At 36.1% G+C, this 144,179-nt stretch overlaps 2 protein-coding genes across 3 annotated transcripts; one reads left to right on the top strand and one right to left on the bottom strand.

Annotated features, from left to right (window-relative positions):
* Positions 1 to 4,396: 4,396 nt before the first annotated feature.
* On the bottom strand, positions 4,397 to 22,736 carry eif3s6ip (eukaryotic translation initiation factor 3, subunit 6 interacting protein). Its single transcript, XM_056471285.1, has 15 exons — positions 22,598 to 22,736; positions 22,366 to 22,408; positions 17,688 to 17,901; positions 17,527 to 17,606; positions 16,069 to 16,130; positions 15,837 to 15,906; positions 14,859 to 14,932; positions 13,583 to 13,754; positions 13,350 to 13,504; positions 10,093 to 10,263; positions 8,900 to 9,033; positions 6,953 to 7,126; positions 5,920 to 6,109; positions 4,757 to 4,837; positions 4,397 to 4,650 (listed from the first exon to the last, which is right to left on the bottom strand). The coding sequence occupies exons 1-15, from the start codon at positions 22,628 to 22,630 to the stop codon at positions 4,573 to 4,575; spliced, it is 1,731 nt and encodes a 576-aa protein (XP_056327260.1). The 5' UTR covers positions 22,631 to 22,736; the 3' UTR covers positions 4,397 to 4,572.
* A 7,043-nt stretch (positions 22,737 to 29,779) lies between these two features.
* On the top strand, positions 29,780 to 124,461 carry smoc2 (SPARC related modular calcium binding 2). Of its 2 annotated transcripts, none has more exons than XM_056470870.1 (13): positions 29,780 to 30,245; positions 65,763 to 65,925; positions 73,100 to 73,206; positions 75,596 to 75,695; positions 78,304 to 78,348; positions 86,767 to 86,850; positions 90,109 to 90,180; positions 100,771 to 100,957; positions 106,735 to 106,817; positions 117,842 to 117,941; positions 120,171 to 120,418; positions 122,156 to 122,193; positions 123,906 to 124,461. In XM_056470870.1, exons 1-13 carry the CDS (start codon positions 30,174 to 30,176, stop codon positions 123,927 to 123,929), a joined length of 1,323 nt encoding a protein of 440 aa, XP_056326845.1. In that variant the 5' UTR covers positions 29,780 to 30,173; the 3' UTR covers positions 123,930 to 124,461. The 2 variants fall into 2 exon arrangements, with proteins under 2 accessions (XP_056326845.1, XP_056326846.1); XM_056470871.1 differs by having other exon boundaries at positions 29,782 to 30,245; positions 86,800 to 86,850.
* Positions 124,462 to 144,179: the final 19,718 nt, after the last annotated feature.

The raw sequence follows: 144,179 nt of genomic DNA, 5'->3' as shown, positions 1-144,179 counted from the left end.
CGCACACCCCCATACTGAATGCAACCCCAAACCATGATTTTACCTTCATCAAATTTCTGACAGAATCTTGGCTCCATACGGGTTCCAATAGATAATTGGGATGCAGTTCAACAGATGATTTATCTGAAAAATCTACCTTCTGACACTTTTCCAAATGATCAACTAGAAGTCAAGTTATTATTTGTTGCTCTTACAACTGGGATTGATGACAAAACTTTACATTAAAAACTATTAAAATATGAATTCTGCATGTTCGTATTTAATTGGTTAAAAGTTTCATGATTTTAATTAATTAGACTTAATCTGTTTACTAAAGCAGACTCCAGAAGAATGAAAACAGAATTAGCTAAATAAACCTTTGTAGGGCTCTATAATTAATAAAACCCAATAATACAGTAATGCTGCATCCAAAAAAAAGCTAGATGTAGAGTGTTGAAAGTGGAGAGAACTATTTAAAGATAAAGTGTGTCATATTTTTTTAATGTCAAATCCTTTTAGACCGTCATTTTAGATGGTTGTGTGCTGTACTTGTCTGATTTATGGGGTTTATTTTAAGTATGCAAGAACGTTTTAAAAAATCAGCGATGAATAAACCTTACAACCGAGGGAAAATTATTCACAATGTGAGGATTAATTGAAACTGATAGTTTTTATATTTACAAAGTTTAGAAGTAAGTGTGAAAAGCCCATCCGATATATAAAACAGGAACAATAAGCTGCTCTATAGCAAGATTGAAGAAGTCACAGAAATGACCCAATGAACTCTATTTTTAAAAACTGTCAACTCTGAAAAAAGTGGAAGACTGCATTCAAGAACATGGACAAAAACGGTTTCACGGACCAATGAGGAAAGCCAGTCAGCAGACCAAACACTGTTTCCACTGAACTCAGACCAGAGCTTTGATTCTGGTCCAACGAAGAACAAAAACTGAACAAATGAACTAACAAAACTTTTTTGCTTGAGCTGAGGGACTTGTCCTGTGTGTGTGTCACGTGTTCCAGTAAAAAATGGCAGTGCTTGTATGGTTCATGAGATGCCATAACTCAGTTTGAACTTTGTCAGAAAATAAAATGAAGATAAAGTCAAGATGTTTTGAATATAATAGCGGTCACAGCTGAGCCGGTCATTGACAGAACACTGCCACCAATGAGGGGAAGTACCATTGCTGCATCCCAATTCGCATATGTATACTACACACTAAAAGTATGTACTTTTTGTGAAGGAAAAATATATACTTTTGAGTGTGTATAACAGAGTATGCAAGCTTTTTTGAGACATACTAATTCTCGTTAACAGATCGTTATGTTGCTTAGTTATGAGCCCTGTTTGGATAATTCTGCATTCAGACATTAATGTCCAAACACGTCTTTATATAAGTTCAGTATTGTTGTTGCAGATGAAATATAACACGGTAAACGCGGTTTAAATATGTTCCAGATATTGATTAACAGTCATTCAAACATCTTTACAGAAGCCTCTCTACTTGCAATTGGTCTTGTGCGTCCTCCATGTTTGTAGTTTGTTTACATTTTTAACTGCACTGCGTTTGTAGTTCTAATCAAATTCATGCCCCTCGTACAATGTATTGTGGGCAATATCAGCGGTTAGAGTATGGACTGATTTCCCGCAGCAGCCATTTTAAAAGCGAAAGTAAGCGATGGGAAGAAACCCGAAAGTATAGCCTGGAGTTACACAGGAACGGCACGTACCTGGCTGTATATCTTATCAGCGAAGAGAAAGTGACACAAATTTATCATTTCACCGCCTTCATAGTGACCCGGAGGTCCGTTCTGAATGGATTGTGAAAATAAAAAGGGATATCAGACTTCATTTTCAGCTAAGTTAAGGGAAATAGCACTAGTTGGCTAATGTTTTCTTTCCCAAACACACGTTTTAGACTCCATTAATCAAACTCAAGTTAATAAACTGATTCTTTCACTGTAATAGACTTGTAACTATACTGAATTTCCATACTGATATAAAAAAATAACACATTTTCTGCTAATAATTAAGTGCTGTTGAGTGCATTCATCACCGCTGATTTGCCATAGTATTCACCAGTATACTACAACAGAAATGACTGTGATTGGTCATCAGTTCACCTCTCTTCATCGATGTTTACCTAGTGCAGACACAGACGAGTGATCCGCTGATGAATCGACTGATCTTCGCGCCTTTAAATCACTCGTGTCCGTGTATCTGTGTTTGCGCTCTATGTAGAGCGGTGAACTGATGACCTTCACAGCCAATCACAGTCATTTCTGTTGAGCACTGGTGAATACTATGGCAAATCAGCAGTATTTAAGAATGTGTTCAACAGCGTTTAAATGTTAGCGGGAAATGAATGGTTTTAAAAATTCAGTACCGGGACAACACTGTTACAGACAACACAAGGGTGTGCTACAGAGGACTGCATTGTCACCGGGTTACATAGGCTGAAACAGGCAAGCGTCCCCACGGTGTTTACCTGGTGCCAAGAACTGAAGCCTAAAAAGACACTTAAGCGTATTACTCTTAAAGAGATTGTGATTTTGTTTGATGCCTAGTATGCTTTTAATTGTTTAAATTAAATGTAACTGAATGATATTAAAGTGATGTTTACACCATATCTGCACTTTGAAATTGCGGCAGAAGCTGGAGGTTTGTAGTCCACAGCATGTTGCAATGTTTACAGTGCTGCTGATCCTATACTTTCGGGTTTCTTCCCACCGCAGCCTCGATTTATTTATTTATTTTTTTTTTTTTTTTAATGGCGGCCGCCATGAAATAAGCATATGGACTGTTCTACACTTCAATTTCTTTCTGGAAATAGTAAACCATCTGAGAACTTTTGGCATACTCTTTTTAACATACTATGATTTTTGAATACTATTTAGGCATTTAAGCCGCCGTCACACTGCACTTTTTTCCCCATAGACTGCAGACCGGAAACACAAGCTCGTGCGACAAGTTTCGCAGTTCGCTGCAGTGCAAAGTTCAAGCTTGGTTAATTCTGACCTGCGAAATCACATCACGTGACTGCGTGAGACCAATCAAAACCAAAACATGACCTCTCTGTACAGAAAAATGGACCAATCACTCGCTTTTTAAACGCCTAATCATTTTGTTTAATCCCACCCCTTTTCGCAGCGCTGTACGACAGAAATTCGCATGCTCAAACTCTAGTTTGCATTAGACATACTAATTCTATTTTCGAATACTATTTAGGATGGATATTATGCAAATTGGGACGCAGCGCATGTCTTTATTTGACTTTCATTTTTTGATATTTCTAGAAATAAATATGAGGTATTTTTTTGGAAAAGAAAAAAAGAAGAAGCTGATTTACCAAACACAGTTGAGTGTAAATGGTTGTGTTAAAGTGTATTTATTTTCAACATTTTATACTGGATTATTTGAACCGTGTGTGTCGTGCGTATGACATTATTTTTTTTATATTCCCTGTTTTTTTTGTATTTCATTTCTGGTCATTGTCTCGTCATCAGCGTTGAGGCTGTAGATGGAAAAATCTTTGTGGATCCAGTTTGAATAAAGGAAATATGCAACGGTTTCTGGCTTGAGGTCATGAAGAAGATAAAAACCTCTCACTGAAGCATTCCTGTGTGTATTAAAGCCCAGATGCAGGATATTGAAGAGTGGTCTTTTAGAGATGCACAAAGAGAAGTCCCAAAACATACTGTGAAATATCTGTTCAAATTAAGCTGGAAAAGTGTCACTCTGAAGTAATCCTTCTGCCGTAAGTACAAGATTTACCTTGTTATACTTTGTCCAAAATTGCTCTAAATTAATGGAAATAAAAATTGAATATGAAGATTATTCTGATAAAATCCCACGAATTTGAATGCCAAAAATAATCAGCATAAATACTCTAGGAACAGGGTTGGGAAATACTGATTTAAAGGCACACCAACAGTACACGTTTTCAATCTCTCCCTAATCAAACACACCTAAATCAACTCAGTAGAACATTAGAAGTGTTTCCAAAACCTGATGTTAACGGGGCAGGTAAGGGAGACATCCAAAATATGTACTGCTGGTGTGCCTCCAGGAACAGGGTTGGGAAACACTGCTCTAAATATCTATAAGCTTATAAAAATAAAAACTTAAAATAAAAATGTTAATAGCAATGAAATGAATTCTCCAATATGTTGTCCATGGTTTTTAAACTTTGAATAATCCATAAACTTTCACAGGAAGTAAAAAAAAAATATATATATATATATATATTTGGACAGTGAAATTAGTTAATAGTTAGAAAATAGTGAAAGTAGTTTCAGGCCGAAAGTGTTTACAGACGCTTACTCTTATTTATGAAACCTGAGCACAAATCACTTGTAAACCGAACATTTTCTGACTACTTGATTTAATATGCAAAGTGAAAGAAAAGCAACTTCATTTCAGCCACATCATACTTTATTGTCTTAGAAAACTGCTTTAGAAAGCTTCGACAAATAAGAGCAAGCGATATAATATTTTGACTGGTTCAAGGCTATCAGTGGTGGCTTCTGATTGGTTGAGAAGTCTGGTCTGGCCTGTGATTGGTGGATATCAGTTGTTCAGAGTCATCTTTATTATGTGGCTCGTGACGTAGAGCTGCTGGAAATTGAGGAGCCGGTGTTCAGAGGCATCTTCTTCAGCGTTCGGTTCAGCTGGAGAAACAAGACACGATTACACAAATGTCCAAACATTATTTTATAAATAAAACAATATGCTGTATAAAAGTCTGATAAATAATAACTAAATAATATCATTTACCTCCTCAAACTTGTGGATCTGTCGGATAAAGAAGTCTCCATAGCGACGAGCAACCTTGGTGTCGGCAATATGGATCATATCCTGAGGAAAACAATTAATGTTTTTTTCTGACTGAACTCGCATCTCATTGGTGAAGAAAATCAGAGCACAAGCAGAAACAAAACACACACTTCCTATAGACATTCATTTAAAATAACATGTCCAAAATAATAACATTTCCTAAGATTTCAGTGTCAGCTGTTTGATTTACAGGTCATTTGATAAAGCAACATGAAACTCAAAAAATTAACATTTTAAGGTAAGAAAATATGCATTACACTTAAAAAAAAATGTTATACATGTATTTAGATGTCTAATGATAATGTTTTAATTAAAAGCAGCATACAAGAGATTTTTCTACCTAATGTGCTAAACTACTTAATGTGAACTAGGAGTCAGAAATATTTTACAGCATTAATTATCCTTGTTCGTGTAAAATGTTCATGTTTAGTGCGTAACACAACTCTGGATTTTATTGATGTAGTAGTAAATTTCACCATTTAAGGGGACCTATTATGCAAAAATCACTTTTATAATGGGTTTAAACAATTGTGTGGCAACAGTGTGTGAATATAACCAGCTTCTAATGGTGAAAATGTATTAATTGTCTGCAGAAACACTTTGATTGACACTCTCCCTTTGTACATGCCACCAGAGGGCGAAAGCTCCGCCCATTAGTGATCTCTCCCTCATTAGCATAGCATCCCTCATTAGTCTTGTTTTTGAATCTGCCACTATGCTGACACATAGACATTTGTAGCTCTGTGCTCTTTTCAAAAGAGGACGATCTCATTTGATATTATAGCCACAGTCACCAAAACAGTACAATTAAGGTTCAAAGCCTAAAAGGGTCAGTTTTAAATAGTTATAAAACATTATTTGCTTGGTATTTTGAGCTGAAACTTTACATACACACTCTAGGGACATTTATATTACATCTTGTAAAAAGGGGCATATGTAGCCTTTAAATCAAACAAATAAATGCTTGTTAAACCAGTGCATTGTTACTAATTACTAATGTTATGCAAGTTTGTTGTAAAGTGATACTGAATGTGGTACTTTTTGTACATGACTGGTAATCTAACAGCACTGAGTTTCTTAAATAAAGCTGTGAGTCCACAGACCTTGTCGATGTAAAAGTCGACCTCAGATGCGGACTGAAACTCTCCATCCAGAGCGGAGATGCCGCTGGTCCACACCAGGTTCTTCATCTTGTGTTTGAAGACCAGCAGTTGAATGCGAAACTCCTGCTCCGACATGTCCAGGAATCCAGCCAGTTTGGCCACAGGCATGGTGGTGTAGAGCTTGAGGAAACTGACGGACAGATGGAGAAACGCTTCAGAGATGTGCTACTAACCACCGCATTTTAACATATTTAATGTTAAAATAAACAGGTAAAAAAACTATTTTCAGATTAATTACTTCTGATTCAGACTGTCTGAAAAATAAACCCAAGGTGCAAACATTTAGTCTTTAAAACACTACAAATGAGGGAAAACCTCAGCAGGTATTCTCACTCTGATTGGCTCTTGTCTATAAGCATTTATTTTCAGCTCTGGGTTCAGCTTTGGGCCATTTCAGCCAATAGCAGAACAGCAACTACTCAGGAGGCGGTGATAAAGATAGCAAGGCCCCATCTTTATTAATTAGTCAAACTTATCACACGTCTCCAATACATATATTGCATGTACTAATATCGCGATAACAATAAGATTGTGATATATTGTGCAGCCCTAATATCTATCATTTAAAAAAAGCTTTGCCAACAAAGATGGTAGTAGAAAGAAAAAAGTTAAAAAGCAGCGTAAATTACAAAAAAAAAAAAAAAAAAAAAAAAAAAAAAGAAGTTATTTATTCATCAATGACTGGCCTAAATAAGCCAAATGAGCCAGGACAAAAATACACTGAAAATTATTACTTGATTTAAAAAAAAATCTCCTAAAAATCTCAAATTGCAATTCTGCAATGCAATCATAGTAAGATATAAATCAATAACATAAGAAAAAAAGGTCTAATTATCATATTCAATTATTACAAGACCTACAGTTTCTTTGTTTAGGAATACACTATAAATATCTGATAATTCCATGAGCTTGCTAGAAGAAAAAGACTGATTTGATGGTTCCTCAGCAGACATCAGAGAGAGAACTGCTGTACCTGCGGATGGTGGAGAGCTGGGCCTGCTGCTGGACCTCCTCTGCAAACACCTTCAACTGCTGCTGGAATGGCTCTTTGTGGTAATTTGGATGAACATTATCGTAGTTTGGAACTACAGGTGACAGGAACTTGGGGCAGGCAAAACTGAACAACTCCTCAAACACCTGCAGATCTCTGAGCGACAAAAGAAATAACAAAACAAGACAAATTAGAATAGTTGCACTAAATATTTGCAAACAAACTACAATTTCCCTCCCATGTGTAAACAATAAATTCTCTGGAAAATAATGTCTATCAGTTAAAAAAAACAATCACCACTAGCTTTGTTTTTAATAGCCTGTGTTAATACACATTTTGAAGCATATAATGGGAAATAAGTGACAAATGGCAATTTTCAAATAAAAATCCCTCACTTGTAAAAATGTTTTTTGTTCGCTTGAGATGGTTTTAGACTTAAGCGATAAAGTTTATGGAAATGCATTTGCCGAATAAACACTGATGTAGCGAACATTACTTTCCATGTGATTAATCAACAGTCTTTATTATGTTTGTCTTGTTTACTGGTTACTAGGTTACCAATACTACAGTCAGCCACTCTATAAACTTGATGAAAACGCACATAATTTGCTTTTAAAAGATTTGGTTCACGTTAGAATGGAAAACCAGCGATTGTCCCGTTATCGTCAGTCTGGAGGCTTGTTCTTATTGTTTGTGAACAATCACGCTAGACAATTCTAGGAGGAAATTTCCCAGCAAAATCACTTTGGTGATGGACTTTTACTCTGAGATATATCAGGGTATATGAAGGAAACCTAAAGATAATTTCAATACCTTTTTAAAGACCTCATCACCACTTCAAGTTCTAATCAGTTTTAAACCTTTGACGTAATAAACAGTTGTAGTTAAAATAAATCAATCAAGCACAACCATGCAACAGAACTCAGATAAGCTCGGAACAAACAAAGCTTGAAAGAATCATTTATACCGTTGTTTTCAGCGACAGGTTTAAACTTGTCTCTCTCCAACCAGGAATATGCAAACTTACATTTTCCCATTTTGCAGTTTGTTTCGCTTTATGATTTCGCAACATGTGAAGAGCATCACATCACCTTCCCGCGTTTATCGCAAATTACGTGACATCACCCAGACGGAGGAGCTTGGCCGGATGCCCCCCGGCCTGAACCAATCGCGTGGATCGAGCACGCCGTTGTTAATATTAGGAGGAAAATAAATATTTCTGCCTTTTTTTAAGAGTCAAACACTTTATATTTGAATTCTTAATGTTCACCCAAAAATAAAACACTGAATTTACACTAAAGTGGCTTTATGATTTATATCATTTCTTCTGTTGAACAAAAAACAAGATATCCTGAAGAATGTTGGGGGGAAAAAAAACAACCCATGACATTCAACGCAGAAACAAAAATACTATTGAAGTCAATGGCTGCTTTTCCCCCCGCAACACTCGTCAGTGTATATTCCTTTGTGTTCAATAGAAGAAACTCAAACAGAAGGATGACATACAGCTTTATTTACACACGATCATGTGACTCTTTAATGCACTTTGAGAACTGTAAAAGAGAAATGTGTTTACGTTGTACTTTATAAACACATTCCAGGGTCAAGTGAGAAAATACATGTTTATGCAAAATCCTAAAATAAAGCTGGAGGGAATCATTGCTACTGATGTTAATAATAAACTTTTTTTCCCTTAAATCAACATATAAGAACGGTTTCTGAAGGATCATGTGATATTGAAGATTAGTTTAAAGCTGAAATGCTTAGCATCATTATTCCAAAGAAATCACATTTCAAAATATTCACAAAACCTTTACTTATTTAAATCTAATACAATTTAGAATGATTACGGTCTTCACTGCAAATAAACACAGGAGAAACATCTATATTCACAATCATTACTGTGGTGTGTATTCTGTATTCCCTCACCCTTTCTGCATGCGCAGCATCTTATCTCCGTATTTCTCGCGCAGTTGTGTGTGGATGCTCTCGTCGATGCGCATGGGGTACATGGTGAGAGCGATGGCCAGCAGCCCGTGCATCTGTTCATTCTGTTTATTAATCTGAACATCACACAACAACCAGCATTCAGTAAACCACCACGCCAGTAACCACAGCACTGAACAACACAATGAAACTAATTCAATCTTCAGCTACAGAATATGATGCACAGGATTGTTTGGCTGTCTTAAAGGGATAGTTCACACAAAAAATGTATTTTACTGCCCCTTAAGCAGTTCTAAACCTTTATAAGCGTCTTTATTCTGTTGAACACAAAAGAAGATATTTCAAAGAAAGCTGAAAACCTGTAAAACAAATACTATTGAAGTCAATGGTTCCAGGTTTTCAGCTTTCTTCAGAATATTTACTTTTGTGTTCAACAGAAGATACTCAAACATGTTCGGAACAAGCGAAGGGTGAGTAAACAAAGACAGAACTTCTAGTTTTAAAGAGACTTCACCCAGTCACCCTAAAAAAAGCAAACAAAAGCACTCAATTTTAGTTTGTGCTTGTTAAACATTTTCCATGTGCTTACTATAGTAATGAAAGTAAATTTGACAATTTCAAGCAACTGAATGTAAGCTTCGTCCCAACCCTAACAATGTAGTAAATACATACAGGTCTTTCATTGTAGTCAGTAGACTCAGTTCTAGTCAATACATTTATACAACCAAATATTGTTTTTACAGCACTGTAATACATTCCTGAAAATGAAAAGTATCTGATGAATGAAAGTTTAGTCTTTAACTCTTAGATCACCCACTTGTTCCAAATCTGTTTTACTTTCTTTTTTCTGTTGAACACAAAAGAAGATATTTTGAAGAATGATGGAAAAAAACAGCCATTGACTTCCATAGTATGTGTTTGTTACTACTATGCATGTCAATGGCAGCTTTTTCAACATTCTTCAAAATATCTTCTTTTGTGTTCAACAGTAGAAAGAAATTCATAAACATTTAGAACCCCATGAGTTTGAGGAAATGTTCTATTTTGAAAAAACTATCCCTGCAAATCGTATTACTGTAGTACATTATATTAGTATATTACAGTGAAAATAAACAATACAATCAGCCCAGAAGATAATATAACACTGACACCATTCCCCTGTCCCGCCCACTGACCATCTCATATTTGTATGTGGTTCTCTGGAACATGTTCCTGGTCCTCTGGATGTAGAGCAGGATGTTGGCGAACACACGGATGGCATCCTGATAGCGTCGCATCATCAGATATGCAAAACCCACATAGTAGTAAGTGGTGATCTGACACTCGGGCACGCGTGAATACATGCTCTGAAAAGCACAAACACATCAGCAATCCACTGTTAGCATGATGATGACACAAAAACACAACAATTTAGACCGGTTTCTACCTAGTACTAAACTATTTTTGTAATACTATTAAAGTGGACAGTCTAGATGCATTGTGGTTTTAACTTTTGGGGTTTTAAAAGGATATATCCCCCAAAACTGAACATTCTGTCTTCATTTACTTACCACAAACCTGTTCGAGTTTTTTTTTCTTCTGTTAAACCCAAAAGAAGATATTTTGAAAAATGTTGAAAACCTGTAACCATTGACATCCGTAGCATCTCTTCTCCCTGGTATAGAATTCAATGATTACAGGCTTTCAACATTTTTCAAATATTTTCTTTTGTGTTCAACAGAAGAAACTCAACAAGTGGAGGGTGAATAAATTGGTAAATGGAATTGTCATTTTTGACTGAACTGTCTCATTAACAAGCATTAAAACGCATCTCTGTCAGTGCGACATGTATACTAAAAAAAGGGACAGTTCACCCAAAAATGAAAATTCTGTCATCATTTTATCATCCTCCACTTGTTCAAAAGGTGTTTAACTATCTTTATTCTGTTGAACACGAAGATATGCTGAAGAGTGTTGGGTAAAAACAGTCATTGTATGTGTCTTTCATAGCATGTTTTGTTTCCACTATTGATGTCAATGGCTGTTTCTTCAAAACATCTTGTTTTGTGTTCAACAGAAAATAAACTCAAAAGTTTAGAACTACTTGAATGAGAAAATGGTAATCATAAATTAAATAAATAAATTCATGGTATGCGGCTTAAGCAAACGAAAATAATTTGAAGACCGCATGCATGTTTTTCATAATAATGCTTTGGTACAATGCATCAGTATGAATAAATAATTTTGGTGCGCTTTCACACAACATTTCATCACGTTTTCATTAGTAGGAAAAGGTATAAATTTTTTTTTTTTTTAAGTCATACTGAATTTTCTAAATACATTTTTTGCAGCTTCCAACTTCCAGCTCATGCAGACTTTAAAGTTAACTAAAAAAACTGAATTTTATTTACTTAAATGTTAATTGAAATTAAATAAAGGTCTATTAATTTAAAATAATAAATTCATTAATTAAATAAATAATAATGATAATACAGGGTGGGCCATTTATATCAGTGTTTCCTCTAGGAATTTTTCCAGCTGTGGCCGCAGGCCTTTTTTTTTTTACACAGATCTACCAACTACCTACGGCGTTATTTCAATAACAAATGTGTGTGCAGTATTACAAGTCGAGATCTCATTCATGTAATGCACAATAAATGCGCTATATTAATACACATTACATTACATTAATACGAGTATATGAATGTCTTTCTTGCGCACCGATTTCCTCTGTTCATGCACAAAAACTTCTTGCACGCCCCCTCAAATATACGCTGCTTAAGTGCAGATCTTCTTGTGCGCTCTCAAATAAACACTGCTGAAGTGCGATTTAGCACGTTTATGTAGTGAGGAGTATGTCTCCAACATTTATTAGATTTGCTAGGAGTATTTATGAATGTCTCTAATAGACCTGCAGAGCGGCATTAATGCGTCCTGAAGTAAAGTGAAACGGCTTTAAACTCCAGCAAGATAAAGTCATTATATGGAGAGCTATAGACCTTTATCTATAAAGTATAATTATGGAAACTGTTCATCATAACTGTTCATCATGCAATACGTCGTGTTTGCTGGCCTCACGCACCTGTCAGTCAGTCAGTCAGTCAGCACGTAACCTTTAAGAGTTAAACAAATAGCCACTACCATTACAGAATAGTTTGCGCTGTTATAATTCACTTACCTTTTAATACGTTTTGGTGCGATTATAACCCGCTATTAAAAAACGACGTTTTTAAATGAGGAGCTGTAATGTAGCCGTGGAGGGATGAATTTTGGTGTGGCACCCCACCATGGAGGAATGAATGTAGTGGAAACCATGTATATGGATACACCTTAATAAACTTATTGGGAATTTTACAAGAAAAACAATGGTGTGCTTGGTTTTTACTTTATTCTTTAGTGAGTTTTTTTACAAGCACCCTCACATATACTAATGTGCCACAAACAGGACGTTAATATCACCAACCATTCCCATTTTATTAAGGTGTATCCATATAAATGGCCCAACCTGTATATAAATCACATTCTTATAATCAGATTTTCAATAGGCAAAAGGTAAAAAAAAATAAAAAAATATTCATACTGAAAACATTTTTGTAGGATCCGGAAGTTCATGTGGACTTTAAAATTAAATAAAACTATAAAAATTAAATCATGTCACAAATGTTAACGGAAATTACATAAAAATCTATAAAATAAATATATATTTTTTTAATCACGTAAATATCACGTTCTTTATTATCATCATCTTTATTATCACTTTCTAATTATCATATTTTCATTAGTAGGCAAAAGGTACAAAAAAAACACGTCACCATACTGAAATTATATTTTGCAGTAACTTCCAGTTCATGTTGACTTTAAAGTTAACTAAACCAATAAAATTATAACCATTTTTGACACTTAAATGTCTGAAATTTCGTCTAAAAGTGAGAGCTGTTTCCCTTTCTCCAGAGAGCTTGCTGCGCGTCTATACTTAAAATAATGAACTTGTTGATGTGATGATAACATGCGAGTGATTATTGAAGTGCTTCTGACATCCGATCCTTTCAGAAACGGACAAACGCCAGAACGACGTGAAAAAACAAAGGAGAAGCCGAAAAAACAAAGGAGCAAATGATTCTTTTATCAACCTAAAAGATGAACAAACAGTCATGTTTAACTATTATCATCACCTTCTGGACTATTATGAAGTCTGAATGACGGAATTACTTTCTAACAGAGGTTACATGTGCTGGCAGTGGAAACGCAAGCCTGATAAAGGTGACCCGTACCGTACCACTCAGCGGAAACGGGCCATAAAGAAAACTACAAACAAACAAAAAAAATCTGAGAAACTAAATGTAAAACACAAACTAATTGAAACCAATGAATAAAACTATAACAGTATTGCAAAGATGCTAAAAAACGCTTCTCGAAACATTACTAGTCTACAGTGATTGAGATATTTTCTTACCTTCTTGTTGAGTTCGATGTTCTCCAGGACTTTGATGGCCTGATAGTAATCTCCCAGCAGAGAGTGAAGCCTCAGCAGACCCACCAGACTGAAGTAACCCAGCATCTTATAGAGAGAGTGTCTTCCGTATTCTCCAGCCACAGACTCAGGGTCTCCTGCAGACACAAACACAAGCGTCACACACTAGATCTGTGCTAAGGGAACAGTGCAGGAGTCTGCCTGATGCTCTTCACCTCCGCTGGTGTAAACCTCCAGCTGACGGTTGATGTTGCTCTTGTCCACCAGAGAGTGTAGGACGTTCAGCACGCTGTGGACGTTCCAGATCTTAGGATTATTCCGCAGGAACTCGATCTCCTCTTCTGATTTCTTAGCTGTCTTACAGCGATACTGACTGAATGACTGGAACTGAGAGAGAAAAGGTGATTTAACATGAGAGATTCTGCTAAAATTGTTCACATCATTAGATGTACTATGTATGGGATAAAGTACATCCAGATGGTTGTTATCAGATTATTACACGGCTGTCTGAAATATTCGTTTCTGATTGGTCAGTTGTGACATTCCAAGGTATGTTATTTAGAGATAACAACCGCTGAATAACACAGGATCATCTGGGAACTTCAAATTACCTTGACCCTCATGAATAGGTTCACATCCATATACTTACATCCACATATATATGCATCTGTTTGTCTGTCACAACACTTTTTGACTGTTTAGTGCAATATTGGGAATGAATTATACGTAGGTTAGTATATGCTCCATTCAACCAGTTTTGTTTTGGTCAGCTTTACGTTTTTGGCACCATCTAGTGGCTGAATAATGCACAGGTTATCATTTACTCAGCTCCATTCTGCCGGTTTGTCAGCTTTGAGTTTGATTAAAGATTTAATTAACCATTATGTCTCAGAACAATGTTTTGCGTCTAATTTGTATATTTTGCGGGATCCAGGTGGTTGTTTTTGCAGAATAAAGCCTGTTAGCCTCATAAAACATCCACCTTCCTACAGCCTGCCAATAAGCCTGTCAGCTTTATTCTGGGGAAAACAACTTACTGGTTGTACTTTATCCTGCTTATCATACAGCTACTTGCCAAAAAAACATAAAAATTAGACAAAACATTCTGAGTCATAATGGCCTATTCAATCTTAATTAAACACAAAGCTGGACAAAACTAAATAGACTAAATGAAGCTGATGGAGCATACACTAACCTATGTATTATTTAATAACAAGATGACGCCAAACAGTCAAAACAGCAGCACGAAAGACTATGCATTTAATATCAATGTGGACGTTTTCACTGATGGTCAATCTGATTTAAAGTTCCCAGATGAGAATGTAGTATTAGTTTAAGTGGTTGTTATCTGGTAATAACATACCTTGGAATGTTGTGATTGGCCAATCAAATCAAATATTTCAGATTGCCATAAATTAAATACTACACAAAAAAAATTGTCCAAACGCCGAAATAAGCGATCTCAATTAAATACAGGCTGGTTGCTCTTACCTGGTAAATGAACTCATCAATGATGTCCCATAACCACTGGTTAGGAAGCTCCAGAGGTGCTGGTCCATCAGCGTCTGAAATAATAAACCATATTACTCACAGTTCAATTTACTAGAACATCTATGTTAAGCTGCTTTGACACAATCTAAACTGTAAAAATGCTATATAAAAACAAGATAAATTATATATACAAAAATCAAGATCATAATTAAATTCAAGGACTGGGTGATGTAAACAAAAGCTTTACAATCTTAAACATACAGTACTGTGGAAAATTTGGGCTCTGAAAGAACTATTACATATTTTAAACTATATTTTTTAACTTAAGTACAGTAATATTGTTTTTTTTTTTTTTATTTGAATGCATGTTAAAAAGGTCATTTATTCCTGGGTTGCAGAGCTGAAACCAGCCTTTACATTTTTTAATTCACAAAAAATAAAGTCTTCAGATTTTCTAAACATAAAAAATAAATAAATATTTGTAAATTAATAAGAACTAACATTATTCAGATAGATTCTGCTAACGGCAAAATCAAACTTATTTTATTTAACAGCATTTTTACTTGTAGAAATAGTTCACCCAAATTAAAATTAACTCATTTATTCACCCTCGAGTGGATCTAAAGCTTTATGAGTTCTGTTGACCCCAAATAAAGATATTTTGAAGAATGCTGGATACTGAAAGCCATTGACATCCATAGTAAGAAAAATCTACTATAGAGGTCAATGGCTACCGGTTTCTAACTCTCTTCAAAATGTCTTGTGTTCAACAGACAGATTTAAAAACGAGTGGATGGTTGGTAAATGAAATAATTTTTATTTAAATGAATTGTTCATGCAATAATTTTGTATAAACAAAACATAGCAATATTCACAATGATGCTTAAATTTAATAACCATCAAATTAACCCCAAACATTTGAAATATCCCCCTAAAGCATACTTTATATGATGTGGTTTGTGTGTTAGTGTAACTCACTGAGGATGTAGTTGAAGAGGTTGCAGTAATTATAGTAGGACTCAAACCTCTGGTCGAGAGTTGGGCCACCCTGCATATGAGAAGCAGACATTAACAACCATGAAAACCACATGACTCCTCACATCAGACAACAGCTGAAACTCAATCTAAGGGTTAAGCCTATATTTACAAAAAAATAAATAAATTCACGTCTGTAAATCCCATTCAGTGAGACAAATTAGCAAACACTTACGCTGACTTTGGCGTATATGTGCCTGTAGTACAGCTCCTTATACAGGATCAAGAAAACCGCATCTGTAACACAAAAAAAAAATAATAAAATAAAAAGATTAGTGCCCTTTAATGATAAATCAAAAATAAAAAGTTGTATTTACATTATAATTTTAAGCGTACTGTGCATTTATTTTATGTATAAAATATGCATACCCATGTCAACGGATATTTAAAATATTTATAGATAGCTTAACATTTTATTTTTTATATAGAAGCATAAAATGTTATACAATATCAATTAAAATATTTTTAGAAAGAAAATATTATTTATATATAGCTTACAATCATATCTTGTATATTTAGTTTTAAATATTCCTTAAAGACTATTGTCTATATAAAGCATAAAAATAGTTGTGTAAATTGCTTCCTTGTCCTCATTTGTAAGTCGCTTTGGATAAAAGCGTCTACTAAATGTAAATGTAAATATATTTCAAATTTTAATTATTTTTAAAAATATATATTTATATAGCTTAAAATCATATCTTGTACATACATTAAATTTAAATGTTTAAAAAAAAAAAAAAAAAATATATATATATATATATATATATATATATATATATATATATATACACACATACACACACACACGCACACGCACACACACAAAGTTAATATTTTTAAAGACTATATTATTTATTTATATATAGCTTGCAATCTTATATATTTAAATTTTAAACATTTTTAAAGAATAAATTGTTTATAAATATAACATAAAATTATATCAAATTTTAAATATTTTTAAAATTATAATATTTATATATAGTTTGAAATCATATCTTGTATATCAAATTTTAATTGTTTTTAAAGCAATTATTATTGAAATATTGCATAATATCATATTGTACATACAAAAAAGTTAATATTTTGAAGAATATATTATTTATATATAGCTTAAAATCATGTCTCTCTCTCTCTCCCTCTATATATATATATATATATATATATATATATATATATATATATATATATATATATATATATATATAAACACATCAAATTTAAATTTTTTTTCAAGGATATAGTCCATATATTGCATTAAATTATTTTTAAAGAATATATCATTTATATATAGCTTAAATCATGCATCTAGATAGATAGATATGTTAAGCCTTTAAATGTCACTTTAAGCTGTAAAGAAGTGTCTTGAAAAATATCTAGTGAAATATTATTTACTGTCATCATGGCAAAGATAAAATAAATCAGTTATTAGAAATGAGTTATTGAAACTATTATGTTTAGAAATGTGTTGAACAAATCTTACATATGTGTATATATAAAAACACGCACACACATCGTACACGATTAATTGTACAACAGCACAAAAAAAAAACAAAAGATAACAGGAACATCTTCCAGCAAACAGATCAATCCACAAATTCTGATTCCTGAATGAAGAAAAAAATGATTCCCTCACCGTTTCCAACCAGCGATGCGATGGCTTCTGCTTCTGGCCATGGAGACGTCTTAAAGAAGCGATCTGTAAGCTTGTTCCAGCTACGATTAAAATTAGAATGTTTACATCAAGATTTCCAAACATCATAATGTAATCGATGTTATAACTATACGGTTCCGTACCTATTCTCATAAACATCCTGGATCTCATAGATCTTCTGCTCAATGCTCTCGCTGGATACGCGGTTGGCCTGCAGCTCGTAAACCTTCTGATCGATCAGGTCTGAGATGGTTTTATGGAAATACTGGAGAAAGTTCTTGATGACCTCGGGAATCACGTGGTACGTCTGCTGGTGCTCATACTGACGTTCATAAGCCAGATCAGCTTTAGGATCACCTGCAAAACAAAGTATATGAGTTAGTAAAGATTTGCATACACGTGTTTTATTATAGACAGAGCATAGTGAAACGTCTTATGTTTCTGTTTCTTAGAGACCACTTGAAAAAAATTGAGTATAAAATGACAGGATTTATTAGGCATGTGGGGTAAAATGTTAATGTCTGTCAATTTTCACACTTTTTTCTGTCAGAAAATTATAAGATACTTTTTTTTTTTTTCATTTGTTGATGTTTGAAAATGATGGCGTTTTCACCAAATTATGATTTAGCAAGTCCTCTGATGTTAAATAGTTGATATTGTGTTCCATTAAATAATAATATTAATAATAATGTAGAAATAAAATGTTGTAAATAGCATTTATAATTTTAAACTTAAAAAAAAACATGTTTATGCAAACAGCTGATGCAGTTTTTTTTTAAGTTTAAAATTATAAATGCTATTTACAACATTTTATTTTTACATTATTTACTGTAAAGTAGCCTATTTTTCCTACAGCTGTATATTGTTTGCAACCTTTTTTCAGTACAAACATCTAAACATTCTTAAACCAAGACTTATCCACTTGAGATATTAAGTTTATGTAAACTCATTGTTATGTTTGATTCTCTGGTGAATGTATCCTTTTAAAAAAATTTGAGTAAAGTTGTTTTTTATTTTATTTCAAACATCCAGAGTTTTATCTTCTTTATTTCAGAAAAGTATTCTTTGCACATTCAAAATTAGGATTTTATTCCTGCGATAAATATTGCGATATGAATAGTTTCAAAGGACAGTTTGAATAGCTCTATTTGATGATTTTCTGGGGAGTCTAACAGCATTCAGACACAGACATTGCAATCACAAAACAAAATGCTTTTCTTACTTAGTTTTATCTTGGTTCTGGCCCAAATATAAAAAAAAAAACTAAGAAAAAATTGTTTCTTTTTCATCGTCAGAAGAAATAAGTGAAAATTAAGAGTTTGTTTTTGCTTGTTTTAAGAAAACAATCTGCAATAAATAAATTCTCTGTGAAATAAAATTTAACTTAGCCCACAGGGAAGAGAAATAATCTTGTTTTCGCTTTGAAATTTAGATACTTGGACTAGGAAAAAAAAACCTAAGAAAGAATTTTTTTTCGTATAAACCATATAATATATTTAATCCAGTGATTAAATACAATTCTGTGGACCCTGGTCAACTATAATTCATACTGGATATTGATTAGCTTTGCAATGTGACTTTTGCGAATGCACACATTGCGATATCGATGCTAAAACAATATATTGTGCAGCCCGATTCTAAATGGGGAAATCATATTAGCAACCAATGCCTATTAAAAGTACAACATTATTCACACTCACAGTAGTTACTAGGGCTGTTCGGTGAATCAAAATCGAATAGCAAACGCGATTTGAAACGTTGCGATTAGCTAATCGTGAGAGGCTGTGATATGAAATAAATATGCCGTCTGTGTGAGATAGTCTTATTAGCCAACTGAGTGAGCACACTTTCATTCTGCCCAATCAGAATTTCACAACCTATCTATGCGGGACACACACACACACACACACACACACACACACACACACACACACACACACACACACACACACACAATAAAAAAACAAACAAACAGGAAAGTGCAGACGAGCGGGACGATGAAGTTTCCTGCTTCAGAAACATTAATACACTAATTCATATTAGAGAAAAACAGAACATCAGTAATATGGGAATATTTGGATTTCAAAGTCACAGACACCAAACAAAAGCAGGTCATTTGTAAGAATTGTTGCCACAGCATGAGGAAATACAACAACCAGCACCTGAAAAAGCACCACAGGCAACTTTATGAGGAGTGTCTTGTTAAAAACTCAACTGAAAGTACTGCCAATAACACTCAATCTGATAGCAAGCAACAGCAAAGTACAATTTCAGAGTTGTCTCAGCCATGTTAGTTTGCTGAATGTTCTGTATTTGAATTTTTTTTATATAATAAGCTACACTTGCTCCCTAATTTAAATTCAACTTATTTACAGAAAGTTAATTTTATTTGTGTTTACGGTTTGCTCTAGAGAACAATGTGTGTTTCATTTCTGAATACTTATTAACAAATTTGAATAAATGTTTAAATAAGTCAATATCTCTTCAGTTCCTTTTTCAACTCACTGCATTTTAGCAGTAAGAAGCTACGATACAGAATATTGAACTGAAGCTTAAAATTAAATCACAAATTAAATCCCAAAAAAAAAAAAAAAAAAAAAAAAAAAAAAAAAAAATCGCTATATCTGTCAAAAACATAAATAAAAATAGCAATTAGATATTTTCCACAAATTGCACAGCTCTAGTAGTTACAGTAGTAAATAGTACTAATGTTGCTTTCACGTCATACATGCAAGTTCAGAGCTAATATTCAAAATACAGTGTAAAAAATCCATAAATTAGCTGTTTACCATACTTTGAGATTCATGTTTTTATTGCTTTTTTTATGCTTTTGAATTGCGTTATGGGATATTGATCTTTCTGCCAACAACTTCTTACCTTGAAAAGTAAAAAAAAAACTTTTATTAACATTTGTGATGCACTGTCTGGGTTAGTGGTGTATGTTACAGTACAAAAACCTTGTAATAAACAACCAGTACATTTTCTGTAATTTTAAAAGTTATTTTATAGAGTTACTTTTATAGACTTATTTCAATCTTCTAAAATGTCAATAAGTCACTTTGTTAAACTGTAGAGTTGAATCTTCAACATCAAAAGTCAACAGAGCAGAGAAAACAGTCCCATAATGCAATTCACATCCATTTGTGAATCACAAAATACAGAAACTGTTCATTTATTCATTTTCCTTCAGCTTAGTCCCTTTATTCATCAGGGGTTGCCACAGCGGAATGAACCACCAACTTTTCTAGCATATGTTTTACGCAGCGGATGCTTATCCAGCTACAACCCAGTACTGGGAAACACTCACACACACACATTAGTTTACCCAATTCACTATAGCACATTTCTTTGGACTGTGGGGGGAAACCGGAGCACCCAGAGGAAACCCACGCCAACACAGGGAGAACATGCAAACTCCACACTGTGAGGCGACAGTGCTAACCACTAAGCCACAATGGAAACTGTTCATTAACAGATATTTTCTTAAGCGGTTATCAGCTTTTCATTTTTTCAAATGCTGAGTTATCATTAAAAGTTGTAACTTCACTGCGTTGCGCTCATAACAGTAACATTAGTTACATCATTATAACCTGTATCAGCCGTTTTAAATGTCACTTTACTATGTTGGTCCCTTACATATAATTATAAAGTTTCTCCTCAAACCTATTTTATTTGGAATAAAAATATTAGATATAAAAATATATATATATATATATATATATTTTTAATAGCTGGTTTAATAAAAATATACTTTTAGTTAGTCAGCTCTAATATGACTGTGGAGTCTCTTTTTCATATGAAAAATGTGTGCATTAGTTTCCTTTTCCTGTTCCCTCCCAAAGAATATGCCATAGTTTTTGGTGCAATGCCTGATTGTGTTATACCTTTAGTCAAATCAGGCCCCAAAGGTTCTTCAGATTCTTTGATTTTTGACAACACAAACCTTTTTGTTGACAAAACTCTTCCCAGATCTATGTCCAACAAAGACATTCGCTTGGTTATGAATAATACTCAGATCTCTTTACCTGCTTGCATAGGTTTTTGTAATAATATATTTGATGACACAGATTGGGAACAGTTTTGGCTTCTTCTGAATTTTTTTTTTATCTAATAAAGCTGTTGAAGTCTCAATCAAAATCATTCATAATTGCTACCCAATAAATACCAAACTAGCTAAATTTAATAACAATGTTTCCCCTAAATGCTCATTTTGTACTCAATATGATGAAACACTAAATCATTTATTTTGGGAGTGTACTTACCGTAAAGTGTTTTGGGTTGACTTTTCCAATTTCATAAAAAATATATTATTTCCAAACTTTCCAAATGGTATTTTTTGGTTACTCTCTGAACGTAGATCCTTCTCATCGTAAATTTATTATTAATTTATTGCTTTTTTGGCTAAATTTTAAACCCATAAATGTACATTTTCAAAGAAACACCTTTATTTTTTATATTTGCAGAAAGCACTTTGATTTATGTGAACTCTTTAAAAGACTCTTACAATTATATTGCATGTAAAACTCTTTCTTGGTGTAAATCATTTACACTTGTTTAATTTGCTGGAATTCTATTTATGTAACCCTCTTTGTCTCCTTGATCATATTGTATCTTTGTAATGTTCTTTCTTGCATTAAAAAAATCGTTTTACTATTTTATTAAACGCGAAAAGTGCAAATGTGCGAACTTAAAACCAACTTCACCTCAATGTTCAATAATATTTAGCTTTAGATTAATATTTTGATCTAGAAACAACACAACAACAACAAGTAATAAACCAATTTCGCAGTTTATAATAGACAGTCATGTGTCATAACTCACCGGTGTGATAGTCGTAGTCATTTTGGTAGTTATACGGGTCATACTGCGAACAAAAACACACAGTAAACAAGCATTAGTCTGACATGTTACCCATTTAAATCCAGGATGAGCTTTGTAATTCAACACACGGAATGAAGCTGTGGACTGATCGAGATGCTCCATTGATAAAGATCAGCATACGTTAAACAACTTAAATCTTTCACACACGGCTTTAGGTATTTAAGACACGTACACTAGCATCTTCTTCTTCTGCCGGGTAGGACATGATGACTGTTTATTCCTCTTTATGGAGTTTAATCCGTTAATAAACCTTTCATAAACTCCACAGCAGCCGTAAAGCACGCGCGGAGGAGAGAGAGGAAGTCCACTGCACATACTTCCGGTGACGCAGCGAGCAGACAAAGCATTGTGGGCCACTGGAGGACTCGTTCAGTGATTTTGTGGCCGAAGAAAACGTTATTATTTCTCCCCACTTTTTTGCTTTCCAGAAGGATCTAATGGTCTTCTTCAACTCTTTAAAGCTTAAGAGAAAATAAAGCCCTTAAACTATGTAGAGTCTGTTGAAGTATTTTTGATGATTAATCCCATTGTGTTGTAAGGCAAGGCAAGTTTATTTCTATAGCACATTTCATACACAGTGACAAATCAAAGTGCTTTACATAAACAGGAATAAAAGAGACAAGTATAATTGTATTTTGTATTTTTATTATATATTTTATATATTGTATTTTTTTATTTATTCTCTTTTTTTCTTAGTAGCTTTTGTTATGCTGCTATTTAGATTTCCTGGTTGATTGAGATGTTTTACTATCGGTTATTTGTTTAGTTTTTTTCTGTATGTTAGAAAATTAATAAATAAATAATTATAAAAAGCTTTATAATTTCTAAGACATTTGAATTGGCAAACTTTTATGTAAATGAGTATGTTTCCATTTCTGCATTTATTAAATTTAATTAACTAATTTATTTTTGTTTGTATTATTTTTTAAATTATAGTAACAATAATAGCAATATAGTAGTAAACAAAGAAACAATAAAAAAAATCATTGACCGATTAATTTGGAAAACTTTAATAAATACAATTTGAGATACTTAAAAATATGTTGCTTTATTAATATTTGTTCGAATTATGTGGTCAACTATATATATATATATATATATATATATATATATATATATATATATATATATATATATATATATATATATATATATATATATACTGAAAGCATCCTGAAAGTACTGATAGCGCTTCACTTTTTCCACATTTTTTATGCTGCAGCCTTATTCCAAAATAAATGCATTTATTTCCTCAAAATTCTACACACAATACCCCATAATGACAATGTGAAAATAAAAAAGCTGAAAAATCACATGTACAGAAGTATTCACAGCCTTTGCCATGAAGCTCTAAATTGAGCTCAGGTACATTCTGTTTCCACTGATCATTCTTGAGATGTTTCAGCAGTTTAATTGGAGTTCACCTGTGGTAACTTCAGTTGATTGGACATGATTTGAAAAGGCGTACACATGTCTATATAAGGTCGCAGGGTTGACAGTGCATGTCAAAGCACAAACCAAGCATGAAGACAAAGGAATGGTCTGTAGACCTCCGAGACAGGATTGTCTCGAGGCACAAGGCTGGGGAAGGTTACAGAAAAATTTCTGAAAGTTCCAATGAGCACAGTGGCCTCCATCATCTGTAAGTGGAAGATGTTTGAGACCACCAGGACTCTTCCTAGAGCTGGCCGGCAATAACCTGATAGTCACTCTGTCTGAGCTCCAGCGTTCTTCTGTGGAGAGAGGAGAAACTTACAGAAGGACAACCATCTGTGCAGCAATCCACCAATCAGGCCTGTATGGTAGAGTGGCCTGACAGAAGCCACTACTTAGTATTGGAATTTGCCAAAAGGCATCTGAAGGACTCTCAGACCATGAGAAACAAAATTCACTGGTCTGATGAGACTAAAATTGAACTCTTTGAAATGAATGCCAGGCGTTATGTTCGGCGAAAACCAGGCACCGCTCATCACCAGTGTGTGTATATATATATATATATATATATATATATATATATATATATATACATACATACAGGGCATCCCCTGCGTAAAACATGTGCTGGAGTAGTTGGTGGTTCATTCCATTGTGGTGACCCTAATAAATAAGGGACTTAGCCGATAGAAAAATTAATGAACGAATAAATGAAAAGCTATTTGTTTCTCCAACACCGCACTGATAATTTATTTATTAGAATGTTATGCATATTGCAAGCCCCAGTATAGTTTTTTCTATCAGTTTTTTTCTTCTAATTAGAAAGATATGCTTTTTATTATATATATATATATATATATATATATATATATATATATATATATATATATATATATATATATAGATAGATAGATATATATATCTATATATCTATCTATATATATATATATATATATATATATATATATATATATATATATATAGTTTTGCTTATTTTTTTTGTAGTTTTACTTATTTTTTGCATATAGTACAGCTGTAATTCTCAATGTAAATAAAAAATTATATGCAGAGAACATAACAAAACAGAGAACTATTTAACAGTAGGATATTATTATTATTATTATTATTATTATTATATTAATGTAATTCTTTGTGAATGAACAAATAACTATTGTATAAATAATTATAAATATACTAGTATTTATATACCACTACTACTACTAATATTTACATGAAACATAGCAAAAACCTATATCATTATCATCATCATCATTATCCTCGTCGTTATTAATACTATTAGACCCACATATTTTTTCCCAGCTGATATTGTGCTGCATTACCACCAGTGTCCTGTGGATGACGCAGTTGCTCCAGGATTTCAGCGCTCACATCTGCCCGTCAGACGCACTCTAACACTTTGCAGATGAGTTACTTCATTTTACTGCCTTTTTATAATGAGGTATTTCGTCAACTCGTCAACAAGACAAATAATGAAACACAGAGTTATGTCGATCTGGTCTCCAACAACACACCCAAATCAGTGTCTACTGTAGGCTATAATGAAGATCTAATGATTTCACCACCGAGTCGAGAGGCAGAAATAGAAAGTGTGCCCTTTTGAATTAGCGATAAATAAGCGTGGCTCTCAAATCCCCCATGTGTAATTGTCTCTGCAGTCGTGGGAATGGAGGCTGTTATGAGTTTCAATAACTGCTGCCATATGTCTACTCATTTGGCTTGAAGAGAATAGGAGAAATGCGGTTCAAAGTGTTTGTTTTGAATTACCTTAAGCCACTCTGGCATGTTAGTGCAAACAAGCCAAAGTGTTTCAGATATTAAAAACACACGCACTGTGAGATACCGGAGGAATGTTCCTGATGATGATGATGATGAGGAGGAGGAGGAGGAAGGCGTTAATCACCAATCAAGTTGATCATTTAAACAATGTGAATGAAATAAATCGTACATAACTATTTAAAGGCAGCCAGATTAAATATTTCGTAATTATTTGTCTGAAATTAAAACGTTGGCTGCACGGTGGCGCTGTGGGTAGCACATTCGCCTCACAGCAAGAAGGTTGCTGGTTCGAGCCTCCGGGTGCTCCGGTTTCCCCCACAAGTCCAAAAAACATGCGCTACAGGTGAATTGGGTAAGCTAAATTGTCTGTTGTGTATGTGTGTGTATGGATGTTTTCCAGTGTTGGGTTGCAGCTGGAAGGGCATCTGCTGTGTAAAACATATACTGGATAAGTTGGCGGTTCATTCCACTGTGGCGACCTCTGATTAATAAGTCAAAAGTTTGGAATCACTGAGATTTGCAAGTGTTTTCAATGGAACCAAGGCTGGTTACTTTATAAAACATGCAATAAAACCAGTATTACCATTAATAAATCAAGATTTTTTTCCATAGAAAACTGTTCTTTTTTATAATTATTAACTGTATTACTGTTTTTATTGTATTTTTGATCTTGATTTATTAATTATTTATATTTACAACAGTTCTGTCTGCTTCTCGAATCTGATTGGCTTATAGCTGTGCGATATTCCTGTAAAAACAGATACAGCCTCCTCACCCTTCCACATAGAGTTACAGCAGATCAATAAACTCACTACAGTTTGACAAATATTGCAGCTGTTGGACAACATAATGTACTTTTGAGTTTTTTTTGAGAATGCAGTTTATTTATAAGGATAGTGCTTATTTTAAATTTAATTTCGGAGACACAGTGTGTCTGCATCCATCAGCCTGTCATACTGAGCAGAGCAAAGACGGTTGATTTTGTCCATCCACAAGATGGCGACAGAGACCGCATAAAAAGCCCTAAGAGGAGGAAAAAACTCAGTGTAATTTCCAACTACAGCTGATCAAATCATTATTAAACTGGTAAGTGATAATCTAAATTGATGTCACTTTTTTATGTTGTAATACTGTATTTATACCACAGTAATTGTAGTGTGTTGACCGTGAGATGGGACCCTCATATCAGGAATGTGTGTATTTTGCCACTCTTTGTATAATCCTGAGTTACTTTTTGGATGGCCATATGTTTGTTTCTAATGTGTCTCCTGTTTTCGTTACTGCAGACTAGTTAAGTAAACAGAAAGAAAGAAGAAATTATCTTTATCGTAAACGCAACGGTTATCTGGTAGAGTTTGCATTGTTTTGGCTTGTTCAGGGTTAATTATTGTGATCTCCCGATTGCAACAGAGAAATACTGGTAAATCTCTGTAGACTGATGGCATTTCATGCTGTTCAGCCTCATAATCTCAAAATGTCAGAAAAATTACCTGTTTTGTCATCATTTTAGACATTACGCTAGAGAATAACTCAAACGCTAACACTTAAGTGACGTTGGTGAAATCGCAACAGTTCCTGCTGTTCTGACGTCAGCTGCACATGTGAATGAATGGTGGAGAAAAGGAGTTCCTCTTACAAAAGGATTTTGAGACTCTCCGTATTTGATTTTCTATTTTTATACACACGATTATATCGTCGAACTGTTGTATAAACACAATATCACACTAGTAGCAGCCATACTTTAGCCTCATTAGCCAACTTAAGATTTCAGTGTGACGTGATCCATCAGAAACTATTATACTGTAACAAGTCTACTTTGATTTTCCGCTATGATCAGTTATTGGTGCTCATTCAACAATAATGCTTGATATTAATCTGTTGTCTTTTTTCTGCAACAGGATTTTTTTGATCAATAGAATGTTATCACCATTTATTCGAAATAAATGGAAATAAATTTATTTGAAATAGAATCTTTTGTAACATTATAAATGTCACCTATGTTAATGTGTCCTTGATAAATAAAAGTACTTTTAAAAAGAAAAAGAAAAATGTTTGAATGGTACTTTAATGATAACAGATCACTGTTACCACAAAAATATGAAGCAGCACAACTGTTTTCAACATAATAGTAAGAAATGTTTATCAAGCAATACATCAGACTGTTAAAATTGTTTCTCAAGGATCATGCTACACTGACGACTAAAGATGATGACAGATTAAACATTCATTCATTTTCCTTCAGTTTAGTCCCTTTATTCACCAGGGGTCGCCACAGCGGAACGAACTGCCAACTTATCCAGCAAATGTTTTACACAGCGGATGCCCTTCCAGCTGCAACCCAGTACTGGGAAACATCCACACACATACACTACGGCAAATTTAGTTAATCCAATTCACCTATAGCGCATGTCTTTGGATTGTGGGGTAAACTGGAGCACCCGAAGAAAACCCACACCAACACAGGGAGAACATGCAAACTCAGAACACAAAAATGCCACTGAACCAGCCGAGACTCGAGCCAGCGACAGAGCAGAATAGACTTTAAAAGCTTCACGACTTTTGATCAATGTATCGTGCAATTATGCTTATATCCCAGCAGACAGCTTGTTGCAAAAATGACATCAAATTGACATCAATCATGACGTCAAAAAACATGTCAAAATGCAAATCAATTTGATGTCAAAACCTTGACGTCCATTCAACCAGTGTTGGGAAAAGTTACTTTTAAAAGTAATGCATTACAGAAACACCTCAAATCCCCCCTTATTTAGTCCCCCCTTTCTTTTATTTCTCTCCCCATACCTTTCTCTGTAATCTTTTAGTTCTCTTATACATATATTAGTATGATGTTCCAACTTTTTGTTTAAAAGAAAAAACCTATACATATGTAAAAGTTATAATTTGTACTGATGTAAAAAAAATAGAAGAATGTTTAAAAAAATGTAACTTGTGGCGTTATTTAGTAACTTTTTATGCAAAGTAATGCGATAAGTGACTTTTGAGTTACTTTTGCGTTACCTTTTATTATCTGACTGAGGCTTGATCTCTTTCAGAACTTTCAGAAATTTCGTTTCGGCTTATCAGAATCAGAAAGAGCTTTATTGCCAGGTATGTTCACACATACGAGGAATTTGTTTTTGTGACAGAGCTTCTACAGTGCAACAGGATTACAGAGACAGGACAAAAAAACAGATAATAAATATATTTTAAAAATAGAAGTAAGTAGTGAATGCAAATCTACAAATTGACAAGTGTCCCTTTATCAATCTTTAGTCCCTTTATTAATCTTTAAGAACTTTTTTTCTTCTTTTTTTAATAGAGGAGCTCTGCAATTAACAACGCCCCAAATATTCTACACCTTCATTTTCCTTTAAAAAAACACATCCAAACAAATATTTTAGGATAATGTTATCTAAGAACTTCCTGAACCCAGAGCTATACATATCATATATACAGGTTATAGAAAGTTTAAAGCAATGTGTTTGTTACTTTTGTATTATTTGTCTTAAGTAAATCACTGTCCATTAAGACAATCCCCTTTTCCTTTTCTTCGATGCATTCAAAATAATAAACACATTCTCCTATTGACTGCGTAATTAATTTATACTTTAATTTTAATTCAGCAATTTAAAAAAAAGCTCAATAATTAAACTATAAAGTAACTCAAATATTATTACTTATTTTTAAGTAATCCGTTACTCATTACTTAGAAAAGTAATTTTATTACGTAACTCGCGTTACTTGTTACTTGGATTACCCCCAACACTGCATTAAGCCACCAAAATAACAACATAAAAAGTATTATAAGCTTTAATTACAAGTTTACACTGGATTTTGTATCGCTACAAAGCAAACTACCTTGTAAAAAGGACATAAAGGTGACATACAAAATAAAAAACATGTCAAAAACCAATTACATGACGTATTTTTTTTTTTTGAGCCAATGTCAATTTGACGTCGTTCTGACAGGTAGTCACTTGACATCAAATCGATTTGCATTTTTTTGGCGCTTTTTTACATCAATGTGCCCGCTGGGATATATAGTCCTCCTAATTACGCATAAACGTGTTATGCCTTAAGCCAATAGGACAGACTATCACGTCTTTCTAAACAGAGAGTGTTGTTGAGAAGAAAGAACAGAGGGAGGGAGGCAAAAGTTTTTTTTTTCTCCCTCAGCTACCAGCATCTGCAAGAGATTCCAACCAAACTCACCTCCCGACTACAGCACGGGCATCCGATAAACACACACACAGAAGACACACACACGCCGAGTGAAAGAGAGAGAGAGAGAGAGTCAGTATTGAGCACAGGAGAGGGTCAAGAAAAGACAGTCAAACCGAGAGCTTCACTTCATTACGCGCAGAGAAAACATTCAGAACACAGTCCGCGACAGCACAACTGAGAGCACCGCGAGATCTGTAAACGGACAGGATTTAAGGAATTAAGCCTCACTTTGGAGATCTGCTCGCCTCCTGGGAGTATTTTGGTGGATTTTCTGCGTCTGGAGGGCTGTGAGGATGCGCTTCTCGGTGCTGCTGCTGCTCTGCGCTCTTTACGCAGGAAACGCGCACAAACTCTCCGCGCTCACGGTGGGTCAACACCTTACTATCACTCTCAGCTACAGATATGAACTGTCTGTGTGTGTTCTCAAAGAGATGTTTCAGTGCTGCTGTAAAATGGCCAGATGGAAAGTATAGATTCAATGTTTGAAAACGTGTTTGTGCTTTGGTTTATGGTTTATTTTTGGTTGCAGTCAGTTTTGGATCCTTATTAGTGACAGACTGAGAAAACAGACTCAAATTAAAGAGTTATTCATAACAAAAGGGCATTTTTATGCAACATAAAACATTTAATTCACAAACTTTAACACAAATATATGATTAATATGCATTAGGATAAATATGCACCTTGTTAATTTTAACAATAAAACACTAATAGTGATTTTATCATCACAAAGATTTACAGGATACATGTTAGTCAAGTGTATTTTGGGCTTTTATCTAAATGTGTGCATTTGATATTGATTAATATCAAAACTCTGTAAGTTTTGAGTGCAGACTCAGAGCATCATTGTGCTGCTGGTGCGTTTATTTTGTAAAGCGAGAAGCTCAGATACTATAGTAATGTGAGATGAGAAGCTAAGCATGTCAATCCTATTTGGGCTCTGGAAAGTGTTGAGATGTTTGTGCTTCAAAGGAAACCAGAGATCCACAAGTGTTCCTTCAAAACAATCACAGACTGACAAACTTGGAGCTACAGGTGCTGCACACCCACCTTCTGCTTCCTCTAATGTGTGATAGGCTCTCGGTTTTGGCCACTAAGTGCTGGGAACAGGAGGTTTTCTCTCCTTTCTGCGGCTGCTGGCCTCTGCATGGCCCTCTGCCTGTGTACACAGGGTCGGGACTGCTGATTGCGGGAAGCCGCTCCCCATTAACCGAGGGAGAGAGAGCGAGAGCGGCTCATCCCGGTGGGACATGACCACTGGAGAGAGAGAGAGAGAGAGAGAGAGAGAGAGAGAGAGAGAGAGAGAGAAACCTTATTGCAACACAATATTAAAAACCAACATGTCTTCTACAACAGTACAAATCACTTAATTAAAGCCCCATTTATACAATTAACTTTCAACATCACATATCTTTTTGTAGAATTTAAGATCAGTCCTTGACTCTATCATAGAAAGAGTGAGAGTTAGTAGGAGAGAGAGAGACATTGACTATTAAAGCTATTTTATTCACAAACAATTAAGTCAACATAAAGAATAGCCTACTGTAAACAAAGATACCAATGTAAGCATATAAAAAGTATATATACACACATACAAAAATATATATTTTTCTGGTAACACTTTACAATAACAGTACATGAATATTGATATGTTATAATGTAAACTAAACATTACATTATTATGAATTAATGATGAGTTAATACATGCGTTAATCGTGAAGTAACTTTAACTACAACATGAGTCACATGAGTTCATCTGTGAATAACGGCTATCTTAATTAATTGTTAGTACATGCTTGTTTGTTAATTAATGTATTAATTACCACATTATTTTATGCTTAATTCAACCATCACGAACCCATGATATTTTAATGTATAATTATATCATGACTTTACTTGGAGGGGCAGATCATTATTAACCCACTCTTGACTACTCATAAACTCCTCATTCACGTCCATCTAGTACGTTTACACTTAATAATAATAGAAAAGTGTTGTCAACATCAACATGAACAGTTTAAACACAGGAGTTCATGAGCAGTTAAGGATGAGTTAATAGTCATGTGCCCCTCCAAGTAAAGTCATGACATATTTAAACATTAACAGCTCATGAGTTCATATTGGTTCCAATTACAAATTTACACTGGATTTTGTACAAAGCAAACTACCTTGATGTAAAAACCACTTCAAAGGTTTCAACTTAAATGTTAAATAATATATTAATTAACAACATGTACTAACAAGTAATTAAGGTAGCCGTTATTCACACATGAACTGATGTGACTCATGTTGTAGTTACAGTTAGTTTATGATTAGTGCATGAATTAACTATTAATTCATAATAATGTTATGTTTAGGTTACATATAATGCATCATTATTCATGTTCTGTTATTGTAAAGTGTTATCTTTTTCTCTTTAAGACATCACATTAAAACCACTTTCTTCACTGGGTTTACGGAAAAAATTTTCGATAATATTTTTTATAAGAAAAATAAAAAGAATAATTTACTAATTTTGAACAATTTACCATTCTTAAACATCTGTAAAGGCTCACTGCCTCCACCAAGTATTGTTTTTTAATTTTTACTTTAACCAAACTCAGCTTTTCTAAATAAGAAATTTATTAGCACAATTTCAATACATGTTTAAAGCACTATATTGTGGTAAAATAATTAATAAATAAAGCTTAAAAAAAATAAAAACAAATTTAAGGCTCAACTCACAATTCCATTTATTTTGTACAACCAAATATGAAAAACTGCCTTTGAAACACCTCTGAAAGAACAATCTCACCCTTGCAAAGGATCTAAATGTGCTTTAAATTTTTTTATATCTTTCTATACAGTTGAAGTCAGAATTATTAGCCCCCCTTTGATTTTCTTTCTTCTTTTTTAAATATTTCCCAAATGATGTTTAACAGAGCAAGGAAATTTTCACAGTATGTCTGATAATATTTTTTCTTCTGGAGAAAGTCTTATTTCTTTTATTTCAGCTAGAATAAAAGCAGTTTTAAATTTTTTATGAACCATTCTAAGGTCAAAATTATTAGCCCCTTTAAGCAATTTTTTTTTCTCGATAGTCTACAGAACAAACCATCATTATACAATAACTTGCCTAATTACCCTAACATGCCTAGTTAACCTAATTAACCTAGTTAAGCCTTTAAATGTCACTTTAAGCTGTACAGAAGTGTCTTGAAAAATATGTAGTAAAATATTATTTACTGTCATCATGGCAAAGATAAAATAAATCAGTCATTAGAAATGAGTTATTAAAACTATTATGATTAGAAATAAGTTGAAAAAATTTTCTCTCTGCTAAACAGAAAATGGGGGAAAAATTAACAGTGGGGCTAATAATTCAGGGGGCTAATAATTCTGACTTCAACTGTATATTGATATTGCTATATTGTGAGGTCCTCTATTGTAAATCCCTAATTCATTTTTCAATCGGGAAGAGAAGTACCCGATCAGTTAAAGGGATAGTTCACCCAAAATTGAAAAATTAGCCTTCATTTACAGCTGGGGTGTCCAAACTCGGTCCTGGAGGGCCGGTGTCCTGGAGAGTTTAGCTCCAACCCTAATCAAACACACCTGAACCAGCTAATTAAGCTCTAACTAGATATACTAGAAACTTCCTGGCAGGTGTGTTAAAGCAAGTTGGAGCTAAAATATGCCAAACACCGGCCCTCCAGGACCGAGTTTGGACACCCCTTATTTAGAGAGATGATGCCAACCATAAGACTTTGAGGACAACTCATACAAAGAGATGAAGAGAGGATCCCAACCATTGAGGTCTTCCAGGACAACACATTCACTTAATACACAAATACACTTCAATAAACATCTATAGACATCAGCTTTATGCAATAAAATTGCAGGTTAACTATGCTTGTATATAATAAATTGTATTTGATTGTTACTTTAACTTAATCTGATAGTAAAGTAAAAACCTTTTGTAAAGCTGCTTTAAAACAATATTTATTAGTAAAAGGTGCTATACAAATACACTTGAATTGAATTTACTCATCCTTTAGCTGTCACAAGCCTGTTTGACTTTCTTTTTCTGTGGAAAACAAGAGTATGTGTGCATGTTTAACTGCAAAAGAAAACTCATAAAGGTTTGTTTGGAACCACTTTAGGTTGAGTAAATAGACTATTTTTTGGCTGAACTATCCCTTTAAATCAGTTCACTTAGTTTCTGGAGAGAGAGAGTGAGAGGGAGAGATGCACTGGCTCATGTACTGTGCACACAGAGCAGCTTTGACGGACCTGGATGAACCGGCATTCATGTAAAGCAGTGCTGCTTCTGCTGAATGCCAGAGAGGGTTTGCACTTTCAATAGTGTGAGACAGGAAACGGGCCACTTTCTAATCCATAAATGTTGGTAAATGGTCAATATTTGTGTACCTGTCAGGATTTGCAACAAGTGTAGTATATAATCGAATGTGCATCGCAGCTGTTTAGGACTGAGATATATTTAGTTACATAATTGGTTCTTTACCAGATGCATGTTAAATATGCAAAGAATATTTCATTGAAATGTGATGGAACACCAAATGTTTGCTGAATGCATTTGCATGAATCACATTAAAGAAAGCAAAAGAAAACTAGCCTTACAAATCACAAATTGTTCATTTACTGCCTCTACGGGAATATTTAATGCTATTGAGCATTTTTGCTGAATGCACATGCCAGAATAATGTTTTTTAAAAGCAAAACGATACTTATACAGTTCTATAAATATAAATGTTTATTGTATTGTAATGTGAAGATAATATATGGAATACATAATGTTTGTTGCACATAAGGGAATGCATGAATATAGAAAACGGAAATCTTGTAAATTGTTATTTACAGCATATACTGCACTGATATTGTTCAAAGAATATATGCTATATTTCTCTTTTTGTTTTTTTTTGATGAATGTGTATACAAGAATCACATTAGAGCAATACAAAATTGGCTATAAAAACAAACTAGTGTGTACATTTTTACCGAACTTTGATTAAAATTTTCTTTACTTTAATAAATTAATTTAAAGTAAATAAAAATTATATATAATTCTACTTTTGTATATACTTTCCTAATATATATATATATATATATATATATACAGTTGAAGTCAAATTATTAGCCCCCCTGAATTATTAGCCCCCTTGAATTATTAGCCCCCTTGTTTATTTTTTTTCCCCAATTTCTGTTTAACGGAGAGAAGATTTCTTCAACACATTTCTAAACATAGTTTTAATAACTAATTTCTAATAATTGATTTATTTATCTTTGCCTTGATGACAGTAAATAAAGGCTTAAAACTAAGCCTTAAAGGCTTAACTAGGTTAATTAGGTTAACTGGGCTGGTTAGGGTAATTAGGCAAGTTATTGTCTAACAGTGGTTTGTTCTGTAGACTATCAATAAAATATATAGCTTAAAAGGGCAAAAAATTTTGACCATAAAATGGTTCATAAAAATTTAAAAACGGCTTTTATTCTTGCCAAAATAAAACAAATAAGACTTTCTCCAGAAGACAAAATATTATTAGACATACTGTGAAAATTTCCAGAATCTGTTAAACATCATATATATATATATATATATATATATATATATATATATATATATATATATATATATACGGAAGAACAAAACTCTTCCGGACACCGGCCCTCCATGCCGAGTTTGGACTCCCCTAATATATATATATATATATATATATATATATATATATATATATATATATATATATATATATGTATATATATTAGGGGAGTCCAAACTCGGCCTGGAGGGCCGGTGTCCGGAAGAGTTTTGCTCCAACCCTAATCAAAAACACCAGAACCAGCAAATCAAGCTCTAGATATAATAGAAACCTCTGGGGCAGATGTGTTGAAGCAAGTTGGAATTAAACTCTCCAGGACAGAGTTTGGACACCCCTTATCTATATCAGGGACTAAGCTTAAGTAAAATGAATAATTGCCACAGATGAACCCAAAACAGGACATAATCTCATAAAATGTGACCCCTAAAGAGTAGGGTTGGGTATCATTTAGGGTTATTTCGATACCAGTGCTAAATCGATACTTTTAAAACGGTACCGGTGCCGAAACGGTGCCTGAACCGATACTTTTGAGCCACAAAATTATGGTGGATGACTCTAGAAAAATCTTTTTTGACGAAATCTATTAAAAAACAGTTTTAATAGAACAATATAATTTAAGTTTAAAGTAAAGATCAATTCATATTTTATATATTTGAATTACATTCATATATTTCCTTTGATCATTTGTTGGTTAGCATGAATTTAAGATTTGCATTATGAAACTACATTAGCTTACTACTAACCTGTGAAAAGGCTGTCATCAAAATACTGAACTCCTTTTTTCTAGGGTTGGGGTTTGTGACTATGTTTACATGGTTATCAGTAATCTAACAATTTGCCTTATTCTGAATAAGTACCTTTGGGGGCACATTTTAACATATATACCAAAACCCAAAGTAAATTTTTTTTTCATGCATCACTCTAGTCTTCATAAACAAGATAATTAAATAACTTAAACTTAAAATAACCGTCCTTGTTCATTATTTGATAAGTAACTTTGTACTGGTGTAGGATAACACATTTCTAACATTCAAGTATTTCAAGGCACGTTGTTGCACCTGTAAACTTGAACAGATAGGCCTACAGTTGAAGTCAATTTATTTCGCCAACCCCCCATTCATTTAAAATATTGTTTCTGAAAATTTTCACAGTGTTTCCTAAAAAAATAATTATTCTGGAGTCATAATAAGTCGTATTTCTTATTGTTTATTTTTAATAAAAATAAATTTTTAATAAAAAAAAAATTAAGGTCAGTATTATTAGTCTCCTTAAGAAATATTTACTGTATATATTTTTGATATACACAACAAATCAGTTACAAAATAATTTGACAAATTATTTAAACTTTCATAGTTAACTGATTAAGTCTTTAATTTACACTTTAATCTGAATAAAAGACTATAAAAAACGTGGGGGGGGGGGGGGGGTTAGCTTGTTGACAGGGCGACCGGTGAAAGAGGGCTCTTTTAATGGAATTTGATACCGCATGTTAAGTGGAAAGAAAAAACTTTGCATTTTGCGACGCATGTGTCTGTGGTCCTTTTAAGGTTTCAAAAATCACTTTTTACATGGTAGTCTAGACTCTAAAGAGTATTGTCTAAATCATATTAAAATCAGAGCATTGGTGTCCATGTACGTACTCATTGAAAGTGCCAGATGATGTCAGAGACAGTGCATTCCTCTGCCTTTGAGTCCTCAAATGTGTCATTAAGTTTGATGTGTTTCCCCCTTACACGCAACCTTTGTAAAGCATCTGCTTCACGTTGCTGTGTCAGAATCCTTGTTTAAGCAAATTTGATAAACGCGATCATGCGTGTTGATCTGAAGAGAGTCGCTCTCGCTTTCCGAATGCGCTGTACTGCGTGCGTTGCATGCGTCCGTTCCCTAAGCAAAAAGAACAAACACCTGACATCTCCTGTCAGTACTCCTCAAAGTTGTTTAGAATCAAATGTTTAGAGATGTGTGCCTTTGATACACCCCTTGATGCTTCTTACGTCCCTGTCGCAGCACCAGTAGCACCGAAATTAGGCAACAAAATTCATATGCTGATTTGATCCGGTACATACTGGTTACAAAGGTAACGGTGCTATAATGGCACCGGGTTTCGGTACCCAACCCTACTAAAGAGTACAGAATGCTCAAGCATAGCTGCTTCTTCACATAATAATAGTGATGTTCTCTATGACAGTTCAGTATAGGCATCTCCAAAGTAAAAACAAATCCCCTTTGGTTTTAGTTCAGCATAATAACTCAAAATGAAATCCCAGGAGTGTTATTTTCTCACTCTGCTGAAACTGACCAGCGTTCGGCAGTGATTTCATCCAGTCTCCTCGGGGCTGTGAGTTTGTGGGTTTTCACCTGGCACCGTGTTCATGGTGCTGATGGAGGCTGTTAGCACCAGAACCAGAGATACAGTTGCTGTCAATGTTTCTCTGCTGGCATCTGCTGTTGCTCAGCCTTCTGGGGATGGCAGCTATGTGGCACATCCATGAATCAGAGCCTGTGATGGCGAGCTCTCCTGGGCACCCGATGCAGAAAAAGGAAGATATGCTGTTATATGAGAGAGAGCAAACAGGGGCAATTTATTTCACACAAACCTCTCGCTCCAGAGCCACAGGATTCTGCTTAAGTAAACTAGGCATCCTGAGGTGTCACATTCACCTGTGCTGGAGCTGGAGCTGCTCATGAAGAGTTGACCACAGTCCTAAAAAGCTTTAACAAACTGGATTAGATGCAAAATGAGCATTGAATGAGGTCCCACTTTCAAACTAACATCTAGTTAGCAATTGCTAAGCTAAACAGCAATTAGTTGAACACATTTAAATGAAAATATGCTATTATATTTCAGCCAAAGCTCATTTGGAAGTGGAATAAGGCCTATCTTGTCATCTTTTTTTGCCGTTGTTTGGATGGCAGCATTGCAAAATGGGATCCTGAACCACAAAACCAGTCAATTAAAAAAAAAGTGTTCAATCTTTTACAAAGTCTGAAAGCTGATTAGGTGCATTTAAGTTTGACACCCAGTGTTTGGACGAGGTATTACACACCTGGTTCAAAACAAACGCAAGTGCAGGTTGCCAGATTGACGACACCAACAGCAGTGTGCTTGACAGTCAAACCTAAAGGCTGGTTTAAAACCGGAATATTAAGGAATATTTTCCATATTCAAAGAAGTTTTTTGTACTAACCAAAATCTGAAATTGATATATTAGAAATGGCTTTTATTTCCTGCAGCTGAATAACAGAAAACTGACAATGATCACCTCAGGTACAGCTCATGTGCTTTACTCAGTGTTAAATGCTAATAATGTGAGTTTGGATGCCATTTTATGTGACATTTATTTCCATACTGAAGCAGATAGTTTACCTCAGAAGTTTAGAACTATGACAAACACATATCAGTGATTCAGCGTGCATATTTAATAAAGTTAAAGAGGTTTAATATGTATTAATTAGAATGTAAACCTTACATTTCATTGGAGTGCAGTGAGTGTACATATATTCTGTGCTTATGAATGGCTGTATTTAAATTTCTGTCGTGTTTTGTCTGGTGCAAACAGGCAAATTGCTTATTACTGCATTAGGCATGGGACCATAACCGTTTTCAAGGAAAACCGCGGTTTGAAAAATTCAAGATATTAAAACCATCAATATTTTCTGCTATACCGTTCCTAAGGTATGTGTATAATGTTTGTTTTAAATTGTAAAAAAAAAATCTGTGTTTTTGTAACAAATGAAGTCAGCAGAAGTCATTGATTCATTTAGCTTGATATGTTTACTGTTCCAAAATATTTTAAATGTTTCTCAAAATTACATATACTGTGTTCGAAAGGAAACTTTTTTTTGTTTGTTTTTTACCCAGACATTTAAAAAGAATATATTTTACAGCAGTAATCACAAAACCGCGAAACTGTGAAAACGTGATATTTTTATCCAAGGTTATCATACCCTCAGAATCTTATACCGGCCCATGCCTACACTGCATATCTCGTCATGTAGCGTGTTGTTAGGACACGGGGTCACAATGTAACCTGGTCACCTAATGTTTAGGTTCGTAATAAAAAAAAGTATTTATAAAGTGTGATTATAAAAAACAGAATTAATACATTTTTACTATTAGAAGTTGGCTATATTTGTACACTGTTGCTACACAAATGTGTTTAATCCTCATTCGTTTTTCTTTCACATTTTCTTTTCGGCTTAGTCCTTTTATTAATCTGAGGTCGCCACAGCGGAATGAACCGCCAACTTATCCAGCATATGTTTTAAGCAGCGGATGCCTTTCCAGCTGCAACCCATCACTGGGAAGCACCCATACACTCATTCATACTCATACACTACGGACAATTTTAGCTTATCCAATTCACCTATAGCGCATGTCTTTGGACTAGTGGGGGAAACCGGAGCACCCGGAGCAAACTCACGCCAACACAGGGAGAACATGCAAACTCCACACAGAAATGCCAACTGACCCAGCTGCTGCTCAAACTGCTTGATCTACCCACTGCGCCACCGTGCAGCCCCTGTTTATTCCCCATATAAAAGTGATTTTTTCATAAAAGGTCCCTTTTAAAGTTGTCCAAATTAAGTTCCTAGCAATGCTCATCACTAATCAAAATTTTTTTTTTTGATATACTTAAGGCAGGACGTTTTTGACTCTTCCAAAGCATAAAAATACCATAATATGTTTGCAGATATTTAAGAAACATGCTAACATTCTTGTTTATCTGAAAAACAATGCTATAGTCAGTTATTATGCTTTGAATATGTGAGTTACGTGCCGGAACGCTGTCTTTGTTTTGGTCCTTTTAACCCGCCCACTGCCAGTTTAGCCAATTATATTTCAGCACCCCGGGTTGCCTGTGTGGAAAACAGCGTATTTCATTCAGTCAGTCAAAAAGGCTCTCCAAGTGTGTGTTTGTGACTGAAATGTGACCTCCAGTGGACAGTAGCAGACCCTGAAATGAGACGCAGATTCAGAGTTCCACATGAGTTGGTTATTAATTAGCAAATAATATTATGAACGTAAACATTAGGTAAACAGGTTACATTGTAACCCCGTGTCCTAACAACACGCTACGTGACGAGATTTGCGGTGATAAGCAATTTGGCTGTTTACAACAGATTAAACACAACAGAAATTTAAATACAGCCATTCAGAAGCACAGAATAGTGCACTTACTGCACTCCAACGAAATTGTAAGATTTATACTCAAATTAATACATACTAAACCTCTTTAATGTTATTAAATGAAGGTGCTGAATCACTGATATATGTTGGTTTGCACTGAGTCGCAGTTCTAAAGTTCAATTTCAAACGGTTTATTTTATTTTCGAGATCTGAGGTGGACTATCTGCTACTGCTTTCAGTACTATGGCAATAAATATCATGTAAAATGGCATTCAAACTCACATTATTAGCATTCAACACTAAAAAAAAGCACATGAGGTTTACCTGAGGTGATTATTGTCAGTTTATCCTGTTGTTCATCTGTGAGAAATAGATGCCATTTCTAATATATCTAGTCGAGGTGTTGGTTAGGACAAAAACTCCTTTTGAGATGGAAAATATTCCTTCTACCATGTGATGTTGCTTTTATTTAGAACAAGATTTAAATCAGCCTTTAGGTCGATAGTCAGACTCACTCCAGTTGGTCATCAATGTGGCCACTTGCATGTGTTTTGAACCAGGTGTGCAATACATATTTCAACCACTGGGTCTCAAACTTACATACTGCACCCTTTAAGTCATGATCTTTAACCCTAACAGAAAAATCTATAACTTTGACCAATATAATGTATTTTTGGCCATTACCAAAAAATACACCCATTCATCATAAGACTGGTTTTGTGCTCTGGGGTCACAAATCTTCATCATAATTCATTCTTATTCATTCTTCATCATAATTCATTCTTATTGAAATAACACATTCAGCTGCAAAAATGAAGCGAACAGCAGTAAATGCGATCGCACCTTAAATCAATCAATGAAGTGGATTATGGGAAGGAATGCAGAGTTGTCAGGCTCAGAGTGCGGTGATTAACGAACAAACGCTCTGTTCGACGGCCCTCTGCTCATTATTTACAGGTCGAGTAGGGATGCCTCTACATTTAAACGTTAACAAATGGCTGTGGGTAGTTAACCTGGAGGTCAGAGGTCAGCCCATCTCACTCCTCTTACTCAGCCTGGCAGAGCGGAATGTGGGAGGCAGAGCAGCGCAAACCCTCATGTGCTTTCTCACACGCACACGTTTAATGAGCGAGAACACACTGATCTCAGAACTGGCAGATGAGCTGCAAATAATGGCACAGGACAAATGTCATTTAGAAAATCAATTCAAGCTTATTTATATAATGCTTTTGACAATAGAAATTGTTCCAAAGCAGTTTTGCAAAAGGTGCAGGTTATTGCATTACAGTCAAAATCAGCACGGCAAAATATCCTTTTCTTACTTGTGGTCTTATTTCTGGGCCAGATTTTTAGAAAAATTAATAAAGAAGCGTTTTCTAGACAAGTAAAAAATTATGGTCTGGTTTTTAGAACTTTTGTGCTCTATTTTAACAATCTAGGCCCAAAGCCTAAAACGCATGGAGCAAAAGCATTAAGGTTGTGTTCGAATCCACTTTTGCTATTTTAAGAACAGAAAAATATGGTTTGAGCCCCGGCGCATGGTCTAACAGGGCTGTGCTTATTCTCCTAATGAGTTCTGAGTGTGTTTAGAGCATAGCGTGCATTAAACCAATCAGAGACTCATCTCCCATTCCCTTTAAGAGTCAGTTGCGTCGCACCACAGCGCTTTTGCTATTTACATGGTGGACTTTGTAAGTCAAAAAACTGAACGCTTCACTAGCGAGAAATCAGTTAAACAGGCCATCTGCAGCGCGAGGACAAAGGACGAGCCTCCTTCAATCTGCCTCTTCTCTTTAATTTACTTTTACTCTTTACTCCTTTCCTTTTGTGGATAAGGAAACGGTGTTGTACACACTCCACTGAAGCCATCCATTAGCATACATATTTAATTTTGTTTGTTAAGCGCAAAGATTTGTTTCAAAACTATTTCTTAATTCAGTTCTAATTTCCAGCAAATGAATAAATGAACAATAATAATGAAGTGGGGTCAAAAACTTATATCCAAACACACGTCCTGTACTTCTGCTTCATACGGTGATGCATACATCTCCAAAACCCAACAGGTGGACAAATCTAAACTAGTTTTTATTAAGACAAATATAAATATGCATATAATAAATTATAAAGCTAATAATAATAACATGATACAAATACAAATTGTCATGAATAAACTGAAGAAAAAAAAAAACAGCTGAGGTGAAGAAGGCATGAAGGCAGTGGTTTTTATATTTATGTAGAAAATAATAATTTTTGTAACATTTTAATCCTTTATTTTTTTCATATGTAAAGATATTGGTGTATTGTGGTACATCCTGTGTGTATTGAACAATGTGTAAGTTTGGACCTGCATAGGCGCATAACTAACGCGCTCTGCGCTGGACTTTAGACCATAACACGTTATGTTTTTTCCTGAAATTATATATTTAAAGGAGCTGACATGAAACCGAACCAGATTTTGGTAAAACCCCAAACAATACAAACAAAAAAAACAAAACAAAATCTGAAATATTAGTTATGTGTAATAACAATGAAACGACACAGGGAGAAAGTACTACACAACTGAAATGTATTTTATTACTTTATATAAAAGGTTTTTTTGGTGATGGCAACTTAAAGATGCCTCTCATATGGAGAATGAAGTCACATGAATTGCTCAGGTGTGAATTTTTCACAGACTTCAACAGAGAGAAAAAATCTTGATGGTTCTGTGGGCCTCGTCTATAAAATCTGATGTATTTTATATTGGATTCAAGTCAGGTGATTGGCTGGGCCATTCTACAGCTTGATTTTCTTTCTCTGATAGCATTTGTGAGTTTCCTTAGCTGTGTTTTGGATCATTGTCTTGCTGAAATGTCCACCCTGGTTTCATCTTCATCCTCTTACTAATGTAGATATTGGACTGAAGCAGCTACTTTACATTTACACCGAGGAAGGGTGGCGAAGATCTACTGAGATATTTCAGCTGCTGTCTGGACTTTCCACCCCTTCTACACCTCCCTTCCTTCATGTGTTCAATACTTTTTTTCCGGTGTTATTTCATTTAATTACACATAACTTCATTTGTAAACCAATTAGATGTGTTTTCTTTAGATATATGGACCTCTTTGGTAGTTACCAACATTCGCTGAAAATTTCAAGTCAACAGCACCTTTAGAAATAAGTTTTCTAAGAAAAAAGGTGACGTTTAGTTTATCCAATTTACCTATAGCGCATGTCTTTGGACTGTTGGGGAAACCGGAGCACCCAGAGGAAACCCACACCAACATGGGGAGAACATGCAAACTCCACACAGAAATGCCAACTGGGAAAGCCGGGACTTGAACCTTCTTGCTGTGAGGTGACAGTGCTAACCACTGAGCCACCGTGCCACTCCTACAAGCAATTTAGTGTGCTTGAAGAGACAATTCTGAAAAAGAAAAAGAAAATTCTGTAATTTATTCAATTTAATGTTGTTAGAAATCTGTAAGATGTTTACAAAGAGGAAATATAGTGTTTAGAGAAGTCAGTAGTTAGTTACATGTTCATCATTGTAGTTTGGTGGACTTATATGGGACATTCTAACAGAAACGTACATTATCTGTCCTTGAAATATAAATATAAATATAAATACAGTGAAAGTATTTCATCCCAAAAAATGTCTAAAATGGCCTGATGGTTGATTTCTGTAAGTTGTTATGTAAAGGAGTATGTCATTCATTTGGTTCTCAGATTGTTTTTCTTTATTAAAAACACTTTACAAATGTACAACCCCTATCATTGTCCTTGTTCTTAGCCCAATTGAACCTACAGCTTTAATAGTTTTGTTGAGCTATAAACTGTTATTTAGAAAAAATGCTTCAGAAATAGGAAGTTTAAATTGTTATCACTCACAACAATTGATTAAAAACATCAATTTATAAATAAATTCTACAAATAAACACTATTTTACAATTGTCCCCATGTTTCTGTCAGTCCTGTCACATTTGCAGCCAGCTCCAGGGCTTCCGGTCTATTGTCAAAAAAAATAAAAAATTTAGATATAGTCAACTGAGGCTCAAAGAAATATTCAGTAACTTAAACTACAGAAGAGTCAAGCTTTAAATAGGAAAACTATCAAAACTCTTCATTTTTGAGCGAGATGCTAATGGTCTACTCTGAGTCAATTATCTATGCTAAGCTAAGCCACTCCCGCTAGACCTGGAGATTGGCTGAATGGATAAAAGAAAATGGTAAAACTAAACTGTTTCTAAAATAAGCCTATATATATATATATATATATATATATATATATATATATATATATATATATATATATATATATATATATATATATATGCACACAAACCTTTAATTTCAGTCAGCCATCCTCAGGGCTTCCAGTTAATTGTCATCCCATACAAAATCATTGAGTTTAAGAACTGATTTCTTTAAAAAACAGCGATCTTCACTGCCTGGCTGAGATACGATATAAAGTGGGCATCAGACCAAACAAGAAGCACTGCATTAAATTATATTTTTCCGTGCCATATCTTTAAAATATGTAAATTAATTTAACCCCAGTGTTTTCAATGGAATTTCTGCGCTGGTCTGTGGCTAATGACTGCGCCTGAGTTTAAATGGTTTTCGTCTCTTTTTACACTTTAACAACTAAATGGATGCTTCAGTCTATTTAACTGAATGTATTGTAATTACATTACAACATTGATGCTGTAAAAGGACCCTTATGAAATTGAAAATAGTCACATAAAGCTTTCACCAAAAGTTCATCATTGGCTGTAAAACACTAGCTGTGCATAGAGCCCGTTGTATGATTTTATGCCTGTTTTTGTATGATTTTTTTGAGGATGACAAGCTTAAAGGTCAGGCCCTGTCACATTTTTTTTTAGTGAAAATGTACATTTCTGGTAGCATGTCCCTTATATCTGGTTGATATAAGGGCATTTTCAGACATTTATTTCGAAACCAGGAATAAAACTGTTTCAAGGTTGCCATTTCATTTTGGATAAATTGTCATCTCACTGGTCAAAGTGTAATGGAAAGATTCTGTTATGGGAAGCAGACGGACAAAGGAGGTGAGTGAATTATCAACGATGTTTATTTAATAACAACTGAGCACACAAGGAGAACGAAGGAGAAGTGAGTGGGGTCTGGTTGTTTGGGTGATCCTTGGTGGCAGGCTGGATGACTGATACAGAGGGAGACCGAATGCACACACCAGAGGGCTTGCGGGGAAGACAGACTGATGACAAACACAAGGCAGACAGGACACCGGGAACACTGGACAAACTAGGAGAGACAGAGAGCAGATAAGTACAATATACTGAGGTTGAAATGCTAGTGATTACCAGGAGGTGTTCACTCAGAGTCCGCTTCGTAGGAACGAGACCGGACACTGAGTGAAGTGAGGTGTGTGCTTATATAGTGACTATGAGTGATTGGGTGCAGCTGTGTGTGGTTAATACTCAGGTGACGGTGATCGTTGAGTGATGCTGGTGGAAGAGCCTGGCCAATCCGTGACATTACCCCCCTCCCCAGGGCCCGCTCCTGAGGGCCTATACCTCCGACGCCGTGGTGGTCTACCACGTCCACGAGGTGCTGGAAACTCGGGGTGATTGGAGTGGAACTCTTCCATAAGTGCAGGATCTAATATATCTGATCTGGGGACCCAAGATCTCTCCTCCGGACCGTATCCCTCCCAGTCGACAAGATATTCCAGCTGACCACCACGACGTCGGGACCGCAGAAGGTCCTTGATCTTGTAAATGGATCCGACTTCCGACATCAGTGGGGGAGGAGGTTCCTCTTCATGGCCAGGCTCTGCGGAGGGAATCAGAGGGTCGTGAAAGGGTTTGAGGAGTGAAACGTGGAATGTGGGGTGGATCCTATATTGTGGTGGTAACTGTAACTTAAACGTGACGGGGTTGACCTGCTCCAGGATGGTGAAGGGACCAACAAATCTGGGACTAAGTTTTCGGGAGGGCAGTCGCAAGCGGATGTCTCTGGTGGAGAGCCAAACTTTCTGCCCCGGCGCATAGCTAGGACCTGGAATCCTCCTCTTGTCGGAGACCTCCTTGGCTCTGCGAACTGCCCTCTGGAGATGGTGATGAGCATCGTCCCAGACCCTCTCGCTCTCCCGGAACCAGTAATCCACTGCGGGGACATCAGAAGGTTCGCCATCCCAGGGAAATAGTGGAGGTTGGAAGCCCAGAATACACTGGAATGGCGTAAGTCCGGTGGTAGGTTGCCGCAGGGAATTCTGGGCGTATTCCGCCCAGCCCAGAAACTGGCTCCAGGAGTTTTGATGACCGTGACAGAATGTTCTGAGGAACCGCCCCACTTCTTGGATCTTCCTCTCTGTCTGGCCGTTGGTCTGTGGATGATAGCCAGACGAGAGGCTGACGGTCACACCTAGGAGTCTGAAGAAGGCTTTCCATAGTCTGGAGATGAACTGGGGTCCTCGGTCCGAGACTATGTCTTCAGGTAACCCAAAGCATCGGAAGACATGGTTGAATAGGGTTTCGGCGGTTTCTAGGGCTGTGGGCAGACCTTTCAAGGGAATCAGACGGCAGAATTTGGAAAATCGGTCGACAATGACTAAAATGCAGGTATTACCTTCAGATGATGGGAGATCTGTCATGAAGTCAACTCCTAGGTGTGACCAGGGGCGGTTTGGGATGGGCAAGGGATGGAGTTTACCTGCAGGTAGATGGCGAGGACTCTTTGACATAGCGCACTCTCTACAGCCTTGAATGTATCTCCTCACATCCCTCGCCATGTGCGGCCACCAAAAGCGTTGGGATAGCAACGAGAGGGTGTTGTTGGTCCCGGGATGCCCTGTGCCCAAAGATGTATGGGTGGAATGGATCAGATCTACCCGTTGGTTTTCAGGAATGAAGCGACGATTGGGGGGACAGCCCGGCGGAGTCCTGGATTCGGGAGTGGCGATGACTGTAGGAGCGGACCAGGTGATAGGACAGACCGTGATCTGTTCTGGAAGGATTCTGGCTGGGGTCTCCATGATTTCTGGCTGATCATAAATTCAGGACAGTGCGTCCGCTCGGATGTTCTTTGACCCAGGTCGGTAAGATATGGAGAATTGGAATCGGGAGAAGAACAGGGACCATCGGGCCTGACGAGGACAGAGTCTTTTGGCTTCTTTGAGGTACTGGAGATTTTTATGGTCTGTAATCACCTGGAAAGGATGTTTGGCTCCCTCCAGCCAGTGTCGCCATTCTTCCAGGGCAAGCTTTATAGCCAATAGCTCCCGATTTCCGATGTCATAGTTTCTCTCCGCCGGGCTGAGCTTCCTGGAGAAATAGGCGCATGGATGGAGTAATGCTGGTGTACCATGATGTTGTGATAGGATGGCTCCTACTCCAGTTGTCGAGGCATCTACCTCGACCACGAACGGGATTTCAGGATCTGGGTGAGTCAGGAGTGGAGCTTGAGTGAAGGCTTGTTTGAGGGCTTGGAAGGCTGCGTCGGCTTCGAGAGGCCAGGAGAGTTTCTTGGGTTGGTTTTTGAGTAGGTTGGTAAGCGGAGCGGTAATGAGACTGTAGTTGTGGATGAAACGTCTATAGAAATTGGCAAACCCTAGAAATCGTTGGAGTTCTTTAATAGTTGTTGGTTTTGGCCAGGAGACAACGGCAGTGACCTTCCCCTCGTCCATGCGAACCCCTTCATGATCAATGATGTACCCCAAGAACTGAACAGACGGTAGGTGGAAGGAGCATTTTTCAGCCTTGAGGTACAATTGATGGTCTCTGAGGGTTTGTAGGACCTCCGCAACGTGGTGGCGATGTTCGGCCTCACTCCGGGAGTAAATCAGGATGTCATCAATGTAGACTATGACGGAGATATGGAGGAACTCCCGGAGGACTTCGTGAATGAAGTTCTGGAATACGGAGGGGGCGTTGACCAGACCATAGGGCATGACCAGGTATTCGTAGTGCCCTGTAGGGGTCACAAACGCCGTCTTCCACTCGTCCCCCTCACGTATTCTAACCAGATTGTATGCGCTGCGGAGGTCCAACTTCGTGAATACCTTGGCTGATCGGAGTTGTTCCAAGGCCGCAGGGACGAGAGGAAGGGGATACCGGAACTTTATTGTTCCTTGATTCAGAACTCGATAGTCGATGCAAGGACGCAGCCCTCCATCCTTCTTGGCCACAAAGAAAAAGCTTGAGGCAGCGGGTGACGTGGACTGGCGGATATACCCCTGACTCAGTGCTTCCTGAATATACTCCTCCATGGCCTTAGTTTCCGGAAGGGACAACGGGTAGATCCTACCTTTGGGCATAGGAGCGTCTGGCAGCAGGTCTATGGCGCAGTCCCATGGCCGATGTGGAGGTAGCTGGGAAGCTCTCTTGGGGCAAAAAACGTCTTCATATGCGGAGTATATCTTCGGGATTTGAATGGATCGTTTATCTACTGGACTTTCAACTGACGTGACATAGATATTAAGGGGTTTCTGAAGTTGAACAGGTAGGTCGGGAAAACATCTGGTTTTGCAGTCTTCACCCCATTTTCTTATCTCTCCTGTGCCCCAAGAGAGGATGGGATCATGCTTCACCAGCCACGGGCGCCCTAAAATGATGTCCATGGATGCACCCTCCAGAACCAGAAATTGGATCTCCTCCTTGTGGAGCAATCCCACTTGGAGATAGATAGGCTCACATTTGCGATGGATACGTGCCTGGGAATGGATTGCGTTGGTTATGGGTTGGATCTGGTAGACGTGCGTCGAGGCTTCGGTGTTAAGATGGAGCTGGCGACAGAGGGCGTACGAGATGAAATTTCCAGCTGACCCGGAGTCGATGAGGGCCGTGACTGAAACAGATACAGAAGGGGTAGTTAACTGGGCATTGGTGGTGAGAGGATGCATTTTTTCAATGGGAGAACTGAATACACTCACCAAAGGACGTGCTGGACGAATGGGACAGTCCAGCCTGACATGTCCTTCGGCACCACAGTACATACATAAACCCCGGGTCAGCCTCCTCTGTCGCTCAGTGATGGTGAGTCTACCAGATTCCACGATCATTGGTTCTGGTTCTGGAGGGACTGCTGGCTCTGGCGAACGGAGGAGTGCTTGGGGTGCAGATGGAAGATCGTGCTGGTAGACCCTCAGACGATCTGAACAGCGGAGGGATTGTTGGATGAATTTCTCCAACCCCATGGTATCGTCGAGGGCTGCTAGCTGTAGTCGGAGGCTGGGCTCCAGTCCGAGCCGGTAGGTGGTGAGGAGAGATCGCTCATTCCATCCGCTAGCAGCAGCCAGAGTACGGAACCGGAGCGCATAATCCTGAGTGGACATGGCTCCCTGTTTGAGATGGTATAACTGTTCTCCAGCTGCTACTTCTGCATCTGCGCGACCGAAAACCTCCTTAAAGTACTTGACGAATGCTTGAATGGAGCTGGTTACCGGCCCAGACTGTTGCCAGATGGTTTCTGCCCACCGAAGAGCCGATCCAGAGAGAAGGGAGATGATGAAAGCGATTTTGGACCGATCTGTGGGATATAATTCAGGTTGCATGGTGAATATTAGAGAACATTGTAACAGAAAACCATTGCACTCCTCCGCCCCGCCAGAGTAGGGCGCTGGTCGAGCCATGGGACTGGATGAGTGGGTGGACGGTGAAGAAGTGCTCGGTGCTGGTGGTGCTTCGGGAAGTGGAGCAGATGGTGACAAAACTCTCTTCAGCGAGTCCACCAACTCCTGAATGGGATCGTGAGTGCTCATGCTGTTGATTGTAGTGGGTCCGGTCTTCTGTTATGGGAAGCAGACGGACAAAGGAGGTGAGTGAATTATCAACGATGTTTATTTAATAACAACTGAGCACACAAGGAGAACGAAGGAGAAGTGAGTGGGGTCTGGTTGTTTGGGTGATCCTTGGTGGCAGGCTGGATGACTGATACAGAGGGAGACCGAATGCACACACCAGAGGGCTTGCGGGGAAGACAGACTGATGACAAACACAAGGCAGACAGGACACCGGGAACACTGGACAAACTAGGAGAGACAGAGAGCAGATAAGTACAATATACTGAGGTTGAAATGCTAGTGATTACCAGGAGGTGTTCACTCAGAGTCCGCTTCGTAGGAACAAGACCGGACACTGAGTGAAGTGAGGTGTGTGCTTATATAGTGACTATGAGTGATTGGGTGCAGCTGTGTGTGGTTAATACTCAGGTGACGATGATCGTTGAGTGATGCTGGTGGAAGAGCCTGGCCAATCCGTGACAGATTCAGTGGATGTTAGAAGTTCTTTTTATTCATAGATGTCAGTAAACTGCAGGTTTGTTTGGAATAGGCATGGGACAATAACCAGTTTACTGCAGTTTGGAAAAGTCAAGAGTTTTAAAACTGATAACATTTTCTGTTATACCGTTCCTATGGTATATTTACATTTGATTTATTTACATTTTTTTACAGTGATTTCATTCATTCATTCATTTTCTTTTCGGCTTAGTCCCTTTATTAATGTGGGTTCGCCACAGCGGAATGAACCGCCAACTTATCCAGCATATGTTTTACGCAGCGCAACCCATCACCAGGAAACATCCATACACACTCATTCACACACAATTTAGCTTACCCAATTCACCTATACCACATGTTTTTGGACTTGTAGGGGAAACCGGAGCACCCGGAGAAACCAGTGACCTTCTTGCTGTGAGGCGACAGCACTACCTACTGCGCCACTGCGTCGTCCAGTGATTTCATTTAGTTTTTTTAGGGCAACAGTATCTCCAGTAGAAAAGGACCCTCCACATTAAGGCCCAATCTTCATTTTACCCCTTAGCCCTTCCCCTTACCCCTACTCATTTTGTGCGCTCACGTGAAGGAGCAGGGGTGTCCCAATTTTCTTTAGCTTGAAGGGGTAGGGCTAAGGGGAAGGGCTAGATAATCACCTTGAAACGGAGACTTTTCAGGACCATACTTGAAGCCAACGGGTAAGAACATTTCCCAGAATACACCATCGACAACGGCAGCATGGCTGCACATGGAAGTTAAAGTAAATTTTTGTCATTATTACAAATTTTAACAACAAACAAGCACATGTTTTAATACATTCATAATCGTGCTTGTGTTTTACCGTCATGCTTTAAAAAAAAAACGCTAAAATAAAAACCGCTAAATTTGACTATTTATAATCCCTAATAATGACTCCTGTATAGCAGTCCCACAACATTCTGTCCCTCGATGACACTCGAATACCCTGTCAGAAAAGTCTAGTGGCTGGGAAGGAGATTTTTACAGCCTCTGCTATAATGTTAATGTTGTATTTTGTGTGTTTACAGAGATGAATATGGCCACGGTGTAAATGCACAGTACAGTTACGATCTTAATGCTTATTTCCTGAAGATAAATACCAAAAAATAATGCAACTTATAATAACTACAGCAGTCGTGATTGTCTGATCTCATATGAAGCAAGTGATCGAGATGACATATGATGACGTGTGCAGGTGCTGTAGTGCTGTCCCATTTCTTAGGGGTAAATTCACATTCTGTTTTAAGGGGAAGGGGAAGGGGTACAAAAATAGAATTGGGATTGGGCCTAAAAGGCCACAATTCAGCAAACATTTGAAAAACGAACCACTTATAAACCAACATCCAAGCCTGCACTATACCTGAACAGTGCAGTGGTTTACTTTATATCCAAAAAAGAAAGATATCCAAAGACGACATTTAAAGGTGTAAAGAAATCTGTGTTCTTGAAACTGATGAAGACAGCATAAGTCAATAATTCATTTGAATTATTTAGCCTGACAGGGCGGCACGGTGGCTCAGTGGCTAGAACTTTCACCTCACAGCAAGAAGGTCGCTGGTTCGAGTTTGCATGTTCCCCCCGTGTTGGTGTTAGTTTCCTCCGGGTGCTCCGGTTTCCCCCACAGTCCAAACCACATGCGGTATAGGTGAATTAGATGATCTAAATTGACTGTAGTCTATGATTCTGTGTGTGAATGTGTGTATGGGTGTTTCCCAGTACTGGCTTGGGACAAAGAGACAAAGCTGAAGGAAAATGAATGAACGAATAAATTTAGCCTTACATGCACTGTAAAACCTAACAGTGAAAATCACTAAATAAAATAAGTCAATATAACTTAGATTATTTTAAAAAGTTGCTTTGACTTAATGAAAAAGAGTTATGGTAACTCATAAACTAATTATATCAAGCTGAAATCATACTGAATGAGTTATGAATGAATTCATTACATTTTTTGTGTGTTAACTCAGTGCTAGAAGCAATACCAAACCATTTGAGTAGCCACAGTATATAGTTGTTTGGACAATTCAATACAACAATCATTCTATTAACTGAACTCATATCAGTTTGATAACTTAAAATGTTTGTTATTAATAATACTCTAAATGTTTTACAATATAAACACGAATAATATATGTGTTTATGACTATATATATAGGTTTACAGTACTCAAACCATTTGGTTTAAACTAAAATGCTTTCAAGAGTTCACACTTAGCTGATGATCCATCAAAAGCTTGTTTGGCATGCTGTCCCAGGAGAGAGCCCCGAGCTCAAGGGATCCTCGAGCCTGGGGCTTCCTCCCATTCACAGAGCGAGAGGGGAGCTTGAGCTCGGTGGATCTCAGAACTCCCCGTCTGCAGTAGCTAAGGAAACACGTGAGAAGAAAGAAGGCTAGACAAATGCTTGATTGTTATGCATGATGTATATCTTTGGATGGTGGGAGGAAACCGGAGAATCCGGGGAAAACCAACGCGGACACGGGGAGAATATACAAACTCCTCACAGAAACGCCTACCGACCTGGCAGGACCAGGGCTGGCAGTGTTCTTGCTGTGGGGCTAACAGTGCTAACCACTGGGCCTCCGTGCCGCCCGATCTATGTTGAAGGAGGAGAATGGGAAGGAAGGGGGGTTTCTTCCAAACGAAGATAGTAGACTGAAGACTGTGGTTATTTATTGTAGCTTATGGCTCATATGATTGCATGATACTGATTAGTTTAATACAAGACCGGTTGTGATAATTCATAAGCACGTGATCCTCTCGAAATTAGTTTATAAATAAACTTCACTTGTCGCAATCGGCTTTCTCAAACAGTTGGAGTTATACTAAGTAAGTTTGAGTTTTACAGTGTTTACTGTTCCAAAATATTTTAAATGTTACTTAAAATAAAATATATTATGTTAAATGAGGAAAAAAATTGTTGATTTTTACCCAGACATTAAAAAGAACTTATTTTAGAGCAATACTGCGGTACTGTGAAACCGTGATATTTTTATCCAAGGTTATCATACCGTCAGAATCTTATACCGGCCCATGCCTAGATTGGAATAGGTACATTTTTGGATGAACTATCCCTGAAAGTGTTGGTGGTTTTGGACAGAAACATTTAGTTTGTCGTTCCTCTGTGATTTCTTCATTTTTAAGTCTTCCTCTCCCTGCTGAAACCCTCGTGTATCAGTCACTTCATAACAGGGGCTGTTCAGACGGTGGCCATTATTCATAAGCAAAACTATGCACCTGCACAAGAAGAGAAAACATCTTTTTTCCCTCTCAGACTTCACATGACTAGCAGCAGGCTTTCCCCTTTCTTGCCGATTTTTCACAGCAATTAAAGGCTTTTCTCTTTGATTGAGTTAATAGCCTGAATCTAGGCTGTCACTTTCTTCCATTTCCACTATGCTGGAGACTAACGATGCCTAGCCAATCCCAGGAAGCCCCCGTCGGGACCCTTTCACACGTTTGCAGCCCCTCTCTCGCTCTCTGTCGGGCCCCCATTGACCCTTTGCGGCCAAGGTGTGAGGGGCCTCTCTGGATCTGTGGTTGGGAGGCCCCCGCCGCCCTCTCTGGGGCCCCTCGGCCCCCATGCGGCCCTCTGTGGGACACAATGCACTCTCTGCTGGAGGCTGGCCCCTGGATCACCGCTTTCAATCCCACAATGCTTCACTGCCAAAAGGGGGTAATAGGATTTGTGGTTTGTGCGCTGGTGGGTCTTCTGAAAATATGTCTTTTTTTATCTGAATTGATTTTCGTTTGAAGGGGAATGATAAAAATGGAGAAAAGCGAAAACAAGAGGGCGGAGCGGCTGTGGAGGAGTGGAGAGGTGTCGACGGAGACAAAGGCTTGTTTGGTCTGCAGTCGGTTACTTAGAAGAGACATTATTTGTCATGTAGAAGACATGTTAGCGTGATGCTTGCCATACAAACAGTTGAAGTCAGAATTATTAGCCTTATTGTATACCCCCCCCCCAATTTCTGTTTAACAGAAAGAAGACACATTTCTAAACATCATAGTTTTAATAATTGATTTATTTTATCTTTGCCATGATGACGGTACATACTCTTTGACTAGACAGTTTTCATGACACTAGTATTCAGCTTAAAGTCACATTTAAAGACTTAATTAGGCTAGGTTTAATTAGGCAAGTAATTACAAGTATAACAGTGGCTTGTTCTTTGGACAATAGATATATATATATATATATATATATATATATATATATATATATATATATATATATATATATATATATATATATATATATATATATATATATATATTTATTTCTTTTTTTAATATTTCCCAAATGATGTTTAACAGAGCAAGGAAATTTTCACAGTATGTCTGATAATATTTTTTCTTCTGGAGAAAGTCTAAACCTAGTTAAACCTTTAAAAGTCACTTTAAGCTGTATAGAAATGTCTTGAAAAATATCTAGTCAAATATTCTGTACTGTCATCATGGCAAAGATAAAATAAATCAGTTATTAGAAATGAGTTAAAACTATTATGTTTAGAAATGTGTTGAGAAAGTCTTCTCTCCGTTATACAGAAAATAAATAAACAGGGGCGTAATAATTCTGACTTCAACTGTATCAATTTATCAGGGGTGGCCATAGTGGAATGAACCGCCAACTATTCTGGCATATGTTTTATGCAACAGATGCCCTTCTAGCCAGGGCCGGAGCAAGCTAAACTGGCACTATAGGCGAACGGCGATCATGCCGCCCTCAACCAGAATGTGAAAAAGAAAGTGACCGGTTCGCAGATGAAAGTGAGGACCGGGAGGGAGCGGGTGGGTGTCGCGATTGAAAGTGAGGACCAGGGGGTCTCGGACGCCGCCCTCACTATTCTGCCGCCTAGGTCGCCTTTATGGATGCGCCGGCCCTGCTTCTAGCTGCAATTCAGTACTGGGAAAAAACATAAACCATACTTAAGATTAATGTTTTTATAATACAATGTATTTTTATAATACAATGTAAATTAATTACATTTAAATTAAGACTGAAATATAATATAAAATAACAAATAATTATTATTATGAATGATTTAATGTCTTCCAGTAATAATTACATTATATAACATCCAGTAACATTTTTCGAAATATTTTAACCCAGGCTCATTATTGATATGTACCCCTATATACATTTCTGGAGAGCACCAAATACGTTTCAGGAGGTACGTTTTTGTTTTCGCAAATCCACTAGAGGCCGCTGTGTACGCTTTTTGAGATCTCAAATTTTTCTTGTGAGTGCCATTCATGCCTGCTCTTCTCGCGGAAATCCACCAGAGGCTGCTGTCGACTGACTGACGGATCGACCGACCGATATCCCCACCCACCACCTTTCCTAACCCAACCATTAGTGTTTTCAAAAGCATCGATTGACCTGCCCACCCCTTCCCTAAACCCAACCGACAGTGTTTTCCAAAACAATGCAGAAAAAGAAAAGCCCCCCTGATTTTTACCACATTTTCAGATCTTACCACATTCTCACCCTGTTATTTACTTTATTTTAGTTTTGCCTTTTGTCTTACCCGCTTTCCCGAAAAGCCTAAACTAAAATCAATGACAACAAGGATTTTTTTAAACTTATTTTAAAAATGATAAATATTGAAGGACAACGCAGTGGCGCAATAGGTAGTGCTGTTGCCTCACAGCAAGAAGGTCGCTGGTTCGAGCCTCGGCTGGGTCAGTTGGCGTTTCTGTGTGGAGTTTGTATGTTCTCCCAGTGTTCGCATGGGTTTGCTCCTGTTTCCCCCACAATCCAAAGACATGTGGTACAGGTGAATTGGGTAGGCTAAATTGTCCATAGTGAATGAGTGTGAATAAGTGTGTGTGGATGTTTCCCAGGGATGGGTTGTGACTGGAAGGGCATCCGCTGCATAAAACAGATGCTGGATGGGTTGGCAGTTCATTCTGCTGTGGCGACCCCGGATTAATAAAGGGACTAAGCCGACAAGAAAATGAATGAATGAATAAATATTGAAGTTGGGAGTCACGGTGGTGCAGTGGGTAGCACAATTGCCTCACAGCAAGACAGTCGCTGGTTCAAGCCTCGGCTGGGTCAGTTGGCATTTCTGTGTGGAGTTTGCATGTTCTCCCCGTGTTGGTGTGGATTTCCTCCGCGTGCTCCGGTTTCACCCACAAGTCCAAAGACATGTGGTAAAGGTGAATTGGGTAAGCTAAATTGGCCGTAGTGTATGTGTGTGAATGAGTGTGTTTGGATGTTTCCCAGTGATGGGTTGCAGCTGGAAGGGCATCCACTGTGTTCATTCCGTGGTGGCGACCCCAGATTAATAAGTGGATTAAGCCAAAAAGAAAATGAATGAATGAATATTGAAATTGAACAATACTGTTAAAACAAAAGCTGTGAAATGGTCCTGCATGAGTGTTGCTGGGACGGGTTTCTCCGAGCAGCTGTTGATGCAGTTGTGGGTGGCTTCAGATCCCCCTGCTGATGCTCAATACTGCGGGTGTCTGGGTTTGGCTGCAGCTGAATTGATGGCTGATTATTTGTGTTTTGTGGATCTCGTTTGGATCCATCTCAGCTGACGAATCTCCAAATGTGTCTCCATGGTGGTCGTGTTGGTTCTGTCCATGTCTCGCCGCCAGCTGTGACCGAATTGAACTGCGTTGGCTGTGGCGTCTTGGCCCGGGTTGATGACTGTAAACTCTGTCTTGGCCTAAAAATGCTAGGATGACCATCGTGGATGATTGTGAATCTGTTTCCTGACATCTCTGTCGGGCCTCCTGCAAACTCCTGACAGCAGATGGGGAATGACGAAGCGGAAGGGCCACAGGGTCACAGCTGCACCCAGAAACACAAAGAAAAACGCAAGAGAGAGCCAACAGAAAGACTGCGCGCTTGTCCAGAGGGGAAGAAAGAGATTTTGTGGAGTGTTTGGAGGGGGTTTGGTGTCAGCCATGAGCTCAGACAGCGAGGGTCTGTCAGTCACAAACACAGACCCCCAAACAACTAATTCCAGACTTATTCTGAGGGAAGAGTGAAAAGCGGCCCGTCCAGGATGATGAAGCGGACTGTTGTCCCTTCATAACACAGACAGACAGACAGGATGTACATCAGCCAATCAGAGATGATAAGAAATCATGGTTGGTGGAGTAAATTGAATAAACACTATGAAAGTAGTGTAATTTGATCAAATAAATACTGTATATTACTGTAATACACTCAAAAAATATATTTGTTGCTGTTTGTTGAAACTACTTATTTAAAATGAGCTGAAACAACACATATCTTTAACTTTTTTGTGGGGACAACTTAATTTTACACTCAATCAACTCAAAAAATGTTAAGTTTACTGTTACTGTTAATTTGCGTTTGGGACAACATGAAGGAGGCATCACGATGGCGCAGTGGGTAGCACGATCGCCTCACAGCAAGAAGGTCGCTGGTTCGAGCCTCAGCTAGGTCAGTCTTTTCACTCGGTGGCCATCTTTGAAACATAGCTTGGGCATTCTGTATGAATGGTAAAACATCAAATTCTCCAAAATTGCTTGCCAAGCTCATGATTAAATTTCTTATTCTTTAGTTTCAGGTCACACTTAGCTGATGATTGATTGTAAAGCATGTTTGGCATGCTGTCCTGGGAGAGAGCCCTGAGCTTATGAGATCCTCGAGCCCGGGGCTCCCTCCCATTTGCAGTCTTGAGAACTCCCCTGCTTGTTAATAGTGAATGCAAAATATGAATAACTATGGAGAGAAATATTGCTGATTAATCGCCCGTCTATGGGGTCGATTTGGTTTGGTCATATTACTTATGTTACATGTTTTTTGGCCTGTGGGAGGAAACCGGAGAGCCAGGGGAAAAACCCTCACAACCACGGAGAGAACATGTAAACTGTGAGGCAATGGTGCTAACCACTGGGCCTCCATGCCACCCTGTCAAGGAAAGGGGAAAGTAGGGGTGGAAGGGGGGATTCTTCAAGACGAATATGGCTTAGGTAAGATACTCTGGTTATTTATAGCAATTTAGGAATCATCTGATTGGTGGATTATGCATTAGCTAAATCGGGACCAGCCACAGTCAATCATAAGCACGTGCTTCTCTCGAAATCAGTTTATAAATAAACTTCACTTAATTTCTAAACGTTCGAATTACACAAAATCTGCAAAAACTCATGTCTGGCCTGAGCCCCTCCCCCAGACGATTATCAGTCTATAGCAATCGCCTATAGCAATCCTGTACATGAAGGCGGGGCTTCAGTCGTCATATTGACCGTTACACTTCCCCCCATTCAAAACTATATGAGTGACTATATGAATGTCTTGTGTAAAGTCTTTGTTTAAGTTCATTTTGTATGATTTTTAAGCATTCTGAATTATGAGGACACAAGGCATGTCCTCATAAACCACCTCTATTTTGATAATATCTATAAGTCAAATTCATGTCATTATACAAATTTCTGTCCTTGTAAACCACCAAAACCAGTACACACCTCCACACACACATTTGGCTATCTCAATGAAGACTTTTATAAATACTCTATCCCGCACCACAACCCTACCCCTAAACCAAACCTCACAGGAAACAATCTGCATTTTTACATTTACTTTAAAAATACAAGTATTTTTCAAAATACTTTATTCTTTGCTGTTTTTGTAAGCTGTTTTCCTAATGGGGACCAAAATGTCCCTAAAAGGCATTGGTATTGATTAGAGGTGTGAACCTACACTGGTCTCACGGTTTGGTTCGGTTATTATTATCACGCCATCGATTCGGTTCAATTCAATGTCTCGGTGCATCATGGTGCATTGATGATGCTTTCCATACACAATTGAGTGACCCTGATAAACGGCAGGGGCGCAGTGTTGCCAGATTGGGCCGTTTTGGATAGGCATTTCAGCGGGTTTTGGATAGTTATTGGGCTAGAATCAGTGAGCTACATCTGGCAACACTGCAGGGGTGAAATAGGGGCTTCTGTGGTAAGTGTCAGTGAAAGACTGTCCAGCAAACACACCTGCAGTAAAATTGTGCACAGTTTTTACGTTTTTAAGTAGTTGGAGCGTCTTAACACTTGCGCTCGCCTCCTTCGCCATGGTAAGCTACAGTGACATAGTGCATATGAAATAAATGATGTCAGTACACAATAACCGGTTATTATTATTACTGAACCGATACCGAATTGTCCGCGTCTGCATAGCAGTGCACCGGAGAAACAATTAATTTTAACACCCATAGTATTGCTATACTTAAAGGGTCACGAAATACCAAATTGCATTTTTTGAGATGTTAACTGTCATATATGTGTCCCACGTTGCTAAAAACACTATTAGGACACATATATTCCACCAAAAAGAGAAATTTGGTTGTTTTTATGCTATTTTAGGCAAATTCGTTCTTTTGAAGCAACGTCACGGCGATGAGATCATTGTGTAAATTCCAGCGTGGAGACTGGCTGTCTGTACCTGCCGATACAAAGTGACATCATTGAGTTTTCAGCACATCTGTTCATTAATTCATGAGAAAGAACCAATCAGTGCGCTCTATTGTGAATAAGATGCAATTTCATTTATATGCATGAGATAGCTTCAAAGACTCTTTACCTGTTGCAGTGTTCAGAGAGACGCCACGTTGTGTTGACAACCGTAATTCAAATAAGTAGTAGAGGAATTGGGACATGGGTCGTCAGTGTTGCATTTATAAATGTGCCGTAACGAAGGTTTTGTTTCCATTTTCATTTTGTGTTGCCTCAAAAGTAGTGAAACTCCCCTTTTCATGCAAACCCTTACCTCTTTTCCCACTCAACATTCCCACCTAAACAAAGCTGGACTCACCCACTTTCCTGACTTTTTCAAACTAGAGGTGTGAAAAAACTCTGCTGAGACAGAGGGGATTTTATGTTCCCTTAAAGCTGATTTAAACGTCTGCGTCAAGCGTATGGTCTGGTGCAAAAAATTTAACTACTTGTCGCAACGATGCATAGCGCTCTGTGATTGGTCGGCTTGGTAGCTGTGCTGAGTGTGGGCGGTGCTGAGAGCTGCGAGCTAAATGGAGCAAGTGCTTACAAGCGCCGAGTCCCGTGAAGGAGCTACAGATATTTTGTGTTTACCTTATGATTAAAGTTATTGCACGTCCGCCATTCCCGCCTCTGGATGAGAGAGTTTGAGCTACTTGTACGTTAAGGTACCAGGAAGATAACATAACCCACTGCCAGCTAGTGTTTTGAAAGTGTTATTGCAGAGCAACATAAACAGCATGCAGAAGTATGAATGTATGACTACGTGTAAGGCATGCGCCTTGGGTCCCATTGATTGCTCAATGTATACAGAAGTATAAACCAGCCTTTATGGGGACTTTTGATCCCCACAATGTACACTATAAAAAATGCTGGGTTCTGCACAATTCATTCACGTTGTCCCAACACAAATCGATTAATTTAACATAATTGTTATTACAAATTTAAATGGACTGAACATAAAACAATTAAGCCCCCCCCCCCCCCCCCCCGACCCCCTGAAAAAAAAAAACAAGAATTGTGTTGATTCAGTTGATTTGAACAAGCAGCAAAAATCTTTTTTGAGTATAAAGAATAAAAGGTACACACACACACACAAAATATGGTAAAATGATTAAATAACCAATAACAACATAGTAAAATAAGGAAAGTAAAAAAAAAGATTAGTTAAGTCTTAGTCTACTTGCAAGGCTCTTCCTGAACCAGATTCTTTGCCTCATATTTAACACAAACACTCTCTCTCTCTCACACACACACACACACACACACACACTCACTTTGGTAGAATTCATCAGCTATAGATTTACGATCAGAGATGACAGCAGAACTGTCTCCCATCGCCAGGGGCAAAGGGCTGATCCGCAAACCCCCTCTGAAAGCATCTTCCAGGTGCAGAGCTGCTCACACACACACACGCACACACACACACACACACACACACACACACACACAGAGAGAGAAAGTCATTTGTAGTGTGTCAGCCAGTGCTAATTTCGGAGGGGGTAATGATCTTCCCCTCAGCTTTATATGAGGAATCGGTTTGCTTTCAACACTGCTTTCATTCACGGCTGTCCTGCGGCTGATTTATAGGCCACAGGTGAGTGCGTTTGTGCTTGTGTAGCTTTTCAAGTCTTTTTTTTATTCCCCTGCTAAATGATTACAACCAACATTAAACACACACCTGTGTAGATAATGTCCCGATACAAAGACCATTCGTGTTCACTCTTGAACCTGTGGGTCAGTGAGGTGCTGTTTGCAGTGCTGAGTTTCTATAGAACACACATTTTTCAGTTAGTATATGTGTGTGTGTGTGTGTGTGTGTGTTTGTGCTGGTACATGTGCAGGTGTGAGAGTGACAGACAGATAAAAGCGCTACAGAGCGGCCGTCAGCACCTCTGCCTTTCTCCCACAATCCCTCATTCACAAACAAGACATGACACGGGACAGTGGACGCAGAGGAGTGTGTGAACGCTGCTCATCTCTGTGTGTTTCATGCAGTAAATGAAAGTGACGGAAAAATAGAGAATGCAGTGATTCAGGAGATCAAAAAATAGCAAGGGAAGCCATTCACTGCAGACTTTGCTGACACAAATGTAATAACAAACGTAATACTTTTTATTTATTTGCAATTAAATGAGTTTTGTTGTGCACAAAATGCAGTTATGCTTTTAAGTAATTATTTAACCATCAGATATTAAATAATTCATATATTTCAATATGTACTTCATCTATTACAGTTTTTTCCAACTGCTTACACACGTTTTCAAAACAGTTTCACCTTTTTTCAACACTCCTGTAAAATTCCTTCAAAATGTAACACTGCATTCAAAATGTCATAAACACACGTCAGAATGAAGCATTTGCATCAAATGGCAAACACATCTTTCAAAATAGTAAATGTTTGAATAAACCATGTAAACACTGTTGATCTAAATCTAAAGTTCTTTGCTCTTTATAGGCTGATATCTACAATTCCATACAATCTTCCACAGTGACAGTAATCTATTGAGAGGAGTAACAGGTACACTGTAAACACCAATGCAATGAAGAAACAGAACATATATATTAGAGGTGTAAACCTACACTGGTCTCACGATTCAGTTCGGTTACGATTATCATGCCATCGATTCGGTTCAAGTCGATATTTCGATGCGTCGCGGTGCATTGACGATGCTTTCCATACACAATTTTATATTTTACTTTACAGGCGCTGTTCACTCATGAGTGACACTGATAAAAAGCAGCGGCGCGGTGTTGCCAGATTGGGCGGTTTTGGATAGGCATTTCGGCGGGTTTTGGATAGTTTTTGGGCTAGAATCAGTCAGCTACATCTGGCAACACAGCAGGGGCGTGGTGGAGCAAACTCGCACGCTCGTGTCTGTATCCAGAAGTGTAACAGCCGAGCGAAGTGGAAAAGTGACACCGGCAGGTCAAATGGGCCACAGTGAGAGAGAGAGAGAGAGAGAGAGAAATGGAGTTTACTTTCATTCTCTCAATCGCAGTGAATTAGGGGCTTCTGCTGTAAGTGTCAGTGAAAGACTGTCCAGCAAACAAACATGCAGTGAAATTGTGCACAGTTTCTGCGTTTTTAAGTAGTTGGAGTGTTGTAAACACTTGCGCTCGCCTCCTTCGCCATGGTAAGCTACGGCGACATAGTGCATATGAGATAAATGACGTCAGTACACAATAACGATTATTATTATTACTGAACTGATACCGAGTTTTCCGCGTCTGCATCGCAGTACACCGAAGAAACAATTAATTTTGACACCCCTAATATTTATTAGGCCAAACATTATTGGTGTATATAGCATGCAAAAAAAAAAATTAAAACAATAAACATATTGTTTGTAAAAATTGAAAAAATAATAATAATAATTACGCAAAAGTATATTCTTTAGAATACAGTAAAGAACACAATTGTGTTTGGGGGCTTTTGGGGAGAAAAGCGTCCATTTCCTGGAAAAGCATCATGTGGTCATAGGGTTGGCCATCATACACTTTACAGCACTAGGCTTAAAAAAATTTCTTTATTCTTTTTTATAGAAATTTAGAAGTTTTAGAAAAGGTGAATATGCAGTAGGTACAAAACCACAACTTGTGGATGGGTGAAAAACAAGTTTTTTTGGACCAGAACAGCTGTGTTCCATCACCATTGGCCTATACTTGAGTAAAGCAGTGATTGGTTAGTGATCAGTTATGAAATTAGTGTTTACACATGTGAGGAGTCAGTGTGTGTAATCTGGTTGATAAGTGTAGCATTTTGATTGGTTGTGTTTGGAAAAATGAAAGCAAGTGGATTCCTGTTAGATTTTTGTGTTTTAGGTAGAGACCTGTGTGTAGTGTTTTGAAAAAAGTCCAAGACTGAGAAATAACTTCTAGTTTTTGAGTATCGGAGTGTAGTTTTGCATTTTGAGTGAGATTATCAGAAATCGTGTGACAAGAAAAGATTTTGTGTGTAAGCAGTTGGAAAAAGCTGTAACACACCAAAAACGATTTCTTTTTAAGGATTTTTTAAAAAAATGTGTTTTTAAAAACAAATATATATATCATTTTAAATAAACACTATATATATATATATATATATATATATATATATATATATATATATATATATATATATATATATATATATATATATATATATATTTTTTTTTTTAACAAATATAATGCTTAAATAATACATATTAAATACTAAATGAATTAGTTAAATCACTAAATGCAACATAAAAAAAGCTAGACAGATTGCTGGTGGGAGGCGTAATCGATGGCATAATCGTGTGAAAAAAAAGCAAATCAAACACGCGTCTCAAAAATACTTTTGTAAGAGGAACTACTTTCTTCCACCATTCATTCACAATTGCAGCTAATGTCAGAACAGCAGGAACCATTGCTGATTCACAAACATCACTTTAGAGCTAGTGTTTGAATGATTCTCTGCCGTAATGTCTAAAGTGATGACAAAACAGGTGATTTTGATTATAAAGTTGAACTGCATGAAATGCCATCAGTCTACAGAGATTTCCCAGTATTTCTGTATTGCAATCTACCAGATTACTGTTGTGTTTGTGATGAGGAAAAATGCGAAACACTTGCGGGCATTTCTTCTTTCTTTCTTTATACTAAACTAGTCTGCAGTAACGAAAACAGGTGACGCATTAGAAATAAACAGATGGCCACCTCAGGATCATACAAAGAGTGACCAACACAAAAAATGTGTGATGTGTGAGTCCCATCTCACACTCAACACACTACAATTACTATGGTATAAATACAGCACTGCAACATACAAAAGACAGAGATCGACTTAGAATGTCACTTACCTGTTTAATAATGATTTGATCAGCTGTAGTTTGAAATTACGATGAGTTTTTCTCCTCTAAGGGCTTATTATGTGGTCTCTGTTGCCATCCTGTGGAGGGACAGCATCAATCATCTTTGCTCTGCTCAGTACAGGCTGATGGATGCTGACGCTCTGTATCTACAAACATAAATATTTCAAATAGGCACTATCCTTATAAATAAACTGCATAGTTGCAATCTAAACATGCATTTTAAAAGCCTAAAATTTGTATTATGTTGTCCAACAGCTGCAATAATTGTCAAACTTTAGTGAGTTTACTTTAGTTGATCTGCTGTCACTCTATGTGGGCAATACACAACAGTAAAGAGGCTTTACACGTGCTGTTATAACTGGAATATCGCACGGCTATCAGCCAATCAGATTTAAGAACCAGTCAAAACTGTTGTATAAAGATATTTTATATAATATATTTAACCAAAAATATAATATCAGTATCATTAAATCGAAACAAAATCAACTAATTCCCACATTATTTGTGTGCTACATATTTTCACAGCCCTCATAGAATTAGATTGTTAGCTCGGCATCATGCTCACATGTCTCTCTGTCTGTCTTCACAGTTTCTGCGTGTGGAGCAGGATAAAGAATGCAACACAGACTGTTCTGGAGCTCCTCGAAAGCCTCTGTGCGCATCAGACGGACGGACCTTCAGTTCCCGCTGCGAGTTTCTTCGTGCAAAGTGCCGTGACCCTCAGCTGGCGGTCAGTCGAGGGCAATGCAAAGGTCAGAGTTCAGCAGCCATGAACAGGCCTGATGCCCTGTGAGGGTCCGAGTTCAACACGTCCTCTGAGAAATGATTCTTTGACAGACAGACAGAGCACAGTACATCTCATTATCATCTTGATGTTTTGAATAGTGCTCAAATTAAGAATGAATTCAAACTAAGAGCAATTTGAAAATGACAAACTGGCCTGAAGTGAGTTGATGATTTGAGGTGACACCAATGATTTACTGACATATTTTTTAGCTTTTGAAAACGGTTAATAAATATGACAATAACTCACAGGGTATTTTACTTTATTTTGCTGTCCTCACATACTGTAGTGTCCTAAAAATATAGAAAATTATATTTGGTGTCTCAATAATATTTGGTTTGGCTGTATGTTATTAAATATATTATAAAAAGAAATATAATTTTGAAAGAAGGTGACACCAATGATTTACTGACATATTTTTTAGCAATTGTTTAGCATTTTATTATTTGATATACTGTGCAAATTTATTTATTTATTCAGACACAATTTTTTATTATAGCTTTTGAAAACGGTTAATAAATATGACAATAACTCACAGGGTATTTTACTTTATTTTGCTGTCCTCACATACTGTAGTGTCTTAAAAATATAAACAATTATATTTGGTGTCTCAATAATATTTGGTTTGGCTGTATGTTATTAAATATATTATAAAAAGAAATATAATTTTGAAAGAAATATAATGGGTAAATATCAAATATTAAATAACTAAATATTAATTATAATAAGTGAAGAAAAAATAAGTATACAATTATATATGCATTATTTTTATTTATTTTTATTCTGTATTTATTATTCATGATTAAATATTTTATAGAAAGATTACATTTTAATAATTTAGAATTAGTCAGAATTATCAAACCAAAAATTGTACATTTCAAATAAAACCTAAATAAATTTTTGACTTATATATTCAAATAGGTTGCACAATAATTATTCATTCATTCATTCAATTTCTTTTCGGCTTAGTCCCTTTATTAATCTGGGGTCACCACAGTGGAATGAACCGCCAACTTATCCAGCATATGTTTTACGCAGCGGATGCCCTTCCAGCTGCAACCCATCACTGGGAAACACCCGTACACTCTCATTCACATACATACACTATGGACAATTTAGCTTACCCAATTCACCTGTACCACACGACTTTGGATTGTGGGTGAAACCGGAGCACCCGGAGGAAACCCACGCGAAAACAGGGAGAACATGCAAACTCCACACAGAAATGCCTACTGACCCAGCCGAGGCTGGAACCAGCAACCTTCTTGCTGTGAGGCGACAGCGCTACTTACTGAGCCACCACTGTATAACTCATAATAAAAAGAAAACTACAAGTACTAAAATTACAAGTAGTTGATGAAATTAGTTTAACATCTTTTCAAAGATCCTAACGGAGATCCTGTCCATGTAAGAATAAAAATACAGTAGTGCATTGATAAGTGAATGAAGGAGTAAAAGGCCATCAGTGCTCATAGAGGTCAAAGGTCAAACGGCTCACAAACCCTCTCATTGTACTGCAGGAAGACTCTCGTGCCCTGAACTCTTTCACTCCTTTCTGTTTCTTTCTTTCTGCCGCTCACTCCTTCTTTCTCCAGAAAGCACAATGTGTCCTTATAACTCTCATTTTTTTAAAGAAAGAGGTACAAAAAGAGGATGAATTGTGCTAAAAAGAGAGCGAAAGAAATGGAAAGATTTGACTGGAAAGCTGCTTATATCATTGTTGTTAATGACCGGTCTCCCCACAAAGAGGGACAGAATTTATTAAGTGTTAAATAAATAAATAACCAATGTTGCTAAGCAAAAAAACACAAACTTTTCATCTGCTCTGAACTATTTTTACATTTTTTTCCACTCTGGAAACACTCAGCGCTCAGCGTCATGCCTTTTATATTTAGAAAACTTTTCCAGCATTTATCCATTATTATAAGTCAAGCTGCTGAGAAAATGTGTCCATGGTTAAAAGACATTTAATATTCAGTAATAATTTAATTTAATTTAATTTAATTTAATTTAATTTAATTTAATTTAATTTAATTTAATTTAATTTAATTTAATTTAATTTAATTTAATTTAATTTAATTTAATTTATGGGGAACATCCATACACTGTCATTCACACACATGCGATATGGCCAATTTAATTTATTCAATTCACCTAGCGCATGTGTTTGGAGGAACCGGAGGAAACCCATGCGAACACAGGGAGAACATGCAAACTTCACACAGAAATGCCATCTGACCCAGCTGAGGCTCGAACCAGAGACCTTCTTGCTGTGAGGTGACAGTGCTAACCACTGAGCCACCGTTCTGCCAAAAATACATAATAAAAAATACTTAAAAATGAAACCATTATTATGTCTGTGTCAGACGTATTACTATTGGCCTGACATACTTTTATAAATGTACTTAAAAGGTAAAGCTTTAAAAGCACAGAAATGTATATATTTAATACAAAGCTTTGGTCAAGATCTGTATCGTATAATGTGGTATACAGTTGAAGTCGGGATTATTAGCCCCTTTCAGATTTTTTTTTTCTTTTCAAATATTTCCCAAATTATGTTTTGACAGAGCAAGGAAATTTTCACAGTATGTCTGATAATATTTTTTCTTCTGGAGAAAGTCTTATTTGTTTTATTTCGGCAAGAATAAAAGCAGCTTTTTATTTTTTAAAAACCATTTTAAGCTCAATATTATTGGCCCCTTTAAGCTATTTTTTTTTTACCATCTACAGAACAAACCATCTTTATACAATAACTTGCCTAATTACCCTAACCTGCCTATAACCTAATTAACATAGTTAAGCCTTTAAATGTCACTTGAAGCTGTATAGAAGTGTCTTGATAAATATCTAGTAAAATATTGCTTACTGTAATCATGGCAAATTCATCATTAGAGATGAGTTATTAAAACTATTATGTTTAGAAATGTGTTGAAAAAATCTTCTCTCCGTTAAACAGAAATTGGGGAAAAAATAAACAGGGGGGGCTAATAATTCTGACTGTATATGTGAATTAACTTGATCCTTTAATAAGAATAACTAAATAATGCATGAACTAAACTAGACTAAACTATCCCAGTCAGATTTCTTATTATGGATGACACAGAATACGCTTCATGTTTTTTAGTTCTCTCATGCCATCCCACACTGAGCAAGTTTTAATGATTTAAGCAGTGGAGAAAGTGAGTTTATGTCTCCACTGAAATGAAATTCTGAGATCAGTGAGGTCAGTAGGGTTTTTTTTACTCAGTGCCATCATCGACAGTTGAAGGCAAAGTTATTAGCTCCTGTGATTTTTTTTTCTGAATATTTCTCAAGTGATGTTTAACACAGCAAGGACATTTCATTCATATATATATATATATATATATATATATATATATATATATATATATATATATATATATATATATATATATATAGTTGAAATCAGAATTATTAACCTAGTTAAGCCTTTACATGTCACTTTAAGCTGTATAGAAGTGTCTTGAAAAATATTATGTACTGAATAAAATATTATTTACTGTCATCATGGCAAAGATAAAATAAATCAGTTATTAGAGATGAGTCATTAAAACTACTATGTTTAGAAATATGTTGAAAAAAATCTTCTCTCTGTTAAACAGAAATTGGGGAAAAAATAAACAGAGCGGATAATAATTCTGACTTATACAACTGTATTTATACATATAATATACTATATATATATATATATATATATATATATATATATATATATATATATATACATATGTATTGGGTTGCGGCTGGATAAGCATTCGCTGCGTAAAACATATGCTGGATAAGTTGGTGGTTCATTCCATTGTGGCGACCCATGATGAATAAAGGAACTAAGCCGAAAAGAAAATGAATGAATGGAACCCAGAATTTTTTTTTCATTATATCATGTTTAAAAATGTGCCGTAAAACACTTTTTTTAACAGCCTTAGGGAAAAATTTGAAAAAGAATTTTATTTTCACAGGAGGGCTAATCATTTTGCCCAAAACTTAGCACATTACTAAAAATTTACACATTGCAACCTGCTAGACACCATGGGCTCACACAGACTCGACACAAAAACAACATCTGATCTGTAATTGTTTAGCGATAGTGATGACTCCAATAAGACTGTTGGTCCAATTCCCAACCACACACATGGATCCACCACTTCCGAAACATCTTGAATTATTCTGTGTCTAAGAGGTCACATGTCACTGCAAAAGAAACCAAGTCTTATTTTCTTTCGCCATTACCATTCTTTCCTTTCTCCTAAAAAAAAAAAAAGAAATGAAAAAACACCAGTGCCACATCAGTCAGAGAGAGAAAGAAAGAGAGAGAGAGAGAACGCCAGAGGACTTGCCTGTCGGTTTGAATTTAATGCGCCCGCTCTCTGTGGACTTTCTGTTTTCTATATTACACTGACACGATGAGCAGAAATAGTGACTGTGTGCTTAAAGTGGACTGATGGGAAATGAAGGTTAGGGTTATATATAGAAAAGAGGACGGGCAGAGTTTGTGAACGAATGAATCATCAAGTTTGTAGTACTTTTCAAGATCTCCAAAAGCAGAGGCAATGCGCTCTTATTTTTAAAGGGGAATCCTGTGGCAGTGATGAATCACTCTGAATGAGGTATATGATAAACAGTATAAAGAAGATAGATATATAAATGGAAAAATTAACTATTAAAAGACTGAACATATTGACATATGCGAACACTATGTAATTTTTTGCCACAGTTAAGACAAACCCATTTTTTATCTACTTAATAATTTTCAGCTAAATAATTAGGTCACACTTTATTTTAAGTTACATTTCTCACAATTAATCAACTATTAAGTATTAATTTTAGCTCAACAAACTACTTATTTGCTGTTTATTAATAGTTATTAAGATAGTACAGTGGTTGGGTTTGGGTATAGAATCAGATCATACTTCATACTTGAATTCTTGTGTATTGCTTAAATTTACTACCCTTTCGTTGTGTTGGTGACTGTTTTTGCACCATTGACTTCCATTACAACCACATTTTGTGATTGCAAAGCCTTGACACCAAGTATTCATGAATTCTTCATTGTTGGGTTGTTTTTCCTGTTGGGAGGAGGTAAAATGTGTCATTTTTATTGTTGATCATCATTTGGCACCATTAACCCTTTAGGTAGACCTATGCAAAAAAAGTTTCTGACTTTTATGTGGAGTAAAACAGCAAATTATAGTGTGCATGCAACCTTTTTTGCACAGCAACTGATGATAGACAGCAAAATGACAAATTCTATTTCTTCCCAGTAGGGAAAACCACCAAAAATCAAGAATATATAATAATATGGAGTTATTAAAGGCTTTGCAATCAATGTTATTGTAATGGAAGTCAGTGGGGCAAAAACAGCCACTAACATAACAAAAGAATAGTACATTTGCCTAGAGTGTACTGCTTTTGAAAAATTTCCACTAACACTTTATAATAACTACACACTATGAAGCATTTATTAAACATTAGCAAATAGTTTATTCATTATCTGTTCATTATTAACTCTACATTAATAGACGTTAGTAAGCAGTTTATAAATACAGCTACAAATGCTGCACTCTTGACTTATAAGCACATTTATAATGCGCTTAATAATTGTATTTTCATACATTATTACATATTAATTGTTCATTACTAAATTCAGTATCCCATTGTTGACAAACCATTTGTATTTAAGAGTAGTTAATGGTTTTTAAGATAATTCAGAATGAGTTAGTAAATGATTAATAAACTATTCAAATCAACATTTATATATTTTATTATTCAGAGTAATGGTTACTATGTATGCAGTTCATGCAGTTTTGGGACATAATCTAAAGTGAGGACTATTTATGCTTTGTGAATCCCTAATAAATGACTATCATAGGCTCAGTATCAAATGAACAATACATCTTTGCAATCTTATCTAAAAAATAAAATGACTGTAAACTTTAAATATTGCCGAATACCAGGAGTGTCAAAATAGAAATAGAAATAAAAACAATTAAATAAAATTGGATAAAACAACAACAATATATTAATTTAACAATATATTATGATACAACATTTTAAAGTTATTTAGCCAAGTTTAAACCGTACAGTCATTTTATTTTACATAAGGTTGCAAATATTTATTTTTCATTTGATATAGTTTCATTTGTGTATCTTTAAATGAATAGAAATGAAAAAAGTCCTTTACTTTCTTTTTTTCCTGTTTGGAATTTAACTGAGCCTTTAATTGTCATTTATAAGGGATTTATAAAGCATACATAGTCCTCACTTTAGATTAGGTTATAAAACTGGATGAAGTTGAGTTAATAAAGCATTTATTAACATACAAGTTAACTATCAGTATATGCCTGGATAATAAGAATTATGAATGTTAATTTGAATAGTTTATTAATCATTTACTAACTCATTCTGAATGATCTCTAAAAACCACCAACTATTCTTAAATAACTGGTTGGCAAATATTGCAATACTTAATTTAGTAATAAAGTATGAAAACACAATTATTAAGCACATTATACATTTGCTTATAGGCCCACACAGAATCAGCATGCGCAGAAATCCGTAGATTTTCCGTAGATTTCCGCAGATTTTTAGCCCATCATTAATTCTGTTTATTTACTAGTGTAAATGTGTGTAAATCTATATTTATTCAGTTTTTATATTAAGTACAGTAATATTATTAACTAATATGACAATGTTCATCTGATTTATGTACAATGCAGTTTGTACAGTAATATTTTCTGTCTTTTAGTAGATATTTTATTTGAGAGACTTGCTTTGTTTACCAAATAAAATGAATCTAATTTGATTAGCATTTTAAACATTAAATAAAAGGTAAAAATATATTATTTTTTATTTCACATATTAAGTTTTTAGTTATGATACTCCCAAAATAATTCAGCAGAAATCCGCAGATATTACCAAAATTAGTTAACTAGTTAAAAAATTTTAGCCACTAGTTAACAGAGTGTTACCTTAATTTATTATGAGCAAACGTTAGAATGGACATGCTGTGTTTCTCTAATCCCCTCATTCTGTGTCTACACAACAGCATCTAGATGTTTGACAGACGGTAGCTGTAGTTTATCTAACTGGATTGTCCTGTGTTGTGTAACTTGTGTCTCTAGATACGCCCAAGTGTGTTGCAGAGAAGAAATACACAGAGCAGCAAGCCAAGAAACTCTTCCCACAGGTTTTTGTGCCTGTCTGCAATCCCGATGGAACCTACAGTGAGGTAAGAGGATGGCTGGAATGGCAGAATGATGGCTAGATGGATAGAACAGATGAATGGATGAATAGATATAACTGTAGAACTATGGATGGATGGATTACTTATTGGATATAATATAGATCTATGGATGGACAGAGCAATGGATGAATGCATAGAATTATGATAGAGGAAAGAAGGAAAGAAGGAAGGAAGAAAGGATGGATGGATGGATGGATGGATGGATGGATGGATGGATGGATGGATGGATGGATGGATGGAAGGATGGATGGATGGATGGATGGACAGAGCAATGGATGAATGGATAAAATTATGACAGAGCAAGGAAGGAAGGAAGGATGGATGGATGGATAAATGGATGGATGGATGGATGGATGGATGGATGGATGGATGGATGGATGGATGGATGGACAGAGCAATGGATGAATGAATAAAATTATGACAGAGCAAGGAAGGAAGGAAGGATGGATGGATAAATGGATGGATGGATGGATGGATGGATGGACAGAGCAATGGATGAATGAATAAAATTATGACAGAGGAAGGAAGAATGGATGGATGGATGGATGGATGGATTATTTATTGGATATAATAGATATATGGATGGATAGAACATGATGATGGATGGATGATGGATGGATGGACAGAGCATGAATGGATACAATTATGACAGGAAGGAAGGAAGGAATGAAGGAAGGAAGGAAGGAAGGATGGATGGATGGATGGATGGATGGATTAATTTTTTAATATAATATATATCTATGGATGGATAGAACATGATAATGATGATGGATGGACGGATGATGGATGATGGATGGATGGACAGAGCATGAATTGATACAATTATGACAGGAAGGAAGGAAGGAAGGAAGGAAGGAAGAAAGGAAGGATGGATGGATGGATGGATGGATGGATGGATGTATGGATTAATTTTTTGATATAATATATATCTATGGATGGATAGAACATGAAGATGATGATGATGGATGGATGGATGGATGATGGATGGATGGACAGAGCATGAATGGATACAATTATGACTGGAAGGAAGGAAGGATGGATGGATGCATGGATTAATTTTTTGATATAATATATATCTATGGATGGATAGAACATGATGATGATGATGATGATGGATGGATGGATGGATGGATGATGGATGGATGGACAGAGCATGAATGGATACAATTATGACAGGAAGGAAGGATGGATGGATGGATGGATGGATAAAATAATGACTAAATGGATAGAACCATGTCAGATGGATTGATAAAACAAATGGGTACGGATAAAGGAAGGAAGGAAGAATTGAACAAAGATGGATGGGGAAGGATGGATAGAGTGATGTATGATTGTATAGAATGATGCCTAGATGTATAGAAAAATACAATAATGATGGATGGGGATGGATAGAAATATTGATGGATGGATGGATGGATGGATGGATGGATGGATGGATGGATGGATGGATGGATGGATTGATGGATGGATGGATAAATGGATAAAGCAATAGATGCTAGATGGATGAACTTTGGATGGTTGGGTGGATGGATGGATGGATGGATCAAATTAGATGGATAGAACAATAGATGATGGATAAATGAGCAGAAAGACAGCTGGATGTATAGATGGATGGATTGATGGACAGAACTATGAATAGATACGATGACAGATTGATGGATGAGTAAAACTATTGGGCAGAATGGATGGATGGATGGATGGATGACTTGATAGAACTACAGACTAATAGACGGATGGATGGACGGACGGATGGGTGGGTGGGTGGATGGATGGATGGATGGACGGATGGATTATGTAATATGGGTGGAATGAGGGACTGAATGATGACTGGATAGAACTATATAGCTATGAATGGATGGATGGATGACAGGATGTATCAACAGAACTACAGAACTTTGGATGGATGGCTATATGGATACATGGATGGTAAGATTGATGATGCATGGGTGGACATAGAAATATAGAACCATGGATGGATGGATGGGTGGAAGGATGGAATAATGGACTGATAAATAAAGCAATTGATGGATAAAACAATGGATAATATAATAAGAAAGATGAATAAATGAATAGATATAAAGATAAAATTATGGAATGATGTACAGAACTAAAAATGAATAGAATGATGTATAGATGGGTGAATAGCATGATGCTAGATGAATAAAACACTACAACAATAGAATGATAGATGGATGTTTTCAACAACTGATGCTAGATTTATTAACTATTGAAGCAACATGGATGAACAGATAGAATGATGGAACGATGGATGGATATATATGAAGATATTTTAAAAGCTGATATTGTATCATTTTAAGGATTTCACTGACATATTTATTTTTTTGTCCATATTTTTTCTGAATGTGTATAACAGGTTCAGTGTCACAGCTACACCGGTTACTGCTGGTGTGTGATGCCCAATGGCAGACCAATCAGTGGCTCTGCAGTAGCCAATAAGAAACCCCAGTGCCAAGGTAACACTTCATCTTCTGTCTTTGTTTGCAAAATAATTTTTTTAACCTCATGAATACTATTCTGAAGCGTTTCCAGACAGTTATCTCATTGCTGATGACATAGGGCTCTATTTTAACGTTCTCAGTGCAAAGTCTAAAGTGCAGGGCGCATGGTCTAACAGGGTTGTGCTTATTTTCCTAATGAGCTATGGGTGTGTTTAGAGCATAACGTGCATTAAACCAATCAGAGTCTCATCTCCCATTCGCTCTATTTCAGTTCCTCAAAATAGCAACGTGCCAACAGCACGCCTTAACACGCTTCCTTTATAGACCAGCACACCCATGAGTCCACAGTGATGCAAATGGATTTGCTATTTGAAACAGCATGGTGTAAAACGCGAATATTACAGTTGCGCTTGTCTGAAAATAGCTACAAATCGCGCCATACACGCCTTGCGCCTTATTGCACCGGGTGTACCATAGGGCCCACAGTCTCAATCTTTTGGCACAGGATAGACGTTCAAGAATACAAATCATTAGAGAAACTTAGAAATGCAGCACCTAAGCCAGCAATAGAACAGAACAGAGCTAATCCTAATCTACAGAAACATTCCAGCATAACAATACCACATAACCGAAGCCACATGCAGTAAACCAACACACACACACACACACAAGCGAAACTCGATCACTGCAGGCCAGGGGTTCCTGGATCATAACATTGTTGGCTTGGCTTTGTACAACAACCGCAACTTCACTCGAAAAGGACCAATTAGATTTAATTGCACATGCAACAGCTTAATCAGTTAGGTCTGGGGGAGCATCACAACACAAATGTGCGTTTGGCAGGCGAAGCGGCACAGCTCAAACATTCTTACTCTTTTACTCCAAGATAGTGTCATATGGCTTTTACCCCCTGCAGCCTCCATAACATTACCATGTTCCCCTGTAGAGGCTTAAAACATAATTAAAAGCGTAAGTTACTTTTAAAATATAAAATCAACCACTGCTAGAAAAGAAGACTCTGATTCTTGAGATATAGTTGCAATTTCAGTCACACTTTACAATAAGGTTTCATTAGTTAATGTATTTATTTTAACAGCATTTATTAATAATTTACTAATGTATTATTAAAACCCAAATTCAAGTTTGTTAACATTAGCTAATATACACTCACTGGCCACTTTATTAGGTACACCTTATTACTGGGTTGGACCCCCTTTTGGCTTCAGAACTGCCTTAATCCCTTATGGCATAGATTCAACAAGGTACTGGAAATATTCCTCAGAGATTTTGGTCCATTTTGACATGATAGCATCACACAGTTGCAGCAGATTTGTTGGCTGCACATCCATGATGCGAATCTCCCTTTCCACCACATCCCAAAGGTACTCTATTGGATTGAGTTCTGGTGACTGTGGAGGCCATTTGAGTACAGTGAACTTATTATCATGTTCAAGTAACCAGTCTGAGATGATTCGTGCTTTATTACATGACACTTTATCCTGCTGGAAGTAGTCATCATCAGATGGGTACACTGTGGTCATAAAGGGATGGACATGGTCAGCAACAATACTCAGGTATGCTGTGGCGTTGACACGATGCTCAATTGGTACAAATAGGCCCAAAGTGTGCCAAGAAAATATCCCCCACACCATTACACCACCACCACCAGCCTGAACCATTGATACAAGGCAGGATGGATCCATGCTTTCATGTTGTTGATGCCAAATTCTGACCCTACCATCCGAATGTTGCAGCAGAAATTGAGACTCGTCAGACCAGGCGACGTTTTTCCAATCTTCTATTGTCCAGTTTTGGTGAGTCTGTGTGAATTGCAGCCTCAGTTTCCTGTTCTTAGCCGACAGGAGTGGTACCCGATGTGGTCTTCTGTGTAGCCCATCCACCTCAAGGTTGGATGTGTTGTGTTTTCAGAGATGCTCTTCTGCATTCCTCGGTTGTAACGAGTGCTTATTTGAGTTACTGTTGCCTTTCCTTCAGCTGGAACCAGTCTGGCCATTCTCCTCTGACCTCTGGCATCAACAAGGCATTTGCGCCCACAGAACTGGATATTTTCTTTTTTTCAGACCATTCTCTGTAAACCCTAGAGATGGTTCTGCATAAAAATCCCAGTAGATCAGCAGTTTCTAAAATACTCAGACCAGCCCATCTGGCACCAACAGCCATGCCACGTTCAAAGTCACTTAAATCACCTTTCTGATGCTAGGTTTGAACTGCAGCAGATTATCTTGACCATGTCTACATGCCTAAATGCATCGAGTTGCTGCCATGTGATTGGCTGATTAGAATTTGCGTTAAATTGCTCGTTAATAGGTGTACCTAATAAAGTGGCCGTGAATGTATGTCAATGTGTATTGTTAACCTATGTGAGTCAACATGAACAACGAACAACTTTATTTTCATTAAGTAACCTTTTAAAGGATGTATAGATACTGTAAGTAATGTATTGTTCATTGTTTGTTCATGTTAGCAGTAACTAATACAACATTATTGTAGCGTGTTAACGTATTTTCAAATGCATCGTCCACTTAGACTGTGCAAAATTTTAATTATGAGTCTATTTAGATTTAATATACGATTAACCTGTGCTTGTCTTGTTTAATTTCAGGGTCTAAGAACAGTAAAGTAAATCCAAAGGAACCAGGAAAATCAGGTAAATACACTAATAATTTATTATTATTTTTTCATTTGTTTTTTGATATGGTTAAGACTTTCATGAGGGACAGTCTGTTCTGGCAGCTTCGTTTAATGTTTGTGTGTGTGAGAGAGAGAGAGAGTCTGTGTGTGTGTACAGCGAGTTGTGGCTTGCCTGTCTAATATTTTGTGAATTGAGAGTGCTGAAGTTGCTTCAGGGCTGAAAGTAAATGGTCGTATGTTGGAGTCGTTAAACTGGGAGACGCCATACAACAGCCTTTGCCTTTCACAGTCGTTAAAACCAAATCGAAGGGCTCACGGTTTTGTCACAGAAGCGCAATGAACATTAAGCACTTCACCTGGACGTCATTCTCTTCTTTCCAGATGAAGACTTTTCTCATGCACTACTAATGACTCTGATTCCCTTCTTTTCTCTAGATCATCTCTTGACTTTTTGGAATTTTCCATCTGTTTCAAGGGGAATGTCTTCTCTTTTTTTCCAGAGTAAATTCATCTAGAGAGGTTTATTCTTTACATGTCTTGGCTATTCTGCAGAGCATTTTGATTAAAAATAATAATAATAATAATAATTCCACGTTATTCTGTAAGAAAACATACTGAGAAACAGTTGAGAAACATTATGTTTGCTCTTCACCCCAAACTGAAAATTACCTCATGATTTATTCTCCTTCACATGCTTTTAAATCTTCATGAGATTCTTTCTTCTGTTTTGCACAAAAGAAGATATTTTGAAGAATGCTGGTTGCTGCCACCAATTAACTTCCATAGTAGGACAGAAAAATTACTATGGAAGTCAATGGAAGTTCAAAATATCTTATTTTGTGCTCAATAGAAACTCAAATCGGAAAAGTGGAGGATAAGTAAATGATAACAGAGCCTATAAGTGCCCATACAACTTGGTATTACGATTGCATATTTGTAATATAATGCATACAAAAAATTCTGGTTAATTCATCCCAAAAAAGTCCACACCAACACAGAAAGTTTCATTTAAAAAACCCAAACTCATTATTTCATATCTATTTTATGAGGCTACTTGACAATTTAGACATAAAAAAAAAAATCATTTACTTACAGAGTATTTTTGTCTTGTTTTCCAGTACAGACATTTAAACCTTTTTTTAATCAATATACAATAACTTGAGATCAAAGTTATGTCAAATAAGTGGAAAAAATAAATAAAGTCAAGCGGAACATGTACTTCATAAGTAGTAATAACAGGGATAACAGGGAATATTGTTATAATTGGCAGGTGTAAAGCCAGTAGTTAATAGTAATATTTGGTATTTAAACTAATGTTTGTACAAAGAAAAAAAATACTCGCATATGAGGTCTCATGATTGTTATGCTGGCTTTACACCAAGTGCAATTTCAAGTATCTGCTCCAGTAGATTACAAACAAAGTCAATGCAAACACGTGAATAGAAGACAATTTCCCAGCAATGACACCAAATGAGTTGCGTGTTTGCAACACACAGAATTCACCTCAAGCACGTCTTCCATGCAAGTTAAAAAAGTTAAACTTGAATGAAAATTTTGGGGAAAAAAAACATCCCGCAAGAAATCTAGAGCAAGTGAGACATGAGATGCTGCTGCAGGCCTAGTATGAACACAGCATAAAATTCACTGCATACTTTCTGAGTACAAAGTTTTCATCCAAAATTTGATCTCACTTTAAAAAAAAATTCAGATCGGGTTTGATTTTTTTAATTTTTCAAATGCAAAGAAAGCGTTTTGATATGTGTTTTAACAGCTCAGAGCAGTGTTAATTTTGAAAGCAAGTTTTTATTAGTTTTAGTTTTAGTCTTTTGACTAAAATTCCATTTTAGTTTTAGTCTTCAAAATAATTTTAGTTTTAGTCTAGTTTTAGTTGACTAAATTTCATTAGATTTTAGTCGACTAAATCTACTCCACTCTTATGATGATGTAATCGAGTCCCGCATCTACTGTGCATCAGTTAATTTTCAAATGTGTGTGCTTCGCATCACACACCAAGATTAATTCTATTATATTTTCCAAAAAACATCCCCAATCACATTCCCAGACAATATTCGGTAACACTTTATAATAACTACACACTATAAATCATTTACTAAGCATTAGCATCTAGTGAATTCATTATCTGTTAAGCATTAACTCTACATTAATAAACGTTAGTAAGCAGTTTATAATTGCAGCTACAAATGCTGTATTCTTGACTTATAAGCACCTATATAAAGTGCTTAACTGTATTTTCATACTTAGTTAATGATTTATTTTTCATTACTAAATTAAGGATTGCATTATTTACAAATCATTTGTATTTAAGAGTAGTTGAGGGTTTGTAGGATCATTCAGAATGAGTTAGTAAATGATTAATAAACTATTGAAATCAACATTTATATATCTTATTATTCAGGCATATACTAATAGTTAACTAATATGTTAATAAATGCTTTATTAACTCAACTTCATGCAATTTTGTGACCTAATCTAAAGTGAGGACTATTTATGCTTTATAAATCCCTTATGAATGACATTTAAAGCCCCAGAATCAAATGAACAATAATCTTTGCAATCTTTTCTAAAAAATAAAATTACTGTAAAGTTTAAACATTGCCAAATAATAGGAGTGTCAAAATACGACATAAAACTGGATAAAACAACAACAACAACAATATAATAATTTAACAATATAATAAGATGCAATGTTTAAACTCTACAGTTATTTTATTTTAGATTGCAAAGATTTATTTTTCAATTGAAGTACAGTTTTATTTGGAATAAAAGGAATAAATAATGTCATTTTTCCTGTTTAGAATTTAACTGAGCCTTTATTTGTCATTTATAAGGGATTTATAAAGCATAAATAGTCCTCACTTTAGATTAGGTCACAAAACTAGATGAAGTTGAGTTAATAAAGCATTTAATATTATACATAGTAACCATTACTATATGCCTGAATAATAAGACATATAAACGTTGATTTCAATAGTTTATTAATTATTTACTAACTCATTCTGAATGATCCTAAAAACCCTAAACTACTTTTAAATACAACGGGTTTGTAAATAATGCGATACTTAATTTAGTAATGAAAAATAAAGCATTAACAAAGTAGGAAAGTACAAGTATTAAGCACATTATAAATATGTTTGTAAGTCAAGAATACAGCATTTGTAGCTGCAGTTATAAACTGCTTACTAACGCTTATTAATATAGAGTTAATGCTTAACAGATAATGAATTAACTATTTGCTAATGCTTAATAAATGATTTATAGTGTGTAGTTATTATAAAGTGTTACCCAATATTCCTCCAATCACATTCTCGTCTCATTTTTATTAGTCTACAAAAATGTCAGTATTTTTTATCATAGTTCAAGAGTTCACACTTAGCTTATGATTGATTATAAAACTTGTTTGGCATGCTGTCCCGGGAGAGAGCCCTGAGCTCATAAGATCCTCGAGCCCGGGGCTCCCTACCGTTTGCAAGGCGAGAGGGGAATTTGAGCTCAGGTAGATCTCGAGAGCTCCCCTGCTGTAGTGGCTAATGAACAGATAGTGATTGCTCTTAAGAGATAACTACTTACTAGGAGCATGTCTATGCTGCTGATTTGGATTAATCAGTTAACTTAAGTTGCATGTTTTTGACGGTGGGAAGAAACTGGGGAACCCGGGGGAAACCACATGAGCATGGTGAGAATGTGTAAACTCCGCACAGAAACGTCGGCTGGCTTGGTAAGGACTAGAACCATTGACGTTCTTGCTGTGAGGCAACAGTGCTAACCACTGATCCACCATGCCATCATCTTGGAAAGGAGGATGAGTAGGGGTGGAAAGGGGGGGATTCTTCAAAATGAAGATGGCGGTCACATGAAACTTAGGGTATTTATAGTGGCTTAGGAATAGTCTGATTGGTAAATCATAAATTGGAAAATGCGAGACCAGCTGCAAGAAATTATAAGCATGTGATCCTCTCGAAATTAGTTTATAAATAAACTTCACTTTCATCATCACTTAATTTTCATTTAGTTTTCATCTAGTTTTCTTTGGTAGAAACTTGTTCGTCACCAAAATTGTAACGAAAATATTCGTCAACGAAATTAACACTGGTTCAGAGCCACCATACAAACTAAAAATCTAGAATGCTGTCATTCACACCACATGGTGTCTGATATAAAGACAGAATGTTTTAGGATTTGTTCATGGAAATGTGTGTTACGTGGCTGCAGTATCGCTAGCAATGTATCAAAATGCCACTGATTTACTGAAATAAACAGTGAATTTTTGAATAATCCAGCGAAGATGAACACAATATTTACAATGTATAACAATGAACACAACATTTACTCTCTTTCTTTTATGAAGCAGAGAGAGGAGAACAAAATCGGTTGAATTGACTGTTCAACAAAAACAAAAACTGATTAATTAATACACATCGATCTCAATGTGCAAAGTTTCTGTGCGTCACACATTTTTAGGATACAAATACATAAAGAAACTATACCTACACACACACATACCAAAAAATTACTGCTTATTTAAAATGAGCTGAAACAACTCTTGAGTATTTTGGGGGGGGGCAACTTAATTGTATGTTCAATCCACTTAAATTTGTAAAAACTAATATGTTAACTTAATTAATCATGTTGGCCCAACACAAATCGTTTGTGTGGAAGCACTAAGAACTAAATGTTGTGCTTTAACTAACTTTTTAATGTCAAGTTCCTTATAACTAAGTTGGGTAGCATCTAAGTAACAATGTTAATTTCAGTAAACTTATGTAAAATGCATTCATTTCATGCAATTTCGAGTCAATTTAACATCCTTAATTTTGCTTTACTATATCAAGCTAAAGTAAATAACCACACTTAGTCTAAATTTCATGCACTCCAACAAAAAAAGATGATTTAACATTTACATTTTGATCTCCTTTTGAACCAACAAGAATAAATCACTTTAATTCAAATTATCTAGTGAATAAAACTGTAAAACACTGGATTCCACACAAACGATTTGCGTTGGGTCAACGTGAAGGAAATAAGTTAACTTATTAGTTTTTACAAATTTAAGTGAATTGAACATAAAACAATTAATTGGTCCCCCCCCCCAAAAAAAAACTTAAAGAATTGTGTTGTTTCAGCTCATTTTAAATAAGTAGTTTGAACAAGCAGCAAACTTAATTTTTTGGGGTGTTGTTTACCTTTCTAATATCATTCATTCATTTTCTTTCGGCTTAGTCCCTTATTTATCAGGGATCACCACAGCGGAATAAACCTCCAACTATTCCGGCATATGTTTTTTTACGCAGCGGATGCCCTTGCAGCTGCAACTCAGTACTGGAAAACACCCACTCACATTTGCACACACTCTCATACACTACAGCCAATTTTAGTTTATTAAATTCATCTATAGCGCATGTCTTTGAACTGTGGAGGTAACTGGAGCACGCGGAGGAAACCCACACCAACACGGGGAGAACATGCAAACTCCACACAGAAATGCCACCTGGTCCAGCCGGGACTCGAACCAGCAACCTTCTTGCTGTGAGGCGACACTGCTAACCACTGAGCCACTCCATTTACTTTTCTTATATTATCATTGATTCATTTTCCTTTGGCTTTCCCTTTATTTATCAGGGGTCACCACAGCGGAACGAACCGCCAACACATCCAGTATATGTTTTACATAGCTGATGCCCTTCCAGCTGCAACCCAGTACTGGGAAACACCTATACACACTCATTCACACACATACACTACAGCCAAGTAAGTTCATCCAATTAACCTATAGCACATGTCTTTGGACTGTGGGGGAAACCAGAGCACCTGGAGGAAATCCACGCGAGCACGGGGAGAACATGCAAACTCCACACAGAAATGCCAACTGGCCCAGCCGGGACTCAAACCAGCGATCTTCTTATTGTGAGGCGACAGTGCTAAATACTGAGCCATCGTGCCACCCCTCTAATATTATCAACCAGTGCAATGATGACCTGATTTCATGTCTTGGGTCATTTCTCAATCCATGCCTTCTCTTTCTCCATCTTATTTATGTTCAATCCACTTTAATTTGTGAAAACAATGACGTTAACTTAATCGATTTGTGTTGGGACAACATGAAGGAATTGTGTAGAACCCAGAATTTTTTTTAACGGTGTACATTTCCTGTCGCTGCTGTCAAATAAAAACCAAAAGCATAGATGTGTTGAGCTTGACTGAAACTGTAGAGTCATATAAATAACATGCTGTGATCCCACAATGCTTTATCACTTCATCATAGTGCTGACAGTGGTTTTCCCCAATCGTTTCCCAAAGATGCTGGTAGAAAAACACATACCGAAAAAAAGAGAGAGAAGGGGCAGTTTGTCTCCTGCCCTCTAATGAGTTAACCCTGCTGAGGTTAACCACACCTCTCAGCATTACAGATTCCTGTGGCCAAAGCATCTACAGGGTAGTCTAGAGGGGATACAGCTGTGGATAAAGTAAGAATCATCACGCTGCCACTTTACCTCTCAAAAGACCTTTTAGATCGAAACGTTGTCCAATCAAATTGTCTTTTAAGAGCTAAAGTGGCAGTGTGCTGATTATTTTGACTTTTTCCATTGCATTTGCTTTGATCGAGCACCTGCCTTTAAGATTTTCTTAGATGTGCGCACACTGATGTTTTCCTTTCTATGTAGCTGTGGATACTCACATCAATGCAGACATTTTTTTGTGACAGTGTACAACAATGATTAATATTCGTACATTACATTGATGGGTGGGTTTAGAATTGGGGTAGATGATAATAAAATACAATTTATGGGTAATTTAATAAATAATATGAATAATACTCTGTATAATTACTGTTTTTACATTAGTGTGCGGGTTGGGTTTAGGGTTGGGGTATAGTGGTCACTAAAATACAATTAATGGGTAATTTAATGAATAATATGAATAATACTCTGCATAATTACTGTTTTTACATTAGTGTGAGGGTTGGGTTTAGGGTTGGGGTAGGGTAGTGGTTACTAAAATACAATTAATGGGTAATTCAATGAATAATACTCTGTATATTTACTGTTTTTACATTAGTGTGAGGGTAGTGGTTACTAAAATACAATTAATGGGTAATTCAATGAATAATACTCTGTATATTTACTGTTTTTACATTAGTGTGAGGGTTGGGTTTAGGGTTGGAGTAGGGGTAGATGTTAATAAAATACAATTAATGGGTAATTTAATAAATTATATAAATAATTCTTGTTAAACTTCAAGCCACAGCTGTATCCCTTCTAGCAACAACCCATCTACAGATCTTTCTTCATCCCCATCTGCACACATAAACATCATATAAACACTCTGTTTGTGTGTGTGTTTGCATGTATTCTTGCCTTTTTCTCCAGTTCATTAATGTCGGAGGTAAACAAAGAGATTTGTTTCAACATACTTTATTTTATAGAGAGTGTTTTTGCATGCAAAGACAATAATTATGTTTTTCCAGAAATAATTCATAAAATATTTATTAACAGTCATGAAAATGAATTTTGTAGTTTAACAAACAATTTTATATAAAAACCATGAATTAATTTGATAAGGATTGAATATCATTACAATTTAATTTAATTTAATTTAATTTAATTTAATTTAATTTAATTTAATTTAATTTAATTTAATTTAATTTAATTTAATTTAATTTAATTTAATTTAATTTAATTTAATTTAATTATTGAAGGCTTTAATTTAAGAATGTATTTTCATTAAATATTACAATTAAATTAAATTAAATTAAATTAAATTAAATTAAATTAAATTAAATTAAATTAAATTAAATCAAATCAAATTAAATTAAATTAAATTAAATTAAATTAAATTAAATTAAATTAAATTAAATTAAATTGCTGACACGCTTTGGATATATATATATATATATATATATATACCAAAAGAAGTAAATAAAATCTGTAAGTTTGATATTTAAATTTCTGTTTTGAGCTAATATTGTTATAAAAGGAGAAAAATCTAGTAATATAAGAATAATTCTATAATAAATAAATAATTTGTAAATAAAACAAACATTAGTGCTTTGTTCAAGAAAATTTCTGCTTCACAACATTCTTTACTTTACCTCTGCATTATGTTGCCGATTCATTTAATTTTTACTTACTTAATTTAAACTTTTTACAGCCATTTTTACTCCATCTGTTTGCAGTATTCAATATTTGACCACACTGTGTATAACGACAGACATTAAATGTATGAAATGTATTTTTCTTTCAGCGAGTCGGTTATAACCACTAAACCTCCTTTACCATTTTCTCCGCCTGATTGTGTTCTTCAGTTTATCCTCTTTCTTCTCTGTTTTACTACACCTTTAATCTGTCCTGGCCGGGCAATGTGCAAATGCTTCAAGGCTCATGAGATGTGACTGTTTAGCTGACACTTGTAATTGTAGTTTCCTTGCAAATCTTCTCCATTCTAAACGCAGATCCGTCGACGGTTTTAGTAGTGGAGTCCCAGCCGTCGATGGACGAGGAAGGTGAGTGTTTTCCCTCATCAAAAAACATACTATAGTAATTGATAGTAAATAGTGTTTTTGAACCATACTATAGTAAAGTAATTGAATTTATTTGTTGCGGTAATTCGATTGTGGAAGTGCTCTCATTTTTTAAGATTTAGAACTTCCAATTTAGTCGCCTTTGAGGGAAATGATTAGGAATAAAAAATGGCAGAAAATAGATAATAAGGAAATATCAGTTTGCAACATCAAGCAGCATAATGAGCTGTTTTAAACATCTAAAAAATCAATGGAAGTGAATGAGAATGAAAGTCTCGAGCCAAAAAGTTTTTCCAGAAATCATGGGTGATTTATAAATATTACCAGTCATGAAAATTAATTTTGTAGTTTTATAAACAATTTATTTAATATAAATATTAATTAATTTTACAAATATTACAAATTTATTTCATTAAATTATTGAAGACTTCAATTTAAGAATATATTGCCATTAAGTACAGCTATTAAATTAAATTTAAATGTTGAAGGCTTAATTTTTTTTAAATATATTGGCACGACATGGGGAAAATAAAAGCTTTAAGTTTGATATTTTTATTTCTGTTTTGAGGTGATATTGTATTTGTTGTTTCTATGGGAGAAATGACCAGGAATAATAAACTGCAGAAAACAGTCAAACTACTTGCTTGCTACAAGTTTGTTGAGGATTATATGTAAAAGTAGAAAATATGATGAGGAAATATCAGTTTGCAGGGTCAAGCAACATAACCAGTTATTTTAAATGTCTTGAAATCAATGGAAGTGAATAAGAACAGAAGTCTTGAGCCAAAAAAAGTTTTTCCAGAAATTATTGGCCATTCATAAATATTACCAGTCATAAAAATGAATTTTATAGTTTTATAAACAATATATACATATATATTTATATAAAACATGACTTAATTTGACAAATATTACAATTAAATATTGCAAATTTATTTCATTAAATTATTGAAGGCTTCAATTTAAGAATATATTGCCATTAAGTACAGCTATTAAATTAAATTTAAATGTTGAAGGCTTCATTTTTTTTAAATATATTGGCACGACATGGGGAAAATAAAAGCTTTAAGTTTGATATTTTTATTTCTGTTTTGAGGTGATATTGTATTTGTTGTTTCTATGGGAGAAATGACCAGGAATAATAAACTGCAGAAAACAGTCAAACTACTTGCTTGCTACAAGTTTGTTGAGGATTATATGTAAAAGTAGAAAATATGATGAGGAAATATCAGTTTGCAGGGTCAAGCAACATAACCAGTTATTTTAAATGTCTTGAAATCAATGGAAGTGAATGAGAACAGAAGTCTTGAGCCAAAAAAAGTTTTTCCAGAAATTATTGGCCATTCATAAATATTACCAGTCATAAAAATGAATTTTATAGTTTTATAAACAATATATACATATATATTTATATACAACATGACTTAATTTGACAAATATTACAATTAAATACTACAATTTTATTTCATTAAATTATTGAAAGCTTCAATTTAAGAATATATTGCAATTAAGTACAGCTATTAAATTAAATTTAAATGTTGAAGGCTTAATTTTTTTAAATATATTGGCACAAAATGGGGAAAATAAAAGCTTTAAGTTTGATATTTTTATTTCTGTTTTGAGGTGATATTGTTTTTGTTGTCTTCTATTGGAGAAATGACTAGGAGTAGTAAACCGCAGAAAACTACTTGATCTACAAACAAGTTTGTTCAGGACTAAAAAGTATGACATAAAAATAGAAAAATACTATAATATCAGTTTGCAACATCAAGCAACATAACTAGCTGTTTTTAATGTCTTAAAATCAATGTAAATTAATGAGAACGGAAGTCTCGAGTCAAAAAGTTTCCAAATGCTGCACCTATATTACAACTATAGTAATATCACATGCTGCATCCCAATTTGCCTACTTATACTACGTTCTAGTACAGTATGTACTGTTTTTGTGAATAAAACTACATGCTTTTGAGTGTGCAACAGAAGAGTATGCAGACTTTGGGACATACTACTTCCTCATTAATAGACCGTTACATTGATTAGTTACATGCTCTGTCAATAATCTTCACACTTCATTCACAGTTCTTTCATATTTAATTTCCTACCTTATTGGTGAAGCAGCAGCAGGTTAATCTGCCGTTCACAAAGTCTTTAATGCAGAGGAATCTCCATAGGTGTTTGCATAATTATGCATTCAGAAGTCAATGTCCAAACATGTCTTTATAAAAGTTCACATTGTTGTCGCAAGTTAAATATAACATGGAAAACATTATTTAAGATATTAATTTACAGTCATTCGAACACCTACACCTAAGTCTCTCAACTAATTGGTTGATCTTGTGTACCTGACATTTTGTAGGTTGTTTACACATTTTGCTCAGATTTATAATTCTAATCGAATTCAAGTCCAGTGCGCAATGTGCGTATAGTGGCCAATATTAGCCGTTAGAGTATGCACGGTTCTACACTTCAAATTTCTACTGGAAATAGTGGACCATCCGGGAACCTTTGGCATACTATTTTCAACATACTACTGTTTGGGACATACTAATTCTATTTTCACATACTATGTATGACTGATAGTATATGCGAATTAGGATGCAGCAAAAATCCCTTTAAGGCAAGTAATCAAATTCTCCAAAACTGTTTGTCAAGCTTATGATTAAATCTCATATTTGCAATCACCAATAAACTTAAACAACAACTGTCTCTTTAGTTTCGTTCCAGATGTTCAAATCACACAAAATCTGCAGAAACTATCATAAAACACATGCCTGATCCTAGCCCGTTCCCCAGAGAATACTCTATAGCAATCGATGATGAATGCTGGGGCTTAATTCGCCATATTGACCGTTACACTTTTCTCAATTCAAAACTACATGAGAGACATGTCTTGTGTTTTCTATAGTCTTTGGTAATTTAAACAAATGACCAAATACTGTACATTTCTACAACTATACAATATATTATACTACAATAAACCACAGTTTACTGTAGTAAAAATTCAAGCATGTTACAGTATCTACAGTTGATCAGTTTACTATAGTTTATATGCTGGAGCATTCGTTAACCATGTGTTGGAAATTCTATAATACAGCACAATACACTTAACCATAGTATGGTTCAAAAAGTATATAATTTGCAATAAATTACTATAGTATTTTTTTCATGATGATTTAAATGCATTTCTCAGTAGGGTTTGGAGCAGAACTTATGTTTTTTGCATTTGCGTGTGTGTTTTAGACATCATCTCTCAGTATCCTACACTCTGGTCAGAGCAGGTCCGCAGTCGACAAAACAGGACCAGAACACAATGTGAGTTACCAACAAACATCTGTTAATGCCTTTTAAATGCTAACCCAGCTGGACTGGATTTGGTACAGGAAAACATAATGTGTGAAACATTCTCAGTTATGGTATTAAAGAAACACATACTGCGAGTAGTAGAGCTTACTTCTAGCTAAATACTAAGCACCAAGCTAAATTCACACCAGTAAACGGCACTGTAAAACACAAAAAGTTAAGGTAACTCAAACCATTTGAGGAAACTGATTGCAACAAACCATTTAAGTTCAAAAACTAATCCTAATGAGTACTGTGCACTTACTCAATTTGAGTGAATGAAGCAATTTGAGCACAGTAAAATCCACTAAATGAAGAGAACTCAAACCAACTGAGTACTGTAAAACCCAATAAATTAAGGTAACTCAAACCGTTTGAGAAAACCGATTGCAACAAACCATTTGAGTTAAAAAACTAATCTATATACAGTACTGTACACTATCTCCATTTAAGTTGAAGTAATGAGGTATTTAATTAACTCATTACCTTCAACACAGAGTTCAAAACTCTTTTCAAATGAGTAGAATTAACTTTCAGTAAATTCTGAGGTAACTACACTCATTTAATTTGATAAAGTTGACTGTGGTACTTTTACTTGTTAGTATTAAAGTCTGTGTGTGCTGGAAGTTTATTGGAATATTAAGTAAGGGGCGGGGTTTTATGTGTGTGCTCCTCCTCTCATCTTTCACTAGCATCAAACTAACGGTTGGTGAGGCGTGACAAAATTGCAAGCAAAATCGCCATTATTAATTTTGGTTTCATGTGGATTTTAACAGTCTTTTTATGTTTCTGCTAAGAAAACAAAGACAGACGAATATAAATTCTGTTAACAAGCTGAAACTAGCACAGATCAAATTAAGCAGAGTACATAATGAGATCTATAACCTTTAAAGCCTTTAAAGGGGGGGGGGGGGGGTTAAATTAGCTACAAAGTGCAAAAACTTCTCAATTAAACTCTATTATTACAAATTTTAAAAAAAATCTAAATAATTTGAATTGGCTTTATTTTTTTATTTTCCATGTGCTTTTAACTTTAGTGTGAACTGTAGTCATTTTATAATGTGCCTTTCTGTGTTTATTAATATTTTGATATTTTAAATATTTTATAGATTTAATTTATAGAGTACACTAGATCCTTTCAGAGGTGCACCCAGCTCTGTCAGTTTATCAACTCCTCCAGAAACTATACCTGGATGATGGAAGCTTTCAACGGTGCTTCAGACTGAGCCAAGCCCAGTTTGATGAGCTGTTGTTCTGTGTCGACAGGAGGATTTCCCTTTGGTACACCAACAACAGGCAATATGTCATAATCATGCCCCTACAAGAGCAAGCTCCTGATTGATTAACGCACCACGAATATCTGCTAAAGTTCAGATTTTCCCACTTAAGTGATTTACACGTTTCGCGAATCAAACGCACAAAACGTTAAATTCGTGCCGCTTCATTGACGTGAATCATGTCATTCGCACCGTCTCATGTACACGAGTCGCACCGCAGGATGTCTATTTGCGTCTCTGCAATGACTTAACATGTAAATCGCTCATGCTTGACATTTCATCCACATCTGGTGTGAACGCTTCATTGCTAAATGGCTAACATGGATTTTATTGAGAGAGTAGCTGTGTTTATGTGCTTTAGGAAGGCTGAAAAACAGTGCATATTTGTTCGGCGCCCTGTCTGAGTCCACTAGATCCTTTCAGAGATGCACCCAGCTCTGTGAGTTTATCAACTCCTCCAGAAACTATATGTGGATGATGGAGGATTTCAGCAGTGCTTCAGACTGAGCCGAGCCCAGTTTGATGAGCTGTTGTTCGGTGTCGGCAGGAAGATTTCCCCTCGGGACACCAACAACAGGCGATATGTCATAATCACGCCCCTACAAGAGCAAGATCCTAATTGGTTTACGCGGCACGACTGTCTGCTGAAGTTCAGATTTTACAACTCAAGCGATTTGGAAATCAAACGCACAAAACGCTCACTTCGAATCACGTCATTCACGCTGCCTTATTCACACGAATCACTAACAGGATGTCTATTTGCATCTCTGCATTGACTTAACATGTAAATCGCTCATGTTTGACATTTCATCCACATCTGGTGTGAACGCTTCATTGCTAAATGGCTAACATGGATTTTATTGAGAGAGTAGCTGTGTTTATGTGCTTTAGGAATTCTGAAAAACTGGGCTTATTCGTTCGGCGCCGTGTCTGAGTCCATAAGATCCTTTCAGAGCTGCACCCAGCTCTGTGAGTTTATCAACTCCTCCAGAAACTGTACCTGGATGATGGAGGATTTCAGCAGTGCTTCAGACTGAGCCGAGCGCAGTTTGATGAGCTGTTGTTCGGTGTCAGCAGGAGGATTTCCCCTCGGGACACCAACAACAGGTGCTACGTCATAATCATGCTCCTACAAGAGCAAGCTCCTGGTTAGTTAGATTAGCACGGTGCAAATATCCACTACAGTTCAGATTTAACAACTCAAGCGATTCGCGCGTTTTGCAAGTCAAATGCTCAAAACGCTTAATTCGCTGCGCTTTATTCGCGCAAATCACGTTATTCGTGCCATCTCATTCACACGAATCGCACCGCAGGATGTCTATTTCATATAAGTCATCTCTGCATTGACTTAACATATCAATCACTCACGCCTTTCATCCACTTCTGGTGTGAACGCACCATTATAAAACTGTTGCTATAGTTGTTTGAATGCACACTTCAGCTCTCTGTGAAGAGCAGCTCTCTGTGAAGATCCAGATCACTGTGGCTCTCTGCCATGGCCTGACATGTTGATCTAATGAAAGAGTCAACCGAGATGTCATTAAATCCCATCTGGGAAAAAATGACGACATGACGCTGGTAACAGATCTAATTCTGATGACATTATTAGACAATTTGTGAGTTTCTAATAGAGCCATATGTGTTTGTGTGTCGATGTGTGTGCATGAATAGCTTGATTGTAAAGCTCTCTTGATTTACAATCAATAAAACGTCAGTGCAGTGTGGTGAACGCTGATGCTTTTGATTATCGCTGATTTGCTGAGGTCTAAAGGCTGATTATCACTATTCAGAGGAGCTCAGAATAGAGCTAAACTGGCAGAGAGAAAGAGAAGATGTCTCTTGGTTAAAAAAAGCCAAGAAAAAACCCATAGTAACATTTTCTAAAACAATGCTCACATGAAGCCAAAGACGTGACAACACTAGAAGGAGAATGGAGATAACTATAAAAGTATGAGGGAAAAACCACAGCCACAGCAATGCACTAAACCACTCAAAAGTGCAAAGGTGTGTACCTAAATCCAGTCAGATGCCTGAGAATCAGTGCAGAAACATCAACAAAACACCTAGAAACACTGCAGCAGTCACTCCCTAGCAACTGCATAGCAACACATCAAAGTCACTCAAACAAAAACAGGATAGCAACACCCTGATAATCCCTAGAACACCCTAGAAACCACATAAAAACACATTAAAGATCACTAGGTTCAAAAACAGCATAGCAACACCCTGGTAACCACAAGAACAGTCACTCCAAGCACATTAGCAACTGCATTGCCCCGTCTTCGCGCTCTTTTTATTGGCCCACTGCTGTAGAACTGAATGCGAATGGATTGGTTAACATCAGCTGTCAATCACACAGCCAATGCCTTCTGCCTTCAGATGACAGGAGAGCTACAACCGCGAAAATATAAAGCAAGAGAATATGAGAGAATGAAAATAACAGATTTTGTCTTAGAAACCTCCTAAAGCTACAAATAATGGCACATCTGATTACTGATCATGTGGTGAATGTTAATCCAGCATTTACACTTTCGAAGAGTGTATAAAAGACTTCCAGTGGCTTCAAGTCTGCTATGACAATAACTAAAGCATTCACTGTAAAGCCGGAGGGACGGAGATTTCAGGTAACTGTTTGCCACATCTACACATTTTAAGCACAAGATGTTCGGTTTAATCCTTGATTTAATGACCAGATGCTGTCAGCCGTGCAGATATGTAAAAGTTAACACCACGTTCACCATCGCAAAAGGGCTTGCGCTGACTAAAATTAAACTAATATTGCAGCTTATGAAAAGAGCGGTATTGCTATTAAAATGACGTATGCAAATAATAAGGCTTATGTCAAAATCAGTACAATATCGGACACCACCCATGAGATTGCTGGTGAGCGGTCTATCCGTGTATCACTTGGTCACTCAATTATGTTATTAAAATGTATTTTCTTGTGATAACGGGATTTCGTTGAGACATATTTTCCTCACGCATGCATAAATATATTTTTTGTTTGTTCGTTTTGATTAGTGTTGATTTCAAATGCAATAAATCTGTTTATATAAAACTTGTAGAAACAGTGCTCATAATTGGTGGGTGCGACTAAATTTTGGCTAGTGCCACAAAATTTTTAAAGTTAGGAGCACCAGTGCTACCAAGCAAAAAGGAACAAAAATAGCACAGAAACTCCCTGGTAACTACCAGAACACTCTAGCAACTGTATAACAAGAGCACAGCAACTCCACGATAAACACCAGAACACCCTAGCAACTGCACAGCAACACATTAAAATCACTAGGAACAAAAACAGCACAGCGACACCTTGGTAACCCCCAGAACAATATATCAAAATCCTACATATACTCACTCCAAGCACCCTAGCAACTGCATAAAAACACCATCACTAAGAATAGCAAAACTGCATAGCAACACCTTAGTTACCACCAGAACACTCTGTCAAATACCTAATGACACTTTAGTGGCTTCTTCCAAACCCCTAGCAATATAATGTAATATGTATTTACATAGCGCATTTATCGTGTTTGGCCATACACCCAAAGCTCTTCATCATCATGGGGTGGGGGGTCTCCACACCACCACCAGTGTGCAGCATCCACTTGGATGCTGCGACGCCAGCCACAGGACAACAGCGCCAGTGCGCTCACCACATACCAGCTATAGTGGGAGTGGAGAGACAGTGATAGAGCCATTTCAGTGGATGGGGATGATTGGGAGGCCATGATGGTTAAGGGCTGAGAGGGAATTTGAACACCGGGGTTACACCCCTAGTCTTTTACGAGAAGTGTCATGGGATTTTTAATGACCACAGAGAGTCAGGCTTCGGTTTATCGTCTCATCTGAAAGACAGCACCCACGACACTCACTCAGCAGTATAGAGTCCCACTGGGGCATCAGGACTCACACAGACCGCAGGTTGAGCGCCCCCTGGTGGTCTCGCGAACACCACTTCCAACAGCAAACTAGTTTTCCCATGTGGTCTTCCATCCAGGTACTGACCAGGCTCAGCCCTGCTTAGCTTCAGTGAGTAACCAGTCTTGGGCTGCAGGGTGATATGGCTGTGGCTAGCAACTGCATAGCATTGTATTAAAATAATTAAGACCAAAATCAGAATAGCGACACCCTTGAAACCACCAAAAAACCCTAGCAACACTCTAAAAACTCCACACTTGAGAAACCAAATATTAAAGCTCTTGCAACCAACCCGGTCAACTTTAACACTAAAAACTGTGCTTCTCTCCATTTTTTTTAACTCGCATAATCTTGCTTGCATTAGATGAGGCAGTTCAAAGCAGTGCTGGAGAGCTGTGTTGTGGCACATGAGATGATTGTTTCCTGATGCCAAGAAATCGCACAGCTCAAAGGTTGTGCTCCATATGCATCATTCATTCATGTGTTTTCTCAAACCGATGTGTTTTATTCAGCGATTCCCTGCCCAAGGTCTTATAAATATTTATGCAGGTTGAGCAGCAGAAGCCCAGTGCAGTCATTAACTTCTTAATGTCTATGAATAATTAGACAGACAGACAGATGGATAGAAAGATAGACAGACGGACGGATGGACGGATGGATGGATGAATGGAAGGATGGATGGATGAATTAATGGATGAATGGATGGACGGACAGACAGAATGATATAACGATGGATGGATGGATGGATGGATGGATGGATGGATGGATGGATGGATTAATAGACAGACAGAATGATATAACGATGGATGGATGGACGGATGGATGGATGGATGGATAGATGGATAGACAGACAGAATGATATAATGATGGATGGATAGACAGAACGATATAACGATGGATGGATGGATGGATGGATGGATGGATTAATAGACAGACAGAATGATATAACGATGGATAGATGGATGCATGGATGGATGGATGGATGAATGGATGGATGGATGGATTGATAGAATAGATAAGACAGGCAGACAGAATGATATAACGATGGATGGATGGATGGATAGATAAACGGACATAATTATTTAGCGATGGAGGGATGGATGGATGGATTGATAGAAGAACAGATGGATGGACAGACCAACAAATTGATGGATCGATGGATGAATAGATAAGACAGGCAGACAGAATGATATAACGATGGATGAATGAATGGATGGATGGATGGATGGATAGAAGAACAGATGGACGGACAGACAAACAAATTGATGGATCGATGGATGAATAGATAAGACAGGCAGACAGAATGATATAACGATGGATGAATGAATGAATGGATGGATGGATGGATGGATGGATGGATGGATGGATGGATGGATGGATGGATAGACAGAATGATATAACAATGGATGAATGAATGGATGGATGGATGGATGGATGGATGGATAGAAGAACAGATGGACGGACAGACAAACAAATTGATGGATGGATGAATAGATAGACAGACAGAATGATATAACGATGGATGGATGGATGGATGGATGGATAGATAGACAGACAAAAAGAATGACATAACGATGGATGAATGGATGGATGGATGATGGATAGAATGATATAACAATGGATGAATGGATGGATGGATAGATGGATGCATGGATGGATGGATGAATGGATGGATGGATGGATGGATAGACAAATAGATAGATATATAGATAGATAGATAGATAGATAGACAGACAGACAGACAGACAGACAGACAGACAGACAGATAGACAGACAGACAGACAGACAGACATACAGTACATTGTGCTCCATATGCATCATTCATGTGTTTGGAGCGATCGTGTGCATATCCCTGAACCTCATAAGTATTGGCTAAGCTTACTCTCTCGGGACTGAAATGAAGCATTAAGATGCCACCGTTTTCTCAAACCGATGTGTTTTATTCAGCGATTCCCTGCCCAAGGTCTTCATTCAAACACAGGCGCACAGAGAAAATGAGTAAATATTTATGCAGGTCGAGCAGCAGAAGCCCAGTGCAGTCATTAACTTCTTAATGTCATAAACATTCCTGCAGGCCACAGATAAACCACTTTCACTATTTTCTTTTCTTACCTCCTCCAACATGCCGTCCATCCATCTCTCTGTGGCTGTGTCAAACGCCTCAGGCACTGACTTCTCAAACAATGTTCTTGAAAAAAGGCAGCATGACGTTATGTTATGAGCTGAAACAGATTCAAAAATGTTTTATTGATGAATATTTTTATTTTATTGTACTCAAAAGAGAAGAAAAAATGCATTTAAAATTGACACTTCAATTATGTTTAATTAATTTTACTTTATTTAAAAAAATTACATCAAACATTTACATTAGGTTGAAAAAAAGGACATTTATGCATTAATTAGATGAATATGTTAAAAACAAAATTCTATAGTAACTTTTTATTGTATAAACTGTAGTGCTGGGCAAAAATTCATCATGACTGCATCCTAAATAAAAGTTTGTTTTGACATAATTTAAGTGCGTGTACTGTGTGTATTTATAATCTATAAATAAATACACACAGGCATACAAATATTTGAGAACATTCATTCATATTCCTTCGGCTTAGTCTCTTATTTATCAAGAGTCGCCACAGCGGAATGAACCGTCAACTATTCCAGCATATTTTCTACACAGCGGATGCCCATCCAGCCACAACCCAGTACTGGGAAACACCCATACACTCTGGCCGATTTAGTTTATTCAATTCACCTATAGCGCATGTGTTTGGACTATGGGGGAAACCGGAGCACCTGGAGGAAACCAGTCGATTCAAATGTTATCACTCGATTGAATGGGCATTATCAGTGGTTATCAGCTGATAGACATGGGACAGTAGGGGCCTTCTGCACCTAATAGTAGGCTCAGACTCCATTTATACTAATTAGTTAAAGTTTTAAAACACATAAGTTTTGCTACTGTTACGCCATCCATCCACATTACACCGTTACAACTTTACACATTACAACCCATACGAGTTTTCGAGAGCCGAAAACAGAGCTTTTTGAAAACGATGAAGAGGCCGTTTTGGTTTGAAAACGTCACTGCTCTGTGTTAGTGTGAATAGGGAAAAACGGAGACCTCTGAAAACAGAGGCATGGCTGCAGACATCTGATTGGGGCTTTTTCCTCAATATCAAGTAACCTACACATAGTTCAGTCTTGCATCCTTTCCTTGTAAGTTCAGACTTTGCACGATTGAAGCTGAAAACAAACTCCAGAGTACACATCGGGTAAATCTTAAAAGGGAACAGTGTACTTTAAAGCCTCATTCACATCACCCTGGCTACGTTAACTTGACAATAAAATGAAAACATGTTATAAGGAACTGCCTATTTTCATTTTAATATTCACTTAACAGACACCAAAAATGTTGAGGCATAGTTTAGCTACATATTTATATGACCGTCATCTTTACTGTATGCATATTTATAACAAAATGGAGCCTATAACATTACTGCCTCCTTTCATTTTCATTGAAAATACAAAACATACCATCATTTTCTTTTCGGCTTAGTCCTTTTATTAATCAAGGGTCCCACAACGGAATGAACCGCCAACTTATACAGCAGATGTTTTACGCAGCGCATGCCCTTCCAGCTGCAACCCAACACTGGGAAGCACCCATACACTCTTGCATTAGCACACACACACTATGGACAATTTAGCTTACCCAGTTCACCTATAGCACATGTGTTTGGACTGTGGGGGAAACTGGAGCACCCAGAGGAAACCCACGCCAACACGGGGAGAGCATGCAAACTCCACATAGAAATGCCAACTGACCCAGCTGACCTTCTTGCTGTGAGGCGACAGTGCTACCCACTGCGCCACCATGACGCCTCACAAATTATATATAAATGTAAATATCTATGTAAAAAAATAGTTTTGTATAGTTTGGTTTCTAAGTATGTGTGTGTATCACATATATTTAATAAATATATACAGTATAATACACACACAAGCACATTATTATATTATATTATTATATTATGTCAAAACAAACTTTTATTTTGGATGCAGTTAATTGCAATTAATCTCTGTGCAGCACTAATAAATTTATACTCTTAATATTAAGCAATTTAAACTGATTTAAATGCAATTGAAATATAACTTTTCTTTTTTCTTTCTCTCAGTACTTAATATCTTTTATCATGCACACGATAACTAAATCATATTCAAAATCATATAAAAGTCATTTTAAAAAGTTTTTAAAATGGATTTATTTAGGCAAGACAATGCAAGATTATTTAAATAGCACATTTCATACACAATTGTATTTATATAATGCTAGGTTCAACACAATTCCTTCATGTTGTCCCAACATAAATCCACTATTCATTCATTAATTTTCCTTCAGCTTAGTCCATTTATTAATCTGGGGTCGCCACAGCAGAATGAACCACCAACTTATCAAGCATAGATTTTATACAGCGGATGCCCTTCCAGCTGCAACCCAGTACTGGGAATCTTCCGATGCTTATCACTGAGCCACCGTGTTTCCCCATAAATCGATGAAGTAAATTCAATTGTTTGTGCTAGGATAGAACATAAAACAATTAAGTTGTTCCAAAAAACTAAAGGATTGTGTTGTTTCAACTCATTTTCAATAAGTAGTTTAAAGAAGAAGCAAAAGTCATTTTTGAGTGTGGATTCAGAAGATTAAAAAAATAATTATTTTTATACATTTAATGATTTGTTCAACTCCCAAATGAATTAAGCCAATTAAACGGAATTGCATTTTATTAAACAAATAAAATGCAATAAATTTAGAATTAATTACATGTATTTACCTGCACATTTTTTGCACATTATATTTAATGCAGTGAATAATACATCTACACTGTAAAAAATTATATAATCAATTAGTCATGACAGCATATGTTTTAGTTCATTGTAACTCATTAAACTAAGTTATTCATGTTCTAACTTAATTTTATAAGTAACGCAAGCTGTTTTAAGTCAGTCTGACATAATATAAGTTCAATGGACTGATAAGATTAATTGGATTCAGCTTAAAAAATTAAGGCAACCAGGTTTATTTATAGTGTATGCAGTTTTCTAAAATCATTGAGATAAAGACATCTCAGCAGACAAAGATTGGATTCAGACATGCACTGGTCCCCTGTGTAAATATGTGCTACTTTTATGGAAATTTTTAAAGGTGCTTTTCATAGCCTGACAGCTCCTGGTCACTGTCTGCTTTCATTGTACAGAAACACAGATGCTTGGCCTCTCTTCACCACAGAGAAAACTGACACTTACTCACTCATAGTGTGTCTCCTGCAGTTTTTCACCTCTTTCCTCTGTCTGACTTTTACCTCAGCGACCTCGTGTGATCAGGAGCAGCTGTCGGCACAGGAAGAAGCAAGACAACATAAAAACGAAGCGGTTTTTGTGCCTGACTGCGCCAGCGGTGGCCTTTATAAACCCGTCCAGTGCCATCCTTCCACTGGGTACTGCTGGTGTGTCCTAGTGGACACTGGGCGGCCCATACCCGGCACATCCACAAGGTAATGAACATTTCTCTAAAGGTCTGTAAGTACTCTGGCTATCAAATTATGTGTTGTTTTACATTGCCAAAAATATTATATAAATGATTAAATAAAGATTTACCTTGGAATATTATTAAACATCTATATACAGTCGGTACAGAAAATATTCAGACCCCCTTAAGTTCTTTGTTATATTTCAGCCATTTGCTAAAATCATAAGTTCATTTTTATCTCATTAATGTAAACACAGCACCCCATATTGACAGAAGAACACAGAATTGTTGACATTTTTGCAGATTTATTAAAAAAAGAAAAACTGAAATATCACATGGTCCTAAGCATTCAGACCCTTGATCGAATACAGCCATGAGTCTCTTTGGGAAACACACCTGGATTTGTGGATTCTCTGCTATTCCTCCTTGCAGATCCTCTCCAGTTCTGTTGGGATGGATTGTAAATGTTGGCGGTCCATCCTTTTTTAGGTCCCTCCAGAGATGCTCAATTGGGTTTGGTTCAGGGCTCTGGCTGGGCCATTCAAGAACAGTCACAGAGTTGTTGTGAAGCCACTCCATTATTTTAACTGTGTATATATATATATATATATATATATATATATATATATATATTAGGAAAACAGTTATATGATTTTTTTACATATGTAAATTTGTATTAACTTGATTTATATATGCCAACTGGCAGATATTACATAAAAATATGTATAATTATAAGTAAATTATAATTTGATACAACTACTACACTGCAACAAATATGTTCCTGCTCAGTCATTTTGAGTTGTTTTCCATTACACACATTTACTAAAGTAAAAAATGTAACACAATTTATACTTTATGTTCTATACAAGGTATTATGGAAGACATATAATAAAATTAAAAGAAAAGAAAATATCTGATATTTGTTAGATATTTGTTCTTGATTTAAGTATAAACGTATATATCTTCAGTAAAAAAGTAAGTCTTGTATCCTTATTAAAGTTTTTAATTTTACAATTATTATGAAAAACAAAAATATATTAATTATAGAATCAACTATAACACAAATTTTACTTTATGCACTATATATAACATATTAAGATGTAAACAATCATAAAAGTGTAATACAATAAGTAATACAATAGTACGATAAATGGGTTTATCCTTAAAAAATAAGAAAGTATCTGCCAAAGATATTTGTCCTTGATACAAGTATAAACTTTCACTACCTGACAAAAGTCTTGTCATCAATCCCAGTTGTAAGAGCAACAAATAATAACTTGACTTCTAGTTGATCATTTGGAAAAGTGGCAGAAGATACATTTTTCTGATGAATTATCTGTTGAACTGCATCCCAATCACCATAAATACTGCAGAAGACCTATTGGAACCTGCATGGACCCAAGATTCTAATAGAAATCTGTCAAGTTTAGTAAAAGAAAAATCATGGATTGGGGTTACATTCAGAATGGGGGTGTGCGAGAGATCTGCAGAGTGGATGGCAACATCAACAGCCTGGGGTATCAAGACATTTGTGCTGCCCATTACATTACAAACCACAGGAGAGGGCAAATTCTTCAGCAGGATAATGCTCCTTCTCATACTTCAGCCTCCACATCAAAGTTCCTGAAAACAAAGAAGGTCAAGGTGCTCCAGGATTGGCCAGCCCAGTCACCAGACATGAAAATTATTGAGAATGTCTGGTGTAAGATGGAGGAGGAGGCATTGGAGATAATCCAAAAAATCTTGATGAACTCTGGGAGTCTGGCAAAACTATTATTAATATGTTTTTGAGTCATTGCAGAGATGAATGGATGAAGTCCTCCATGCTCATGGGAGTCATAAACAATATTAATTATTTTTCGACTGCACTATTATCTACTGTACATTATTGTTAAGTGACAAGACTTTTGTCTAAGCAAAGTCAGACCTTACTGTCCTAATTAAATAATTAAAAAATAAAGGCATGATCATATTTTATTTTGGTCAAATAAGCGTAATCTAGAGGCTTTTGCCTTTCATATAAGCCACTTTTGATACCAAATGATCAACTACAAGTCAAGTTATTATTTGTTGTCCCTAAAACTTGGATAGGTGACAAGACTTTTGTCAGGTAGTGTGTATATCTTCAGAAAAAAATAGTCAAAATCTTGTATCCTTATTTAGGTTTATAATTTTGACATATTTTTGCAGTCCATTTTTTCAGCTTTAACAACGTTATTTCAAGTACTTTAAAAAAAATACCTCTGGCGCCTGAAAGAAACAAATCTGTCCTTATTTAGTTGCCAAAATACAACTTAAGTAGTTTGTCCCTATTGAAAGGAAAAACCCACCACTTGGCTTTTAAAATGGTAAGTGCCAGTCGACCTGCTCTCTTACAGTACATCTAATATACACCCGGGGCAGGTCTCATTATTCGCCTTACTATAGGGTACAAAACTGAGCTGAGGAGTCTCTCAGGGGCCAAATCCCATTCAGTCTCTTTTAACATTTCCAAAGGGGCTTTCCATCCCGCAGTCAAATGAGAAAAGCATCTCTTCTTAATATCAAACTATTTTAACCCAATTAATGCTTATCTGCGACAACCTACTCAAATCTGATCAAGAATCCTGACAGAGCGCCAAACAAACAGGAAAAAAAACGGATTGTGTTTGCCAGGGGTCAGTGGCACTCTGCATTCAGGGGCACATTTAATGAGCTTTATTGAGAAATGCTGTAGATTTCTGACCATTGGCGAATGTGGTGTTGAATTAACAAAGCCTCAGGCATTGTGCCAGATGGCGCATTAGAGCATGCACAGAAAATGCTACCTTCCCATCAGCCTCCTTTCTCTTGTTCTTTGCGATTTGGACAAGTCATCTGGCACTGACCGCAGCTAATTTACCCTCCTAAAGAGGTCATGAATGTTTCTTCACATTTTCTTTTTGTCCACTTACTCCATTCCCCCGGTTTGAGCATCCGTGAGCCATCCTTCTGGGCACTGTGCTTGTATCTATGAAAAGATAAAGGGATTCTTAAAAGCGGCATAGCGATTTATATGCACTGAATAATGATAATTGGTCAACAAGCAACATGTAAGTTTCTCTAAATGATGTTAAAATATTAATGAAAATCCTTTATTCACCCTTGACTTGTTTCAAAACTTTTTTTTTTTACTTAATTTTTAGAAGTTTTTATGAAAACATAACACCAAATAATGTACATCATGTATGTTTTTATATATATATATATATATATATATATATATATATATATATATATATATATATATATATATATATATATATATATATATATATATATAATGTTAACAAAATTATCTCAATGTTATTACCTGATACTATCTAGAACATGCACCAAACTAGCACTAGCAAACACTAGCAAACAACACAGCAGTTATACAGCACCATCAAAATAATCTCATCCAGACCAATAAAATAAGAAATAAAATAGAATGACGTAAAAGTGAGGAAAAAATTATTTCAAAGACATTGTTAACATATACAGTTGAAGTCAGAATTATTAGCCCCCCTGTTATTTTTTCCCCCAATTTCTGTTTAACGGAAAGAAGATTTTTTTCAACACATTTCCAAACATAATAATTTTAATAACTCACCTTCTAATAACCTTCTAATTTATTTTATCATTGCTGTACATAATATCTTACTACATATTTTTCAAGACACTTCTATACAGCTTAAAGTGACATTTAAAGGCTTATCTAGGTTAATTAGGTTAACTAGGCAGGTTAGGGTAATTAGGCAAGTTATTTTATAATGATGGTTTGTTCTGAAGACAGTTGAAAAAAAAGGGGCCCCATATTTTATCACACATCATCTGTTTGCCAAATCCAAACCATTTTTTGAACATAAACTGAAGAATGTTGGAATCCTTTAACCATTGATTTTTATGTGAGTTAATTTACCTGTCAATTAAAAATTTTCTTTTCTATTCCAACCGTATTTTTAACTGTAAAATTCTGTAAACTTTTACCTCAAAACACTGCAATGTTTTTTTTTTACCATACATTTTACAGTTTCTTTCACTGTCTGAATTCCCAGATCAAATTGACAGAATTTGAAAGATTAGATTTTAGTTATTGTGATAGGTATACTATGTAATATCTAGTGAAATTTTAGCTGAAAGACTAAACTTTAGCTGGCTTTTTTCGTTTCAGTTTTGTTCAGCTCAGTTGGCATTTACACTGTAGTTTAGTATCACTTAATATAAGTAGGATTATCTTTATAATTGTGCTGCCTCTATTGCAGTAACTTCCAGAAATACTTTTTAATTCCGAGTCATCTCATCCAGCTCTCACTGGGTTTGCTCCTCAGCTACCAATGAGAGGAACGAGAGGTGTCTTTTTTCTTTCTTCTTGTGGTCGTAGAAAAATTATTTAGCTCTGTGAACCAACAACAACAAAAACAATAATAATAATACTTCATTTTTTATAAAGCACCTTTAAAAGTAGCATCTCGAGGCACTTTACAGACATAAAATGTGCAGCAGTAAATTGCTGGTAATGATGATCGTCTTGGACCAATCAGCAGAATGTTTACGTCATATTCTGATATCGTCTGCTCACTTGGAATATTACCCAAGGTGGTACCAAAATTACTGCTATGTATTAAAGTGTACAAATGTACAAAAGTAAGCTATACCAAACTGAACCATGTAGTTGAAAAGCGCCTTGAAAGATCATTGTTGGAATTTAGTTAAAATGTTAATTTGGTAAAGCATGCAGATGAGTAGAAGTGTCATAATACGGTTTTGCACACGCAATGCTAAAATAGCACTATATTAGTTCAGTACACATACATACCAAACATTTATTATACTATTAGACTAAAGGATGGATGGATGGATGGATGGATGGATGGATACTGTAGATAGATGGATGGGTGGGTGGCTAGGTAGGTAGGTAGGTAGGTAGATGGATATTTGGATGGATGAATGGATGGATGGGTGGGTGGTAGGTAGATAGATACATCGATGTATGGATGGATGGATACTGTGGATGGATGGATGGATGAGTGGGTAGATGAATGGATGGATGGATGGATACTGTAAATAGATGGATGGATGGATGGATGGATGGATGGATGGATGGATGGATGGATGGATGGATGGATGGATGGATGGATGGATGGATGGATGGATGGGTGGGTAGGTAGGTAGATGGATGGATGGATGGATGGGTAGGTGGGTAGGTAGCTGGATAGATCGATGTATGGATGGATGGATACTGTAGATGGATGGATGGATGGGTGGGTAGATGGATGAATGGATGGATGGACGGATACTGTAGATAGATGGATGGATGGGTCGATGGGTGTGTAGGTAGGTTGGTAGGTTGGTAAATACGTAGGTTGGTAGGTAGGTAGGTAGATGGATGGATGGATACTGTAGATAGATAGATGGATGGATGGATACATAGATACTGTGGATGGATGGATTTTACTTTATCTCTTCACTTACTCATTGTTATTAGACTATTTTATTAAACAAATCTCAGAGATAGTTCTTCTAAAAATGAAAGGTCTGTCAGCAGTTTTTTTTTTTGTTTTGTTTTGTTCTGTTGAACACACAAGAAGATATTTTCTTGAATGTTGAAAGTCTGTAACAAATGCTTTGGAAGTCAATAGTTACAGGTTTCCAACTTTCTTCAAAATATCAGACGATCCCTTTAACTTTTTTTCTAAGCATTGGTGGAATATTTGAGCTGTTTGACTCATCTCTGTGTAAACAATAATGCTTTGTATTCACTCTCATTCCTTTACTACATTTTTCTCTCTGATTGTGTAGACATGAACAACCAAAATGTGATGGAAACGCCAGAGCCCACCCAAACAAACCCAAGGACCATTACAGGAGCAGACACCTGCAGGGTGAGCTTAACTGTTCGCTTCTGAGATAAATATTGTGCAAGAGATAGACAATTATTTGCAATGATAGTAAAACCTTACAGACACTTTATGAAAACAAAGCTACAAAAAGTATTGTTATTAAACAGCTTCACTAGTAAGATGATCTCCAGTAACCAAACATTTATTATATCTTTATAAAAACATTTTTATAAACATTTATAAAAAGCTTTTTTGATGTAGCTTGTACAGTCTGTACAGTCTGAAATCATTACAGTCATTTGCATTTCCTATACAAACACATGTAGGTTTGTAACATATTTGCGCAATGCAAGTCTATGGTCTTCAATGGATGCCAGCAAGAAATGTTTACTTTGACAATCAAACACTGTAGTGCCCTGAAATTGAAATGATTCACTGAATTTACTAAATGTTTTTAAGCCAAGTGGTTGCACACAATTTATATGGGCTAAATTTAACAAACAATTTAAGTTGAACATTCATTCATTCGTTCATTCATTCATTTTCTTTTCGGCTTAGTTGCTTTATTAATCTGGGGTCGCCACAGCAGAATCAACCAGAATCTGGGCTTTTCTTTTTCTGGATCGAAAACACTGTCGGTTGGGTTTAGGGAAGTGGGTGATCGGGTCAATTGGTGCTTTTGAAACACTGTTAGTTGGGTTTAGGGAAGTGGGTGGGTCGGTCGGTCAGTCAGTCAGTCAGTCGACAGCGGCCTTTGGTGGATTTACGTGAGAACAGCAGGTGTGAATGACACTCGCGAGAGAAATGTGAGCTCTGAAAAAGCATACACAGCGGCCTCTGGTGGATTCGTGAAAACAAAAACTGCAAAAAAACATAGCTCCTGGGACATATTTTATGCTCTCCAGAAATGTATATAGGGGTACGTATCAACAATTATCCTTGGTTGTCAAATGGTTTGTTGCCTAATTTGTTTTAATAAAGTTAATCAGGTTTAAACAATTTTTTTTTGTTATACAAGGTTTGACCTAATATTTTTAGTCAGTCTGACGCAAGTTTAGAGGACTAGAACTAAACTAAATAATGCTAGGCATCAATAACTTTTTATAGTATGTTAAAAAAAGAGCAGCAGTTATGATAAAAATTTGTGTTTATTTTGACTTGGCATGGATTTAAAACTATCGTATAGAAAACCCTTAAAACAAAACATTTAAAATAGTAAAATGGGGCACTTTAAAGTCTGGTCTTTAAAAGTCTTTTAAGTTCAGTATGTTGATGTACTTCCAATTTAAACAAAATATTGAGTAGGGGGTGGGGCTTTCTTTTTGCACATCATTACCTCATAGCAAATTAATGGTTAGAGGGGTGCGGCTAAGAATATTGACATCAAACTGATGTCAACAGCCACAGCCATATCATTTACATTTAGTCATTTAGCAGACGCTTTTATCCAAAGGGACTTACAAATGAGGACAAGGAAGCAATTTACACAACTATAAGAGCAACAGTGAATAAGTGCTATAGGCAAGTTTCAGGTGTGTAAGGTTTAAGAAGCAAAGCATTAGTAATGTAAGTTTTTTATTTTTATTTATTTATTTTTTTGGAGAGAGTAGAGTTAGTGGTATAGCCAGAGAGGCATAACCATACACAGCAACTGAAAACAAGTCTAAATGTACTTACACGGTGTTGGTCTCGTTGCTAAAGTGCTTCTCCTGTAGCTTCACCCTGCAGCCCACGTCCGATTACTCACTGAAGCTAAGCAGGGCTGAGCCTGGTCAGTACTTGGATGGGAGACCACATGGGGAAACTAGGTTGCTGTTGGATGTGGTGTTAGTGAGGCCAACAGAGGGTGCTCAACCTGTGGTCTATGTGAGTCTGAATGCCCCATTATAAGGAACACCATATTGTCAGTGAGCGCCGTCTTTCGGATGAGACGTTAAACCAAGGTCCTGACACTTTGTGGTCATTTAAAATCCCATGGCACTTCTCGTAAAGGTGTCCTGGCCAAATTCTTTCTATTGACCCTTACCCATCATGGCCTCCAAATCCACCAAATTGGCTCTATCACTGTCTCTCCACTCCACCTATAGCTGGTGTGTGGTGACGGCACTGGAGCCGTTGTCCTGTGGCTGCCGTCGCATCATCCAAGACCCCCCTCATGATTGTGAAGCGCTTAGGGTGAATGGCCATACACAATAAATGTGCCATATAAATACACACATTACATTACAATAGCGAACTCCAAATGCGGAAGAAAATGGTAAGACTTTTTATTAGAATGAACTAGCACAGATTAATTGTTAAGTGATTAATTTAACGAAAGACTAACAATGTGCACTAGCAACATAAACATTCAATAACAGTCAATTTTGATTTCAATTAAACAATGAATAAGTTCTGTGGCTGCAGCACCTACCCTGTTTAATTCATTATGCAAATTTGCTATTTAACATCAACTAATCAATCAGACCAAAACGCAAACAAAGTCAACTAAACGAAAAGTGGTCACACTTTACAATAAGGTTGTATTTGTTAATGTTAGTTAACGCATTTGCTAACACGAACAAACAATGAACAATACATTTATTACAGTATTTGTTCAGGTTAGTTAATAAAAATAAAGTAACTCATTATTAGTTCATAATAACTCATGGTGCATTAATTAATGTTAGCAAACATGAATTTAGATGTCAATAATGCATTGGTAAATGTTGAACTATGATTTATAAGTGTTAGTGCATGTTAATAAATACATTACCTAATGAAGCCTTATCGTAAAGTGTGACCCGAGAAGTCAATACAAGAACAAAGATGTCTGTTTTAGCACGTGAGCTCAAGTATGCACAGGTATGTGTGTGTGTGTGTGTCATCTACAGTCTAAAACCGTCTCCTGTTTTCCCACGACCCTTGGGTCTGCATAGACGACAGATGTTAACAGATCATCTCACTGAGGAAAGGGGAGGTAGAAAAGATAGATTACAATAGATAGCACGAGTCTAGGAGGATGACAAGGAGGGATGAGTGTGGGGGAGTGGCTGTGATGAAGAGCAGAGGAAGAAGGAGTGGAGGGCAAAGATAAAAAAAACTGCAAAGAGAAAACGAGTGCTGACTTTCATTTCCAGCATGACTGAAGCTGCCGATTAGACCAAAGTTAGCAGCTGATTAATGTGGATTGAGTCGTATATTGAACTCTTACATACTTTATTTTGTATTTTTGATGATGATATATATATATATATACACACTGTAAAAAAATACTGCAGTCAAAAAAATGATTACTGCTGCATGTTCAAACTACCTGTTTAAAATAAGCTGAAACACAATACTTGTCATTTCTTTGACCAGTGTATTTGTTTTATCTTCAGTCCAGATAAGTTTATAAACCATTAAGTTAACTTAAGCATGCTGTGATGGGACAGCTTAATTAGCAAAAATGCAGTTTGTTGCTTTGCTCAGTGAGCAATAACTGTCCTAAAATGAGTTCTGAGATCATTCTCAGTCAACTGTATATATGTAACTCATGAAATATGCTTAAAATGGCTCTTTTAGTTCATTTAGCATAATTTCAAATAAAAATATAGCTGCAAGCAGCAATTAAGGGGCCAAGCACTTCATAGGCAGAATGAGCAAAGCAGTCCAGAGGCAGAATGAGCAAAGCAGTCCAGAGGTAGAATGAGCAAAGCAGTCCAGAGCAAGAATGAGCAAAGCAGTTCAGAGGTCAAAAGCAACAAGATTAGTAAGGAGCATCAGACAAAGTGAAACAGAGACTTCGAAATGTGCGACACATAATAGTCATACATGATATTATCAGACCTTTGAGTTTAAGTTAAATAAAAATACAAATGTATTTGTATATTTTTGCATTTATAAATACTCAACTTCATTTAATTGTGTTTTTCTTAAGTTGTTGCTAAACTAATTTGTTGGATGGAAATCCTGCCCTCAATTAAATTAAGTTTATCCAATGAGTTATTTTTGAGTGTGGGTTCTACACAATTCCTTCATGCTGTCCCAACCAAATTGATTATGTTAACTTAATAGTTTTTATAAATGGATAAGTGGACTGAGGGCAACGCAGTGGCGCAGTAGGTAGTGCTGTCACCTTTTGCATGTTCTCCCTGTGTTCGTGTGGGTTTCCTCCGGGTGCTCCGGTTTCCCCCACAGTCCAAAGATATGTGGTACAGGTTAATTGGGTAGGCTAAATTGTCCGTAGTGTATATGTGTGTGAATAAGTGTGTATGTGTTTCCCAGTGATGGGTTGCAGCTGGAAGGGCATCCGCTGCATAAAACAAACGCTGGATGAGTTAGCGGTTCATTCCGCTGTGGCGACCCCAGATTGATAAAGGGACTGAGCCGAAAAGAAAATGAATGAATGAATAAGTGGACTGAACATAAAACATTTAAGTTGTCGCAAAAAAATGTAAGAATTGTGTTAACTCATTTTAAATAAGTAGTTTGAACAAGCAGCAAAAGTCATTTTTTGAGCGTACTATTGTTCGGAAGTTTTTCAAATTATTATTATTTATTAAAATATATAATAGTTTATTCTAAAACATTTGTCAAACGCGTTCAGTAATAAGGAAGACATTAATAATGATTTCAAAATAACGTTGTTGTTTTTTTCTTCAATTTTCTAATGTTTACAAATCCCGAAATAAACAGGGTTTCCTCAAAAATATGATAATAATCACAAATGTTTCTTGAGCAGCAAATCAGCTTGATTGATTTCTGCAATATAATGTGATACTAAAGACTGAAGTAATGATGCTGAAAATGCTCATTTAGAAATAAAAAATTAAAACATATTTTTTAAATAGCATTAATAAATAACATTTCATAACATTTAAATCATAAATAACATTTAAAATAAACATTTAATTTCAAATATGGTTATTAATTGTAATAATATTTCACAATATTATTGTTTTATTGTATGTTTTAGTTCTGATAAATGCAGCCTTGGCCATAAACATTTAAAAAAAAGCTTTTGAAGGGTATTATTAAAATTGGTAACACTTTATTTTGATGGTCCATTTGAGTATTAGTAGACTGTCTGTTTAATATCTGCTGATGCTGCTCCTTCAACAGACATTTAACTGACTATAAGAGACTTTGCAAGTACATGACACTAGTCACTTAGCAAGTGACTAGTGTCATGTCATGTAAGTTACTTGTACTCAGCAAGTACAAGTAACTTACACTAACCCTAACCCCAACCTAACAGTCTACTTATAATCTAATGAGAATTAGTTGCAATGTAACTTAAATTCAACAAACGGACCATCAAAATAAAGTGTGACCTTAAAATCAGTACACATCAATTTAATATTAATGAGCGTGTAACTATTATCAATATGAATATTAATCTTGAATACAGTAAAAGTAATCACAAAATGCATTTTATTTAATGCACTGTAAAACCAATAAACATCAAAAAGCTTCTTTAAATCGTATGAACTACAAACCTTTGAAGGGTTTTGTAAAATTAAGACACATCAAGTAAATATTAATTAACTTATTAATTATTATCAATATGAATATTAATATTAAATAAATGTAATCACAAAACGCATTTTGTTAAATACACTGTAAAACAAATAAAAATCAAAAAGCTTCTTTTAATAGTATTAACCACAAACTTTTGAAGGGTACTATTAAAATTAATACCCATCAAGTTAATATTAATGAACATATTCACTATTATTAATATGAATATTAATCTTAAATAAATGTAATCACAAAACGCATTTTGTTAAATACACTGTGAAATGAATAAACATCAGAAAGCTTTTTTTAATCGTACAAACCACAAACTTTTGAAGGAGATCATAAAATTAAGACATTAAGTTAATATTAATTAACTTATCAATTAATATTAATATGATTATCATTAATATTAATATGATTATCAATCTTAAATAAAATAAAGATTATTACATAATGCATATTATTAAATGCATTGTAAAAATAATAAACATCAAGAATGTTAATTAGAAATTAAAGAGCATTACAGTAACAACATTTAGCACTGTTCATTTCAGGTACATAGGCTAATATCGAACTAAATATGAATTTATATAAAACAAAATACATGCATGCAGAAATAAATTATTTAACAGGCCTAACATGCACACTTACACAATTGTACTATTGTGCAATGAAACAATACTGTGCCGTTTACCGTGGCGCCGTTATGATGCACCATGGTATTTACAGTAAATGATGGAATACTATGGAAATTATGTGGTACTTTTTAGTTAGTGTAAGTACATGAGAAATGCTTTTGTGCGTTGTCTCTGTCCCAGATAACAGCGTTTGGAGTAACCCTGGTCAGACTCAGACTAATAGGATTATCTACATACTTTAATTAAGATTAAGTGGTGTAATAGGCTTTTCAAACAGTATGAGGTGTGAGAATGTGTGTGTGTGTGTGTGTGTGTGTGTGTGTGTGTGTGTGTGTGTGTTTGTGTGTGTGTGTGTGTTACATTTCTAAACTGTGTGGAATCTGAAAGTTCCTCCCTTTGAAAATGTATTGACAGGATTTATAGATGTTTTTGGAAAAATGCTCAGTGTTGTGCTTTTAATAAACAGGATGGCACTGTAAATGAACCTATAACTCATCAAATCCATTGCTTGTACTCACTTTTGTTTGTGCTGTTGATTGATGGATGTCCGATATGATGTCATGTCCTGGATGATGATGTCATCAAGGAAGTCACTCTTGTTATTTACTAGCAGAAAGTTTAATTTAAACGGTTAATGTAAACACAGATTTAAAAATTGCAGTTAAAATTGCAGATTAATTGCAAAGTTGTTTTTGAAGTTGACCAGTAATTTAATTGGTGAATAAAATGAATTACAGTGCAACTACCACCGGCTACTTTATTAGGTACACCTGTCCAACTGCTCGTTAACACAAATTTCCAATCAGCCAATGGCAGCAACTCAATGCATTTAGGCATGTACAGTAGACATGGTCTAGACGATCTGCTGCTGTTTAAATTGAGCATCAGAATGGGGAAGAAAGGTGATTTAAGTGACTTTGAACGAGACATGGTTGTTGGTGCCAGATGGGCTGGTCTGAGTATTTCAGAACCTGGTTTCTTGAACATGACAATGAGTTCACTGTACTCAAATGGCCTCCACAGTCACCAGAACTCAATCCAATAGAGCACCTTTGGGATGTGGTGGAAGGGGAGATTCACATCATGGATGTGCAGCCGTCAAATCTGCAGCAACTGCGTGATGCTATCATGTCAATATGTCAGTTGTAAATAGTCAGTTCTGAAGGCAAAAGGGGGTCCAACCCTGTACAAGTAGGTGTACCTCATAAAGTGGCTGGTGAGAGTATATTAACATCTTTTTTAAAATAATTAAATAATTCTTTTTTTTATATATCATTATTTTAAATTTTTTAGATTTTAATCAAAATGTTTGTTTTGTTCTTGTCACTTAATGTCATTTTCTATACTAAACAAAAGTCATTATACCTGAGCTCCAAATCAGCATATTAAAATGAAGATCATATAACACTCAAGACTAGAAAATGAAGCTTTTTTTTCAACACGTGAATGCACAAAATGCATTTAAACAGTTATTTACAATTCATTCATTCATTTTATCTCGGCTTAGGCCCAATCCCAAAACTTTTTTTTATTTTTGTACCCCCTTGGCCCTTAAAACTGAGTGTGAGTAGGAAAGGATTCAAAATTTACCCCTAAGAAATGGGACAGCACTACAGCACCTGCACACAGCATCATTTGTCATTGTGATCTCTTTCTTCATATGAGATCAGATGATCGTGACTGCTGTAGTTATTCCATTTGTGTTATTTTTTGGTATTTATCTTCAGGAAATCACTGAAGACATATATCATGTTATCATGAGGATATAATGTGGCAATAAGATCGTAATTATACTGTGCATTTAACACAGTGGCCATATTCATCATGTAAACACACCAAAACAACATTAACATTATAGCAGACACTGTAAAAAGGCCATTCCCAGACACTAGACTTTTCTGACAGGGTATTCGAGTGTCATTGAGTGACAGAATATTGTAGGACTGCTGTACAGGAGTTATTATTATGGACAGATCCCGAAATTTAGCGGTTTTTATTTTAGTGGGTTTTTTTTAAGCATGACGGTGAAACACGAACACGGTTATGAATGTATTAAAACGTGTTTGTTTGTTGTAAAAATTCGTAACAATGACTAAAACATACTAATTTGTGGGTCTCCTTACTTCCGGTTGTAACTATCCTGCCTTGGTGGCTGGTGTATCCTGGGAAATTTTCTTACCCCTTGATTTCGAGTGTGGTCCTGAAAAATCTTCATTTGAAGGGCTATTCACCCCTTCCCCTTAGCCCTACACCTTCAAGCTAAAGAGAATTGGGACACCCCTACCTCTTCACGGGAACGAGCAAAACAAGGGGTAAGGGGTAGAATTGGGAATGGGCTTTAGTCCCTAATTTATCAGCGGTCACCACAGCGGAATGAAACGCCAACTATTTCAGCATATGTTTTACGCAGCTGCAACCCAGAACTGGGAAACTATTTACAATTGAATAACTATAAAATATATATTTATTTATTAAATCAAGATTTATATATATATGTACTTTTAGATGAAGAAATACCCCTTTTTAAAATTTGACATGTTATATATTTATTTGCAGAACTAAACGTGTGAAATATCATTTATGAAACAAAGCGGATTCAGCTATAAAGCAGCAAATATGTCAGTAGTATGTGCATATGTGTATTAGTTAATCTAATACAATTTTGATGCACATCAAATGCCCTAGAAAGTTTGACAGTCCTACATCTTCCTCATATCAATCTATCTGTCCAACACAAAGCAAGAAAAAGAAAGGGAAAGTCTGTGTGTTTGCAAGGAAGAGTCTTCACATGCTGTGTTGTTTATGGTCAGGCCCAGAGGCAACAGATTCTCCGCTGTAAGAGCTAAAGCATGTGAAAGTCCTTGTGAACAGGTGTGTGTGTGTGTGTGAGAAAGTAAACAGATGTCCTCACACAAGAGTGAAAAAATGACATTTAAAAGCGTGAGCAGGTTTACAAGATGAGCTCAGAATGCTGGGGAGTGTTGTGTTGAAGATCTGCGCGAGTTTCTGCTCCAGACACAATAAAAAATCCATCCCAGCTGTTCATACGAGCTCCTGCATTCTTCTCACTTTTCAATAAATATATGGCATAAAGTTTAGTGGGGAATAGATGCTCGATTACGAACATCTTTTGAGAACTTCAATGTGTCACCTTTAGATTGTTGTCATTCAAAATAATGAACTTTGGATTACTTGTGCTATGAAAGAAAATAGGCGGCATGGTGGCTCAGGTCACTGGTTCGAATCCCAGCTGGGTCAGTTGGCATTTTTGTGTGGATTTTAAACGTTGTTTCCGTGTTGGCGTGGGTTTCCTCCGGGTGCTCTGGTTTCCCCCCACAGTCCAAAGACAGGCGGTATAAGTGAATTGGATTAACTAAATTGGCCGTAGTGTTAAGTGTGTGTGTGTGAATGTGAGAGTATATGGGTGTTTCCCAATGCTGGGTTGCGGCTGAAAGGGCATCCACTGCGTAAAACATATGCTGGAATAGTTGGCGGTTCATTCCGCTGTGGCGACCCCTGATGAATAAGGGACTAAGGTGAAGGAAAATTAATAAATGAGTGATATCATAATCCAAAAATCATCATGCCAGTTGTCATTTTTCAGTGATAAATTCTGAAGAGGACATGTTTTTGACTGGTTTGTAGGTTTTAGTTCCAGCACACATCAGCCTCTTACCTGAGAGTGTAAAGCACAGGACTTGTGCTTGATTGGCAGCTGTCATAATGTTCCTCAGACAGGATAACGGAGGTCTGATTTTTACGACAGGGTGGAGAAGAATCTCTGAAGCAATAACATAGTTTAACTCTCCTGCTCTCCGCAATCTTTAAGTGCTGTTGGTGTAAAAACAGAGAAACGTCTGTCAGCTTTACATATCCCAGCGTTTATTGGGCCACCTATGGCGAAGTATGCATTAACTAGATGTACCACACACACACACACATATAAAAAATTTTATCAATAAAAATAAGAAAACAATATATATATATATAAAAGCACACACAGTTGAAGTCATAATTATAAGCCCCAATTTTTTTTGCCCCAAAAGAATTTTTGTTTTACCGAGAGAAGATTTTTCTCAACACATTTCTAATTATAATAGTTTTAATAACTCATTTCTAATAACTGATTTATTTTATCTTTGTCACGATGACAGTAAATAATATTTGACTAGATATTTTTCAAGACACTTCTATACAGCTTAAAGTGACATTTAAAGGCTTAACTAGGTTAATTAGGTTAACTAGTTGTATAACGATGGTTTGTTCTGTAGAATATCGAAAAAAATAGCTTGAAGGGGCTAATGATTTTGACCTTAAAATGTTTTTTAAAAAATTAAAAACTGCTTTTATTCTAGCCAAAATAAAACAAATAAGACTTTCTTCAGAAGAAAAAATATTATCAGACATTCTGTGAAAATTTCCTTGCTCTGTTAAGCTCTGTTAATAATTCTGATTTTAACTGTATATATAAAATATTAATAATAATAATGATAATAATTATATATATATATATATATATATATACATATGTGTGTGTGTGTGTGTGTGTGTGTGTGTGTGTGTGTGTGTGTGTGTGTGTGTGTGTGTGTGTGTGTGTGTGTGTGTGTGTGTGTGTGTGTGATAAATGCAATTTGAAATAATAATTTGATTGTACCATTAAAAAATTTTTATAATCCAGCTAAATTAACATATAATTCCGTATTTTTTGAAATTTGATGCAAAGATGAAACAATACAAAATATAGCTTTATAAAATGTACCTATATCTTAGTTTAACAATCTAAATATTATAAACTTTTGAGGATTTAAGATGATGAGTGCTGAACAAATCATCACCTTCTTGTAAAACGGATCCATTTGAAGGATTAATTAAATTAAAATGCATTCATCATGTTATTACATGCTTATATGCAGCTATTTGAACTCTTTTGTTCCTCTTTTTCAGGATGTCCAGGAGAGAAGAAAACTGAATTTCTGACCAGTGTGTTGGACGCATTATCCACAGACATGGTGCATGCAGTAACCGACCCGGCTGCTGGCGGCAGGTAAACAACAAACGGACAACTGATTAATGCACATGTAATGGACCAGTTCGTGAATTTAAGTAACCCTGTGAGGTGTAAGAATATTTTCTTAGTTTGTAAGATGACCGACTGACTGACTGTAATCACTGATTCAGGCTGCTCTCAAAAGCTAACAAAAGCAAAACTTCAACTTTTAACCTTCTGGGAACTGAGGGTATTTTGGGGTCCTGGAGAAGTTCTGATGTGCCCTTATATTTGTGCTTTTTCCAGTTGCTTATAAACATTTAAGTGGCTAAAGTCTGTACCCCACTGTAAACAGCTCAACCTGGGCTACAATAAGACGTTAGCAACATTTATGTACAAGATTGTATGTTTGAGAAAGAAGGGGTTAGTGATAACACGAAAAATTTGAACTCACTGAAATAACTCGCATGAAAAACACATTGTTTGTTCACAAGACTTTTGAGAAGTGGGCCATATGGTGGCTCAGTGGTTAGCATTGTCGCCTCACAGCAAGAAGGTCACTGGTTCGAGTCCCAGCTGGGCCAGTTGCCATTTCTGTATGGAGTTTGCATGTTCTCCCCGTGTTGTCGTGGGTTTCCTCCGGGTGCTCCTGTTTACCCCACAGTCCAAAGACCTACTCTATAGGTAAATTGGGTAAGCTAAATTAGCTGTAGTGTATTAGTGTGTGTGATTGTGAGAGTGTATGGGTGTTTCCCAGTACTGGGTTGTGGCTGGAAGGGCATCTGCTGCGTAAAACATATGCCGGAATAGCTGGCAGTTCATTCTACTGTGGCGACCCCTGATAAATACTAAGCCGAAGAAAAATCAATGAATAAATGAATGAAAAGCTCTATGGCTCATTTGTGAGGAGGCGTGAACTATTATTACTAATGCAGTGACTAATGCAGGCCTGCATAATGAAAGTGAGGAAAATATTCACAGATTCAGCTGTTTTATTTCCTATGCGTTTGCCAGTCATATTGACAGAAGACACAGAAAGAGAAAGTACTCCCTGTCTGTTTTACCAATTTTACACAAATATATCGTTTTGTTGTAATTATGAATACACACAAATACAAATAGACCCATTACAGTTTTTAAATCTATGTTTCAAAAATGACAGGGTATTTTAAGCTCATTTTAAGGCATACAGTTCTTTGTACGTTTGCTGACCACAGGGGGTTAAAGTAAAACTACTTTTTTTGAGTAATAGGCTCGTTTTACAACTCCCCTAAAGTCAAACAGTTGAGTTTTTAACATATTTGAATCCATAGAACTGATCTCGGGGTTTGACGGGAGCACTTTTAGCTTAGCTTAGCATTAATTATTGAATCAGATTAGACCATTAGCATTTACCTAAAAAAAAAACTCAACTTTTTGAGAACATATGCTTTCTCTGAAGCATTGCAGAAAACATGTATATCAGTGATGGAGAAGATATTGTTGCATGCTGGCATTTAACACCTAGGCAGAGGCGAAAAGTATCGAATTATGTTTACTCACGTTACTGTACTTGACTGTTTTTTTTGTGAATTTGTACTTTTTAGAGTAGTGTTTAAAATCTGTCATTTTACCTTTACTTAAGTATGATTTGCCTAAAGTTTTGCTACATTTTAGATCCGTTACTGAGTAAAAAATACATATATAAAGCAATGCAACGGAAAAAGAAAAAGAAAAAATGTGCCGGGAAACCACGTCACTGCAATAACAGAGTAAAAAAATTATCTGCAGGTAAAATAGTTTGTCTATTTACTGTTGCTGGAGTTGGATTTATTGCCGGATTTTAGAAAGTTTTCAGCTAAATGCCTATCATTCCCCATAATGACAATATAAATACACTTGCATATTTCCTACTCTTTGTGGCGCATATCCCGTAATGTATATGAATTGTTGAGTTTTGGTAATTTTCCTATTTAAAGCTTGACTCTTCTGTAGTTTCATCATTTAAGACTGAAGGAAAGTAAATTTCTATTTTCTAGGCTAACATGTCTAGGAACTATTCTCCTAAATGTTTTGAGTGAGATGCTAATGGTCTAATTTATGCTAAGCTAATGTAAAAGTGCTCTTGTCAGATCCAGAGATCAGCTAAATGGATTCAAAAATGGTAAAACTCAACTGTTTAACTCTTGGGGAGTTGTAAAATGAATTAATTTACAAAAAAAGTGGAGTGTTCTTTTAACGCATGGCAAGTTTGACTAAAAGTTGTGCGTTAAAATCATGATCAAACTATTGTGAATTCTTCCCCAGGATGTTGGAGCCAGACCCCAGCCACACACTGGAAGAGCGAGTTGTTCACTGGTATTTCAGCCAGCTTGACAAGAATTCCAGCGGCGATATCGGAAAGAAAGAAATCAAACCGTTCAAGCGTTTACTCCGCAAGAAATCTAAGCCCAAGAAGTGCGTGAAGAAGTTTGTGGAGTACTGCGACATCAGCAATGATAAAGCCCTGTCTCTGCAGGAACTGATGGGCTGTCTGGGTGTCACTAAGGAAGAGGGTGAGTCTCACTGTTTCCTGTTTCAAGGCATTTACACACTAGATTTAAAGGGATATTTCACCCAAAACTGAAAATTATGTTTTCTTACAGTTTACTTCTTACAAGCCTTTATGAGTTAAACATCAGGTAAACACAAAAGAAGATATTTTAAAGAAAGATGGAAAACTGTAACCATGTTTTTTAATGTTCAACAGAATAAAGAAACTCAAAAAGGTTTGAAACCAATTGAGGGTATGTAAATAGCGAGCAGATTTAAATCTTTTGAGTGAATGTATCCCTTTAAGTTATGCTGAGAATAGTTTGATTTGACATGATAGAGAAAAAAAGCACAAGTGACGTTCCATTGAATGCATGTTTTAATGCAATTTACATTGAAATGCAAATTAAATTTGTGACTGGTGAGATTTTTAAAGCTTTTAAAAGAAGTGTCTTTTGCATTTATTTAATCAAAATACAGCCAAAACAGTAAAATATTGCAATAGTTGTTTTTGATTTTAATATATTTTATAATGTAATTTATTCCTGTGATGCAAAGCTTAATTTTCTGCATCATACTCCAGTCTTCAGTAGCACGTAACAGTAGCACGTAACAGTAGCTCGATCCTTTAGAATTAATTCTAATCTGGGGATTTTGGCATATTTTATTCTTTTATTTAACCCCCCTGTCATGTTCACCTCCCGTCCCCTTACTTTAGTGTTCCAGTCAAAATTGACCGGTTCTACATTTTTTATGTCTCAAAGTAGTGTTTAACATGAATTTATAGAATTACACATAAAATAACTGCAGTGAAAATACAAATACTGAGGGAGTGAGTTGGGGTGGTGTACAGTATATGGGGATGTTTTTTTCTCTGATGGATGAATATTGCCTGGATACTCATTCATTTCCAATGGCGGTCACTTTTGACCGGGAACACCACAGGTGTAACAATATTGACTAAATCACTCAAAAATCAATGAAAGAGGTGATAATCGCTTTTATATGTTCAAATAGTGTGGAGGATGTCATTAGGCCTTAAGGCAATCAGATGTAAAACACACTATTTAAGAGGGTTTTAAATTGTAAATTGGTCTGATTTTACCCGAACAAGACAGGAAGGTTAATCAATATTGAATCTTGCTTTTTAATTTTGTGGAAACAGTAATGAATTTTGCTGAACGAAGTAGAAACGTATAGCACTCAAACTAAATTGAAATCTTGGAAAACTTTAATTTTATTAAATTAATTGTTCAAATTTCCTTCAGTAAGTCTTGATGCCTTCAAGATTCCAAAGTGAACAATTTTTTTCTTATAACTTTCCCTCCCCAATACTTTTTTTAAAATCATAATATTCCATGTTTTAAACTTTGTCTTCACATGTTTAATTTTGAAGTCACACAAAGTATCTCAAGTCTTCATAAGATATATTTTACATTTTGGGAATCAGTGCCTAATAATCCTGTTTACAGAAAAGTGTAATTTACCATTACTGATATAACCGTGAGCGGATTCAACCAAAATAGACTAATGTTAAAGAGGGTCCAAGTGTTTTAACTATTTTTTGACTGAAGATACTGAGGAAGATACTGATTGTATAAACTCTAGTGTTCTTGGTTTAGTCTTGTTCGAAGACTGTGTGGTCGTTTTAATAACCATGAGCACTTGTGTTTGTTTAATAACTTTCTGAGAAACAAGCTGTATTGCTGTCATGTAATGAAGTACAGGCTTGTAAAACGTTCTCATTCCTTTTTCCTCAGGGGCAAAAACAGGTGAAGGCACAACATCTAGTAAACTGGTGAGTTAATGTCAGTGGCTGTTAACATTCACAACATGCATTCCAGCCTTCTCTCTCACTGAGCAGTAGACTGAAATTACTAATATACAAGAGGACCGCTGCATTTATAATTAGGATGACCAGATTTTTTCAGAGTGAAATACAGAATGAACAGTTGGGATCAAGGTTTCAAGGCTAGCAAAACTAGCCCAAAATTAGATCAGTTGCCACTAAAAAATAGCTCAATGCCTAGATAAAACTAGCCCAAATCTAGTCTAAATGGTCAGTTGAAACTAGCCCAATGGCTGGTCAAAACTAGCCCAAATGGCTAGTCAAAACCGGCCCAAAACTAGCCCACAAATACCAGCCAAACTAGCCCAATGGGCTGTCAAAACTGACCTGATGGCCAGTCAAAACAATGGCCAAAAAACTTTCCCAAAACTTGCCAAAAGGGTCAGTTAAAACTAGCCCAAAATGGACAGTTAAAACTTGCCCAATGGTAGGTGAAAACTAGCCCAAACAGCCAGTCAAAACTAGCCCAAAATGTGTCCACATGGTCAGTTAAAACTAGCCCAAATGGCCAGTCACAACTGGCCCAAAACTAGCCCACAATTGCCAGTCAAACTAGCCCCATGGCCAGCCAAAACTGACCTGATGGCCAGTCAAAACAATGGGCAAATTCCTTGTCCAAAACTAGCCAAAAGGGTCAGTTAAAACTAGTCAAAAATTTACAGTTAAAAATTGCCCAATGGCGGGTCAAAACTAGCCCAAGACTACCCCAAATGACCAGTCAAACTAGCTCAATGGCCAAATAAAACGTGCACAAAACTAGCCCACAATTACCAGTCAAAACTAACCAAATGGCCAGTCAAAACTATTGCAGTCAATTATGGCCAGTCAAAACCAGCCCAAAACTAACCCAAAGGGCCAGTCAAAATTAACCCAATGGGCAGTCACAACTAGCACAAAATTAGCTCAATGGCCAGCCAAAACTAGCCCAAAACTAATCCAAATGGCCAATCAAAATTAGCCCAATGGTCAGTTAAAACTAGCCCATTGGCCAGATAAAACTAGCCCAAAACGAGTTCATAATTGCCATTCAAATCTAACCCAATGGTCTGTCAAACTAGCACAAACCTAGCCCAAAAGGTCAGTCAAAACCAGCCCAAAGCTGTTCCAAATTATTAGTCAAAATTAGCCCAATGGCCAGTTAAAACTATCCCAAATGGCCAGTCAAAAAAGCACAAAACTAGTTACCATTCAAATCTAACCCAATGGCCAGTCAAAACTAGCACAGAACTAGGCCAATGGCCAGTCAAAATTAGCCAAAATGGCCAGTCAAAACTAGCCAAATGGTCAATAAAAACCAGCCCAAAACTAGTCCAAATGGCCAGTCAAAATTAGCCCAATAGCCAGTTAAAACTAGCCCAATAGCCAGATAAAACTAGCCCAAATAGCCAGTCAAAACCAGCCCAAAATTACTTTGCAATTACCATTCAAATCTAACCCAATGGCCAGTCAAAATTAACCCAATGGCCAGATTAAACTAGCTCAAAACTAGTCCACAATTACCATTCAAACTAATACTAGCAATATGGACATAAGTAAAAAACAAAACATAATATTTTTATATATAATAAGCAGGGGCATTACAACAAGAGATGAAATCACATCTGATCATCCTATTTATAACTAATGACAAACATTTGTTTTCATCATCTGACTTTTTACAGAACCTGTCAAAGAAACAAGGCTAAAGTGGGTGCTACGATTGTTCCCACTCCTGTCCCGCAGATACGACCCCACCAAAACGACGACGGAAACCATAGTCTTTGCACTTTGTACTTTAAAAACAATGTAAATTCACTTTTGTAGAAAAGTAAGGTATTTAAACAGACTGCTGAATATGTGAATGATGTAGTTAGCATTTGTATGTCTTTACAACAACATCAAAAAGAATAATAATAATAATTTAACACATACAATGTATGTGTCCTTTTGTGAGTCTAAAATAAGTATACTTTTCTAAGTTGTACAAGTTGTATTACATGTTGCATTTGTCAAGGCCATCTTTTTTTGTTAAGTATTTTTTATTTGTCTTTTCTTCTGCTAATTTCTGGATAGTTTGTAATGCATCTAAACCTCGACTTTTGTTAGTTTTTATACCAACTACTGCCTGTGCTTGGAATTATTACAGATTATAGTCCTGTACCACACATGGAATGGGAAACAGATAATTTTGTTGAAAGTTCTTCATGATGATTAGAAATAAAGAAGTCTTTTATAATATTTTGCATTCTTGTTATTGATCAAGTAATGGTGTGTTCACACTTGACAGGTTTAGTTCATTTACACTACACTACCTGACAAAAGTCTTGTCGCCTATCCAAGTTTTAGGAACAACTCTTGTCAAGTCTTGTCACTTAACAGAAATAATGTACAGTATAGAATATAAAGTCATGGTGCAGTGGAAAAAGAATGAATATTGTGTATGACTCCCATGAGCTTGGAGGACTGCATCCATACATCTCTGCAATGACTCAAATCACTTATTAATAAAGTCATCTGGAATGGCAAAGAAAGCGTTCTTGCAGGACTCCAGAGTTCATCAAGATTCTTTGGATTCATCTTCGATGCCTCCTCAATCTTATCCCTGACATGCTCAATAATGTTTATGTCTGGTGACTGGGCTGGCCAATAATTTTTAATGTGGAGGCTGAAGTATAAAAAGGAATGCTATCCTGCTGAAGAATTTGCCCTCTCCTGTGGTTTTTAATGTAATGGGCAGCACAAATGTGTTGATCGCTCAGGCTGTTGATGTTGCCATCCACTCTGCAGATCTCTCGCACACCTCCATACTGAATGATACCTCAGGCTGTTGATGTTGCCATCCACTCTGCAGATCTCTCGCAAACCCCCATACTGAATGTAACTCCAAACCATGATTTTTTCTTCACCAAACTTGACTTCTATGAGAATCTTGGGTCCATGCAGTTTCCAATAGGTCTTCTGCAGTATTTGTGATCATTGGGATGCAGTTTAACAGATGATTCATCTGCCACTTTTCCAAATGATCAACTAGAAGTCAAGTTATTATTTGTTGCTTTTGTCAGGTACCTGACAAGACTTAAGTCAGGTAGTGTATATGGCCCTGTTTGCACCTGGAATTAAGATGTATTGTCGTTGATCCGTTCACAAGTAGACAACGCTAAGTACAGGTGCAAACAGGGTGTGAAACTTTTTGGGCTTGTCCACATTCAACCACTTTGAGATGTTGTTAAAAACATATTCGATCAGATTGATCTAACAGTGCAAATATAATTGTGGTTTAATTCAGACCTCTAAACTATCCAAAAACATGGATATTCAAAGGACAGGAAGCTCAAACTGATATAGATTCAATCTTAAAAAATGACTGTGTGAACCAAAGTCAACCAAAACTAAGGCCCAATGCCAATTCTATTTTTGTACCCCTTCCCCTTGGCCCTTAAAACAGAGTGTGAAGGGGAAGGGCTTTATAATTTACCCCTAAGAAATGGGACATCACTACAACATCTGCACACGTCATCATATGTCATCGCGATCTCTTGCTTCATATGAGATCAGATGATCGTGACTGCTGTAGTGATTCCAGCTGTGTTATTATTTGATATTTATGTACAGGAAATCACTGAAGGCATATGTCATGTTATCATGAGGATATAATGTGGCAATAAGCTCGTAACTGTACTGTGTATCTACACCATGGCCATATTCATCATGTAAATACACCAAAACAACATTACATTATAGCAGACACTGTAAAAAGCTCATTCGCAGCCACTAGACTTTTCTTACAGGGTATTCGAGTGTCATCGAATGTCGGAATGCCGTGGGACTGCTTTACAGAAGTTATGATTATGGATTATAGATTGCGAAATTTAACGTTTTTTATTTTAGCGTTTTTTTAAAGCATGATGGTAAAACATGAACGTGGTAATGTATATATTAAAACATATGCTTGTTTCTTGTAAAAAATCACAATAATGACAAAAAATACTAATTTGTGGATCTCTTTACTTCCGGGTGTAACTATCCCGCCGTTGTGGCTGGTGTATTCTGGGAAATTTTCTTACCCCTTGATTTCGAGTGTGGTCCTGAAAAATCTTCATTCGAAGCGGTATTTACCCTTTCCCCTTAGCCCTACACCTTCAAGCTAAAGAGAATTGGGACACCCCCACCCCTTCACGGGAACGCGGAAAACAAGGGGTAGGGGTAAGGGGACGGGCTAAGGGGTAGAACTGGGCTAGGTACCCCTTCGAACCAAGGGGTAAGAAAATTTCCCCTAATACACCACCTACAACGGCAGCATGGCTGCACTCGGAAGTAAGGAGATCCACAAGTTAGTATTTTTTGTCATTATTACAAATTTTTACAACCAACAAACACATGTTTTAATACATTCATAACCGCGTGTGTGTTTTACCGTCATGCTTTAAAAAAACGCTAAAATAAAAACTGCTAAATTTTGAAAATTCTATAATCCATAATAATAACTCCTGTACAGCAGTCCTACAACATTCTGTCACTCGATGACACTCGAATACTCTGTCAGAAAAGTCTAGTGGCTGGGAATGGCCTTTTTACAGTGCCTGCTACAGTATAATGTTAATGTTGTTTTTGGTGTGTTTACATGATGAATATGGCCACTGTGTAAATGCACAGTATAATTACAAGCTTAATGCCACATTATATCCTCATGATAACATGATGTATGTCTTCAGTGATCTCCTGAAGATAAATACCAAAAAATAACACAACTGGAATAACTACAGCAGTCGCCATCATCTGATCTCATATGAAAAAAGAGATCACAATGACATATGATGACGTGTGCAGGTGCTGTAGTGCTGTCCCATTTCTTAGGGGTAAATTTTGAAGCCCTTCCTCTTAACACTCTGTTTCAAGGGCCAAGGGTAATGGGAAGGGGAAGAGTTACAATGAAAGAATTGGGATTGGGCTTAAACGCATCACTCATTTCTTCTTCTTTTGTGTGTGTTTTTTTACTGCATGGCCAAATTAACCAAGATAACTAAATTAGAAGTGTGAACAGCATATATCCTCAAATACTGGATTGCCATGCATAAACAATATTACTATAATACATATTCTGTCCAAATTTAAATTGAGATGCACTATTATTTCGATCATTATCTTGGGATGAAGCTGTACTTCCTTCAGTGACCTCAATCTGACCTCATTTCTTTAGCTCCGGGTGTCGTTTGTGGTAAGCAGATCTGGCTCTGTGAGATTAGATGGTGGGTACTGGTTTAACACTGCAGGGAACATAAAGAAAGGAATCAGCTCAGTTCAGGATTTTAAAATGACCCAGCCATGAACAGATAAAACTAGTAGTCAGAACGTGCAAGGTTTTTTAAATATCCTCTAACAAAAATACTTGTAATACTGTAATCAAAAATATCAAAATAAGTGGTAAGACTGTCAGCTTCACATCTATCAGTGGTGTATCTCTATGAGAAACAAATAAATAAGTTGCCATTGTTTGCGAAACTGAACATTTTCTGTTCTCTATGAGGCTGCATTTACTATATCAAAAAACACTAACATTGTGAAATATATACACTGTAAAACCCAACAGTCAACTTTATCAAATGAAATGAGTGTAAACTCAAAATTTACTGAAAGTTAATTCTACTCATTCGAAAAGAGTTTTGAACTCAGTTTTGAAGGTAATGAGTTAATTAAATACCTCATTACTTCACCTTAAATGGAGTAAATTCACAGTAGCTACTCATATAGATTAGTTTTTTTTTACTCAAATGGTTTGTTGCAATCGGTTTCCTCAAATGGTTTGAGTTGCCTTAACTTATTGGGTTTTACAGTACTCAGTTGGTTTAAGTTCTCCTCATTTATCTGCTTAAACGTTATACAATGACTTGCCTAATTACCCTAACCTGCCTAATTAACCTAGTTAAGCCTTTAAGGGCCTACTCACACTATGCTATCCGAACCATGCCCAGGTCCGTTTCCTGGATCGTTTGAGAAGTGAGTGCTCTGGGGGCTAATAATTCAGGGGGCTATTTATTCTGACTTTAACTGTATATAAAGGAAATCTATAACTTGGAAAACATCAAGTATTAAACAACATATTTTAGCATATTTAAATACATTAAAATGAAAAATGTGTGATCGTTCACTTACCACAATTTTTTTCTTACCTTTACACCAACCAGACAATGATATACAGTATTTACCAGAATAAGCAGAATCCAAACATTTCTATGAAACGTCTAGACACTGAATATTGTACATTGCAAAGAGAATTCAGGTGAAAAATGAAACTAACTGAAAATGGAGTTTATGGTAGTCAGATTGGTAGTCAAATCTGGTGTTGTGTCCAAGTGTCCCTGTGTTTTCATTACAGCAGCACCTGTGCTAGACTCAAAACACCCATCCTGCAAATAATCTTACAGCAACAAACTAAAACATCTAAACAAATCACTACAGCTGCCATAGCAGGTTCACTTTTCTATCTATCTATCTATCTATCTATCTATCTATCTATCTATCTATCTATCTATCTATCTGTCTGTCTGTCTGTCTGTCTGTCTGTCTGTCTGTCTGTCTGTCTGTCTGTCTGTCTGTCTGTCTTGTCTGTCTGTCTGTCTGTCTGTCTGTCTGTCTGTCTGTCTGTCTGTAATTAGTGTGAGATGTAGGTGGGCTCTGTATGTGTGTGTGTGTGTTTAAGGTCAGCTGACCTCTGCAAACACACCTGTGGATGTTGTGAAGGCCGTCGGTGTGTTTTGACATATGCTGTGTCTCTTTCAACATGACCAGCATCCCTCAATCCCACACACTCATCAGCATGACTCTCTCCTGCGCAGATATCAGGTTACTGTCAGGTGCGTCACACACTCTCTCACACACTCACCGTAAACAGTTCCTATAGGTCATTTCATGGTGCTTAAATCAAGAAGTCTAATTTATTAACCCTGCTGTGATTTTTTTTTTAAATTTTCAATATTCCCCATGTACTGTTTAACAAACCAAGGACATTTTCACAATATTTCCTATAATACATTTCTTCTGTAAAAGCAATTTTAAGGTCAATATTATTAGCCCCCTTAAGATTTTTTTTTCTCAGATTGTCTACAGAACAAACCATCGTTATACAATGACTTGCCTAATTACCCTAACCTGCCTAATTAACCTAGTTAAGCCTTTAAGGGCCTACTCACACTATGCTATCCGAAACATGCCCAGGCCCGTTTCCTGGATCGTTTGAGAAGTGTGAGTGCTCTGAATCGGACTCAGGCATGGTTCACTTGGCCGGCCCTGGCCCGGTTGGAAGAGGTGTGCCTGAGCCCAGTTCACTTGGGCTTTGGCACAGTATGCTTGTGTGTGAGTGCAAAACGCGCCAAAGCCCGAAACTGAAAGCGAGATGTGACGTTTAAGGCACTGTTTCATATGCGTTTATTAATCATTCTTACTGTTCACTGAACGCAAACTGTCGTAGATTATTGAAGACGCAAACCTCTCACTGCATGAAAGCTCTGCACCTTCAGCAAACCTCCTAATTCCTGCAGCACGAGGATTTTATGATTGTTTATGAGCGTTAAAAGTGGCTGATCTCTTCGGCGAAATATTTGACTGACTGTCGCTGCATATCAAATGACTTAAACGACAATATAACTAAAGAAATCTCCACTGTGCTGAATGAGAGTGCTTCTGACCAGCGCATCAACGATGACGTAAACGTGCCCAGGCCCGAATGTAATGTGAGTGTGGGCCATCGGGGGAGATGGGAGGGGGGACATGAGCGTGCTTTGGCCCGGTTCAAGGCAACTGTACATAGTGTGAGTACGCCCTAAATTGCAAGTTAAGCGTAATAGTAATATCTTGAAAAATATCTAGTAAAATATTATTTACTATCATCATGGCAAAGATAAATGAAATCAGTTATTAGAAATGAGTTATTTAATCTAATATGTTTAGACATGTGCTGGAAAATTGGGAGGAAAATATGCAGGGGGCTAATATTAATTAAATGATAATAAAATATGAATAAAAATTATATATAATTTAATTCACAAAAAAATATCAGGGCAATCAGGGTTAAAAAATGTAAAACACAAACAGCTGCACTCCAGTCATTTAAAAGCAATTGCATATGACTGAAGCAATTACGAGACTGTCATAACCTTTTCAAGTTATGCAATAGTTTAAACACACAACAGCTTAAAGCATTTTAAATGTAAAATAAAATAAATAAATATAAAAAAATTGAAAATAAAAAATATATTTTTTTTAGAAAATAAATAAATATAAAAAAAACATTTTAATAAAGAACAAAAATAAAGAATAAATACAGTTAAAATAAATAAATATAAAATGCATTTTAATAAATCACAAAAAAGAATAAACACATTTTTGAAAATAAATAAAAAAATTATAAATAGTATAAATAAATAAAAAATATATTAATTTTAGAAAATGTCCCCAATTATCTTTTACTGAACAGTACTTACAGTTTTTCTCAGTCGCTTTGGTGCATTTTTCACAACACTATTTACATTTGCACAACAGTTAATACATTTTTTAAAACAATTAGTACAAACTGCAAAATCTAGTTGATAACCTGCAAAAGCGTGTCACTTGGTCAAAATGGATAGCTCATTCCTCAAATGCAAGTATTGATGTCAATGAAAGTGTCAGTGTCATCAAGATAAAAAGTCTGGACACCATTGTTTATGAACAAGATAGTCAAATGGCTTTGTCATGTTTTCATTATGACAGTTTAACCTGTTCATTTTTTCCAATGCAATAAAGTCCGATTTTGGTGACACCTCCTGAAAATGCTCAAGACAGCACTATATACTGATTGCACAGCCTTTTAAAAACTACAGTAAAGTTAGACATCAATGCATTTAGTAAGGTATCTGAGTACAAGACACTGAATATGTTAGTTTCACAGTTTTACTGCATTTGCTCTTTGCAATTCTAATTTATTCACCGCATTGTGCAAAAGAATAAACACACCCTTATTTACAACAAACATAAACTTCCTTTGGGTAGAGTTGTGCACAACTGTAAGCAATATTGCAGTACATATTGGAACTGAACCTACAACACACACAGGTCTGTAAATCATTCATGAAAATGTTTAATTTAAAAGACATTTTAAGGAAAAAAAGATTTCAAGAGTCCCCACTTAGATATGCTTGGCGTATAAAGCAGGTTTGGCATGCTGTCCCGGGAGAGCACCCTGAGCTCGGAGATATTTGAGCTCAGGGCTCCCGCCCGTTCGATAAGCACATCAGGAGATCCGAGATCAGGTAGGTCTCGAGAGCTCCCCCTTTAGAAAAGGGAGGAAAAGGAGGAGATGGGGTGGAAGGGGGGATTCTTCCAAACGAAGATAAAACAGTAGGGAGAAAATGATCCATTTATAGTGAACTAAGATCACTCTGATTGGATTATTACTGATTACAGATGAGTGGCCAGACGTGCTCAATCATATCACGTGCTCCTCTCGAAATTGGTTTATGAAACTTCACTTAAAATTTTTATAAAATTTGATTGACAGATTTTGACAACTAGTTCAACATTTTTGTATGTAATGATTCAAGTATTCAATTCAATTCAATTCACCTTTATTTGTATAGCGCTTATACAATGTAGATTGTGTCAAAGCAGCTTCACATAAAAGGTCACAGTAAATAGGAACAGTGTAGTTCAGTGTGTAGTGTTTAAGTTCAGTTCAGTTTAGCTCAGTTCAGTGTGGTTTAATAATCACTACTGAGAGTCCAAATATTGAAGGGCAAATCCAACGATGCGCAGCTCTACAGATCCCGAACCATGCAAGCCAGTGGCGACAGCGGAGAGGGAAAAAAAACTTCACTAATGGCGGAAGTGAAGAAAAAAAACCTTGAGAGAAACCAGGCTCAGTTGGGCACGACCATTTTAATTTCTCCGCTGGCCAAACGTCTTGTGCAGAGCTGCAGTCTCAGTGGCGGAAGCTGGAAGCTGGCCTCAGCCAAGACTCGTCTGTCTCTGGAGCGTCACAGGAATCAGTCTCATGTTCTCCACTCTTCCATGACCATCACAGTAGCTGCTCAGGATTCGGCCAGGTCCAGGATATGGAAACCTTGGGATCATCACGTCGTTGGTCTTGGATCGAATCAAGTAATGAAATGAGGACTATTAGTTTTATATAGAATAACTATTCAGCATTCACAAGTTTAGTTCATTTTGACTGACATGACATAAGCAAATGATACTGTTATAAAACAGCAGAGAGTTGTATGAAAGCAGTTGATGCATGTCCAAAAGCATTTGTAATTTGTAGGAAGGAATGAGAAACTGCTACTATGATGTGCATAAATGACTAATTGTTTAGAGAAATGCATTAACGGTAAAAAGTGAAAAGCAAATGTAAATAGTGTTGTGAGAAACGCACCAAATCGACTGAGAAAAACTGTAAGTACTTTAACAGCACCATTTATGAGTGTGTGAAGAGCATTTTAGTTCTCATATGAACATTTTTCCACTTTAAAGGAGCTTATGTTGAACAGAATGTTAAATGTTCTTCACAGAACCACTGATGCTGATAAAGAACCATTCTCTTTTTTTTTTGAGTGATTTCCAATTCCTTATGGTTTTTGACAGCTACAGAATCACCCCTCCTAACCATCATGTTTTATTCCCACCCATCTCTCTCTCTCTCTTTCATTCTCTGTCTGTGTGTGTGTGTCAGTACAACTCAGGCCTGCTGCCCAGCTCTTGTCCAGCGGTTCCTTTGTGTGTGTGTTGGATCGGGTCAGTTCTCCCGACACACACGGCGGGCCTTTGTGTCTGCCCCGCTGCTCCTCATTCCCACACTTTCCACATTCTTCTTTTTCATTTAAAGCTTTTTTTTTTCTCTTCTCACCAACTTGAAGCCATGCTAAGACTTTGATAGGAGTGGCTGATGTGGAGATGAAGGACGAGTGTTTTGTTGTTTGAGCGCATAGCAGCTTGCAAAGGTCGTCACCAAAATCTGCTGCAAAAACACCACAAAAAAACTGACCTAAGTTACTTTTAAATCTAATATTTTTAAAATGAACTCTATGAAAAAAGCTCTTTCATACATTTTAAGTCAGGGTATATGCCAAGCTAGTGCATTTCCCATAGTGATATACTTCCGGTGACCTGTTATTATGAGTTTTTTCCCATTTTATACGGTTCCTTTTACAGCATTGATGTTGTAATGTAATTCAAATACAATCAGTTAAACAGACTTTGCCATTCATTTAGTTGCTCAATCGTAAAACGAGACAAAAAGCTGTTTGCTCGCATGCGCCTGTCAGAATTGCTAGGCTAGCGCAGAAGCTCCATTGAAAATACTGGGGTAAAATAAATGCTCATATTATAAAGACATGGCAGGGAAAAAAGTAATTTAATGCAGTGCTACTTGTACAATCTGAGACCCACTTTATATCGGATATCACTCAGCCAGTGGAGATCGCTGATTTTTTAAGAAAACAGACCTTAAACGCGCCAATTTTGCATTGGCATACAATTCACCGGAAACGATTAACCCAGGTTACTGACAAATTAAAAGTCCTATTAGCATGCTTCGGCATATACCCCATTATCAGAATCAGTTTTTATTTCCATATTATGCGATTTTTTTTTAACACATTTCTAAACATAATAGTTTTAATAACTCATTTCTAATAACTGATTTATTTGATCTTTATCATGATGATATAAATAATATTTGACTAGGTATTTTTCAAGTTACTAGTATTCAGCTTAAAGTGACATTTAAAGGCTTAACTAGGTTAGTTAGGCAAGTTATTGTATAATGATGGTTTGTTCTGTAGACAATCAGAAAAAATCTTGCTTAAGGGTGCTAATAATATTGACCTTAAAATGGTTTAAAAAAATTGAAAACAGCTTTTATTCTAGCCAAAACAAACAAACTTTCTCCAGAAGAAAAATATTATTGGAAATACTGTGAAAAAATCCTTGCTCTGTTAAACATCATTTGGGAAATATTTGAAAAAGAAAAAAAAAAAAAAAAAAAAAAAAATCACAGGAGGGCACACACACACGCACTCACACAGCCATAGAAGGCCCTTTGAGAGAGAAAGGGGCCAGATTACTGCTGTCTGTGCTGACTCTAATGCTGTATGATTACTGCAGTTTGCTGCAAATCATTCTTCAGCTCACCTTATTTACCATCAGAAGAAAGAAAGCGAGATCAGAGGAGCATGAGAATGAAGTGGTTTGAAAAGCAGCAGAGAAAAGCAGTTTCTCTAAAAGCCTGTGAATTAGCAAATATCATGTAAAGAAATGATGTTGCTATGTGGTTACTAGATAGTTGCTTGCTGACCCAATTTAAAAAAGTCCCAATATAAATTTTTCACAGCAATGCCATTAAAGAATCATTTTTTGGTTACTCAAAGAAACAATAAAAAGGAAGAAAAAAGATCAATTGAGTTTTTTTTTATAATCTGAAAAGGACTTTCATAATCTGAATCTTCGGTGAAATTATCCACTTGTTAAGTGGTGAAGTATGGAACACTGTTTCTGGGCTCAAACCGCCACTCATTTGATTGAGAAAATATTTGTTTATGCCCACTTTTTAGTCATATCACACATTAAAGAGTATTTTATATAAAATCCTGATGTCTGATATCCACAACAGCATGTGGACTTGCTGCATCACAGACACCAATATTTTAACAATTAATAAACAATCACTTTCTGGCTACATGGATATATATCCATGTAGCATGGATAAATTTAAGCGGATTGAACATGAAACAGTTAAGTTGTAACCCCCAAAATTGTGTTGAATCAGCTCATTTTAAAGTATTTTAAACAACCATCAAAAATGCTTTTTGAGTGTACACTACCTGACATCCAAGTTTTACGAAACAAATAATAACTTGACTTCTAGTTGATCATTTGGTATCAAAAGTGGCTTATATAAAAGGCAAAGGTTTCACCAAAGTAAAACATGATCATGCCTTGATTTTTAATTATTTAATTAGGACAGTAAGGTCTGACTTTGCTTGGACAAAAGTCTTGTCACTTAACAGAAATAATGTACAGTATAGAATATAAAATGCTGTAGTGGAAAAAGAATGAATATTGTGTATGACTCCCATGAGCTTGGAGGACTGCATCCATACATCTCTGCAATGACTCTAATAACTTATTAATTGAGTAATCTGGAATGGCAAGGAAAGCGTTCTTGCAGGTTCATCAACATTCTTTGGATTCATCTTCAATGCCTCCTCCATCACATCTCAGACATGCTCAATAATGTTCATCTCTGGTGACTGGGCTGGCCAATCCTGGAGCACCTTGACCTTCTTTGCTTTCAGGAACTTTGATGTGGAGGCTGAAGTATGAGAAGGAGCACTAAGAATTTGCCCTCTCCTGTAGTTTGTAATGTAACGGGCAGCACAAATGTCTTGATACTTCAGACTGTTGATGTTGCCATCCACTCTGCAGATCTCTCGCACACCCCCATACTGAATGCAACCCCAAACCATGATTTTTCTTTCTTGACTTATTTCTGTGAGAATCTTGGGTCCATGCAGGTTTCAATAGGTCTTCTGCAGTATTTGTGATGATTGAGATGCAGTTCAATATGATTCATCTGAACAAAATCTGCCTCTTTTCCAAATGATCAACAAGAAGTCAAGTTATTATTATTTATTGCTCTTACAACTGGGATCGACTACAAGACTTTTGTTAGGTAGAGCATCTAGCTTAAAGCAGCTCCAAGTCGCTTATATAATGATTTTTTGAGAATTTTATTAAGGAGATCTAGATGGTATAGAGCAAGTAAAAAGTTTGTAAGTGTGGGAGTGATCACTTTTAAAGCACTGTTACGGAATCTTATGTATGAATTTATATCCTGAATTAATGCTTCCAACAACAGGATTATTATTATGGGTGTATCCGACTTATAGGTCAGTAATACAAGCTATCAATTAAAGCTGTGGAGACATTGGTATTGCTGTATTTTGTCAATGCTTCTGTTCCTTATATGTTATGGAATATGTTTTTGTTTTGTTTTAATTGGACCATGAGTCTAAGCAAGTTTGAATGAATGAAAAAAACCTTTGAAATAGTAATCCTCACTAATTCACACGCACTGAAGGAGCTCTGTTTATAGACAACAGTTACTCCTGTGGCCGTATCTGTTGATAAAGCGTGGCGGTGCTCTAATTAAAAGAATTTGGTTTGCGTTCCCAGACGAAGAACAAAGTGTTTCTTGGTGGTCCTGAGGCACAGCGACTGATCCCGAGCGCATGGCGGTAAAAACACACCTACCTGTAGTTTACTGCAGCTGTGTGAAGAGATGTGTGGGAAGAGATTTCTTTGGGCCGACCTTCCTGCTGAGAGCCATTTCGGTTCTCCGTCACTTCTCTAAAACACCTTTTGATGTGAGGAAAAAGAGAGAGCTTTTATGAATGTCAAATAATACTGTGATGTGTGTGTGTTTTTTTAAAGACCCTTCTACAAATATTTATCTCTGATTTAACTAAAGATTCCATTTTAACCATAGCAATGTAATGTTAATACAATTGTTCCTAAAAATGTGGTAGCCTAAATGTTCCTAAAATATTCCTAAAATCCAAAATCTTTTTTAACTACAATACAACTTTTGGAAAATTAAAAAAGGTTTCCATTGAACGTTTAAGCTTTAGAAAATAAAATGAAATAAAATAAAAAATAAACAAATAAAACAAGTTAAGTTATTTAAATATTTATTATTATTTTTCAGGTAACTTTTATCATGTCAGCAACAAAAACTATTTTAACTATGTTGTTTTAGTCAACTATAATAACACTGAAGTAATATCATTATTTATCATTAAAAACCTATACAGTGCATCCGGAAAGTATTCATAGTGCCTCACTTTTTCCACATTTTGTTTTGTTACTGCCTTATTCCAAAATGGACTTGATTTATTTATTTCCTCAAAATTCTACACACAATACCCCATAATAACAATGTGAAAAAAGAAAAATCACATGAACTTAAGTATTCACAGCCTTTGCCGTGAAGTTCTAAATTGAGCTCAGGTACATTCTGTTTCCACTGATCATTCTTGAGATGTTTCAGCAGCTTAATTGGAGTTCACCTGTGGTAAATTCAGTTGATTGAATATGATTTGAAAAGGCATACACCTTTCTAAATAAGGTCCCAGGGTTGACAGTGCATGTCAAAGCACAAACCAAGCATGAAGACAAAGGAATTGTCTGTAGACCTCGGAGACAGGACTGTCTCAAGGCCCAAGGCTGGGAAAGGTTATAGAAACCTTTCTGCTGCTCTGAAAGATTCAATGAGCACAGTGGCCTCCATCATCCGTAAGTGGAAGATGTTTGAAACCACCAGGACTCTTCCTAGAGCTGGCCTGCCATCTAAGCTGAGCGATCGGGGGATCAGCCCTGTATGGTAAAGTGGCCAGACGGAAGCCACTCCCCGCCTGGAATTTGCCAAAAGGCATCTGAAGAACTATCAGATCACAAGAAACAAAATTCTCTGGTCTGATGAGACTAAAATTGAACTCTTTGGAGTGAATGCCAGGCGTTACGTTTGGAGAAAACCAGGCACCGCTCATAACCAGGCTAATACCATTCCTATATTGAAGCATGCTGGTGGCAGCATCATGCTGTGGGGATGTTTTTCAGCAGCAGGTACTGGAAGACTAGTCAGGATAGAGGGAAAGAAGAATGCAGCAATGTACAGAGACATCCTGAATGAAAACCTGCTTCACAGTGCTCTTGACCTCAGACTGGGTCGACGGTTCATCTTCCAGCAGGACCATGACCCAAAGCACACCGCCAAAATATCAATGGAGAGGCTTCACAACAACTCTGTGAATGTCCTTAAGTGGCCCAGCCAGAGCCCAGACCTAAACCCTATTGAACATCTCTGGAGAGGTCTGAAAATGGCAGTACACTGTCACTTCCCATCCAACCTGATAGAGCTTGAGAGGTACTGCAAAGAGGAATGGGCAAAAATTCCCAAAGACAGGTCTGCCAAGCTTGTGGCATCATATTCAAAAAGACTTGAGGCTGTAATTGCTGCCAAAGGTGCATCAACAAAGTATTGAGCAAAGGCTGTGAATACTTCTGTACATGTGATTTCTTTCAGGTCTTTTATTTTTAATAAATTTGCAACAATTTCAAAAACTTTTTTCACATTGTCATTATGAGGTATTGTGTGTAGAATGTTGAGGAAATAAATGAATTTAATCCATTTCGGAATAAGGCTGTAACATAAAAAAATGTGGAAAAAGTGAAGCGATATGAATACTTTCAGGATGCACTGTAAATATTGTAATGTTTTTTTTTAAAAGCTCCTTGATTTATTATTGATTGAACTAAGGAAGCCATTCTGACCATAACAATGTAATAATAATAATACCAATATAATTGTAGCACCCTAAATGTTCCTAAAATCGAAAATCTTTTTTTAACTATAATAAATAATTTGTGAAATAAAAAAGTTTTCATTGAACGTTTAAGCTTTAAAAATTAAATAAAATAAAATAGCAACCAGTAAAGTTTTTTTATATTTACGATTATTTTTCAGTTAAATTTTTTATTTCAACAACAAAATCAATTTTATTTTCAAAAAGCAAAATAATCAGTCAATGGGGTAAATTATTTTACTTATCTCATAGGCAGATTATTTAGCTTGCTTTAAGGAAAAATTCACTTAATTTTGACATATTTCTGAAAACAACACAATATTTTTTTACTTGTCTAAAAAATGTCTTTTTGATTAAAAAAATTGTAGATATTTAGAGTAGAACCACGACCAAAACTCGAAGTAAAGCATTTTTTGCTATGTTCAAATGTAAACATGACCTGACCAAAAAAATCCTTTATACAACCAGAATGCCTGCTATGGTCAATCTAGTAGTTACAGTAGTTCTGGAGTTAAATAAAAAAACAAGATAAACTGCACATAACCTGAGGCCTTTGACTCCACCAGCGGACATTAAAGTTGATCCTGGGGTCAGAGGGGAAACTATTTGGGCAATCAAGATATGTCACACCGCGACTGATAAGAGCCTTTGGACCAAAGAAAGTGTTGATGGATTTCAAGACGGATCTGCAGCCACTTCAACCCGAGGATATTCGTGCATCTTCTCCTCCATCTTTAATCTGATATCAAATCTGCAGACCATCAATACTATCTGATAGAAATGAGATTAAATTCAGACCGAGCCCTAAAAAACAGCAGGACTATTCACACAAAGAGAGCTGAAGAGTCCCATTTCACAGGCTTCTTATCACGAAAACACTCCCCCAAAACAATATGTTATCTTCCCAAAATACGAAGCTCCCTAAAAGCAAAAAGAAAGCAATTCCGAGAGAGAAAAATAAATACAAAATGTGAACACAGCAATGAGATTTTGTTTTCATCAGCATAATTCCAAAGACATCTGTGAAAATGTTGTCTGTCTGCAAGGTCACGACTGCAGCTTAATTTATCTCCTATTTGTTTGCAATGTAATGCTTGAAATTTAGCACAAGCACAGGCAAGCCACGGCATTCCCAGCCTTAAATTATGAGCAGAGAAATGTCTTTTTCTCTCTGCGCTTGTTACCATAATAACTATGTGTCCTTTCGATTGTATTAGGACATTGCGGATCATATAGAGTTCAGTGGGGATGATATATGGAGTGGGACGGATGCTGATCATGATGTTGTTATTAGATGGATTTTATTCTTTGTCGGCTGGTTTGAAGCAATGGGTATCCATAAGCATTGCCCATGCATCTCTGAGTTGCTCGAATGATCAGTTAGGGACCTCTGTATATGTCAAATGTACCATCTTCACTGACAAAAATGATTTAAGTCAATCACCTGAGCTTAGAAATACCATGTCATCAGCCTGGAGCTGCAAGAAATCATGGTAATGCTGACAGACCAGGCCAAGGTAAGTGGTTGCAAACAATTTACAGTATATGGGCTGAATTTTAACAAACAAATGTTTATTTGTTTAATTTCAGCTCCTAGAAATTGTTTGTAACGACTTACTTTAGAATTTTTTCAGTAAATCCAATAATTTTTTTTCCAGTGTATTTCAATACATTCTCAAATAAATGAAATTATGACACACATAATATGGAACTACATAAAACTATAATGATTTAAAGGCACTGGATTAACATGGATTTTCCAGTGCGGCTATCAAATAAATTAAGTATAAGATGTTTTCATTACATTAAAAAAACAAAAAACATTTATTTGAATTTGAGTCTGTTAATTAACAAAATGCACACAAAAGACTATTACTCAACTATTATTGTTTATTAACATTTTGAATTGCTTTTTATTGTATTTATTTTTTTACATTTTATGGTGTATTATTTTATTTTATATGTAGTAATGCTGTATATATATATACTGTATATAATTATTAGTTATTATTAGTTTTTATTAATTATTATTATTAGTTTTTTAGCATATTAATGCTCATACCTAGCTAACTACGCATTTTAAGGTGCCTATTGCAGTGTGTTGTGCATGCAAGCACATTAAAGGAACAGTTTATATATGTATATATATATATATATATATGTATATATATATATATATATATATATATATATATATATATATATATATGTATATATATATATATATATATATATATATATATATATATATATATATATATATATATATATATGTGTATATATATATATGTGTATATATATATATATATATATGTAGGTACAGTATGTGTATGTGTGTGTGTATATATGTGTATATATATATATATATATATATATATATATATATATATATATATATATATATATATATAAACACACACATATACACATACCTACATATATACATACATACAGGGCTTGACATTACCACCCATCAGCCCGTCAAATGCGGGTAGATTTCAGCTGTGGCGGGTAAGACAGTCACTCCCACTTAGCCACTTTGGCTGGTTGAAAATAATTTTTAAACTGTAGCTTTCTTAAAAGCAGGGTTCGACACTAATGTCATGGGGGGATAATAATTAAGGAGGGCTGATAATTCAGGGGGGCTAATAATTCTGGAGGGCTAATAAATTAGGAGGGCTAATAATTCAGGGGGGCTAATAATTCAGGAGGGCTAACAATTCACGGGGGGCTAATAATTAAGGAGGGCTAATAATTCAGGGGGGCTAATAATTCTGGGGGGCTAATAATTCAGGGGGGGCTAATAATTCAGGAGGGCTAATAATTCTGGGGGGCTAATAATTCAGGAGGGCTAATAATTCAGGGGGGGCTAATAATTTAGGGGGGCTAATAATTCAGGAGGGTTAATAATTGAGGAGGGCTAATAATTCAGGAGGGCTAATAATTCTGGGGGGCTAATAATTCAGGAGGGCTAATAATTCAGGGGGGGGCTAATAATTCAGGAGGGCTAATAATTCAGGAGGCCTAATAATTCAGGAGGGTTAATAATTCGGACTTCAACTGTATTTTGATGATATATATATATGATCAATTTTATTTGACTCACTCTGCATCTGTTTTAGTTTATTCTGTTGAACACTAAAGAAGATAATTTGAAGAAAGTTGGAGAAAAAAATCATTGACTTTTATAGTATACATATTTTTTTGTTCCTATATTGATGTCAATGGCTCATGGTTTCCAACATTCTTCAGAATATCTCATTTTGTGTTCAACAGAGAAGGAAGAAACGTGTTGAGGTTTAGAAGAATTTGAGTGTGAGTGAATAATTGGGAATTGTTTATTTTTTGAGTGGACCATCCCTTTAAGTATGTACAATAAGATTGTGTTTCAAAACTTTAACATGCTATTAAGAGTCGTAAAAACTGAACAAACATAGCTTTATAGTTTCTGGCACTGTATGTATCCAGAAGATGACAACCAGATGATTTGTTGGGTAATTACAACCAGAACGCTCCACTTACAGTAGGTACTTTCTCACAGCATATAATCAAATGGTTTTGACCTATAATGACCTATAATGAATAAGTTAGACAGACCCCATTTTCATTCAAGCATTATGTACAGTATTTGTGGCAATGACAGATTAAAGCTGATTTGCTGTCCATTTCTATTAATAATAGTACAAGTATTTACCTGTATTTAAAAGCTGTGTTCGGCTCAGTCAAAACAACTCTTCATTGATTTGGGATGGTTGAGAGATGCTGAAAAATAAGCGGGTTATCTTTTAGAACAATGGTCTATTAGTTCATGCATTTACTAACATTAAGTATGAATAATCTTGTAAAGCATTTATTAACTAGAAAAGTAAAGTTCATAGACAAACGTTGTGGTGGCTTGAGAAAGACGAGTCTGAAAGTTTGAAGTAGCTTTAAAGTTTAAATAATTGAAGTAGTTTTAAGAAGTTTGAAACAGCTGGCATAGACACAAATACAGCTGTAAGTCAAAATTATTAGCCCCCTTTGATTTCCCAAATGATGTTTAACAGAGCAAGGAAATTTTCACAGTATGTCTGATGATATTTTTTCTTCTGGAGAAGAAAATTCTTTAAAAATCATTTTAAGGTCAAAATTATTAGCCCCTTTAAGCTATATATTTTTTTCGACTGTCTACAGAACAAACCATCATTATACAATAACTTGCCTAATTACCCTACCTGCCTATTTAACCTAATTAACCTAGTTAAGCCTTTAAATGTCACTTTAAGCTGTATAGAAGTGTCTTGAAAAATATCTAGTCAAATATTTTGTACTGTCATCATGGCAAAGATAAAATAAATCAGTTATTAGAGATGAGTTATTAAAACTATTGTGTTTAGAAATGTGTTGAAAAAAAATCTTCTCTCCTTTAAACAGAAACTGGGGGAAAAAATAAACAGGGGGGGCTAATAATTCTAACTTCACCTATATATATATATATATATATATATATATATATATATATATATATATATATATATATATATATATATATATATATATATATATATATATATATATATATATATATATAAATATAGCAAGTTCAGAGACTGTTGTTTACAGTATACCATGATTTTATATATAATTCGCTTTAATGTGTGATATGACTAAATATAAGGGGAATCATGAACGAATGTTGGCCATAAACGAATATTTTCTCAATTAAAATGATTAGCGGCTTGGACCCGGAAACAGTATTCTATACGTCATGATAGATGGGGTATAAGACCATGTCGACATGTATAGAGGTATTTTTATGAACAGCTTTTCCTGCCTACGTTTTTTTTTTTTAATCTTTATCCACATGAAAACACAAAAATGTCCTGTGATGCATTTTAAGGCGTCACACACCAACAGGCTGTAATTTACATTCAGCTTTATTAGGTACACCTGTCCAACTGCTCGTTAATGTTGTTACTGTTGGACCTAGTGTCTGGAATAAACAAACAGAATACAATTACTCATCGGATTACTTTTGGTTACATATTACATAATAATGCTAAAGGGGTCTGACAGATAGGAACTCCTGTATTACAAGAACAAAATTAAGAAGTTTTTTAATGATTAATGGATAATATCCACGCAAAGTCAGAAGCATACAGTTGAAGTCAGAATTATTAGCCCCCTTTGATTTTTTTTTTCTTTTTTAAATATTTCCCAAATGATGTTTAACAGAGCAGGGAAATTTTCACAGTATGTCTGATAATATTTTTTCTTCTGGAGAAAGTCTTATTTGTTTTATTTCGGCTAGAATAAAAGCAGTTTTTAATTTTTTATGAATCATTTAAAGGTCAAAATGATTAACCCCTTTAAGTTGTATTTTTTACCCGATAGTCTACGCTGTATAGAAGTGTCTTGAAAAATATCTAGTGAAATATTATTTACTGTCATCATGGCAAAGATAAAATAAATCTTTATTTAGTTCTCTATATCTCTATATATTTAGTTATTAGAGATGAGTTATTAAAACTATTATGATTAGAAATGTGTTGAAAAAAATTATTCTCTTCATTAAACAGAAAT

Source organism: Danio aesculapii, chromosome 13 (assembly GCF_903798145.1).
Source record: "Danio aesculapii chromosome 13, fDanAes4.1, whole genome shotgun sequence".
Lineage (NCBI taxonomy): Eukaryota > Metazoa > Chordata > Actinopteri > Cypriniformes > Danionidae > Danio > Danio aesculapii.
This window is presented reverse-complemented; position numbering and strand designations above follow the sequence as displayed.

Bases quoted from the DNA above. Each gene is read 5' to 3' on its own strand.
- eif3s6ip (XM_056471285.1), bottom strand. From the start codon at position 22,630: ATGTCCTACCCGGCAGAAGAAGAAGATGCTAGT. The intron at 10,264-13,349 runs GTAAGAAAATAT...TGTGCTTTTCAG, and splicing joins ACATCGAACTCAACAAGAAG to AGCATGTATTCACGCGTGCC. The intron at 6,110-6,952 runs GTACAGCAGTTC...TCTGTCCGTCAG, and splicing joins CAGCTCTCCACCATCCGCAG to TTTCCTCAAGCTCTACACCA.
- smoc2 (XM_056470870.1), top strand. From the start codon at position 30,174: ATGCGCTTCTCGGTGCTGCTGCTGCTCTGCGCTCTTTACGCAGGAAAC. The intron at 65,926-73,099 runs GTCAGAGTTCAG...TTGTGTCTCTAG, and splicing joins CAGTCGAGGGCAATGCAAAG to ATACGCCCAAGTGTGTTGCA. The intron at 86,851-90,108 runs GTGAGTGTTTTC...TGTGTGTTTTAG, and splicing joins GCCGTCGATGGACGAGGAAG to ACATCATCTCTCAGTATCCT.